Here is a 144179-nt window from a genome sequence, read left to right on the forward strand (position 1 = left end):
CTTTTCAGATCTTCTTCGCCCAATATTACATAAAGTACCATGAATTACATTTCGTATGCTTACAGCTCCGATTTCCAAAACCACCTCTTTATTTAAAACCCAACACCAGATTTGAGTATTCTAACTCTACAAAATTTAAGAATACCAGCATGGATACCAAGAAGACACAATACAACATTTTTTACAATAAATTTGTTCGTACGTTATAGTTCACATTTTCAAAAAAACGTATCTTAACCCAGCGTTTACACTTGCCAGTGACAGTTCGAAAAATTCAATACATAAATAATATTAAACTAAACAAAGATTTAATGCATATTTTCAAAAACGTTGTGAAATATAAATAATACATCTCGGTAGCTGCAATATATTAGTAATAAATAAAGATATAATTTTGATGTTTTTCATGAAAATATAGGTTGACAAATAGTTTCTCCTCTGGGATTATACAATATTAAAAAGACGGCAATACTAGATTCATTATGTTTATGATTGAAAACAATTTTTTTAAAACGAAATAAAGTAAAAATAATAAAATTTGTTGTGAATTATGTTTTAAATCAAAAATATAATGCAATTTAGTGTGTTATATGCGGCTTAAAATAATTTTGAAATTGAACCTGCACTGGCATGTGTAAACAAACAAGAAAACTGCATGTCTTTTTCGGCATTTTCGAGTAGAATACATGTACTCAACTGTCACCAATTTACTGGCATGTGTAACTGCAGTGTAACTCAACACACCAAAATTTACCCTAAATTTCAGAAGTACGCCGAATACCAAATTTAGTATCATTCAGTACTTTTTGTACACTTATATATAACCCAGCTCATTAACTGTATCCCTAATACCAAGTTTCAGAATAACAATTTTACCTATACACTCTATACGAAATTTACATCCAACACAACATTTTAGTACCTTTCATCTTAACCCTACACACCAGCACTGACCCTAATTCTAACTCTATACGTACACTTAATTTAAAATTTAGCTACTTATGCCAAATTTTGGAATTCCACCGAATACAAAATTTAGTACATTTACTACTTTTTGTACACTTATGGTATGTATGTATTTCTAAAATCCAATAAAAAACAATACCAATACAAATTTTAGTACCATTTGGTACCATTCGTACTCTTATAGAACGTATTTACAAAACCACATCCGCATCTCAACCAACAGCGTACTTCATACCAAATTTCAAAATTCAACTTCTGTCCTTACACCCTATACGAATTTGTGTGCTATTTAGTAGTTTTCCTACCACCACCTCCATATTTGAACCCAACATAACAACAACTATATTCACGTCAAAGTACTAATTAACAACTCTACTCCTACACCCTATACAAAATATAGTACTATTTAGTACTTATCGTATTCTTATGGTACCTTTTTCCAAAACCAACTCCACTTCTCACAAATTGTACCAATTTTAGTAAGTAAAAATCTACACACATAAGTAATCCTAATTCCACCTCTATTGCCCAATTGTACTAAATTTAGTACCATTCAGTACTTTTTGTACACCTGAGTGCGAATTTCCAAAACAACCTCCATATTTCAATCCTACACTCCACCACTAATCTTAATTCAAAATTTTAGAATTCCAGCTCTATCTGTTTGCCCTAATCCAAATTGTATGAAATTTAGTACCATTTAGTACACCTAAGAGCGAATTTCCAAAACTATCTGCATATATCAATCCTACAAGCCAACAGTAATCTCAATTCCAAATCTCAGGATTCCAGCCCTTTTCTGAAGATATTTCCGGTGGTAGAATTTCAGACAAAATCATATAATTTTGTAAAAGTTTTTTTTTCACTAATAAATTAAAGTTGTCTTAATAAAATATTAAAACAACTACTATGGGGTTAAGCCTGACTATTTTGAAAAGAAAAATAGGAGTAACAACACCAACCCACCCAATTTGTAAAAGTATAAAATATAAAACTATAATTTAAAAAATAAGTTGTATTTATTATGCCGATTTTTTCCACCTTAACAAACGTTTTAAAAAAAAATATATATCTTAAAACTAAAAGTACACACTGCCTCCATTCTGAATCTAATGTACATATATGCATTTGGTTATTACCAAACTCTTACAAATTGCATTTTAATCATGCTCTGAGTTTTAATCTTTTTGAATATTTTTTATTTTGTCTTCGAAATTTTGATTTTGACTTCTAATAACACCGCGAGTTTTGAATGTTTTTGAAAACAAATTGCATATCCCTATACATATCTTCACTTGTTGTTTCTTCAAATCAAACTAGAAAACTCGCGCAATTAAAGGTGTAAAAACCGACTTTTTGTCTAAAAACTTGTCCAAATTACCTATAGTGCGATGATTTGTAAACTTTAATTTGTTCCGAGTTGATTGTCCATTAAAGCAATACGTATACACAACATATTTTTTGTTTAACGATGTTCATACGCCCTAAACAACTTTTTTACATATGTACATATATGGGTTTTAATAGAGTTGTGCAAATTTAGTTCAATTAAAAGATCTACTTCAATACGTAAACAACAAAAAACAAGTAAGAAAGGGCTATAATCGGACGGAGCCGACCATGTGATACCCTACACCACATTCTCTGGACACTGCTGGACACGGTGTTTATTTTATGTGAATGCGACACGACAATAACATAATTGATATAATTAATTGCTATTTTTGCATCATTTATTATTTTGCATCAAAGGAGTGGTCAAGAGTAGGATTTCAAGTGTTCGTAATTTGTCAGAATATGCCCCCAAAATTAAAAAAAAAAATTATATTTTTCCCACAATGGCCAATCGTCAATTTTGCCCGCTGAATACTATCCGATAATTTTTAAAAATTATTGGTATTTATTTGTCCAAACTTCTTACTTAGTTCAAAATTAGTCAGTATAAAAATTAACCTTCAATCTCCAGCTTGATTATGGTTACACTACACACAATTATAACTATAACTATGTTATCTGACCACGTACATGGGTATAATTGGCATCAATGGAAAGATCAAGAGTTCCTCTTCTAAATATAACTTACTGGGGTGAAACATATCTTTCAGGAATAAAAATATAATCACAGTACTTAAAATTTTACCAATTTTCACATAAAAGTTTTGGTCCGTTTCACCCGCTAAATATTATCTGATCATCATGTTAAATTGCAGACTTTTTCTTTGTCGTAAATCCAAAACTTTCTTAAAATTTCGCGTCGATCAGACCATCATTCGCGTCGATCAGACCATCAGACCGCTACAAAATCAGTTAAAAATTTTACTTTTGGTCCATTTCACCCCCTAAGTAGCTATCTATTCTGGCGTGAGACCGACTTCCATACAAAATTTCGTGACGATTGGTCCTTTACATTTTTTAATGGACGGACAGACAAAAACAAACTTATAATACCCTTCCCACATTGTGGTGTTAGGTAAACAACGATTAAATGATTTACTGATATAAAGGGTGATCCATTTAGAGGTTCCCAACTTTTTTAAAGAAAAAATAAAAAATAATTTAAAAAAAATTAAGTTTCAGTGTTTTATTTAGAAATGCACTTAAAACTAGAAAAAATTTGTCGCTTATTCTCAATAAATATATTCTTTCTCATTTGATTGCTTGAGTGGAGTATTCCCCCATTGGCTCAACTTCATTTATTACCCTCTATTACAGAGAGTAATGTTTTTCAAAACGAACTGACAGTGTTGCAAAATTTTACTGATCGCTACCAATATCATGATTTCATCCCTGCGAAGGGAATTATCAATTAGATTCTCAGTTTTTGAAATGATGCCTTTTTAGCGAAAAACCGAACTCTTTAAGTGTCTAGTATTCCCATATGAGTGAGAATCACACTCACTTTTCGGCTTTTCCAAAGAAACACTAAAATCAAAATATTCTGCAATATGTCAGCGCGTATCAACTAAGAATTCTTCGAATTCTGTGAGTTGAAAAGAACATCATCACAGTTGCCTGTGAGGTTGTTATTGGAATTTTGTTTTTAACAAATATTCTTTCTCATGATAGAATCTCTCAAATAAAACGCTTGCCGTTTAATTTTGCCACCATTTATAATTTAAATGCAAGCGTTTTATTTGAGAGATTCCATCATGAGAAAGAATATATTTATTGAGGCTAAGCGACAATTTTTTTCTACTTTTAAGTGCATTTATAAATAAAACACTGAAACTTAATTTTTTTAAATTATTTTTTATTTTTAACATTATAGTAAATGTATTTTTTTAACAACTGATAGTCAGGCTATACCAAAACCGGGACTTATGCCCATAATTTTTGGTGGGGAAGTTTCTGTACGATTGGGAACTCCAAATGCCTAGTTACAGTCAATTCTGGCTAAAAATGTAGATAAAATCCTTAAAATACTTGAAATCGGGTGATACCACTACGAGTATGTGGGGGCTATACCAAAACATGGACCTATGTCACACATTTTTGGTGGAGAAGTTTCTGTACGATTGGGAACCCCAAATGCCAAATTACAGCCTATTCGGGTTAAGAATGAAGATAAAATCCTTAAAACACTTGAAATCAGGTGGTACCGCTATATGGGGGGTATACCAAAACCTGGACCCTATGTTCACACTTTTTGGTGTGGAAATGTCTTTATCATTGGAAATCCCAAATGCCAAATGACAGCTAATTCGGGCAAAAATGAAGATAAAATCCTCAAAATACCTGAAATCCTGTGGTAGCGCTATATGGGGTCTGTAGGAAAAAATGGACCCATATTCATATACACGGTGCTCTTGAATCAAATTTAAATGGAAGGTGGTTACACCTGGGAAGTTTTTGCGGATTCTGAAACTACAATGTTCATAGATGAGAAAAATCAAAAAACAAAAAAAATCGCCGGAGCGCTTTTTAAATAAATCGCGATTCAAGTTGACATTTTTAGGGGTTGTTTAGGTTTTCACGATTTTGCTTAGAAACCGCAAGTCCTATCAAAATGAGAATGAAGAATATGTTGTACCTATAAAAATTCTCTATAAGATTGACCTTTACGGTATTTTCGTAGGTTTAACCGTTTTTGAGATATTGAAGTTCAAATTGGGTCAATGCACTGACTGTACCGCCCCCTTATAAAGCAATGTCATGAAGGGTGCGCCTTAACTAACTTTTAATGAAAACCGCTTACACAGGGGAAGTTTTTGTGAATTCTGAAACAGCAATGTTCATGGATGAGAAAAATCCAAAAACAAGAAAAAATCGCTGTAGGGATTTTTAAATAAATCGCGGTCAAAATTCACATTTTTAGGTGTTTTTTAGGTTTTCACGATTTTGCTTGGAAACCCAAAGTCCAATCGAAATGGAGCTAAAAAAAATTTTGTAGCTGTGAAAATTCTCTATAGGATTGACGTTTATGATTTGTTCTCAGGCTGTACCATTTTTGAGATAAAGAAGCTCAGTTTACATTTTTAGGTTTTTTTGTTAGGGTTTCGCGATTTTGCTTGAATACAGCAAGTCTTATCGGCATGGGACCTGAGAAAATCTTATAGCTGTGAAAATTCTCTACAAGACTGGCTTATATAATTTTTCCTAGGTTGTACCATTTTGTTAGATATATAAGTTTAAGTTGGGAAATTGCAGTCATGACATTGTTTTATAAGGAGACGATACAGAATTGAATTGAATTTGAATTGTCCCAATTTCAACTTCTATATCTCAAAAGTTGTAAAACCTACGAAAATATCATTAAGGTCAATCTTGTAGAGAATTTTGATAGCTACAACATTTTCTCTATTCTCATTATGATTGGACTTGCGGTTTCCAAGCAAAATTGCAAAAACCTGAACAACCCCTTAAAATGTAAACTTGAATCGCGATTTATTTAAAAAGCGCTCCGGCGATTTTTTTTGTTTTTTGATTTTTCTCATCTATGAACATTGTAGTTTCGGAATCCGCAAAAACTTTCCAGGTGTAATCACCTTCCATTTAAATTTATTTCAAGAGCACCGTGTATATTGTCATCCAAATGTGAAAAGTGTGCAAAGTTTCAGTTCGATTGGTCAACTGCAACTGCGTTAAAAATGAGTTACTAGATTTGAACTAAATCGGGTGGTACCGCTCTATGGGGGCTATAGGAAAAAAATGGACCCATATTGGATTTGGTGTCATATTGATGTATTGTCATCCAAATCTGAAAAGTGTGCAAAGTTTCAGTTCGATTGGTCAACTCCAACTGTGTGGAAAATGAGTTTCCAGATTTGAAAATCAAGTTAGATAAAACACCGTAAAAACACTGTAAAAATGGTAAAAATGGACCAATATTGGTTTTGTTTTCATATTCATGTATTGTCATCCAAATCTAAGATTTGAAAATCAAGTTAGATAAAACACCGTAAAAACACTGTAAAAATGGTAGAAATGGACCAATATTGGTTTTGTTTTCATATTCATGTATTGTCATCCAAATCTAAAAGTGTACAAAGTTTTAGTTCGATTCGTTAACTGCAACTGTGTCAAAAATGAATTACCAGATTTGAAAACCAAGTTAAATAAAACACCGTTAAACACTGTGAAATGGACCTATCTTTGTTTTAATTTCATATTCATGTATTGTGATCGAAATCTGAAAAGTGTGCAAAGTTTTAGTCCGACTGGTCAACTGTAACTGTGTCAAAATTGAGTTACCAGATTTAAAATGCAATTTAAATAAAACACCATTAAAACACTATAAAAATGGATCAATATTGGTTTTGATTCCATATTCATGTATTGTCATCTAAATCTGAAAAGTGTGCAAAGTTTCCGTTCGGTTGGTCAACTGACACTGTATTAAAAATGATTTACTAGATTTGAACTAAACGGACACCAAAGCAAGTTAAATAAAACACTGTAAAAGCATAGACAATTTCAATTGAATGGGAAATTTTTATTATCATTTGAAAGAACATTCTTTGGCATTTATTTTTTTATGTTTATGTCTGTCAAATGTTGACCGCGTCTACGTCTTAGACGGTATGTCCGTAGAGTCCAAATTTCGATAATTCGTTCAAACATTTCGACTGGTAACAGACGATTGGCACGCGTGATGTTTTGCTCCAAGGCCTGAATCGAAGAGGGGTTGTCCACAAACACATTAGACTTTACATATCCTCACAGAAAAGTCTAACGGTGTGATATCATACGACCTTGGTGGCCAATCGAACGTCCAAAATGTAAAATTGTCTGCTCATCGAAGTGTTCTCTCAATAAATCAATTGATTGATGCCATGTGGGGGAAGATGGGCGGTCTTCTTGAAACCAACATGTCGCCGAGATCACGAGCTTCATTTTCAGAATCAAATAATCGGCTATCATGGTCGCAATTGAAGGTTATGTTCTCACCGATATCATTTTTGAAGAAATATGGACCGTTGATTCCACCAGCGGACATACCACATGAAACAGTTGTTTTTTTTCTGGATGAAGTAACACCTCTTAAACCTCTTTAGGTTTCTCTTAAGCCAAATGCGGCTACTTTATTTGTTTACATACCCATTCAGCCAGAAATGGGCCTCCTCACTAAACAAAAATTAGCTTGAAACACATCCCCCAATAAAAGTGAATATTCGTAATAAAGTTGAACGATTTGTAAACGTTGTTGAAGCGTATGTCTTTCCACGATAGAATGCCAAACAATACTAAACAAAAATAACATGACAACATTTCTCGACTCACACGTGATCTGTCAAAAAGGGGTTATTGAAAAAAGTACCTCTAGTTGGATCACCCGTTATTTGTTTGTAGAAATCACTCATAGCTATTGAAACTAGGGCAGTGACCCCATCTCCAAGTTTAACCCATCTCCAATTTTTATATCCTCAGCCTTTAGGCTAAAGAGGGTATATGGGCAATATTATTGAAAATTTAACATCGTTGAAGCCAAGGTTTACCCGTTTATAACTCGCGAATAGTGGTTGTATATTGTACAATTTACAAGCTTTTGGATAAAATGAAATGTTTTTAGACTTGGCAAAAAATATTGGCCTTCAAAGTTGATTTGCATGGAAGCTGTGGCTATATTTATGTTAAAAAATGGGTAAAAATGGGTTGAAGCCAACGTGTCTTTTTTTGTTTTCTCTCGATTTGTGATTAAACCACACTTTTCACGATTTTCCCGTTAAAGTAAAAGTAGAAGGCAACTAAATAAGGATCATCTCACTAGTGTATAACTTCTCAAAATTTGATCTGCGTCTACCATTAAATGATGCTGACATTTTGAAGCCAGATTTTAAGTGTTTTTTGAAATTTTCTTATAATTTCGTTCCGCAAACAGGTTTTTCAAAAAATCATATATAGGAATGAAGAACTCACGATTCTGATTTATTTGATATATGTGTCGTGAATGTAGCCTACACAGCTTCAGAGAAATCTGTATCCAAATACGAAAATTTTGTGCGAACAAATTTCTAAAAATCATATATTTCGGAGCTAATTTGTACAATTGGCATTCGATTTACTCGTGCATGATTGCAAATTTTGGATTTTGACGTTGCGGATCTAATAAATCATTATTCGTTAAAATCCATCTACTAAAACGCGAGATAGGAGAAATTCCAATGTAGGAAAATCACCTAATATTGTTTTTGAAAATATCGCGCATTTTATCGCGTATTCTGTCGGCCGCTTGCACTACTATGAAAAAACTAGTGCAGCATCTTCCTTTTTGCGGAAACAGAGATTTAAAAACTTCACTGATAAGGGAACTACATTCATTTTATCCCAAAAATAGTGTGTGATGCTACATCCACGGTTCTTGACTGATTACCTTGAAATAGGTATACATCGATGCAGATTTTCATGTTGACACTAAAACCGGATGCGGAACGAAATTGTATGAACTTTGCGCAAATTAGCGATGTTTTATAGGTTTTTTATTGCTAAGATGCAGCCGATGCTACACCTTAGCGTCCAAATTATATTTCGAAAAATATATACAAATTAAAAGATATGGTCTTGCTGTACATGAAATTCACATGCGGACAAAACGATTTTGATAATTACGCGTTATACATATATTTTAATAATGCATATAAGTTAAAGCGGTTTATTTGAAATCTATTTCCGTCGAAGAAGTCTAATGATTTATTTCAACAACCCGATAACTTTCCTCAATGGGAAACCTTCTATGTAAATGTAGATAAAGCAAAATCCGCCCATTTTCTTTGGAGTTTCAAGAAAAATAAAAGAAGTACTCCTATAGAATTTTTCCAATATTTTCTACTCTAGAATGCATGTGAAAATTATTATTCCAAACCAAAATTTGTTTTTTGTATCACAAATATGTGCTTATTTTGGCTATAATATCCTAACTACTATCCCGATGATTATAAGTTTGGTCTCATTTGATTCCCCGTGAAGTCTTTCTTTAAAACTGTTACTTTTTTCTAATTGTTGACGGGTAAATGGACCTATATTTTCAAACAATTCGGATTACATTTAAAATTTTGTCAATTTTTTGTAAATTCCGCGAATGCTGAGTAACATTTTACAAATATTATGCAATCTACTTAATGACGTCACTTCGTGATAACTTTTTAGTGCCAATTGTGCTCAATAAAATAATTAGCGTTTTTATAATAATTTTTTCTTAAAAGCAGAAGTAAAACCGCGATAACATTTGTCCGCAACAACCAAAAATTTGCTCGCGAGCGGATTTGTACTGGGGAATTTTTTCTTAACCTATGTACCAAAAATCGTTAATGTAGCGCGAAAAGAAAAAAATCAATTTTCTGGAAATGGAATATGAAATAATTGGCAGTTTTGCCCATATACACTTTGATACGACTAAAAATGTGCCTCATCGAAATAATGGTTTTAGACCCCAAGTATGTTTGTACGATATCCGTTTCAGACAATTTTGAGTAGATCTAGCAATCTCTGTCCGTCTGTCTGTCTGTCCGTCTGCCTGGCTGGTGCGCACGATAACTCTCGAACGGATCAATCGATTCGGTTCAAATTTTGGGTATCGAAATATTTTGTCCAGATTCGATCTAAGTTCGAACATATAGGTCCACTCCTTCAGGTACCTATAGGTCCACTCCTTCAGGTACCTCCCCCACAAATGTTCAAAAATTGTCGCAAAACTTGTGCGCACGATAACTCTTGTAGTGAATAACCGATTTGGTCCATACTTTGCACATCGTGTAATTTCTACCAAACTTAGATGAGGTTCCAATATGGACTCAATCGGTCCACTCCTTCGGGTACCTCCCACACAAAATTTCGGAAAAGTTCAGTTTAGGACCTGGTCTCGAATCGCTTTGATTTTTATTTGCTCAAGTTGTATTCGTTGTCCTCTATACGACGCTGTAAGTTTCGTTAGGGGCAAGGCCATACTTCCTCAGAAAATAGCCTGAAAGTTACAAAAAACCCTATGACACCGTGTGTAGTGGTTGTAGCGAATGATAACACTCGAACGGATCTGCCGATTCGGCCCAAAATTTGGCTTTCGTAATATTTTGTTCAAACTTAGTTCAAGTTCAAAGATGGATTATATCGGTCCACTCCTTCCGGTACCTCCCCCACAAAAGTTCGAAAATGTTCGGAAAATTTGTGCGTGCAATAACTCTTGAAGGAAGTAACCGATTTGGTCCATACATTGCACATTATGAAATTTCTACCAGACTTAGATGAGGTTCCAATATGGACTCAATCGGTAAACTCCTTCGAGTACCTCCCACACAAAATTTCGGAAAAATTCAGTTTAGCACCTGCTCTCGAATCACCTTGGTTTTTGTTGTAACATTTTGTATTCACTGTCCCCTATACCAAGGTACAAGTTTCCTCAGGGGCAAGTCCATACTTCCTGAAAAAATAGCCTGAAAGTTGAAAAACAAACCCTATGACACCATGTTTATAGGTGGAAGCGCAAGATAATTCTCGAACGGAAATGCCGATTCCGGCCAAAATTTGGCCTTCGTAATATTGCTTCCAAACTTAGTTTAAGTTCGTAGATAAGCCATATCGGTCCACTCCTTCAGGTACCTACCCCACAAAAGTTCAAAAATATTCGGAAAAATTGTGCGCACGATAACTCTTGATGGGAGTGACCGATTTGGTCCATACTTTACACATTCTCATAATATCTACCAGATATAGATCAGGTTCGAATATGGAATATAGAGTGGACAAATATCCACTCCATCCCGTACCTCCCACACAAAATTTTGGATAAGTTCACTTTAAGACCTGCTATTAAATCACTTTGATTTTTGTTAAAGCAACTTACATTCGCTGCCTCAATTACGATGGTAAAAGTTGTTTCAGGGTCAAGTCCATACTTCTTGAGAAAACAGTCCGAAGGGTGTAAAAACCCCCTATGGCACCCCCATGGTCTATGTCGGCCCATTCCTTTAAGTACCTTTTCCGCAAAATTTTTGAACTTTAATCCTAATCAACATTTTTGTCGGTTCATACGACCAAAATTTTGAAACCCCCTAAATACATAAGTTTTTTTTGTGAAAAATGTGTTTCAATTTGCACAGGCTGGGGGTATATCTCTGTCGGCAAAGCCGATTGATACTTTTTAACTTGTTAATACCAAAAGCAGTACAGACATAATTCGCACACAAGTATATTTTTCCGCCAATTTTAATTAGTTTAGAAGGTAAACAAGTTATTAGGTATATACCTAGGTTTTGACTTATATAAGGAGGGTATATACATTTTCATACGGGCAAAAAGAGCCTCATCAAAATAAAGGTTTTAGACCCCAAGTATGTTTGGACGAAATGTGTTTCAGACAATTTGGAGTTGATTTACCAATGTCCGTCCGTCTGTCTGTCTGGCTTGCTGGTGCGCACAATAACTCCCGAACGGATCAATCGATACGGTCCAAAGTTTGGCTTTCGTAATATTTTGTCCAAACTTAGTTTAAGTTCGAAGATGGGTTATATCGGTCGACTCCTTCCCGTACCTCCCCCACAAAAGTTCGAAAATGTTCGAAAAATTGTGCGCACGATAACTCTTGAAGAGAGTAACCGATTTGGTTTATACTTTGCACATCGTGAAAATTCTACCAGACTTAGATGAGGTTCCCATATGGACTCAATCGGTCCACTCCTTCGGGTACCTCCCACACAAATTTTCGGATAAGTTCAGTTTAGGACCTGCTCTCGAATAGCTTCGATTTTTGTTGTAAAAAACTTGTAATCACTGCCCCCCATACGACGGTGCAAGTTTCATCTGGGGCAAGTCCATACTTCCTGAGAAAATAGCCTGAAAGTTGTACAAAAAACCTACGACGATAACTCTCGAACGGATCTGCCGATTCCGTCCAAATGTTGCCTTTCCTAATATTTTGTCCAAACTTAGTTTAAGTTCGAAGATAAACCATATCGTTCCACTATTTCAGTTACCTCCCCAATTGTGTGCACAGTAACTCTTGAAGTGAGTGACCGATTTGATCAATACTTTACACATCCTAATATATCTATCAGATTTAGATCAGGTTCAAATATGGATTATATTTGTTCACTCCTTCGGGTACCTCCCACACAAAATTTCGGATAAATTCACTTTAAGACCTGCTCTCAATTTTTTTTGAAGCTACTTGCATTCGCTGCCTCAATAAGGACGTTAAAATTTTTTTCAGGGGCAGGTCCCTACTTCTTGAAAAAACAATCCGAAAGGTGTAAAAAATTCCTAGTGGCTAGAGAGCACTATAACTCTCGAACTGATCAACCGATTTGGTCCAAAATTTGCTTCGTCATATTTTGTCCAAACATAGTTTCAGTTCGAATTGGCCCAACTTAGGATCTTTAAATATTTTATCCAAATTTAGTTTAATTTCTAAAATGGCTCATATCGGTCCTCTCCTTAGGGTACCTCCCGCAAAAAAGTTCAACATTGGTGCCTAAGTGCAGTTTATGATCTGTTCGAAGATCCTTCGGAAATGTATACCAGTACTGTTCGTTGTGGTCCTGTTTAAAGCGATATTATGTTTTTTTGTGGATAAGTCCATGCTTCCTGGTATACTGGTCCAAAAGATATACGAAGACCCACTGGCTTGAAACACATCCCCAATAAACGTGAATTTTCGTAATAAAGTTGAATAGTTTGTAAACGTTCTTCAAGCGTAAGTCCTTCCATGATGAAATGCCAAACAATACTAAACAAAAATAACATGACAGCATGACACTACTCACACTTGATCTGTCAAAAAAGGCTATAGAAAAAAATACCACTAATTGGATCACCCGTTATTTGTTTGTAGAAATCACTCATAGTTTTTGGAACTAGGGCAGTGACCCCATCTCCAATTTTTAACACCAAAAGCAGTACAGACATAATTAGCACTCAAGTATATTTTTCCGCCAATTTTAATTAGTTTAGAAGGTAAAAAATTTTTAGGTGTATATGTACCTAGGTTTTGACTTATATAAGGTTTTTACTTAAGTATTTACCATATATATTTATCAATATAATGTTGCTGTTGTAGTTTTTTTTTTTTTTTTTTTTTTTTTTTGTAAAAAGTACATAAAAGCTTTAAGTTCATTTTTTTTAATGTTACCTATCTGTGTCACAGTACATTCAAGCAAGTCCTGACTAAACCAACCCCATTATTTGTACAATCAAGCTTAGAAATCCTTCTTTTTTGTACTGTTTCCATTAACTCTTTTTATGCTTCCTTCATTGCAGCTGTAAATCGTGTTACGATTTACGTACAAATGCATTCAGTACGTGTTGTGAATATTCAAACTATTGTCTGACAAAATGCTTAATTCCTGTTGTTTTGTTCTACTGAACTATATCGTCTGATGATTGTCCTAATCACTGCAGCAACACGATTTGTGGTATAAGAAACAGGCTATTTTATGGTCAACCACCAATAGCACTGTAGTGACCTGCCGGCACTATATTGATACAATTGCTGTCGTAAAAATCATCTATAAAAACCTTGTTGTTCAATCTCGTTGCTTTATCATGGTATAGATTCTATACTATAGAATAACGTTACTAGTCGATCAATATTAGTAAACAAATGTTCTTCAGTTTATAGCAAATCTGGTTAGTGTCATCATCATGTTGGGGAAAGAAAACGTGTTTGTCATACCAAAATAGATTTTCCTCAAGCGGAAGAATTGAATTAATTTCGGAAATGAAACGTGTGGAAAATTACACAGACAGTAAATGTAAGTATATGCGGAAGGAGTGGAGGAAAAAAAACTAAAGTTTTGTTTAGCTGACATACGAGATGGTTTGAGATTTTGAATATCAAAATGTGATTTGTTTAACAAGAATGACTCTAATTTAAGATACAATTAAATACATTATTTGCAAGAGGGGTGAGATTGCAATGTAGTATATATACAAATATTGCTAGATGGAAGATATCGGCATCTCATGAATAACGAGCAGGATGTATGAAAAATCAAAAACATGGCTAGGTCATGTTTTGATATTGAGGGTAAGGGTACTTCAGCTTACAAATGACTTGAGTTCTAATCTACAGACGACACAGTCAGAAGGGGGTTGATCTTCCAACTAACCAATCAATCATATTTAAATATTGAATTATAAAACCCATGTACAACACAAGGGTTAACAACACAGATATGCATTGTTGTAAGTACTAACATGGAAAATATGTAATTAAATGTAATTGCTGGCAGCGTGAAATGGAAATGCTATTATTGCATAATAATTTCTAGTTACATACGGATTATGTCATCAATTTTAATAACAAAGCATTGATAAAGTTATATTAAACATGTAAGATGGATTATAGTAATAACACATATACATGCATATATTTAATAATTAACCGTTAATCCCGTTGTAATTATTTCACACTCTTCTTCTAAGAATTAATATCATAAACAATTAATAAAATATTACAAAAGTCAATAGAAAACTCATAATCAATTACACCGCAAAAAGTACAAAATAAATAAAAAGACTTATATTGCTGTCAATTATTTTCCACTTAAATGCTTTAATTGAATGCCTCTTAATTTTAAGCCTCATTAAAATTAATTTAGTTTCATAAAAACAATTAAACAATTAAATTAATTAAAATGGTCCCACAACAAATTGCCTATACTCAAATGTTGTTGCAAAGTTCAATTGATATAAATTGAGATAATTATTATTATTTTTAAACCAGAAAAATATATTAATACAAGCAAAAAAATCAGTCGGCTCCGGCGACAGGAGGTACGTGGATGGTTTTTACCCACTGAGATTACAAAGTACAATGTTACACCCACTTCAGAAGGAAAATGTAGCAAATCCCTTTAATGAGCTCAAAAGGGGCGACGCACAGTGGTGCCGCTTCCTTGTAAGCAAACAAAAATAAAAGGAGTTGACCTAGGAATTTTTGTACTTGTACTTATGAGGGCTGTAATGGACTTTTGACAGAACATTTTAAAAGGAAGTCCTAACTTCAGTTTTCCTTAACTCTCATTGCATGCATTTCATTTAAATTGAACTTCGTTATTTTGGTAACGGTAATAGCATCTACTAAATTGTAAAACAAGAAGTTGTTTTAATCAGGATTGTAAGAATGTGGTAACAATTTCTGCTGACTGAGAATGCTTGTATAACAGAAAGGCATCTGCAGACACCACCAACTTCAAGAACATCCCACTTACAACTTCCGTTCTTTTCAATTTAATCGTCGTCAAGATAACATCAATCTCTTGTGCCTACTAGAATCCAAAAATTCTAAACTTTTGACGGGTCTGAGTAAAACTATAATTAAAGTGAATGTTTAAATTCTGTGTTTTATTGACATCAGGTAATTAAACCAATATTCGCTTTGAATTGTCCATTTTTACCTAGTTAAAAACTTGTGATTTAGGAAAAAGTGCATCTTTACTATCACATTGGTTACGTTCTAGAGGGAAATTATTCTTCATCCCAAGCATGTCCTCCATGGACATGCAAAGAAGAACCATAACTCCGCTGGTAATACATTGACTGTTTGTACCCATCCCACAATTTCATCCAAATTTATTCCAAATCAGCAACTAAAAACAAACGTCGTATTCTGCAATATCATCCTTGGTCATTTCTGGACCATCATCCAGATTCCCACCAGCACATCCAGATTCGGGACAATATTCCTGAACCTATGAATGACATGAGTTGTCCACGAAGTCCATGAATTCAAGTAAGATTGGTGCATAAATAGCCATAAAAGTCATACAATAAATAAGGAACTTGGACCTTGTTCAACAATACATTAAATAAGACTTTGCTAATTTTACATTTCATTGAAAAACACTAAATCTTATTACCAAAAGTTTTACATCTGTATTTAAAAAATTCCATGCCTATTTAATGCAATCGCTGTTAAAACCCAATCAGAATTATAGTTTGTTGGGTATATCAATGATCTTAACAAATTATAAACAAAAAAAAACAATAACTTGCAAATGATGAAAAGAAATTAATTTGTACAGTACACTAGCAAAAGAAACACCACAAAGAGAGAATAGCGCTACAGGTATGCAGATCAACATTCACTGTTAGTATTAAATATTGTGTCATTGCAAAAGCATCAAAAGAATGAAATCCAGTTAGTTACAAAGATCACAAGAAAAAAACCTGGATTATTAAACAGAAATCGTAAAGTGTATTTTGATTTGCTGCATCAAACTGGAAGTGAGAAAAAAAAAACCTAATGTAAAATTGTAAAGTAATGTGACAAATATTTAACACCAAATCAAGAAGTGCTCGTTAATTAAGTATCAACATTGTTAATAGCACAGTGCTACAGTGAAAATTTGCAGGGGTTCTAATGCATAAATTCGGTTTTGTGGGAGTCCACAGAATACGAAAATACCTTTGGTTTCTTTGGGTCACTTCGGTTTTTCATTTTATAACGGTAAATGTAGTGAAAAATGGGCTTTCTCGAATTTTCAACTTTAAACGGACATTACTTCTTTTTTCCACAACCGATTTGCACACACTGTTTTTCATTATAAAGGGGAGAGTAATGCCTTTCGAACAAGCCATCGATTTTTAAAATTGGTTAACAAATGGCTAATTAATAGTGGTTTAAGTGTGACAAAAACGCATTAAAAAACAGTAAAATGTTTTTCCTTGTGCTCCAGGCTGCGTAAATGGCACCTAACAGTACTTTTATTTACAGTTAGCATGTAGGAAATTTAGTTGGCTTTCCAAAATGGGAAAAGCCAACAAAATCCGTTGAAAAATGAATGCGTTATGGCATTTTTTGTGTTTCAACTTTTTGGTTTTTTTCATATTTTCCTTTATAAAACATTGATACCTTGTGCGTAATTGTTAAGCAGGATAATCACCATTAGAATCATACATGCTAAGATACCCATCTTTTATAAAGGAAAATATGAAAAAAACAAAAAGTTGAAACACAAAAAATGCCATAACGCATTCATTTTTCAACCGATATCGTTGGTTTTTCCCATTTTGGAAAGCCAACTAAATTTCCTACTTGCTAACAGTAAATAATTGTACCGTTAGGTGTCGTCTACGCAGCCTAGAGCACAAGGAAAAACGTTTTACTGTTTTTTAATGCGTTTTTGTCACACTTAAACCACTATTACTTAGCCATATGTTAACCTATTTTAAAAATCTATGGCTTGTTCGAAAGGCATTACTCTCCCCTTTATAATGAAAAACAGTGTGCGCAAATCGGTTGTGGAAAAAAGAAGTAATGTCCGTTTAAATTTGAAAATCCAAGAAAGCCCATTTTTCACTACATTTACCGTTATAAAATCAAAACCCGAAGTGACCCAAAGAAACCAAAGGTATTTTCGTCTTCTATGGACTCCCACAAAACCGAATTTGTGCATCAGAAATCCTGCAAAAACATTTTGTCCACTTTTGTATCACAGTGTAGTTATTGAATAATTATAGGATTGGAATTTGTATCAAAATACGACTAATTTGAAGAATATTAATAATGTGCTCAAAATTGTGAAAATTATAGGTAGCCATTTTATATTCCTATATACCTATATATACATATAACTTTCATTTATATAGTGATATAATGTACTTCGTATTCATCACGGATTGGCTACCCTATTTTGGTGCCCCAACGTCATAACAACAACAAAACATCGATCTTCATTGAAAAGGCCTCTTCAACGATAGCTGATGTGTTTGGTAAGTTCCTCATATTTCAATTCCTATGAAATTGTAGTTTTGTTGCTCTATCATAGGCTCTATCTATCATATCTTAAACCTTCTGATCGTCATTCTGTGTTTTTACAAGTACAATATCATCATTATCGCTTATTATTAGCATTCTCATCTTTATTCTAAACAATAATTTTGAAGCATAAGAATCACATATGATAATCGCACATAACCTAAACTATATATTAAGAATTAAAACATTATGAATTGTAAACGCTGAATGAAATCCCTGGAATTAAAATGAATTGATATTAAGAATAAAACCGGAGTTTTCCTGAAAGAGTGATGATGAATAGGATCTATGCATGTATTAGTCGCATTCGATTATGGGTTCTATCATAAACATTGAGCCGATAGAACATAGGAAGGGAGGGTATAGAGGCTTAACCCCCATCTAAACATCTGGGAGGTTGAATATTAAAAACAATATTAAAATACCAATATTCAATAGCTTTTTACATTAAATGGGGTAATTTTTTTTCGTTGTAGATGTTCTGGTCCATTATAATTTTTCTGTTTTAGCTTAAAACAAGTAAAAAGTCGATAAGTTCGGCTGGGCCGAACTTTTTATACCCTCCACCATAAAATAGTCTTAATTAAAATGGAATAATTAGGGTCCTTTCACAATTTTAGGTGGAACAACTTTTCGACAATGGATAAATTCCTAGTGTCTCCCACAATTGCTTAAATTACACTGTGAACACAAATGTTGGGGCAGGGATAATTCCTTGTGGAAATGAAAGCCCTTGGTGTGTGTACATTAATAACCCCGAAGGACAGATGCGCCGTGAGTCGAACTACCGCGTTATGGCGTGATGAAGTTTTTGCAAGAGACCCTGTAAGCCATCATGAATTAGCATTATATCTTTGTTTTTTGTTTTTGTAGAGCACTTAAGCAACAGTGAACAAAGATATAACGCTAATTCCTGATGGCCCACAGGATCTCTATCAAAAATTTTATCACGCCATAACGCGGAAGTTCGACTCACGGCGGATCTGTCCTTCGGGGTTCATTATATACTCACCAAGGCCTTTCTTCCCCAAGAGGAATTTTCCGTGCCCCAGACTTTCACCCCCATTTTGTTGCACAGTGTTATCTAATCTAACAAAATGTGTTCAGCTGGGTGAAAGGTACCACCAACGGGGCTATATCAAAGAGTCAACCTATCTTTAAATTTTTTTGGCGGAAAAGTTTTATAGCTGCAGGGAACTTCAAGAGTCAAATTGAGGGTAGTTTCATCAGAACAATGTAGATCCTCAAAAATGGACCCATATTGACGACTTTTAGTGAATAATTTTCGTGACCACTGCAAAATTCCCGAAAATCGGGAGGTACAGTTATATGGGGGGATATACCAAAACATGGACCTATATTGACGATTATTTTTGAATAGACAAAATTGTAGCTAAAATTCTCAAAATACCGATCATTACAGCTAGTTCGGTTAAAAATTGCAGCTAAAATTCTCAAAATACCGAAAATAGGGAGATACCGTTATATGGGGGCTATACCAAAACATGGACCTATGTTGACGATGTTTCGTTGGAGATGTTTTATGATCACTGAGAACTTCAAATGTCAAATTACAGCTATTTCGGTTAAAAATTGTGGCTAAAATTCTCAAAATACCGAAAATCGGGAGGTACCGTTATATGGGGACTATACCAAAACATGGACCTATGTCCATATCCTTTGGGATATAAGTTTGTAGATCACTAGGAACCCCAAGTGCTTAATTATAGCTAATTCGGTCTGCAAATGTGGCGAAGAACGTCAAAAAACCTCAAATCCGGAGGTACCGTTATATGGGGGCTATACTAAATAGTGGACCGATATAGCCCATCTTCGAACTTGATCTGCCTATGGAAAAAAGACCCTCGGGTGCAAAATTTCAGCACTCTATCTCAATTATTGCGGACGCTAGAGTGATTACAACAGACGGACAGACAGACGGACATGGCTAGATCGTCTTAGAATTTTATCCTGATCAAGAATATATATACTTTATAGGGTCGCAAATGATTAGTTCGATGTGTTACAAACGGAATAACAAACTTAATATACCCTCCATACTATGGTGGAGGGTATAAAAAAGGGAGTCTTAAATTTATTATCGTAACGTGGAAACCGATTGATAAAGAGGAAGGACCGAACCCCGAAACCGAATGAACAGTTAGCCCTACTGATGACTCCCGTAGTCCTAATCCTCGATAGTTTAAAATGATTAAAACCGATACCTGTTAAACAGGTATTCGATAAACACTGACCGTGTTCGTTACAGGGCATAGTAATGAAAAATACCAAATTTGGTCAATATCGGTTCAGATTTGCATATAGCCCCCATATATACCTTTCCCCGATTTTGCTATTACTCGGTCAATTTTAAGATAATAGCCTTCAATTTAAACATCTTTTTCAGATTCAAGCTTTTTAAGTGTTTTCGACAACGTATTAACAAAAATAACAGGAGACAGTCAAATAAAGATAATTGGTAAACTGAGGCAAAATCAGGAAACTTGCATTTTTTTACACACTGTTTATGAAGATGTAGTTGTGTCTCAAAGAATTGGATTTCGTCAGATGCAATTTTTGCATAATTTTATTCGAAAGGGATGTCTGTGTCATATACCAAATGGCCGAAGCTGCAATTTGCTGCAATTTTTAGATACACTCCATGAAAAAAGCGAAATTCGTGAGTAATGTATAGCATGCTATTGCTTCAATCAACATAACGGTTCTTTATGTATAAACATTTTATGTATTTTTGTTGTACACAAAAAGGAAGTCTATTGGTCACTCTTTAATTCCCAATTAAAAAATTTTAATATTTTTAAAAAATTGTTCAAATACAGTTCCTTGAACAGTTCGTCCTTGTTATATCCTCAGCATTTATGCTAACGAGGGTTTATACACTTTCATACGGGCAAAATGTGCCTCATCGAAATAATGGCTTTAGACCCCAAGTATGTTTGGACGAAATGAGTTTCAGACAATTTGGAGTTGATTTAGCCATGTCTGTCTGTCTGTCTGTCTGTCTAACTGGCTGGTGCGCATGATAACTCTCGAACGGATCAACCAATTCGAACCAAATTTTGGGTATCGTAATATTTTGCCTAAACTTAGTTTAAGTTCGAAGATAGGCCATATCGGTTAACTCCTTCGGGTACGTCCCCCACAATAGTTCGAAAATGTTCGGAAAATTTGTGCGCACGATAATTCTTGAAGGGTGTAAACGATTTAGTCCATACTTTGCACATCGTGAAATTTCTACCAGACTTAGATTAGGTTCTAATATGGACTAAATCGGTTCACTCCTTCGTGTACCTCCCACACCAAATTTGGAAAAAGTTCAGTTTAGGACCAGTTCTCGAATCACTTTGAATTTTTTTTTAACAACTTGTATTCTCTGCCCCCCATACGACGGTACAAGTTTCATCAGGGGCAAGTCCACACTTCCTGAGAAACTAGCCTTAAAGGTGCAAAAAAAAAAACCCCTATGACACCATGTGTAGTGGTTGGAGCGCAAGATAACTCTCGAACGGATCTACTGAGTCGGTCCAAAATGTTGCCTTCGTAATATTTTGTGCAAACTTAGTTTAATTTCGAAGATAAGCCATATCGGTCCACACCTTCTGGCACCTCCCCCAAAAAAGCTCAAAAATGTTCGAAAAAAATGTGCGCACGATAACTCTGGATGGAAGTGAGCGATTTGGTCCATACTTTACACATCCTAAAATATTTACCAGATATACATCAAGTTCGAATATGGACTATATTTGTTTTGTTCAGTCCCTCGGGTACCTCCCGCACAAAATTTTGGATAAATTCACTTTAAGACCTGTTCTCGAATCACTTTGATTTTTGTTGACGCATCTTGCATTCTCTGTCTCAATTACGACAGTAAACGTTTTTTTCAGGTGCAAGTCCATACTTCTTGAGAAAACAGCCCGAAAGTTGTAAAAAAACCCTATGGCACCATATGTAGTGTCTGTAGAGCTCCAACCGAATACTACCTTCGTCCACACTTTTCTTATTATTTCTTCGAATATTAGATGAAATTCGATGGTAGTGCTTATAGGTCCACTGCTTCCCGTACCTCTCCCACAAATGTTTGAAAATATTTGCTAAAATGATAAGCGCAATATCTCACAAACGTGGCAACCGATTTGGTCCAAATTTTTTGTCCAAGCTTAGTTTATGTTCAAAATTGGGCCCTATCGGTCCAATACTTGGAGTACCACTCATACAAATGTTCAACACATTTTTGTAGTTGAGGGTCTGTTCGAGGATCCTTTGGACATTTTTACTGAAGGTTTCCCTAGTGGCCCGATATTATGCTTTTCGTAGGCTAGTATGGTACAAAAGCCCTATCTATCGGTATCCCCCGCAAATTTTTGAGCTTTAATCCAATCCATATTTCTGTCGGTTCATACGCCCATACATTTCTTTTTTTTTTGAAAAAAAAGTATTTCAATCCACACAGGGTGAGGGTATATCTCTGTGGGCAATGCCGACCCATACTTTTTATACCCTACACCACTATGTGGGGAGGGTATTATAAGTTGGTTTTGGCCAAAAAGTTTGTAACGCATCGAAATAATGGTCGTAGACCCATACTTATATATACCAAAATGAATGTCTCGACGAGCTGAGTCGATCTGGCTATGTGTGTCCGTCCGTCAGTCCGTCCGTCTGTCCGTCTGTCCATCTAAACCTTGTAATCAGTCTACAGGTCGCAATTTTGATCGGATCGTCACGAAATTGTGGATGTTGATGGGGGTCCCGGAGGGGAAGAAGCCTATTGATTTTGGTGATGGTCGGATAATATTTAGGGGTCGGAATGGGCAAAAAACTTATGTGGATAAAAAGACAACGTTTTTTTCCAAAGCGAATATCTCAGCTTCTATACGGGGTATACCAAAAGCAAAACCTGACAATAAAAGTAGGAAATATCACCTTTCTAATGATGTAAAGTAGGTTCTCGTAGGTGATCAAACAACGAAGATATCACAATAGTCGCATATAAAACCCAACTTTTCATTTTTGCGATTTTAATTATAATGACGATTATCACAGCTTTGGTTGGGGACTTTCCAAAAGCAAAGCCTGGCTATGAAAGTAGATGATCCCATCTTTACAACGATGTAAACTAGGTCGGCGTAGGTGACCAAATAACGGAGATTTCGCAATAGTCGGTAATACATCACATTTTTCCACTTTTTTGGAAATCACGCTACAGGTCTCAATTTTGATCGGATCGTCACGAAATTTTGTGGGTTAATGTGGGTCACACAGATGAAGAAGCCTATTGATTTTGGTGATGGTCTGATAATATTTAGGGGTGGTAATGGGCAAAAAACTTATTTGGAGAAAAAGACAACGTTTTTTTCCTAAGCGAATATCTCAGCTTCAATATGGGGTATACCAAAAGCAGAACCTGGCCATGAAAACAGAAAATATCGCCTTTCTAATGATGTAAAGAAGGTTCTCGTAGGTGATCAAACAACGAATATATCGCAATAGCCGCTAATAGAACCCAACTTTTTATTTTTGCGATTTTAATAATAATGACGAATATCACAGCTTCGGTTGGGGATCTTCCAAAAACAAAGTCCGACTATGAAAGTAGAAAATCCCATCTTTACAGTGATGCAAAGTAGGATGGCGTAGGTGGCCACATAACGGAGATATCACAATAGTCGGCAATACATCCCATTTTTCATTTTTTTTGTACAGGTCGCAATTTTGATCGGATCGTCACAAAATTTTGGGGGTTAATGGGGATCCTACAGAGAAAGAAGCCTGTTGATTTTGGTGATGGTCGGATAATATTCAGGGGTCGGAATGGGAAAAAACTTATTTGGAGAAAAAGTCAACGATTTACTTCAAAGCGAATATCTCCGCTTCTAAAAGGGGTATATCAAAAGCAAAACCTGCTAATGAAAGTTGAAAATATCACCTTTGCAACGTAGGTTGTCGTAGGTGGTCAAACAACGAAGATATCGCAATAGCCGCTAATAGAACACAACTTTTCATTTTTGCGATTTTAATAATAATGACGAATATCACAGCTTTGGTTCGGGACCTTCCAAAAGCAAAGTCTGACAATGAAAGTAAAAAATCCCATCTTTACAATGATGCAAACTAGGTCGGCGTAGGTGACCAAATAACGGAGATATTGCAATATTCGATAATACATCCCATTTTTCCGCTTTTTTGGAAATCACGCTACAGGTCGCAATTTTAATTGGATCGTCACGAAATTTTGGTTGTTATTGGGGGTCCCACAGAGGAAAAACCCCTTTGATTTTTGATAATGGGCGGATATTATTAAGGGGTCGGAATGTGAAAAAAAATATTTGGAAAAAAACCAACGTTTTATTTCAAAATTAATATCTCCCTTCTGTAGGAGGTATATCGAAAGCAAAACCTGGCAAGGAAATAGAAAATATCACCTTTACAACGATGTGAAGTAGGTTGTCATAGGTGGTCAAACAACAGAGATATCACAATAGTCGGTAATGCATCCCTTTTTCCATTTTTGTGCAATCACACTACGAAATTTTTAAAGGATCCTCACGAAGTTTTGGGGGTTGATGGGGGTCTAACAGAGAAAGAAGCCTATTGATGGTTGGCATACATCCCACTTTTCCATTTTTTATTTGGGTTGCAATGTCGAAGCACTTAAATGCGTTTCAAAAAAATTGGCATGTGTTAATGAAGACATTCAGAGCAAAGGCGCTAAGCTATCCCAATTTTAATATTTTGAATTTTATTAGTCAAAAGCTTATGAACGGGGGTAGTGGTGTAGGGTATTACATAGTCGGCCCCGACCCGACTATAGCCTTGGCTCACTTGTTTACTTGTCATAATGGTTATCGATGTTGCAGTTTTTTTTTATTGGAAAAATTTCGACACGGATGACAAAATTTTCGTTCAATTTATATGATATTCGAAGGTATCGCAATATCGGTATAAATCTACAGATCCACGACTCCCTGTGAGGTATTAGTACACGAAGTTAATCACTATAAAATCACTAGCTCAGTGGTAGTTCCGATTGCCGTAGAATCACATCGTGATTATATTCGGATCAGTACAACGATTTTAGCTTCTTGAGCTGAAGTGGTCCTTTGGCTACCAGTTCCTGTTAGAGCTGGCAAAAGAATAGATGGCACTATCGATATTATCGATCCAGTGGATGAAGATCAAGTAGCACATTTAGGGCCCCTTGTGGCACTGCTCCTCATGGCACAGGAAAGTAGGTTTGATGTCACTCTTTGGACGTTCTTTTTGCTCAAAACATTCCACCAAAACACAGATCCACAGGAAAAAAGTCAGCGCACTATGTTCGTAAAAATCCATTGGATGCCTTGTGGTCTCAGTACGTACACGTACACAGGACAGTTTGAGATACGATCATGTGTTGTATTTTTTATAGTGTCTTGAAAAAATCACTTTGCAAAAAATTTAATTTATTGTGAACATTTTCTTCCGATCATATTTTACAATTTTATACGTGGATAATCAGGGCAAGATAGCATCGATTCAAATAATAAACAATAAACTGGTTTAATGAATTCAGTTGTGGCCGACACTCGTTAAAAAACGAAGGTCGTGAGGGTCGTCCTAATACGGCCATAAAAAAATTATGCCGTGCGAGAAGGGATAATGCAAGATAGCCATGTTCAAACCAGCGCCTTTTTGACACGACAAAACGTGGAATTGATGGGTCATCCGCCGTACAGCCCTGACTTAGAACCCAGTGACTTCATTTGATTCCATTCGCATTAAGAACAAGTAAAAAAGCGGTATGATTATACCCTCCACCATCAAATACTCTGATCGGTCGGTCGATACCGTTATATAGGGGCTACAATAAAACGTGGACCTACGTCCATAATTTTTGTTGGAAAAGTTTCTTAATCACTGGGAACCCTTAATTACAAATTATAGCTAATTCGGTCTGCAAATGTAGCTAAAAATGATTTAAATCGGGAAGTACCGTTATATGGGGGCTTTGCCGACAGATATATACCCTCAGCCAATGTGAAGCGAAAATTTTACCTCCGGACAGATCGAATGTATTTCAGGTCTCTTCAGAATTTGGCCTTTTTTGGACATTTGAACTTGCCGACAACAATGTGGAATAGGAATTAACTGCACTAAGACACAAATGTTGAACTTTTGTAGGCAGGTACTCTTAGGGAGGACCGATATGGGCCATTTTAGAAGTTAAACTAAATTTTGATAAAAAATTAGGAGATCCAACATGACATTTTTTAAATATTGGTGAGAAGTACCGAAAGTTGTGGACCGGTATAGCCCATGTGACTAAGTTTGGATATAATATGACGAAGACCAAATGCTGGACCAAATCGGTTGAACAGTTCGAGAGTTGTCGTGCTCTCCGACCGCCACATATGGTGACATAGGGGTTTTTTACACCTTTCGGGCTGTTTTCGCAAGAAATATGGACTTGCCCCTGAAAAAACTTTTACCGTCGTAATGGAGGTAGCGAATGCAAATCGCTTCAACAAAAATCAAAGTGATTCACGAGCATGTGAGAGGTACCAGAAGCAGTAGACAAATTTAGTCCATATTCGAACCTCATCTATATCTGGAAGATATATTAGGATGTGCAAAGTAGGGATTACATCAGTCACTCCCTTCAAGAGTTATCATGCGCAAAATTTTTCCGAACATTTCTGAAGTTTTTGGGGGAGGTACCTGAAGGAGTGGACCGATATGGCTTATCTTCGAATATAAACTATGTTTGGACAAAATATTACGAAGGCCAAATTTGGGACCGAATCGGCAGATCCGTTCGAGAGCTATCTCCACTACACACGGTTCATAGGGGCTTTTTGCAACTTTTAGGCCATTTTCTAAGGAAGTATGGACCTGCCCTGATGGAACTTGTACCGTAGTATGAGGGACAGTGAATACAAGTTGCTACAACAAAAACCAAAGCGATTCGAGAGCAGGTCCTAATCTGAACTTATCCGAGTCCATATTGAAACCTCATCGATGTCTGATAGAAATTTCACGATGTGCAAAGTATGGATCAAATCGGTTAGGTACGGGAAGGAGTGGACCGATATAACCCATCTTCGAACTTAAACTAAGTTTGGACAAAATATTACAAAAGCCAAATTTTGGATCGAATCGGTTGATCCGTTCGAGAGTTATCGTGCGCACCAGCCACCCAGACAGACGGACGGACATTGCTCAATCGACTCCAAATTGTCTGAAACACATTTCGTCCAAATATACTTGGGGTCTAAAACCATTATTTCGATGAGGCACATTTTGCCCGTATGAAAGTGTATATACCCTCGTTAGCATAAATGCTGAGGGTATAAAAACAAACTAAATATACCATCCATACTATGGTGGAGGCGTGGTCAACGCCCCCTTTTGGCAAGTTCCTGGACATTCTTTTCCACCCAAGACCACTCTTGTAAGCCCACCGCGATAGTTTCACTAGAGTTCCTTATATAAGTTCTGTTTATTTGTGGGAACTTTCTTTCTGCTAATCATTATGACCACATCATCAGCATTTGTTGCTGTTTTGACTCGTACTTTTTCAGCTTACTTACTTACTTACTTACTTAGTTGGCCCATTACAGAACATTTGTTCCATAGACCGAACTAAGAAAAGATCTCCATTCCTCTCTGTTTTTCGCTTTTTGGAATACCGCGCCTTTTCATTTCTTCATCCACTTGTATGCTCCATCGAAGCTTAGGCCTCCCGATTCTGCGTGCACCGCCATGTGGCATGTATTCATACGCCTTTTTAGCGGGTTCATCGTCGCTCATTCTTATGATATGGCCTAGCCAACGCAATCGTTGCATCTCGATACGTTTATATTCAAGTCTTTGTATAACTGATATAGCTCGTGGTTCATACGACGTCGATATTCACCGTCAAAGCAAATCGGCCGGTAGATCTATCGAAGAATTTCCCTCTCAAACACACCAAGCACTGCCTTACCTGCTTGCGCAAGTACCCATGCTTCGGAGCCATACATTAGCACGGGTAGTATCGGCGTTTTGTATAGTGTTATTTTTGTTTGACGAGATGTGGCTTTGTTTTTAAATTGCTTACTTAAACCATTGTAGCATCTGTTGGCCAATACAATTCATCTTCTTATTACACAATTGATGTTGTTTGTTGTGTTTATGACAGTGCCGAGGTAGACGAAGTCTTTAACTACCTCAAAATTGTAGGTACCAACTTCCACAGTTGGTCCGAACTCTATGGATGCTTTGCGCGTCGACACCATCAATTTGGTCTATTCGCCGTTTACCGACAGTCCCACTTTCGAAGATTCTGCTTTGACATTCCTAAAGGTATCAGTTACTTCCTTTACTGATCGTCCCATGATGTCTATATCAGCATAAGCACGTAACATGTGGCTATAGGTGTAAATTGTGCCATTTCTTTTGACATTTGCATTTCGTATTACCTTTTCCAGCAAAATGTTGAATAGGTCACACGAAAGGTTGTCTCCTTGTCTGAAACCTCTTTTGGTACAAAATTCTTCGCAGAGGTTCTTTCCAATTTTAACTGAGGACCTAGTATCAGTTAAAGTCATCTTACAAAGCCGGATGATACCAAATTCAGACATTGCATGGAATACCTTTGATCGGAGGGGACTGTCGAATGCTGCTTTATAATCGACAAAAAGGTGATATCTGTCGATCTGCATCTCTTGGGACTTCTCTAGGATTTGCCGCAGGGTAAATATCTGGTCAATGGTGGACTTGCCAGGTCTAAAGCCACATTGGTATGGTCCAATTATTTCGTTGACCATTGGCTTTAGTCGTTCGCACAATATCCCTGACACTATCTTATAGGCAATAGGGAAAATACTTATGCCCCTATAGTTGGAGCATACAGTCTTATCTCCTTACTTGTGGACGGGACATAGGATGCTCAGGTTCCAATCGTCGGGTACGCGTTCTTCCTCTTTCAGCTACCATTTCGTTTATCACTGTATTACACAGTAGTGGTAATCGGATACCACCTTGTGGTGTGCTCCTGGTGACACACATATGGATGGAACTCTCACCGATATTTGAGTTCACTATACTGCTGATGATCGTCAATCCAGTTGATCAGTGTAAAGGAAACACCTACGTTGATGAGTGAATTACAAATGTATGGATTCAAGTCAAACGTTACTGACGGCACATTTTCTGTAAGCCAACGCTCCTAACGTGTAATTAGGTCCTTCATAGATAAACACGGCTAATTCTCATAATTTTTCTACCGATTTACCATTGATTTAGGGATATTGGGAAGGACGGAATTTGAAAGCTTGGCCCTGATTCCAAGGTCAGGTAACCTTTTAAAGGTTTTTAATAGAAGTTATGAGCCGTAGTCAGAATAGTAAAAATTAGGAGACGTATTTTAAAGCGCAATATAAACACATATGTATAAATATACACATTTACATGTCATAATATATAGAAATTATTATTAAAAAATAAAAAGTTCATCAAGCAGATATTTTATTGTTTTTCATTCACTATACCCAGCTACAGCTTCTTCGATCATTTGGGGAGCGGCAAACCGAAGCAAATAGTAAGCAGAGCCATTTTTATCGTTTGTACCCGACAAACGATTACCAGACAAAGGTAAATGACTCATATCACCTCCGGTACATTGATTATTTACATACAGATTACCAGCTGACATTCGAAGTTTCAATAACAGGCTTGGAAGAATTTTCTCATCTCCAACAAACACAGAACCACAACCTCCAAATTTTTGAGTTTCTGCAATTATTTTTAAAACGTCATCCAATTGTTTACTCTCATAAATGTAAACACTTAAGACCGGTCCAAGTATATTATCCACCAGAAGACGATCATGCGGATCTTTACACACAACAACTGTTGGTTCTATAAAATAACCATGAGATTTATTGAAATTGCCGCCAACAATTATTTCATTATCCCTTGTGTTGTGGGCATAGTTGAGATATTCAACAACAATGTCGAATAATTCTGCACGTATAATAGCTGAAGAAAAACACTCATCATCTGTGGGATCACCAATCTTTAAAGAACCAACACGATCTTCAAGCTGACATTTGATTTCAGGCCATTTCGAATCAGGAACATAGAGACGAGCACAACTATTCGGCCTTTGTCCGGAATAACTAAAGGCAGCTGTTATTGTATGATCCACAACTTTTTCCAGGTCGGCTGATTCGTGTACAAAATGAAATCCCTTACTATCGCACTCACCCACAAGGCGCGGGAAACATTTGTAATGCACCAATTGTATGGCAATGTCATGCCACACCGTACGCAATGTGTTCAGACGTCCAGCATAGTTAACACCACCCAAATAGGGAGATCTTATAACGGTATCCAAAAATAAACGATAATTTGAAGGTAAAAATTGCAAGGCATACGGCAATATGCCGGCCTCTATTAGGGTTGTATAGATAATATAGGCGGAGTGGACACAAGCTCTTGGCGGTCTCCACAAGACAGTATTTCCCATTATTAATGGACCCAGGGCCAAATATGCAGCACGCCATGTTGTATTTATAGGACCGGTACATGCCACAAAACCATCCAAAGGTCTCAGAACCAGCGAGGGAATCAAGCATTCTGTAGTTGAGCTTAATTTTAGCTGCGACAGGCGTATCAAATAATCTGCTGTCGTATGAAGCATGCGAATTAAACGACCAAAATCTCGCTCAGTTTCGACACGTGTTTTTGCTTGTCCCAGCATTATTGAAGCCATAAGTTCAGCACTTCTATCCGACTGACAGAGCATATTTGCAGTAGTTCGAAAACAATTTGCTCGATATTGAATATCGGTGTTGGACCATTCATTTTGCACCTGCATTGCCTTTTCAATGGCCATTTGAATGTGTTTTCTTGTGGCATAATAATATTTGGCAGCTAGCCGCCGATGATTATGAGGCATCTGTAGATTTTGTGCATCACCAGAATAGATGTTCTCCTCACCAATGGCTATGGGCACACTAACGTGTTGGCTATAAATTTTCTTGACTGCATTATTTAAATTGCCGTCGTTAACTTTGGGCAATTCTATTGTAGCTGATGAAAGCAATCGTTGCACGGAGCGTAGCGGAAAATGCCAATAAATTTTAATAACATTGTTATGAAATATGAAAATGAAAGAAAATAAAAATAATAAGGAAAATAGAAAAGAGACATTCCGACATTCTGTAAATCAAATACAGTACACCTCAAAAGTATGTATGCGGAAAATAAAAGGAAATGTGCCATAGAAAAGTTAAGGCCTCGTCACATAAGAGGATTTCTACATCTCCACGCGGCTGAATGTGTGCTGAAATACGATTTTCGTATTCTTTGACTAAAAGCCGGAAGAACATGCAACTTGATGCATTAAGCCAGAAATCCTCTTATGTGATAAGGCCTTTAGTGCCAAGGCACATTTATATAAGGTAGGTGCATGAATTAAAACAACTAACAAATTTACAAAAACAACATTGTTGTTATTGAAAATTCAATGTCAAAGAAAATATTGAATAATGGGGTCGTTTTAAACATTTTCTCAAGAAAAAAAGAAATAAATACATTTTGAAAATCCTCTAAAATAGAACAAATTTGTAATATAAAGCAATGTAAGTAGATAATTTTTTATAACACGTTTACGATGAAAAGAAGTATTTTATGGTAGCAAATTTCGAAGTTCCAAATTCCATGAGTAGACCCTATTACATTTTGAAAACCAAATTTACAAAAAAAGTAAAAATAGGCTTATTGTCACTTCTTCCTTCTATAAATGTGCCTTGGTTAGTGCAAAATAAAGTAGACATTTCGTATAGAAAATGATGACGACCCCGCGGACCCCGTATGAATTCCAAGCCTGTCTGTCAGGTTAGAGAACGCCTATATATCACATGAAAATAATCAATTTTCACGTTCACACATTAGATCGTTTATAGTCACCGGTTCAGGCGTTGCATGAGTGAGCCACCATAATGGGACTCCCAACAGAGATGAAGCAGTTCGTGACTGGCGAATGTACTTGGAAAGTATAACATTGAAGTTAGCACCTTGCTGGAATTGGAATTACAATGAAAAGAAACACCAAGAAATTAAACAAGCACTAGGGTTAACTTAACTCACTGTATCATAGCTGCCATAGATTCAGATATAAGTTTGGTGTTGGATTCTGAAACAGCAACAAAGTATCAGTCGGCTTTGCAGCTAGCTTAGCCAGTGTGAATGCATCTATGAATGAAAAATTGAATGCCGGTTACGCAACTAAATCCTTTTCCTCAATAATTACGCATTTAAGACGTTTTCAGATTTTGTGGCCCTCTTTGAAAGTTTGAACTTGCCGACAAAAATATACAAATTCGGATTAAAATTTAAAATTGTTGTAATGCATCGGCCTAGTCAATTTTGGAAGTGGATTTTATTTTGGGAGTCATTTCTTTTCGATAGATAGCACTCCTATCACTCATTTCAGCTGGTCACCGTATAATTCAGAGCTTTTGGACCATTATGTCGGCAAGCATGGACTTTCTCACAAGGAGAAGCATCGGTATAATTTTCCAAAGGATCTGTATTTAAACAAAAATGTTGAACTTTTGGGAAGGGTGGTACGCTGTTGCGCGTACCATTTCAGTGAGACTTTTTTAACATATGGGGGGAGGTGCAGGAAGCTGTGGACACTGCCCATATTCGAACTTAAACTAACTTTGGACACAATATTAAGAATAAGAAAATTATAAATATTGTTATCATAGTTTGGATGTAAAGGCCTGGGTACATAAGCAACTTTGCTTCATTTCCGACATAATAAAAATAAAAGAAGAAAGGGGCAACTTAGTTCGAAGTTGGCTCGGCCTTCTTTAATCTTTTATCAGAAGCAAGCAGCGGCAAGCAGGGGAGGCTTCATATGTACCTAGGCATTTATAGCCGAACTAAGCTCATATTTATGGTTTTTTTTTTTTTTTGAAAAAAAAACCTTTCGCTTCCATTCAAAATTGAAAATATTGGAAAAAATCTAAAGGGGTACTTCTTTTATTTTTCTTGAAGAAGAAACAAGTGAGAACGACGTTAATTTCGGCCGGATCGAATTTGTATACCCTCCATCACGAACTGTATTGAAGTGAATAGAAGCAATTAATTTCCTTTCGATGTTGAAAGTACTAAAAGGCCTGCGTACATAATCTGCTTACCTTGCTTACTTCTGATAAAAGAATAAAAAAGAAAAGGGGCAACCCAGTTCGAAATTTCCTCGGCCTTCTTTATTCTTTTATTTTTATTATGTCAAAAATGAAGCAGGAAGCAAGGCAATCAGGCAGAGCAGCTTATGTACGCAGGCCTTAAGCTCTGCTTCTTATTCCTTGCAAAAGCAGAATATCATAACTGATGATATTTTCTGTAAAAACGCTCCAGTATTTACAATTTTAAACTTTGGCTAAAACTTTAAAAATAACGAAAATCCGGAGCACCGTCCTATGGAGGCTGAATAAAACGTTGATCCATACCCATAAATTTCTGGTGGAAAATTCTATGCCCCTAACGAAGAATAAATACCAAATTCAAACCTTTTCGGTTGGATATTGGAACCAACATCTTCAAAATAGCGACAATTGGGAGTGGGAATTCTGCGGGGCTATATTTCAGCCGGTGGAATATTAAGGTATCAATCTTCAAAATACATACCGAAAATCTTGAGGAACCATTCTATGGGGTCTGTACGACAAATTACAGCCCTTTCGGGATATTGAGACACAGTCTTCAAAATACCGAAAATAGGGAGTTACGCTTCAATGGAGGCAAAACCAAGACGAGAACATATGCTAATAATTCTCTTGTGAAGACGTGGATCTATACCGACAAATTTCAGTGGAAAGTTCTATACTTCTAACAAAGACTAAATGCCAAATTTCAGCCCTTTTCGGTGTAACATTATCGCCTCAAACTTCAAAATACCGAATTTCGGAAGGTAGAGTTCTATGGGGGCTACATAAAGACGTGGACCTATACATGCAAATTTCAGGTATAAAACTGTATACCTCCAACGAAGACTAAATACCAACTTTCAGAAATTTCGGTGTAATATTGAGGCCACAACATTCAAAATACCGAAATTTGGGAGGTACCGTTCTTTGGGGGATATATGAAGCCATGGACTTATATCGACAAATTTCAGGTGGAAAGTTTTATCTCAACGCAGACTAAAAACTAAATTTCAGCAATTTCGGTGTGATAATGGACTAAAAGCTTCAAAATACTGAAAATCGGTTATAACGGGGGTAACCGTTATATGAGTGCTATATCAAAACGTGGACCAACGTAGCCCATTTTTGACCGATTTCAACCGATTTCATCGGTTTTCCCCATTTTGTAAAGCTAACTAAATTTCCTTCTTGATAAAAGTAAATAATTATGTAGTTTGGTGTCTTCTACGCAGCCTAGAGCACGAGGAAAAGCACTTTCCTGTTTTTTAATGAGTTTTTATCAAACATAAATCACAATAACCTAACCATTTGTCATCCGATTAAATTATGGCTTGTTCGAAAGACATGATTTTCACCTTTTAAATAAAAAATAAGTTGTAAAAGTCTGTTGTGGAAAAAAGGAGTTATGTCCGTTTTAAGTTGAAAATCCAAGAAACACCGTTTTTCACTACATTATAAATCCAAAAACCGAAGTGACCCAAGGAACCAAAGGTGTTTTCGTCTTCCATGGACTCCCACAAAGCAGAATATAGGCATCAGAACCACTGCAAAAAAATTTTGCCAACTTTTGTAGCACAGCGTTATAGTTGTAGTTTAATAGCAAAGACAAATAAAAAGCAAAATAAAAAAAATCTTGTTTTTCGTCACTATCATTTGTTATCGATATATCTTTCAGGAGCCACTAAATCGACATTCACAAGTAGTATCTAGGCCGTTGATGTACACGCTTGCACGTTGTCGTAACAACAGAGAATAACAAATCCAAATGAGAGCCATGTCAGCCGTTGTTTAACAAAGGGACATTACTATCCCAACAATTCTCTCTCATTTATTTTGGACACCAATGATCTAGGCCGTGGTGCATTTCTTCCTGCGCGGTGAGCCTTCATCGATAAGAATGCGAGCTCGCGGACGAGTGACTATTTCGAGTAATGTGCGATTGGAAATGCTTGCAGGGTGGCGACATGTTAATATGAATTATGCGTCAGTTAATTAGCAAAATTTGGCTGGAGGGAAGTAATCTCTGAGGTTGGAACCACAGTTTGTTTAATCATGTGCACAACAAGGAATACTAGACGGTACGTGCCAACTGCAGAAACATACGAGATTCATACCATCGCTGGCGAAAGTAAAACCTTCGGTTGACAAAATAATCGGATCATACCATGCGGTTCTACCAAAGAAAAAAAAAAACATAAGTTTAAAGATCATCAGTCAAAATAGGAAAGAACCTTTCCCAGTCTTTTATTATCGTCTAATCGCAAAATGAGCCCGATGCAAAAGTGGGTCTGGCAGTAAACGGCGATAAATTCCAGTTCGTCGTATCAACATCTTGCGTCCAGTAGACTTGGGTCTACTCCAACCTCTAAAAATGCAACCGCTCTGTTTGTGTTAGTCATGCACACGAGATTGTCTCTCCTCTCTCGATAAACATCGTGTGCGTTAATTCACTGCTTTCTTGATAGAAAACAAAGGAGATAATCGGTGGTGAAATTTACGTTGAAACTCACCACAAATGATATTGTGTGTGTTCACACAGTAAATCAGTGTTCACCAACAACTACAAATGCAACCGCTCCGTTTGTGTTGGGCACACACACACGAGATTATCTATCCCTCTCTAGATAAACATCGTGTGCGTTAATTCATTGCTAAAACAAAGAAGATGATCGGTGGCGAGAGTAACGTTCAAACTCACCACAATTGAGATTGTGTGTGTTCACACAGATTTGTGTGTGTTCACACAGATTGTGTGTGTTCACACAGATTGTGTGTGTTCACACAGATTTGTGTGTGTTCACACAGATTGTGTGTGTTCACACAGATTGTGTGTGTTCACACAGACACGGCTCTCGAGCCCAGTGGTGATTAACACTGCAGTAAATGATCGCGAGCCCCTAGGTGAGGGACACTGGTCTTCTTCAGTGTTAATCACCACTGGGCTCGCGAGCCGTGTCTGTGTGAACACACACAATCTAAATTGTGGTGAGTTTCAACGATACTCTCACCACCGATCATCTTCGTTGTTTTAGCAATGAATTAACGCACACGTGTGTGTGCCCAACACAAACGGAGCGGTTGCATTTGTAGTTGTTGGTGAACACTGGTCTACTGTCATGGTATCTACTATTCCAATTTGCTTCAGTACAACTCATGGTGGAGAGTATAAAAAGCTCAGCGCGTTGTTTACTTGTTACTTCTTATTCTTAGTATTGCATCACCATACACTCCTATTGCAAAATTGCCAATAAAAACATAAAACATCAAATGTTGCTACAATTTCAAACCTCATTTACAATATGTATGGTCTTTTATACAATCTACTTAAGGAGGCTCTCAGGAATAAACGTGAACAGTTGGAAAATACCCAACCATTGGTACATAAAATTGCACTTAAATAAATTGAAAGAAAAATAAAAATGTTAGAATAGAAAAGAGAAATCATGTCAAAAATTGTACAACTTAGGAAAAAATTACGAAAACCAATCTTATAGAGGATTTTGAGATCTGTAAGATTTTCTCTAGTCCCATTTCGATAAGACTTACCGTTTTCAAGCAAATTGTGTAAACCTATCAAAACAAAACCTATAAATGTGACATGAACTTCAATATCTCAAAAATGCTAAAACCTGGGAACAAATCGTAACGGTCAATCCTCTGGAGAATTTTCACCGATACAAAATTTTCTTTAGTCCCATTTCGATAGGACTTGCGGTTTTCAAGCAAAATCGCGAAAACCTAAAATAAACCTAAAAATGTGAATTTCAACCGCGATTTATTTAAAAATTCCTCCAGTGATTTTTTCTTGTTTTTTGATTTTTCTCATCTATGACATTGCTGTTTCAGAATCCGCGAAAACTTCACAGGTGTAAGCGGTTTTCATTCAAAGTTAGTCAAATCATGAAAACCTAATAAAGCCCTAAAATAGTGATCTTTGACCGCGATTTATTTGAAAATCCCTCCGGCGATTTTTTTTATTTTTCTCATCTCTGAACATTGTAGTTTCAGAAACCGCAAAAACTTCCCAGGTGTAAGCACCTATCATTTGAATTTAGTTAAGGCGCACCGTGCACCAGATATTTGGAAATTATTATCTACATTTTCGACCTAAATTGGCTGTAATTTGGCATATTCAGAGTTTGTTGACACTTATCTGCGAAAGTTTTGGACATAGGCTTAGGTTGTGGCGTATCCTCCATGAATAACAAATAAAGGCAACTCCCGATTTTAGGTATTTTCAATTTTTTTACTGATCGAATTAGATAAAATTAGGTATTTGGGGTTCCCAGTAGTCAAAAAACTTCTTCACGTAAAATTGTGGGCATTCGTACTTTCGTTAAGAAATAAATCTAATTATTCCATTTAGTTCAAAATATTTCATGGAAGAGAATATAAAAAGTTCGGCCCGGGCAAATTTAACGCTTTTTTACATGTTTAATTTTTTTCTGTGTTCTGGAAACACAAATTTCCAATCGGTAGGAAAATGTTAGTAAAATCTTCAAAACGTGGACATATACTCTCTGATTTTTTGCAAGCGATGTTTTTTTACCTGTTATAATGCTTTTGTATCCCTGGCTAAAACATTCAAAATATCGAAAATAAACGATAGCCGTTCTATAAGGGCAACATGAAGACCTATACTGGCAAATTTCAGGTGGAAATTTGTATACCCCCAATGAAGATTAAATGCCAAATTTCAGCCATTTCGGTGTTAGAATGAGGCTAAAACTTTCAAAATACCGAAAATCGGGATGTTCCGTTCTATAGGGGCTATATGAAGGTGTGAGCGTAAAAAAAACTTTCAAGTGGAAAGTGTTATACTCCCAGCGAAGATTAAATGCCAAATTTCTGCCACTTCGGTGTTATAATGAGGCTAAAACTTTCAAAATACCAAAAATTGGGAGGTTCCGTTCTATGGGGGCTATATGAAGGCGTGGACCTATACCGAAAAATTTCAGGCGGAAAGTGTTATACCCCTAATGAAGACTTAATGCCAAATCTCAGCCTTTTCGGTGTGATAATGATGCTAAAACCTTCAAAATACCGTAAACCGGGAGGTATCGTTCTATGGTGGCTACGGCAAAACGTGGACCGATATAGCCCATTTTCAATACCAAGCATCCTAGGAGTAATAGGATTTAATGATCCAAATTATAATGCTCTATCTTAAAGATTGCGACTCCGATCTTGATTTTAACAGACGGACAAATGGACATGGTTACTTCGACTTAGAATTTTTTACTGATCACGAATAAATATACTTTATAGGGTGTCCGAAGAATATTTCGAGTGTTATAAACGGAATGCGAATTTAATTATACCCTCCATATTATGTTGGGGGTATAAAAATGTTTTCTTAAATCAGAAAACACAAAATCCTAAGTTCTAACCAATTCGGTAAGAAAATGTGGCCAAGACCCTAAAAATGCCTTGAATTGTATAGGGCCTATATCACAGCATTGGCCTATATAAACAATTGGTTTGGTAGAATTTTTTTCAAACATTGGAGTCACAAAATTCAATATTACAACCAATTCGGTGGCCAGATGTGGTCAAGGCCTCAAAAATACTTTAACGCGTTGTGCTACATAGGGACTATACCATATCGTGGACCTATATAAACAATTTGTGGTAGTAATATTTTTAACCGCTTGAAACACAAACTCCTAAATTACAACCGCCGACTCATACTTTTTACTTGTTTAAATTTTACATCTTAAAACGTTTTTTATGGTGGAAATAAATAACTACATATAAATAAAGCTAATAATAAAATAAATTATAAAATCATCTTAAGCATGTTTACCTCTCTAACACTACAACAAGAAAGCACTTACACTTATTTCACATAAAAAAAGATAAAATCTGCAATCCCCTTTTTTAGTTCTTTGTAAACATCAGCCATTTTAGCAAAGGATTTCTATGGCAATAACAACAAAGATGTAATACCATTATAATACTCAACATTAACGCATTGTGCAACATTAACATAATCATTAAAAAATCAGTCCAACACAACAGTGGTGCTTTAATTATATTCTGTATCTACCAGGGCTAAGTGCTCTCCAACACCGCGGTGACATTGCATGCAGTACTTGACGACGGTGGCAGCATAATTCGCACCCTCCTTACGAGTATATGCCAACATTAGCGTATCACTAGTGTCTGAAAACCAAGATTTTTATTTAACAATTTAATTATATGCTGAATGAATAAGAAATTAAAGGAGCTAATAAACTGAAAGTAAATGTCTACCAGCGAATACATTTGTACCACAAACATCAGTGGGAGAAACAGAAATAGAGCAAATATGAACAGTGGTTTACACAAGTGAAAACAAGAGCATAAAAATAACAAGTAAAAAGAACGTTTTATACCCATAAAACATTCTTAACTACAATGGAATAATTAGTTTCTTTCCCAGTCCACAATTATAGGCGCAACACTTTTCGAGTGACGGATCTTTCCGTCAAAAATGTTGTCAAAACCCTGAAAACACCGAAACCGGGCCTATACTAAACCATAGACCTATATTGACAACTTTTGGTGGAAAAGTGATGTGGGCAACAAATAAAATTCTCAAAATACCGATAATCGGGAGGTACGCTTATATGGGGCTTGTACCAAAAAGTGAACATTTTTGTGAATGTCAAATTACTGGTAGTTCCGTCAAGCAATGTAGCTCAAACCCTCAAAATACCGAAAATCGGGCTCTAACGTTATATGTGGGCTGGCCACAACATCGGCCAATTTTCGCAATTTTTGATAGATAAGTTTTTAACCACTTTTAATCATATATAAAAAAAAATCTTAACCAAAAATAGATAAAAAATAAAAAACCTGAAATTGGTGCTACAGTTTTATAGCGCCATAACCAAACGTTGACATATTTTGACAATTTTTGTTGGGGAAGTTTTGTGACAGCTTGAAAACTCAAATGTCATATTTCAGTTAGTACGGTCAACAAATGTAGGTAAAATACTGAAATTATTTAAAACTCGGGAGGTGCCGTTATATGGGTGATATACCAAAATATGGACTTACATATGTCGACAATTTATGGTGGAGAAGTTTCGTAATTGCAGGGAACATTAAATGTAGCATTACGTGTAGATCAGACACAAATTTAGTTTAAACCCTCAAAATATGTCAAATCGGGAGGTACTGTCATATGAGTGTTATTCCAAAACACGGAACTATGGCAATAATTTTTGGTTAAGAAGTGTCGTGAATGCAAGTTATGGCTAGTACAGTAAAAAATGTAGCTAAATCCCCAAAATACCCAAAATCAGGACGTACCGTTATATGGGGGCTATATCTAAACATACGGCATTTACAGTTTCCACAAATTTTGAATCAAACTTGTGATACAAAATCAATATATTTTATATACGGTATAGTTATGTCGTTTGCTTCGTCCGTCTGAGTCTCAGGGTATATCTCCGCCAGCACAGCTTACTAGTGCTTTCTTACTTGTACTTTGGTCAAAGCGTTTTGGGGTACCAACGATAGCTCGAAAACGAGTGGTCCGATCTTCGTTTTTTTGTGGGCGTTGTAAGAACTTAATAATCTTGTCTTTAAGAGAAACGGAATTTCAAAAAATCGATTTAAAAAAATTGTGAACAGTAGGTTGTGAACAACCGGATTTTCCAAGCAAAACGGTTTTCGGTTAAACGAAATTTTAAATTTTTTCAAAAACCGGTTTTCGGGTTTCAAAATTGTTCAAAACCGGTTAACCGGTTTTATAAAATATGTACAAAATTGCTCATAATTGATAAATATTTGATTAAAAATGTGCATAAAGGGGTATATGAAGTATAACGACTTCGTCATATCTTATATCGTTCAATTGAACTAGACTGGCACAACTATACATTTTACACAAATTTAAAGGTATCTGACATTTACAACTTCGCCCGTACCTTGCGTTAGTTAAGTTTACTTTACCTTCAAGAATACAATTTTAATTTAATATTAATAATATTACTATTTTTTTAAAACATGTTAACCGACCGGGTTTTTGCGGTTAACCGAAAATGACGTTTTTGGCGAAACCCGGTTTCGGTTTTGTAACTCAAAACCGGTTAACCGGTTGCGATTTTGGACACCTTAGTGACCAGAATCAAAATTTCCATTTTAAGAAAAAAATTTACCGTTTTTTTTGTCGAAAAAAATAAAAAAATCCGTCTCGCTTAAAGACAATATACATATATGATGTTATGTGTTTAATAAGTTCGCCAAAATGTATAAGGATCGGTCCATTCGTTTTTTGAGCACTCGTTGGCACCGACTTCAAAAATGTCCTTTCGAGAAAAAAGCGTTTTATGTTTCGCCTCGAAACACAAAGTCATTTTCACTTTGAGCGGTCATATCTCACCCAATTTTGTACCGGTCGAGTTGAATTCTTTTGCGATATACTCTATACTACCTGTACTTCAAAAAAAGTCAATTGCTTTTTTGTTGTAATTTTTTAAAAGTGATGATGTATTGGTGAAAATATATGTATTTTAAAATAATAAATTACGCATACTAATAAAAGTGTAATTTTTTTTAAATTAATAACACGTGTTTTTGTCAAGTTTGTCGTGATGGGCATAGTAGGCCGTACCATAAATTCAATAACTATCATCTTCTTTTATTTGCCCATCCGTTTTCCGGATATAAGCGATCATACATTAAATAGTTTTACAATAATAGAATTACATTTCAGTTTACATTAACATTTTTTGTATATATATTGTCGGCAGTTCTCTATTTTTGGCCGCCCTGAACAAGTTCCTTTCATCGTCGTTGCCAGTCCAGTCTTAAATATTCTTTAACCAGGAAAGTTCTCTTCTTCCTCTGCTGGGCCTTCCTTCAATTTTCCCTTTAAGAATCTTTTGGATGAGTTGGTATTTGTCATTTCTCATTTTGTGTCTAAAATAAAAGATTTTTCGATTTTTTATTGTTTTAGTCAATAGTCGATCCACGTTCATTCTTCTTAAGACTTCATTGTTCGTTACGCGAGTGGTCCAGGGTATTTTTAAAATTTTTCTATATATCCACAATTCAAATGCCTCTAGCTTTTTTCATCTTTGGCTTTAATTGTCCATGTCTCTGCTGCATACTGTAGTACGGACCATACGTAACATTTCACAAATCTAATTTTGGTTTGAAGTCCGATATTATGGCTCCTAGTATTTATAAAACGCTCCTCTGGCAATCTCTATTCGACATCGAATTTCATGTGATACGTCCCATTTGTCATTTATCAATACCCCCAAATATTTGAACGTAGTTACTCTTTCAATTTCTGCATTGTGAATTGTCAGCGATGTGTTAATACAGATGTTCTTTCTGCTGATAATCATGGATTTTGTTTTTGTGATGTCCATATAGTTCGCTTACGGATGTAAGTTCGTCTATTGCCTTTTGTAGGCCATTGTACTGCTTGCTAGGATTGTCGTGTCGTTTGCATATCGTATGTTATTTTTATACCCTCAGCCTTTAGGCTAAAAAAGGGTATTTACACTTTGATACGACCAAAAATGTGCCTCATCGAAATAATGGTTTTAGACCCCAAGTATGTTTGTACGATATCCGTTTCAGACAATTTTGAGTAGATCTAGCAATGTCCGTCCGTCTGTCTGGCAGGCTGGTGCGCACGATAACTCTCGAACGGATCAATCGATTCGGTTTAAATTTTGGGTATGGAAATATTTTGTCCAGATTCGATTTAAGTTCGAAGATGGGCCATATAGGTCCACTCCTACAGGTACCTCCCCCACAAATGTTCAAAAATTGTCGCAAAACTTGTGCGCACGATAACTCTTGTAGGGAATAACCGATTTGGTCCATACTTTGCACATCGTGTAATTTCTACCAAAATAAGATGAGGTTCCCATATGGACTCAATCGGTCCACTCCTTCGGGTACCTCCCACACCAAATTTCGGAAAAGTTCAATTTAGGACCTGGTCTCGAATGGCTTTGATTTTTGTTTACGCAAGTTGTATTCGCTGTCCTCTATACGACGCTGTAAGTTTCATTAGGGGCAAGTCCATACTTCCTGAGAAAATAGCCTGAAAGTTACAAAAACCCTATGACACCGTGTTAGTGGTTGGAGCGCAAGATAACTCTCGAACGGATTTGCCGATTCGGCCCAAAATTTGGCTTTCGTAATATTTTGTCCAAACTTAGTTCAAGTTCAAAGATGGATTATATCGGTCCACTCCTTCTGGTACCTCCCCCACAAAAGTTCGAAAATGTTCGGAAAATTTGTGCGTACGATAACTCTTGAAGGGAGTAACCGATTTGGTCCATACTTTGCACATTATGAAATTTCTACCAGACTTAGATGAGGTTCCAATATGAACTCAATGGGTAAACTCCTTCGAGTACCTCCCACACAAAATTTCGGAAAAGTTCAGTTTAGGACCTGCTCGCGAATCGCCTTGATTTTTGTTGTAACAACTTGTATTCACTGACCCCTATACGAAGGTACAAGTTTAATCAGGGGCAAGTCCATACTCTCTGAAAAAATAGCCTGAAAGTTGAAAAAAACCCTATGACACCATGTTTATGGGTGGAAGCGCAAGATAATTCTCGAACGAAAATGCCGATTCCGGCCAAAATTTGGCCTTCGTAATATTGTTTCCAAACTTAGTTTAAGTTCGTAGATAAGCCATATCGGTCCACTCCTTCAGGTACCTACCCCACAAAAGTTCAAAAAATATTCGGAAAAATTGTGCGCACGATAACGCTTGATGGGTGTGACCGATTCGGTCCATACTTTACACATTCTCATAATATCTACCAGATATAGATCAGGTTCGAATATGGACTATATTTTTCCACTCCATCCCGTACCTCCCACACAAAATTTTGGATAAGTTCACTTTAAGACCTGCTATTGAATCACTTTTATTTTTGTTGAAGCAACTTACATTCGCTGCCTCAATTACGACGGTAAAAGTTGTTTCAGGGGCAAGTCCATACTTCTTGAGAAAACAGCCCGAAGGATGTAAACACCCCCTAGGCACCCCCATGGTCTATGTCGGTCCATTCCTTTAAGTACCTTTTCCGCAAAATTTTTGAACTTTAATCCTAATCAAAATTTTTGTCGGTTCATACGACCAAAATTTTGAAACCCCCTAAATACATAAGTTTTTTGTGAAAAAAGTGTTTCAATTTGCACCGGCTGAGGGTATAACTCTGTCGGCAAAGCCGACTGATACTTTTTTACTTGTTTAGAACCCCATTTGATCGAATTCCCATTTTTTCGTTTTGCAAGGCCTCCGTAAATAAGATAATATACATCCCGGTCTGACGCCCTTCGATATGTTGATACATGCAGTCTGGTTCCAATACAAATTTTTTATACATTGAATTTATTTTCGGATTGATACCGATTGATACAAGTATATCAATAAGTTTATGGTGCTGAACAGTATCAAAAGCTTTGGCATAATCTATGAAACATATAAAAACATCTTTTTGCACATCACGACAGTTTTGGATCAGGGAGTGTATGCTGAGTAGTGCTTCTCTGGTACCCATTCCTTCTTTGAAACCAAAGTGTGACTTGCCCATATGGAGTTCACAGTCTTCCCACCATGTTTCACTTATTCCAAGTATATCTATATTGGGATTTTTCATCTCACTTATGGTGTTATTAAGCTTTCCGATTTCAAAGAGACTCCTTACATTCCATGTTCCGATTTTAGGTTATCTTTGGTTTTACCTCCGGGGATTCTTAGCACCCTCGTTTGGCCGGAGACCGATTTTCAAGGAATAGTACTTCAGTGGTTTCCCGTTGCCTTCTGAAACGTTTATAGTTTTACTTCTGTGTTTCAGCCGTTCGATTCGAGTACAGACGCTGTTTACAGCCGCCCAATATGGATACATTTGCTGTTGTGTTAGCACGATTATTATATACAAATATTCGACTTTCGCTGTACAGAAGCCGTAGATGTGTGTCCCACAGCGCCTTCTGTAGTTCAAAGGCAGCCATACCAGCTGTCTCAGCCTCTGCCTGCCATTTGTACTAAGAGACCAGCTGCCGTCCCTTAGGCTAGATTTTGGTCACCCTCGGGTACTTTATTTCCCCGATGTCCGCCATAGCAATTTATGATGAACGTTCCCCAATTCGCCAATGGGAGGGTCCCGATGGAAGATCAAGCAAACCCCACACGGGTCAATATCTATAAAAAGTAAATTTAGGTAAGAGGCATTGCCAGACTGTTTCGCTTAATGCACCTGATGAGCACCGCCAACAAGTGCGAAACATGTCGTTTAGTGGTTAGTGCTGATCATTTCTCTGGGATTCTTTTCCATTTGCAAAAAAAAACCTTCTGGCCACACAGCTCAACTCGAAAGAAAAACAACAACAAAAGGGATTAAAAACATATTATTGTTCGTCGTACTTAAAGATGTACGAAAACGCGGAACATGTTAGCTTAATACCTTTAAAGAGTGTTCAGCGAATTTAAACGAAAACACAGAGAGTTCAGAGTCCGTAAAAATGAAAGACGGATCAGGATAAATCCTGGATAATGCCAGGGCAGCTTCTTATTACTTATTACCACCAATAATGGAGAAATATATCATGTTATTAATGTTTATGTTATGCAACTCAACCACTGTATCTGTTTAGGTGAACTGACTAATTAAAGTCCTACCAAAAGGGCTCTGCAAACAACAACGACGACAATAATACCGACTTGATGTTCGGTTTATATGCTGTTTTTTTGTCTATGCACAACCTTTGTTGGAGTTGTTGAAACAAAAGGAACCTCATTTGAAAAATAATGATAAACAAAGTCATCCTTTTATGTGTCAGAGCTCATTATGGAAAGTATCCGCAAACAAAAAGTGCTTACTTATGCACGTGTGAATGTGTTTCACATGCGCATATGCAAATTTATTAGCATAGTGTTTGCGTCGAGGAATACACCTACACATAAGTAGTATGAAGATACAAACGTTCACGTACGTTTGTGTATGTTAGACGGTTAAAATAATATCTATCAACGTTTGTACTGCAAGCGAACAACATTAGAATGGGGCGTCCCAAAATATATCTATGGAGAATTCGTTTTTTTCATTTGAGTCCAAACTTTTTTTATGTTTTCTCGTCAAATACAAAGTAGAAGTATAACCGTTAGATCATTTTTCTTGGGCTGAATGTTTACTGAAAGCTGTAGTTATGATGAGGAAAAGACATACCTGAGGTGAAATTCTGAACCAAGTTATAAACGTGCACGACGTATGTTTTATCTAAAATTTTTGGAATACTATTACTAATTACTTGTCATTCACGTTAACTCAAAGCTATAGTTGGACCCATGGTAGAACAAATACAAGGTAAAGTTAATACTACAACAAATACAACTCGAACAACAACCACAAAGGAATTTGTTTTTGTTTGTAACGTTACTGTCAGTTGTATTTGTAAACAAAACAAGGAAATGTCTATAAATTATTGGAATTTAAAAAACTAATAATTTTTCACATTTGGTTGAATATTTTGGAAAACATGAATGAAAATTCGTTACATTTTCAATTTTTATGGTTCCACATCATTCCACTAAATGCATAAATTCTCGCAGAAAGTAGAATTCTTGCAGAAAAGTTTGGGGTCGCTGGAAATTCATAGAAAAAGGAGAAGCTGTTTCAATGTTTTGTTTTAGAAATCAAAAAAGCACATGTTTATTAGGGCTTTATTTTTTTTAAATTTTAACAAAATACCTCACATATTAACAAACATTGTATCGCCTCTACAAGCGGTGATTTACTGCGCGGCTTATCGTTCGAACTTGGAGGAGGTTACATATCATTGATATGAAGAAGTCTTTCTGGGAAATGGTTTTTTCCGAATGATATATTTTTTTTCTCAAAAAATATATGTCCCTAATGTACATCGAAATAGAAATGAATGTATAAAATGTCATATGAAATTTGACACTAACACTACAACCCATTTCAGTCAGCTGGGTATTGCTGCTACCTTTTCTTGTTCTACCATGAGTTGGACCTTAAATTACAGATTTTTAACCGGTTTAATGTTTACATCACTATAGTGTATATACATTTGTATGTATATACATTAGGGCTATAACCAAAAAAATACCACCACATAGCCGTGTAGAGCATGAAATACGGTGTCAATTTTTCTCTATCGCGAAAAAAGTTTCCGCACCAAATGCATTGAAGTTCAGTAATGCATTTTTTTAATTTTATCTGTAATAACAACATGTTGCTTTTCATTAAAATTTTTATTTTTTTGTAATCTAATTTAAAATCATTATCAAAGCGTTCTGGACCAATTTGATCTCAAATCGCGCCATTTCGGAGCATATTAGGAACTTTTGACACTATTGCAATTTTTGGTTTTTCTTTATAAACTCGTGAATTTTATGTTTATATTTGTTGTACCTATCGAACAAGAGAATTTGGGATCATTTGCAACGAATTCGCGAAAGTTACAGGCTGTTTTTGTTGACTTTGCCTGTGAGAATTGTATTTGTTTTCTACAAAAATACAACACCAGTACCATGTGGGGAATTTTGTCCTAATAATGAAAACGCGTTTCTAAGATCGATTCGATGAAAAAAGTTTCAGCACCGACCGCAATTACTTAAACCCTTTTGGTATTTTTTCTACTTATAATTTTAAATTTGCTTTGTTTGAATAAATATTTATAGACAAAAATACATTTCTCAAAGGCAAAGTCATTAAAACGGTCTGTAACTTCCGCGAATTTGTTGCAAATGACACCATATTCTCTTGTCCGATAGGTACAATAAATATAAACATAAAATTCACGAGTTTATAAAGAAAATCCAAAAATTGCAATAGTGTCAAAAGTTTCTAATATGCTCCGAAATGGCGCGATTTGAGAACAAATTGGTCCAGAACGCTTTAATAATGATTTTAAATTAGATTCCAAAAAAAAAAAATAAAAATTTTAACGAAAAGCAACATGTTGTTATAACAGATAAAATTAAAAAAATGCATTAGTGAACTTCAATGCATTTGGTGCGGAAACTTTTTTCGCGATAGAGAAAAAATTACACCTTATTTCATAATAGTTTTTCATGCTCTACACGGCTATGTGGTGGTATTTTCGATATCTGCAAAAAAGTGCAAAAAGTTATATCCGTAATATACATTTAATACTGATAACCATATGAATAGTTTATAAATGAAGACAACATGGAGCTGCATTTGTGAGTCTAGAGTTGCTGTGACTACGCATAAATAGTTTTATTTTTTTTATATTTTTATACGTTTATATACAAACATTCACATAGCTCTATTTAAATATAGATACAATATTTCTGTTCCAGAACCTGCAAGAATCTACAAAGTAAAAAAGCGTTACCATAAAATTGTTGAACTATAATGGAATAATTATAATTTGAACACGGTTACCCCAAATGCCTAAATAAGGTTAGCAAATGTATCTGGAAATGTCTTCAAACTGGCGGCACATTTATATGGGGGCTATATTAGATTGTGGACCTATGTTGAAAATGTTTGATAGATAATGTTTTTGACCACTGGGAACCTCAAATCTCAAATTACAGAAAGTTCGGTCAACAAGTTTAGCTAAAATCCTGGCCTATGATTACAATTTTTAATGAAAAGGTTTTGAAACTACGGGAAACGTCAAATATTGAATTACAGATGGTTCGCTCAAAACGTCTTGAATCAGGGGGTACCGTTATATGGGTGCTATACCAAAATATGGACCTGTGGCGACAAATTTTAGTGGAGATGCTTTGTGACCACTGGGAACCTCAAATGTTAAATTTCATGTAGTTCGGTCAAACAATTTAACTAGAATCCTCAAAATACCCAAAATGGGGAATTACCGTTATATGAGGACTACAGCACAACATGAAGCTATGTTAACGATTTTTGGTGAATATATTTTTTGACTACTGGGAACTTTTAGTGTGAAATTACAGGCAGCTCGTAGCTAAAATCCGCAAAATACCGAAAATCGGGAGGTATAGTTATCTGGCCACTGGTGACATTAAATGTCAATACCAAAATTTAGACCTGTACCCGCAATTTTTATACCGTCCATCATGGAGGGTATAATTAAATTTGTCATTCCGTTTGTAACACATCGAAATATTCATCGGAGTTCCTATAAATCCTGTTGAAATCAAGATTTATATTTTTAAGATAGAGCTCTGTTGTTTGGTATATTACTCCTAGGATGTTTGGTATTGCAAATGGGCTATATCGGTCCACGATTTGATAAAGCCCCAAATAAATCGGTACCTCCCGATTTTCGGTATTTTGAAGGTTGTGGCCGCAATAATCCACTGAAATGTCTGAAATTTGGCATTTGATCTTCATTTGGGCTATTAAACTTTCCATATGAAATTTGTCGGTTTAAGTCCACGTCTTCATATAGCCCCCATAGAACAGTACCACCCGATCTTCGGTATTTAGAACAAACCAGTAGTGCGATTCTCTAACACAATTTTTGAGTTACCGACAAAAATCGGTAAAATTAAAACGCAAAATAATGAATGAAAATTTCAAATAAAATTTGACAACACTCTTGCTATCGGTAGAACTTTACGACTACTTTTTATTCGTCGCTAACTTACCGAAATATATCGTTAAGTACCGAAATTGTAAGCATTTTAATTTTACCGATTTTTATCGGTAACTCCAAAAATGTGTTAGAGAATCGCACTACAGGTAGTCCCAATTTACATTAGGCGAGTTTACTTGCGGCAATTGTCAGTTTGATGGAGAGAGAGGTGAGGTATATGGTAACCCTTTGCCCCTCAACACCCTCTCTCACCCACAAACTGACAATTGCCGCAAGTAAACTCGCCTAATGTAAATTGGGACGTAAAGTAAAGGTAGAGTTACATTAGTCAAATATTTGCTCCAGCGACCGGCAGTGTGCGCTTACTGAGAGCAAGTTAGACTAAATTTAATCTATTATTAACACTCACTTGATCTCAGTAAGCGCACAATGCCGGTCGCTGGAGCAAATATTTGCCTAATGTGGCCTTACCTTAAGTACTACAACAAATACAACTCAACAACAACCACATAGGAATTTGTTTTTGTTTGTAACGTTACTGTCAAATATAAATGTAAACTAAATAAGGAAATGTCTATAAATTATTGGAATTTAAAAAAACTAATATTTTTTTCACATTTGATTGAATATTTTGGAAAACATGAATAAAAACTCGTTAGATTTTCAATTTGAATATTTCCACATCATTCCACTAAATGCATAATTTCTCGCAGAAAGTAGAATTCTTGCAAACATGTTTGGGGTCGCTGGTAATTCATTGAAAAAAGAGAAGCTGTTTCAATCGTTTGCTTTTGAAAACAAAAAACACATGTTTATTAGGGCTTTATTCTTTTCAAGTTTAACAAAATACCACACATATTAACAAATATTGTACTGCGTCTATAAGCGGTGTTTTAGTGTGCCTCATGTCGTTCGGACCTGGAGGAGTTTACATGTCAATGATATGAAGGAGTCTTTATGGGAAATAGTTTTTTTTCTTAGGGTAAATGTACAACTTCCAAAATGAAACTTATAGTTGATGGCATTGACTATTTTTTACGAAAAACATATTGAAAATTCGTTTTTAACTTCCTTAAAAATAAATTCTTTGTAAATGACTTTTTGTGCTATTATCAATATCATTACTATAAATTTATGTTGAGTTGTACTAATGTTGGCCCCGTAAGGGCAAGTCCATATTTTTTTTAAAATACAGGGTTTACGATAAAATGAGATCCAGCTGCCACCCTGTAAGTTATTCCCCTTATACAACGCCAGTAAAATCGCCAAAATTCCGAAAATCGGGAGCTATACATAAACGTGGACCTGTATTGAACATTTTTTGCAAGGAGGTATGTTGTTCCCTCAGAACTCAAAATGCAAAATTACAGCCAAATCGGTTAGAAAAATTTGGCTAAAATCGTCAAAAAAACCGAATATCGGGAGGTACGTTTATGTGGGAGCTATACCTAAACGTGGACCTATATTGACAATTTTTTGCACGGAGGTACGGTGTTCCCTCCAAAGTCAAAAACTCGGTTAGAAAATTGGGCTAAAATCGTCAAAATACCGAATATCGGAAGGTACGTTTATATTGGACCTATATTTAAACTTGGACTTATAATGAACATTTGTTGCAAGGAGGTATGTTGTTCCCTCAGAACACAAAATATAAAATTACAGCCAAATCAATTGGAAAATTTGGCTAAAATCGTCAAAATACCGAATATCGGGAGGAACGTTGATATGGGAGCTATACCTAAATGTGGACCTACATTAATTAAAATTGATATTCCCACTTTTGCGCTCGTTATAAAACTATGTTAAAAATTTCGAGGCGGTAGCTCGATTATAACTATTTTTGGCACTCCTTTCTATACAAGTGGGACCACTGTGCAACAGTTTATTCTCGCATTTCGGATTTCACCACACTATTGACGTATTCATTAAATCGCCGTTGAAAAATATGCTGAAAACAACGTGATAGAGGCATTTTACAACAATGGCATGTTCTGAAGAGTTGTGTACTACATTCCAGCGAATTTTCTTCCAAAAGAAAACATTAAGAACAAATTAACGGTTTTGGAGATATGGTCCAAACTCTATACAAATTATGGAAATTTTCGATATTTTATAAAATTTGACACAATAAATGTAGTTTTTCGAGTTATTATTTCTCCAAATATTTAATTCTTGCCCTTATTTGCTTCAGAGGTCAGATGAAGATTCACATAGGTTTCAGAGATATAGACCAGAATTTCTTTAAAAAGTAAATATTTAACCATGTTTAGATGGGGCCATAAAATCCAAGGTGGATCTGACACAACAAAACCCAACTAGGGTTTTTGTCGTTTGGGTAAAAAAAAAATATCAGTCGACTTTGCCGACATAGATATACCGTCAGCCTGTGAGAATTGAAACTTTCATGTATTGACAAATCCAATATGAATCTTATACCGGCTACGCAGATTTTGTGGACCTTTTTGGAAGAATGAACTTGGCGAAAAAAAAATATATTTGGTTTGAACCTCAAAGGTGTTGAGGAGAATGTTCTTGAAGGAATTTCGGTCCATTTTGGAAGTGGAAATTATTGCGGGAGTCATTACTTTTGATAGATATTATGCCCACCAATATTTTCAGTTGATCACCGTAAAAATTAGGTGTTTTAGGACCACTATGTAAGAAAGCATGGTCTTGCCCATGAAAAACGTAATATCGCTTAAACAGGACCACAAGGAGTAGCATCGGTATAATTTTCTTAAGGATCTACGAACAGATCCTAAACTTCACTTAAACAGAAATTTTGAATTTTTGGGTGGAGGTACCCCAAGGAGAAGGCCGATATGGACCATATCTGAAATAAAATTACATTTTTAGAAAATATTGGGAGATCCAAAGTTTGGGCGGTTGCTGTTGCCGTTCACTTTTTTTTTAGGGTGGGTGGGTGTTACCGGAATGTGCGCACCGATAGTCCTCATCTACAACCTAAGTTTGGACAAAATATTGCGAAGGCCAAATTTTGGAGCCAATCGGCTGATCCGTTCGAGAGTTATAGTGCGCTTCAGTCACTAACACATGGTGCCATATGGGTTTTTGCAGCTTTCGGGCTATTTTCTAAGGAAGCATGTACTTTCCCTGATAAAACTTGGACTGCCGTAATGGGGGCAGCAAATACAAGTTATCACAATAAAAATTTCCGAGAGCAGGTCCTAAGCTGAACTTTTCCGAAATTTTGTGTGGGAGGTACCCGAAGGAGTGGACCGATAGAGTCCATATTGGAACCTCATCTATGTCTGGAAGAAACTTCACGATGTGCAAATTATGGACCAAATCGGTTATTCGCTTCAAGAGTTATCGTGCGCACAAATTTTCCGAACATTTTCGAACTTTTGTGGGGAAGGTACCTGAAGGAATGCACTCATATAGTTCATCTTCGGACTTAAACTAAGTTCGGAAAAAATATTACGATGGCCAACTTTTGGACCGAATCAGTAAACCCGTTCGAGAGTTTTCGTGCGCTCCAAACACTACACATGGTATCACAGGGGATTTTTGACTTTTTGGGGTGTTTTCGGTGTTTTCTCAGGAAGCATGGACTTGCCTCTGATAAAACTTGTACTGCCGTAATGGGGGCAGCAAATACAAGTTGTTACAATAAAAATCAAAGCGATTCGAGGACAGGTCCTAAATTGAACTTTTCCGAAATTTTGTGTGGGAAGTTCCCGAATCTGGTAGAAATTTCACGATGTGTAAAGTATGGACCAAATCGGTTACTACCTTTAAGAGTTATCGTTTGCACAATTTTTCCGAACATTTTCGAACTGTTGTGGGGAAGGTATCTAAAGGAGTTGACCGATATGACCCATCGTCGAACTTAAACTAAGTTTGGGCAAAATATTACGGAGGCCAAATGTTGGACCAAATCTGTTCATCTGTTCGAGAGTTATCGTGCGCACCAGCCAGCCAGACAGACGGACGGACATTGCTAAATCGACTCCAAATTGTCTAAAACGGATTTCGTCCAAACAAACTTGGGGTCTAAAACTAAAACCATCGGTCCCATGTGAGCAAAAGCATTTATTCGGGCTCAAAGAACATTTTTTGGAGGTATTATTCAGTTGTTTGGATTTTTCGTAAAAACGGTAAGACTTATCTAAACCCGGCTTAAGTGAAAGTTGTAAATTTAAAAAAATAGATACATAATTAGGCGTACCAGTTAACATATCCACGCCACGTGATAGGTATTTCCAGGGGCTTTCAAACGATGACAACAAGATCCGAAACTATAGTCTTCCCTGCCTTACCCCTTGGTAAACATCGCCAATTTTTCCCACTAATAAAATAAAGTTGTTTTAATAAAATATTAAAACAAAGGCTATGTGATGAAGCCTGACTATTTTGAAAAGCAAAATAGAAGTCGTCATCCGAAATAAAAATCATTCTTACAGGTTTTGATTTATTGTAGCCTTATAATGGCGAATTTGATTATTTGTGATATTTCTAATTAATTAAACTCTCATCTAGAAACAGGCAGATTGAACAGAAAAGCGCAATATTATAAATGGAAGTCTCCAAAATCGATCTTTTCTTTAACCACTTAGATCTATTATCTCTGAGCTGCTTCAAATATCTGTGAAAAGTTCGTTGGTTTGATGTGTGAGACATCGCTACATATGTATACCTTTTCAATAAAATTAACTTTCTAAGGAATTGTTTGGCTTTTTGAACTTTATGTCGATCATTAAAAATAACTACATTGCGATTTACGGCAAAAATACACCATTTTTTTATCCAAACCTGTTTGAATATTGTTTTTGCTTTTTTTCAAATCAGTTGGCAACCTTGGTCATATTCGTGAGGTACGCTTTCTAGTTAGCTGTTTCATACACAACATGGCTGGTGGCATAATGCTAGTAATTATGTAAAAGGCACGGAATAATAAAAAAACATGCCAACCGTGAATACGTCAAAATGCTTATCAGTGCTAGAGTGCGAAAAATTACATGAGAATGTATGTAAGCTCTGTGCGTTTTACATACGTTAAGGATGAATTTCATTCATGAAATAGATGCGTGCTAACACTGCACTGAAGTTGGTATTCATAAAAGAAGAATCACACATATTTATTAAATGATTACATTATCATATTTCATCTAATAATATACTTGATTATTTGTATGTAAATATGACCGATTAAATGTTAAAACCTTTTAATTTAAAAATGTAATATATGCTAACTAAAACTTATTAATTGTTTAATGTTAAAATTGTTTGTGTGTTTATTTCATTCAAATAACGCATTTTTTATTAACTTTAACTTGATTATTGCCGAACAGTTATTAGAATTTAACTACAATCGTATTACATCGTTACCAGTCTTTTAAATGAGAGAAACGTAATTACATATACATACATATATTTGTGTTCAGGGCAAATTTTTGATTGATTATAGGGATGTCCGTCCGTCTGTTGTAATCACAATACATTCAAATAAATGTAAGTCCCAATTTACATTATGCGAGTTTACTTGCGGCAATTGTCAGTTTGTGGGTTAGAGAGGGTGTTGAGAGGCAAAGGGATACCATATACCTCACCTCTCTCTCCATCAAACTGGCAATTACCGCAAGTAAACTCGCCTAATGTAAATTGGGACTAAGAGTCCTAACATTTTGTACAGCTGCGTCTTATTTAGAGGTAGGTCATGTTCGAAGATGCGACATATCCACCCCAATTTTGGCATCGGTCCCATAGAACAGTACAGACATGTATTTTGAAAAATTTAGCTTATTTGTCTGACCCAATAGCTGTAATTTGGCAATTGGGTTTCCAATTGACCAAAAAACTTCACCAGGATTTCCCACATATTCCGACCGAATTCGGTATAAAAAAAAAACAAAATATTTTCCAAACATTGTTGACATAATTCCCTGTTTTGAATAACTCCGGCCATTATAAATTAGAATCAAACTACAAGACCCAATTATGGCCCGAGCATCATGTTCGGGTTCCGACCAGAGTAAACATCAAAAGTTATAGAAATGGATAGAAAACATATTTTTTATTTGATTTTGTAGCGGTTTTTTATAAGTCCCAATAATATTAAAAAACGAGTCATTTTATGGCAAATATCCAATTTTCACTCACATGAAAATAAATGAAAAATGTAGGTTCGCATGTTTCGTATCGTTGGCTTTTAAAAAATCGCCGCAAAATAGCATTTGTTTTTTGTTAGCATGAGCAGTTAAAACTGTGGTGGCAATATGTTTTATGGGCGCTTTTGTGTAAACGAAAGTAATAAAACTTAATGGGCAGTTTTTGTTGGCTGACATGTCAAAAGCATGCAATTGCTTCTTCATAATGTCTTAATTTGTCATTGCAACATTTGTTTGTTAATTTTATAGCGCTAATGTCTCTTTTTTGACGTATGTTGTGAACTTTTATGGCCTACATAAAAAACATACAAAGTTTGTAATTTTTATGAACAAAAACAAAACACGCATACATATGCTCTGTTCCAGAACCTGCAAGAAGCTACTAGTTTTTACTACGATAACATTTTTTCCTTATGTTATCGAAAAAAAAATAGTAAAAACTAGTAGATTCTTGCAGTACTGGAACAGACAAATACATATGTTGAGAATATCACACAACTTTGGGGATAATTTTAATTTTAATGTTTAACAGGAATATCTGTTGAAAAGGATGCTTTTTTCACAATATGTCTTGCAGAATTTTAAAAGAATAACACATTATTATTCAGCCTATTGGTAATGCAGAAGGCAACTTGTAATTGGTTATTGTGGCTCCCAATTTTTTTTTTTTGCACAGACGCAACACCGCATATTGTTCCTCCAACCTTCTGTATTTCATTGAGTTAATCGAGCTAACATGACCTAAGGAGTTTGTATTGAAAAAATGAATTCTAGCGAAGTCCCACACACCCAACGATCGTTTCGCTGTTCAATTCATTCGTAATGTATTCATTTGTAATGGACATCGAGGTAAGGTGAGAGGGTATAAAGTTTTAGGTTTTGCACTGAGAATGAAGACAGATCAGAAAGCTAATTGGACAAATTTCAGAGGGTTAACCAAACATCTGATAAGAGAACTGAGCAACCCTTCTGACCACTGGCCACCCTTACCATTTGGAAGTTTGGAAAAAAGTGACCGTGTTAGGTGAATCGTAAAGACGGAAGTTTATCGTTAACTAACAGGAATATCGTACCTATCGATATCGATCGTAAGCGTGGATTTCTCCCTCTCTGCACATGACAGTAAAGGACTTAACCAGAACAGACCGTGCCAAAAAACAGTGGTGGTTCTGCCTGACTAATCAAGTGTCATTGACAAAGCCAATCCTGTCACACTGTTCGAAGATACAGCGTAAATTATCTAAATTTCTAAACGCAGAAATAGCATTTATTATGGTATACTCAAGACCCTCGCCAAAATAACGGATGTACGCCCCACTTGACTTCATAACTGAACGTTGCATTTTACTTTTACATTTATTTGTCCTGTAGCGCGATTCTCTAACTCATTTTTTGAGTAACGACAAATGTCGATAAAATTAAAACGCAAAATTATGAATGAAAAGTTCAAATAAAAGTTTACAACACTTTTGCTATCGATAGAACTTTACGACTACTTTCTCTTGGTCGCTTACTTACCTAAAAATATCCTTAATTACCTAATTTATAAGCATTTTAATTTTACCGATTTTTGTCGGTAACACAAAAAATGTGTTAGAGAATCGAACTACTGATAACATAATGACATAATGATGACATAACCTAAAATACACACATTTTACAAAATGCGATATGGGTCTTCTATATTTGTCCGCGTATATTCAGGATGAATATAGGAAAAACGGTTTGGATACGATCACACGACATCTCCTTAACAAACTCATGTTAAAACGAGTAGAACTCTTTAAGCTCGGTCAGGCCAAACATTTTATACTGTCCACCATGAAATATTCTCCATCATAAATATCCTACATATAAAATATAAGTTGCCAATTTTTGCTGTAGATATTTAGTGACCTCAAGTTAGGATCTGAAATGTCAAACCTACCTGTAACTCGGTCAAAATTGTAGCTTAAATCATCAAAATACCGGAAATCGGTGAAGACGTGTTGTTGGTGAAGAAGTGTTGTGAGCCCTGGAGGCTATTCCAAAACATTGACCTATGGCCAAGGATAACGAACATATGGACAAAAATCGTAAAATAGGGTCCTGAGCTATATCTCTAACAAGAGCGGATAAACAAAAACTGCTTCTAGATTCAAAAATAACTTTACGGTTTGAGTTAGAAACATAAAAATTTCGGATGAAACAAAAGTCATATTGATCAGTGTAATAAACAAATGCCAGCTGTATGTAAAGTTCTGCAATGAGACGAGTTTCCCAAGAATGAGAGATATCTCCGAAACTGTTTACCTCTGCCTCTCCTGTATTCCAACCCCTTCAAACATCATAAAGATCGCTTCGTCAAATTTACTGTAATTTTCCTTGGGAAAAATATGGAAATATCCGCCACTAAGTCCACCTCTATTTATATCACTACTGTTCAATTATATCACCAACTGTTACATCAAAAAATTAAGTAAGAACGGCGTTAAGCTCGGCCGGGCCGAACTTTTTATACCCTCATAACTTTTTATACGATCATAAGGAGTAAAATATCCCAACTGATAATGCTCCCTTTAAAAGAGCTCATATGAGGCGTCATCTTAGTTCTTTCCAAAACATGGAATTGAACTTTTGACAACACTCAATATGAAATTACAATAATCTCGGTTCGATAATTTGACAAAAAAAAAAAGATCGAAATACATAAAATTTGGTAATACCAGATAGACTTAACCGTGGATATGGACAGTTTGTTTGCGAGTATGATTTCTAAATTCTGGGAATACAAAAATGCAATTAACGAACAATTCGGTATAAAAGTGTGACTATAATCTTCAACAAACTTTAAATGGTGGCTACGCCAAAAGGTGAACCTATACTGTCTAATTTTTTGGAATGGCTGTTTGTAGCTGTATAAATGTGTTGTTTCATTAACGAAGACTAGATACAAATCTTCAAAATACATACCGAAAATCGGGAGGTGCCGTTCTATGGGGGCTATATGAAGACGTGGACATATACCGACAAATTTTACGTCATCGGGAAGTACCGTTCTACGGGGGAATTGTAACGTGTCGTCATCACGTACATATGTATACAACGGTGCCCGGACATAACTCCCACTGTTCGTGAAGCAAAGCGGAAATAACACTCAAAAAATCGCGGACATAACTCCCAACGATTTTTTTCTTAATTAATAAATTATTATTTTGCTTAATTTTGAAATTTATAGTTATACATTCCTTTAAATTTTAGAGTAGAAGTTAGAATGTAAGCGGAATTATACAATTGAGAAGGCCTAAGTGCCAACCAAACCGAAGTATCCACAAAATCCTCCTGATTTCATAAAATTATTTAAAAACGAAATTATGCCCGAAATTATATAAGTAACAGTTAGGAGAAGTTTGAAATTGTAAAAATATTTGTTAAGAAAATCGCGCTATTTGTTCAAAAATATTTTCGTTTTTCAGAAAATATTTGAATTATTGTACAAACACTTTTTATCTTCTTAAATTATGAACATATTTTTGTTTTTTTTTTTCAAAAATATTTTCGACTTTTTATCTCCTTAAATTGTGAAAATATTTTTGAATACTTTTACAAAACATTTTTATTTTCTTAAATTGTGAAAATATTTTTGTAAAAAATCGCGAATATTTTTACAAAAACTTTTTATCTTCTTAAATTGTAAAAATACTTTTTTTAAAAAATCGCTCGATTTTTTAAAAAATATTTTCGCCTGCATCGCTTTTCGTTTTTCAGAAAGTATTTGAATATTTATACAAAAACTTTTTATTTTCTTAAATTGTGAAAATATTTTTGTAAAAAATCGCGCGATTTTTTCAAAAATATTTTGGCCTGCGGCGCTTTTTGTTTTTCGGACAGTATTTGAATATTTTTACAAAAACTTTTTATTTTCTTAAATTGTGAAAATATTTTTGTAACAAATCGCACGATTTTTTTTTCAGAAAATATTTGCGAATTTTAACAAAATCTTTTTATTTTCCTGTAGGCAGCATTTTTCGTTTAAAATAGGTTTGAAGGCAAATTTTGAATATAGTTCGATTTGAGATGGCTACTACTTATTTTGTACTTAATTTTCTTAAAAATTTTAAATCAATTATAAATTATTTTGTGAAATGAAAAATGCATATGAACTTAAAATTAATTTTTAATTTTTTTCTTATGCATTTGAAATAAAAAATGGTATTTAAATAAAAAACAAATAAATATGGGACATAGCTCCCAAAAAATTTGGGAGTTATGTCCGCAAACCAAGGCGGACAAAACTCCCAAAATCGTTTTGGGAGTTATGTCCGTTGGGAGTTACGTCACGGCACCGTATACAACACAACGACACAATACTGGCTACCACTAAATACTCTGCATATAGCACAACAACACAGTACTGGCTACCACCCAACACACTGCAGCCAGGCCACTAAAGTATTCCAGAATTGCTTGAGAAGGGCAAGCTTACTACAGCAGGGAGTTAGCTACACGGGTTGGAACAAAAGACTATTCTAAATCCGCAAACTCATATTTCGTTGCTAAAGCGTTGGGAATACTTTTTGAGGGCTACCCATTAAGTTGTGGTAGATAATACATACACATCGTGATCCCGAACATCAACAGCCAAACTCATCGTATTCAACATCAACATCCGACTGCCGAATACCTCGCTATCCTGAACATCAACATCCGACTTCCGAACACCGAATCTATCGTGTTCCCGAATACCAGCAGCCATCTGCCGAACTCAACCATCGACTGTCGCACGCATCATATTCCCGATCACCCACAGTCGAGCACCGAATACACCGATTGCATCGAACACTGATCCCACGAATATCACCTACCCATCATGTCGACCGACTATAGTCGAACCCTCATCTGTGAACCGTCGTCATAATAACAGGTCCCTGATCATATGTAAACCATGTTCCTGAACCATCATCCCGACTATTTACAAACCGTCATCAACACACCAGGTTCCCGACTATCTACGAACTATCGGTGAAACCTCCCGGGTTCCGACAACCAGCAAACCTTTCAACAACCACCGATTCCGCAAGTCGTCTGAGCAAGGATAACCACTGTCTCAATACGTCCACTCATCACGAAGCCCCAGCTCACAAGTCCCAGTCCACCTGGTCACCTTCAGGCCAACAATTGATCCATAATCCATACCAACTGAGTATATTCTTATCGTATTTATCCTCGAGTAGATTGTAAACTAGTGTTTAAATCAATAAACTCCGAATTAAACCCCCAGAAAAGGGAGAATACTAGTCTTCTCATTTCATATGGTTTAGTGGGTCCTTATGGAGACCCTAGACGCGACTGGTCTTACCCCAGTCAACGAGAAAACCACGTTACAGTATATGAAGACGTGGAGCTATACCGACAAATTTCAAGTGGAAAATTGTATACCCTCAACGAAGACTAAATACCAAATTTCAGCCATTTCGGTGTTATAATGAGAACAAAACCTTCAAACGTTGGCCGATATGGCCCACTTTCAATACCAAACATCCTTGGAGTTATAGAAACTTATGTATATACCAATTAACAGAGCTCTATTTAAAAAAAAATTGCAAACTGTATCTTCACTTCGACAGACTGACATGGCTATTTCGACTTAAAATTTTATGCTGATCAAGAATATATGGGGATTTCCTAGTGAAATCGGACATATTTTCAAAATGAGGTTTTTGATTTCCTTTGTTTTTGTTGTGCTGCTCATAAGCAAAACATTTTAGTATATTTTCAGATTTTTGTGACTAAAGGTTTCAGAGACATCGCGCCTTGAAAGCGTGAAATTCTGTAAAAACTATATGCAAAGAAAGACTTCATAACTTCTTCAATATTGTTCCAAATAGCAAATATCTTTTTTTCTATTTTTTATTTTTTTATCAGCTATTTAATAATAATAATTTGCAGAGTGGGCAATTTTGCAATTATCGCGATATAATAGTTAAAATAAATTTGTATTAATGATTTATGTATTATACTACGATTAATTTAAGTCCAATTTTGTAGTGCGATTCGGATATTTACTATTTTTTCTATTTTTTTAATTAATCAAGAAATTTTTCCTATATACCACTGTGCAAAATGTGTTCTTTTACCAAAAAGATAAATAAATAAAAAGTTGAATTTATTAATATCTGTTTCGTTATTTTATTTAGGAATTTATCTTAAACATCCTAAAAACTTCTTTATTTTGTGATGTTAAGAATGGTTTAAGTTTTGGGTTCCGCATTACTGAATAAGGTTTTTTGTGCCCGCGATAGGTTGAACCATTGCATTTTTCAAATTCAAATCCTCCTTCGTATTTAAATAGTCATTTTCTGAAGAAAATATCACTTTAATATTTGGTAGATTATTTGGCTCGGATGCTCAGTCACACCAGTCATATAATTCCCGAGCTCTAGTCTTTTGATCATCAGTTTAGTTAGTTTATTGTCCGGCTGGTACAATAATTGCTAATCCATTTTCAAAATCAAAATAGTTATTATTCGAATCCCACTACCAAATAGGACTTAAAAGTTTTGTATTTATTCGTAGTTTAATACAAAAAAAAAAATGTTAAGAAAATCAAAGTGTAAAATCATTGATAAAATTTTAGTTTAAATATTAAATCGCGAAAATGGTATCCATCCTATTTTTTATTAGACAGCTGATAAACAAGTAAAAAGTATCAGTAGGCTTTGCCGACAGCGATATACCCTCAGCCTGTGTGGATTAAAATATTTTTTCCCAAAAAAAAAAAAACTTGTGTACTCGTATTTAAGGGTGTTTTCAAAATTTTGGGCGTATGAAGCGACAAAAGTATGGATAGGATTAAAGCTCAAAAATTTGCGGGGATAAAGATAGATAGGGCTTTTTTTATCACACGAAACACATATTATCACTGTAAGCAGGGCCACTAGGAAAACCTTCGGTAAAAATGACCAAAGCATCCTCGAACAGGCCCCTAACCAAAAAAAAAAAAATGTTGAACATTTGTGTGGGTGGTAGCACAAGAATTGCACAGATAGGGCCCAAAATTTAACATAAACTAAGTTTCGACAATATTTAGAGATCCAAAGTTTTGACCAAATCGGTTGCTACTTCTATGAGAAATCGCGCGAATGTTTTCGAAATTTTGTATGGAGTGGACCTATAAGCACCACCTTCGAATTTCATCGAATATTCGAAGAAATATTATAATATCCAAAGTGTGGACGAACGCAGTATTCGGTTCGAGCTCCCCAGCTACTACATATGGTGCCATAGAGGTTTTTTACAACTTTCGGGCTGTTTTCTCAAGAAGCATAGACTTGCCCCTGAAAAAGCTTTTACTGCCGTAATTGAGGTAGCGAACGCAATTTGCTTCCACAAAATCAAAGTGATTCGAGAGCACGTCTTAAAGTAAATTTATCCAAAAATTTGTGTGGGAGGTACCCGAAGGAGTGGACAACCTGGTCTATATCTGGTAAATATATTAGGATCAAGAGTTATCGTACGCACAATTTTTCTGAACATTTTTGAACTTTTGTTTCGAACTTAAACTAAGTTTGCACAAAGTATTATGAAGGCCACATTTTGGACTGAATTTTTTTATTATCTACCTAAAATCGGCGATTTAAATTCAAATTGCGATTTTTCTCCATCAGCTCTTGTTCTTTACATTACCGTTACATTATGTTTTAGTGAACCGACCAGAGGTACGCTACGATAGTCGTACTGTATCGCAGTCGGTTCACTAAAAAATCGTAGCGTACAGCAGTGGGTACACTAAGAATCGTAGTATACCGCAGTCGGTACAGTAAGATTTTCGTTGTGCTGCGGTACAGTATCACTAAAAATTGTCGTAGTGTTTGTGTACCGGTACGGTACATTATCGTAGTGTACCTATCCACCTTGGTACGGTACAGAACGGTACGGTACGATACCATAGTGTTTATTTTCGAACACTGATTTTGTGTGGTAGGTACCCGAAGGAAACCATCTAAGTCTGATAGAAATTTCACGATGTGCAAAGTATGGACCAAATCGGTTACTTACTTCAAGAGTTATCGTGGGCACAAATGTTCCGAATCTTTCCGAACTTTTGTGGGAGAAGTACCGGAAGGAGTGGACCGATATAACCCATCTTTGAAGTTAAACTAAATTTGGACAACAAATTACGAAATCCGACCGAATAATTGATCCGTTTGAGAGTTATCGTGCGCTCCAGCCAGTCTGACAGACAGACGGACGGACACAGCTAAATCAACTCCAAGTTGTCTGAAACGCATTTCGTCCAAATATACTTGGGGTCTAAAACCATTATTTCGATGAGGCACATTTTGCCCGTATGAAAGTGTATATACCCTCGTTAGCATAAATGCTGAGGGTATAAAAAAATAAAAAATACAAAAAAAAAATTTCTATTTGGACCAATATTTGAGTTATTCTTTGCATATAGTTTTTACAGAATTCGACTTTTTCAAGGCGCGATATCTCTGGAACCTTTACTAAAAAATCGGAAAATATACTAAAGTTTTTTGCTGATAAGCATCATCACCACAGCAAAAAAAAAAACGAAATCAAAAACCTAATTTTGAAAAGCGTCCGATTTCACTTAGAAATCCCTATAAATACTTTATAGGAGGGTGTAAACAATGCTAAGTATACAGTCTAAACTCAAGCTTTATTGCTTTTATGAAGGTGACTGAGTTGTGCAGCACATCTTAGCTCATAACCCTAAACAGGTGTTGAATGTGGTACCACAGGTAAGTAGGTTAATGCCTGGTAAATAAAAGTTTAATATCATTTTAGGTTGCTTTTTTGCTTAAATTTGTTTAATTCCTAAAAAAATCATGCTTGCATTAGGATATTTTGCAAACATATAATCGCTTTCGGAATTCACGTCCATTTAGCAGAGCAATGACTTCAAATTAAAATGAAAAATTTGAAAATTACGATGAATTTTTATTCCTTGGGCTTCATGGCATGTGTCTTATGCGGTTTTTGCAACTTTATGTGTTGAATTTTGGTGCATTCAAGTTGCACAAGCCACAGATATAAAAATACACCATATCGTCGTGTACAAAACGTGCTAAAGTGTCTGCTTAAGCATTTCTTTGCCACACACACAACAACACTCAGACTATAAAACAAAATAACATTTCTACAGAAAACAAAAACCAAACAAATGGCTCACATATCAGTGGGCAAGAAAGAGATGGAATTTCATATGAATTTATTTTTATCGTATAACAAGGAACGTGCTTCAAGGCATCATAACCACAAAATGCAATACAGGAACGAATGAGCATAGATAAATATGAAACTTCCTTAGAATATTTATTATTTAAAAGAAGGGAAGGCATAATGAAGTTATTTTGCAATATTAATTTAATGCATTAAATATTTAACAAACAATTTGTGGTTGACGGGAGTTTAATTAAGAGGCACAATTATTTCTTTTGTCGGTAAACATTTTATTACTAATTGAAATAATTTAATGCAAATTATGTGGCATTTATGGTTTTTAGGTAGTGTTCACTTGAATACGTTGAACGACGATGTCGGTGAATGAAAAGAGTTACAAACAAACTAACGTTCGTATTTGGAGAATACATCAAAACTGAAATATAAAATTGTTATGTAGGGGGTTTGAAACACTGAACAAATAATACACACTAACAACCACACTTAAACACCTCTTTAAAAACTGGGCCTTCTTATATACTTCTTATATACTAGACTAGGCAATGGAGTGTATACTGTGTTTTTGAGATATCGAAAAAGTAAATTTCGACACCATAAAAATTCTAAATCGATGTAGCCATGCCCTTCCATCATCAGTCTTTAGTGATGCTTCTTTAATTCACATGTATTCAGATATAAGGCTGGAATGTTGTACATAACGGTATTTAGCTTACCTTCTGAGTCAATCAAATTAATATTCATTGCGGATTCTTAGGAGACATACAATTGTTTATACCGTCAGCCTTTAGGCTGGAAAGGGTATATGGTAAAAACCAACTTTCTCTTGCAATTCCATTGGAAAAAATAGAACATTGGTGGCCTTTTTTATTGGGATAGCTAATACAATTTTATTTCTTCAAAATAGTCTGGCTAATTTATTAGTGGGAAAATTTGGCATTGTTCGTTAAGGGGTAAGGCAGAGAAGACTAGTTTCGATCCTCGCCACAGGATTCCCTTGTTTCTTGTTTGTGGATATTCTCCACCGAAGTAATTTTTCAATAACTTCTTCAACAAAAATCCTTTTATACCCAAACATCATCATCGTCAGCTCGAAGTATAAAGGCGCACAAAGAAATAACTTCAATGAGAAGTTTTTCTTTGGCAACCATACAAACCGTGCCAGTGTTAATCAAATAGAACATTGGTGGAGTTTTTTTATTGGGATAGCTGATACTACCAATGTTCTTTTTGAGAAACTCTGGCGCGGTTTGTATGGTTGCCAAAGAAAAACTTCTCATGGTAATCAAACTCCAGGCAGCAATTATAGACCGATCGTCACGAAATAGAGGTCGGAGGTCGGAGGTCGGGTTCAGAACCAGAATAGACACCTATTGTTATTGGTGATGATTGTGAAATATTTAGCGGGTGAAATGGACCAAAAACATAAATTTTATTCAATTTTGTAGCGGCTCTGTAGGTCACAATAATAGTCCAATCGCCTTGAAATTTTAAATACGGTAAGACTATATGACAAAGAAGAAGCTTGCAAACTGAGATGATGATCAGATAATATTTAGTGGGTTAAATGGACCACAACTTTTGTGTGAAAATTGTGACAATTTTTAATATACAGCTTAAGTCTTTATTTTTGGAAGACACATTTCGCCCACGTGAGTTATATTTGGAAGACGATCTCTCGACCATTTCAATTATGTTGATGTACGAGGTCAGATAACGGAGCTACAGCCTAATGTATACCGTTATTTGTTTGTAGTGTAATCATAAAGACGCTAGAGGTCGCAATTATAGCTCAATAGTCACGAAATTTTGTACGATTTAAAGTTTAGGTAGAAGAAGATGCTTACAATTTTGGATGATGATCTGATTTTATTTAGCGGGTGAAATGGACCATTACTTTTGTATGAAAAATACAAAAAAATTATTTTTGGTCTATATTTTATTCCCTGGAGAGCATATGCCGGCAAAGTAGACTACATATGGAAATAGAACTACTGATCTAACCCTGATACAAATTGCAATCACGTGTCTGCTAGATAACGGGCCTACTGCTTAATATATAATGTGTTTTGTGTAAAGAACCACATCTTCCTATTCCCAGTTTTTGCATTTTGCAAATTACGTTTTAATTGCCCAATTGGGTTTTTATACATACAAACGATTCCCCAGCCAGACAGAATCAAAGTTTCAACAGTGGCAAAATATACTTTAGTAAGGTTTGCGACATTTTCTGAGAATTTCAGCCATAAAAAAACTTCTCTACAAGTGGTGTCTTAGGGCACGTCTTTCGGGCTCGGAGTTAAGCTGTGGGTCCCATATCATTGAGCGAATATGAATGGGGGTACACTCAGATTCTGAAACTACAATGTTCATAGATGAGAAAAATCAAAAAAAAAAACAAAAAAATCGCGCCTTTTAAATAAATCGTAATTCAAGTTGACATTTTTAGGGGTTGTTTAGGTTTTTGCGATTTAGCTTGGAAACTGCAAGTCCTATGAAAATGGGAATAAAAAAATGTTTTAGCAGTGAAAATTTACTACAAGACTGACCTTTATGATATTTTTGTAGATTTTACCGTTTTTGAGATATAGAAGTTCAAATTGGGACAATGCGCTGACTGTATCGCCACTTTATAAAACAATATAATGAAGGGTGCGTCTTAACTAACTTTTAATGAAAAACGCTTACACAGGGCACGTTTTTGTGAATTCTGAAACAGAAATGTTCATAGATAGATGAAAAATCCCAAAACAAGAAAAAAATGTTGTAGGAATTTTTAAATAAATCGCAGTCAACATTCACATTTTTAGGTGTTTTTTATGTTTTCATGATTTTGCTTGGAAACCGCAAGTCCTATCGGAATGGGACTAAAGAAAATGTTGTAGCTGTGAAAATTCTCTACAAGACTAACCTTTAGGTTTCTTCGTAGGTTTTTCCATTTTTGTGATATAGAGGCTCAGTTCAATTTTTTAGGTTTTTATCTTAAGTCTTCAAGATTTTTATTGAAAGCCACAAGTCATGTCAAAATGGGACTAAAGAAAATTTTGTAGCTGTGAAAATTCTCTACAAGATTGGCTGATTTATTATACCCTACACCACTGTGTGGGGAGGGTATTATAAGTTGGTTTTTACCAACAAGTTTGTAACGCATCGAAATAATTGTCGTAGACCCATACTTATATATATCAAAACTAGCAGACCCCGGTCCGCGTTGCTGGCCCGTCGTAATGAGTTTTAATGACAACTTTTTATCGACTTTATGCTTGAAAATTAAAAAAAAAGGTATTTTCTACCTCACCTCTTCGGTCTATTGTCAAACCGAGAAGGATTTTTTGTCTGTAACCTTTCTTTTCTCTTACGGACTTTGTCGGATTTTTTCGCCAATTTATGCTTTTTAGGATTTATTATCGTCCATGTCCCTGTCTTTATCCTAAAGCAATCTAATTTTAAAGGTTAAGAAGTGCTTAAATCGAATTCTCCCGCTTATTGAGACTTATATGTTTTAGCTTTTCATGGCTGATGGACCGTTGAACCTCACCATAATTTGTAAATATATAGTTTTTCTTGATCGGGGGCGCAACCACCGTTGTCTCGAAAACTAATTTGCAACCCGATGCACTCATAAGGTTAGCAAATATAGCGATTATAAAATAATAGGCCCCGAAATTCGTCTACAAATATATAGCATTTTGGACCACGGGACATTCCTGAACATTTTCTGAATATTAGGTTCAGTAGTTTTGGAAAAATAATGTTTTGAAAAGAGTGGGCGTGGTCATCAGTTTTCAAGATATAACATATTAAAAAAAGTAGGCCTGGTCCGGTATCTTGGCTCCAAATATGTGCCTAGGGTGCACACAACTTCATTGCCTACCAAAATGTATGCTGAAACCGATATAATCATACATTTGGCTTATATATAGCGTTTAACAGAAAGTCAGGGGGAAGGTACCCCACCTCTTCCGAAATTCATAATATATATATAACAACGGCAAACATTGAGCTTTTGTCGCAAATTTTATGGAAATCCCTTCAGTAGTATTGGAGTTATGACATATTAAATAAAAAACAGGCGTGGTCGGGCCTATAGGCCCTAAAGAAGTACCTAGATTGTAGATTAATCCGTAAATTTTTAATACGATACATGCATAATTTTTGCAAATATAACGTTTTTTAAAAATATCACATAGGGGAGGTACCCCGCTCCCTCTGCAATTCAATAAAATATGTAACCTGTTTTCGGGGGGCGTGGTAAACTTTTCTTTCCAAAAAACCTAAGTTGGGTTACGACAGCATTTGATTTTTATTCATAAAGGTAAGGCGTTTTTTCAAATATGCCCCCTTCAAAATTCAAGAAAATATGCCCGTACATACCCTGACATTTTCAGGAAAATCGGTTCAGTAGTTTTGTAGATGTAACATATTTTAAAAAGTGGGTGTGGTCAAGTCATTGGATCCTAAAAAAGTGGGTAAGGTCTTCCGAAATAGATACATTCGTAATTATTGTAAATATAACATTTTTAAAAAAGTAGTGTATAGGGGAAGTACCCCGCCTCTTCCGAAATTCAACTGAATTTGTAGCCTAATTTAAGCGGGGGCCATCCTTGTACATTCCCTGGCAATTTCAGGAAAATCGGTTCAGTAGTTTTTGTAGAAATGATAAAAATTAAAAATTGAAAAAAGTGGGCGTACATTTTCTATGCATAAAAAAATATCGAAATCGGTCCGGCCGTTCTCAACTGATGCCATGACCAACGAACGACTTTTGATTTTTATTTTTAAAGATTTAAGAGTTTAGACAAATCGCGATTTCCTTGAAAATCCCTTCAGTAGTTTTGTAGATATAACCTAATTAGAAAGTGAGCGTGGTCGGATCTTAAGTCCCAAAATAAGTACGTAAGGTTGGAGACACAATCGCCATTGACTCGTAAATAAATTCCGAAACCGATACATTCGTATTTGTTGCAAATATTGCATTTTTACAAAAATAGGGCATAGGGGAAGTACCCGCCCGATCCGAAAGTCAAAAAATATGTAGCCTATTTTTATCGGGGACCAACCCTGTACATTCGCTGAAAGTTTCAGGAAAATCGATTCAGTAGTTTCGTAGATATAACATATTTAAAAAAGTGGGCGTTGTCCAGTCTAAATGCCCCAAATAAGCACGTAAGGTCGGAGACACAATCGCCATTGACTCGGAAATTAATTTTCAAAGCGATACATTTGTAATTGTTGCAAATATTGCATTTTTACAAAAATAGGGCATAGGGGGGTTCCCCGCCCGATCCGAAATTCAACCAAATGTGTAGCCAATTTCAACAGGGGGCCATCACTCTACGTTCCCTGAAAATTTCAGGAAAATCTGTTGAGTAGTTTCGTAGATATAACATATTTATAAAAGTGGGCGGAAAAATGGGCGTGGCCAATTTTTCTTTGCATAAAAACCTAAACTGGACTATGACTAACATTTCCACAAAAAATTATCCAAATCGCTCCAGCCGTTTTCCACTGATTCAATTACCAACAAACGACAATTGAGCTTTATATATAAAGATTAAATATGGAGGGTATAATTAAATTTGTCATTCCGTTTGTAACACATCGACATATTCAACGGAGACCCTATAAAGTATGTATATTCTTGATCAGTCAATATAACTATGTCCGCCTGTCTTTCCTTCCGTCCGTCTCTTGAAATCAAGATACAGCTCGAAATTTTTAAGATAGAGCTTTGAAATTTGGTATAGAAGTTTCTATTACTCCTAGGATATTTGGTATTTTGCCCCCATAGAACGGTACTACCCGACTTTCGGTATTTTTAAGGTCTTAACTTCATTATCACACCAAAATGGCTCAAAGTTGGTATTAAGTGTTCGTTGGTGCTATCAAACTTTCCCTCAGAATTTGGTGGTATGGGTCCACTCCTTCATATAGCCCCGATAGAACGGTACCTCCCGATTTTCGGTATTTTGAAGGTTACGGCCACAATATTACTCCGAAATGGCTGAAATTTGGTATTAAGTCTTCGTTGGTGGTACGAAACATTCCCCCAGAAATTTTGTTGTACAGGTCCACGCCTTCATATAGCCGCCATAGAACGGTACCTCCCGATCTTCGGTATTTTGAAGGTTACGGCCACAATAATCCATTGAAATGGCTGAAATTTGGTATTTAGTCTTCGTTAAGGGTTTTCAACTTTCCACTCTAAATTTGTCGGTATAGGTCCAAGCCTTCATATAGCCCCTTAGAACGGCACCTCCCGATTTTCGGTATTTTGAAGGTTGTGACCTCAATATTCATCCAAAGTGACTTAAATTTGGTATTAAGTCTTCGTTCGGGTAATAAAACTTTCCCCCAGAAATTTGTCGGAGCAGGCCCACGCCTTAATACAGCCCCCATAGAACGGTACCACACGATTTTCGGTATTTTGAAGGTTTTAGCTTCGTAAGCACACCGAAATGGCTGAAATTTGGTACTTAGCCTTCGATGGGAATATAAAATTTTCCCCCAGAATTTTGTTGGTATGGGTCCATGCCTTCATATAGCCCCAAAAAAAGGTACCTACCCATTTCCTGTATTTTGAAGGTTGTGGCCTCAATATTTCTCCGATATTGCTGAAATTTGGTATTTAGTCCTCATTTGAGTTATAAAACTTTCCATATGAAAGTTGTCGGTATAGGTCCACGCCTTCATATAGCCCCCATAGAACGGTACCTCCCGATTTTCCTTTTTTGAGAGTTCTGGCCACAATAACAAACAGACATGGCTGAGATTTGGTATTTACTCCGACTGAATTTTTTCGGTATAGGTCCACGTTTCGATATAGCCCCCATAAAACGGTATCTCCGGATTTCCATAATTGTGAAGGATGTGACGTTAATATCCCACCGAAGTGACTGAATTATCAGTATAGGTCCACGTCTTCCTATATCCCCCATAGAAGCGTACCTCGTGATTTACGGTATTTTTTTAGGTTTTAACCACATTATCCTAATTATATCGGGTGCCACCGTGGTGCAATGGTATGCACGCCCGCCTTGCACGCAGAAGGTCGGGGGTTCGATTCCCCGGCCAAGCAACATCAAACATTTTTCAACGGTGGCAAAATACCCATCAGTAATGTTGGCGACATTTCCTGGTATTTAGTCTTCTTTGAGTCTAAAAACTTTACCTCAGTAATTTGTCGGTATATATCGACATTTTGATATAGCCCCCATATTATTTGGTATTAAGCCTTTTTCATTTTACTTTAACACCACTCCTGTAGTGCGATTCTCTAACTCATTTTTTGAGCTACCGACAATTGTCGGTAAAATTAAAATCCTTATAATTTCGGTTGTCACCGATGTTTTTCGGTAATTTAGCGACGAATTAAAAGCAGTCGTAAAGTTCTATCGATAACAAGAATGTTGTCAACTTTTATTTGAACTTTTCAGTCATAACTTTGCGGTTTAATTTTACCGATTTTTGTCGGTAACTGAAAAAATGTGTTAGAGAATCGCACTACTTGTGGAGGGTATAACAAGTTTGGCCCGGCCGAACTTAAAGCCGTTCTTACTTGTTGAAGCATTAAACTATTATTCTACCCGGTATTTACCCAAAACATGGGTAAATACTAGGTAGATACCAGATAAAAAAGAATATCAGATAAACGTTTTAACCATGCTTTTTATATGTCAAACCGGTCGTTGGGATTGCTTGTGCGAAAAATTTAACGATGAATGCAAAAATTATATGAGAAATTTGCCAAAATGTGGACCAAAATTGGTTATTTGTTAACTGTCCCCTTATCCAAAAATGTAACTTTATTCATAGCCAGTTAAAATTTGCTAAAACACTGCGTTTTCGCATCTAATTGTATAATTTTAGTTTCTGTAGTTTATACCCAAATTTTTGTTAAATACCTTGGTGCTTACCAATTTACCCATTTTAATGGGTTTTTACCCATTTCCCATCTCCATTAATTGCAAAAAATACCTAATTTCACTTTCAAAAAATATTTTAGAGACATTTTTCAAAAACGCGTAAATTGGTTGACGATAGGACCCTACACCAAGATCGTACAGTCATCCACATACATTACGATCTCAATGCCGTCTGGAGGGTGTGGAATTTCAGGAAGGTACATATGTGGATGCAAAGCAGGTGTCGTACATGTGCAATACGGATCGGACATGAAGCCCATCTGTCTATTAACTTTGTAGTTAAAATATATGTTGTAATGGAAATTCAATTCTATTCAAATCACAATCCCTTTTGACAACCAAAATAGGATTTTTGTCCCACCCTTTTTGTACCATGGTGTTCACCAACGTATTACCATTACATTGACAAGTTTCAAAGTTTCGTGTAGTAACTGGGAGTATAGTTAGAGACAAGACAGAATTTAATAATTGCTTGCACATGATGTAACCTTTTTTAATAATAATAAGTTTTCCGATTTATTGAAATTAAATGACCGCTCGTCATCTGTTTCAAAGTTTTTTTGGAATGTGTTAAAAAATTAACACATAATTTAAAACTTTTTTAATATATTAACAAATATTACATATTAAAATTTTTATTTGAAAGCAGATCCACCCAACTTGTAAAACAGTGCGCATTTAAACTCAGGATATAGAGCGAAACTTTTTCATGACATACATATATGCATATTTTTATGGCGAAGTTTGTCACATTCATTGACACCAAATACATTGCGCATGAAAATATTTGTGAAGAGGGAGGGCGTTGTAATTGGGACAAACTGATTAGCTAACTAACACAGTAAAAACAATAAAAATTTTCTATACATAATTCCAATATCCCAAAAAAATCAAACTGACTATAAAGATCTAACCGGAACCTTTTGAAATAAATACTAAAAACTCCATATTGAATTATTTTAGCATGTAGTATAACCTAGTGTTATACAAAGCTAGAACAAGTAAGTACGTATTAGTCAGCTGTGCTGACAGAGAAATACCCTCAGCCACTGTCCAAGAAAAAAACAACAAAACCAAACCAAACACAATAATTATGCCGCATATAAAATATAAAGATTTTATAACTTGCACAATATCCGACAGGGTTCTGAAGCTTTTGGGCCATTATCTTAGGAAGTATTGACTTACTCCGGAACAAAACGTACCATTGTAAATGAGGCCGCTCCAACAATCTATTGAAAAATAGTCAAAACTATGCGAGAGGAGGTCCTAAACTTCACTTTATCCGAATTTTGTGTAAGAGGTACCCGAAGGGGTGGACCGATATAGTCAATATTTCAATCCCATACTGCAGGGACGTACGCAAATGGTTTGGTCGACTACAATTTTTTGAGCTACTTTAACAAATTATTAAGATTTTTTCTCTAAAATAATTTTTGTTTTTAAAATTTCAAGTGAAAACTGATATTGTTCTGAAGGTTCTGTACTGAAAATGTACTTTGTCATCAAGTTGTCTAAGAAATATTCAAATTTTTTTTTTGTTTGAATACTCTTTTTAGAGAAACTTCCAGTAAAACTGAATTCCTTCTTTATGCCATGCCAGTGTTTTGGAATTCTGTAATGAATATAAAACTTGTTGCTAAACAGTGGGATAAAATAATGGGATAATGGAAATCTGCTGTTATTTGTATTGTATATTACAGTGCTCTTGAACCAACTTTAAATGAAAGAAGCTTAGATGAGAAAATAAAAAAAAATAATTTGTAGGGTTTTTAGGTTTTGCTGGGAAACCACAAGCCCTATCAAAATGGAACCAAAGAAAATTTTGTAGCAGTGAAAATTCTCTACAATATTGTTTATAAATGATATTTTCGTAGTTTTTACCAATTCTGAGATATAGAAGTTCAAATTTGGACAATTCACTGACTGTATCGTCTCCTTATAAAACAATGTCAGGACTACAATTTCCTAACTTATACTTATATATCTCAAAAAAATTACGAATCCCAATCTTGTAAAGAATTTTCACCGCTATACGATTTTCTGAAGTCCCATTTCGACAAGATTTACTGTTTTGACGCAAATCGTGAAAACTTAACAAAAAAAAAAAAAAAAACTAAAAATGCGACCTGAACTTCTATATCTCAAAAATGGTAAAACCTAGGAACAAATGAAACAAATTTTCAAAGTTACAACATTTTCTTTAGCCTCATTTCGATAGGACTTGTGGTTTCTAAGCAAAATCGCGAAAACCTAAAATAAACCTAAAAATGTGAAGTTATTTAAAATTCCCTCCAGCGATTTTTTCTTTGGATTTTTCTAATCTATGAACATTGCTTTTCAGAATCCACAAAAACTTCCCAGTTGTAAGCACCATTCATTTAACGTTGGTTCAAGAGCACCGTGGTATTGAACCCTCAGTCATTAGGCTAACGATAAAAATGTACCTTATCGAAATAATGTTCTTAGACTAATCATTTGTTTTGACGAAACACGCGTCAAACAATTTGGAGTCTATTTATCCCAGTTCGTTCGTCTGTCTGGCTCGTGCCCATTATAACTCTCGGATAGATCAACAGATTTGGTCCAAATTTTGAATCTCGCAATATTTTGTCCAAACTTCCTTTGGACACCAGACTTCAAAATGTTTCCCTAAAATCTTGAGCAAAGTCCAGTCTGATTTTTTTGAGACCTAGAGTATGTTCGAATATGGATTATATCGATTCACTCCTTCAGATTTCTTCAACACAAAATTTCAATTATCCGATTTGACCGAAACATCCTAAAATTACGTACATATCAAATTCTGAAACTTCTTGGCTATACAATTTATAGAAAAAAATTGGCTATGTAGCCCGTATTCGATCTGTCTATATATAAAAGTCCCAACTCACACAGGCTGAGGGTATATCTCTGTCGGCAAAGCCGACTGATACTTTTTTACTTGTTTAATGTAATTTTCTGAATTATTAGTTGGCTTTCACGGACTCTATCACTTCTTGTAAAATAGCAAAGTTTTTTATGTTTATTAAGTGCATATAAAATATTATTTGCTTACAATAATACAAAACTTTTTTAATGGCACTGAAGTTAGTGTGTGATAAAGAAGAAACTGTTTATATCCTCCAAACAATGTATATATCTATTCGACATATTCGCGAATGCAATCCCTGCGTTCGAACGTGGATCTATTTTCACCACTTTTTGCATGGAAGTTCTCCCATCAAAATGATTTCCAAAATCCATATTACTGACGATATTTTTTAAAACTATGCTAATAGCCTCGAATATAGAAAATGTTTCGAAAGCTATTCGCTGCGGGATTTAGAACCCAAAATGCCAAATAAGACGTAATGTGGTTGAAAATTCTGGGATACACCAAAACGTACATCTATATGGGTAATATTAATTTGAAAGATTTTTTAGTTATTGCTTCAGTTCTGTTGGAGAATTTGGTTAAAAACTTTTGTAAGGAGACTATGCCGAACGTGGTCTGATATGGTTCATCCAAGGACTGATATATTATAATCAGTTCCAAATTTCAATCTTGTATTTAAAATATTGCGTTCTCCCTTTTTTGAATGTATATACTTTGTGGCAAAATTGAATATACATAAAATTAATTAATACCCCTTTAAAATAGCTTTACGTAACGATACACAACATTTTTAATTTTCATGATTTTTGGTCCCCCCCCCCCCGAAATGAAATCCTGCGTACGTCCCTGCCATACTGAACTGGATGAAATAATACGATGTGTAAAGTTTTGACTAAATCGATTGCTCGGTTGAACTGTTCGAGAGTTATCGTTCTCACAAGCCAGACAGACAGACATTTTTCGTATCAAAGTGTATATACCCTTCTAGCCTAAAGGCTGAGGGTATAAAAAGGGCTAGAAGACAAAATTGGAGTTTTGATGGCTTCTATTTATACGGACGTTATTGCAGAGAAGTCTCCCCTGTCCCGTCTGGGATGTTTGTGGAATAATTATTATTGCAGATTAGCAGATATGAAGTATTTTTTGAAGCTCTTTGATATAGATCGGATCAGATAGCTATATAGGCCCCAAAATCGACCAAATATACATATTGGAGCTATATCAAAATCCGATCTGATTTTAAAATTTTTTTTGCGTAAAATTCGTTTTTTAGCCACAAAAATGAACTAGTAAAGTTTTTTTCATCGGTGGCATTTAGAGAATTTTGGTGAAAATGCGCCTTGGCCCCATATAAATTACTATGGAAACAAAGATGGCTGGGATGGGTTAACCTTAACCGATCGAATTAAAATAAGTGCTTAATTTATATGCAAGATTCAGTATGATTTGAAGTGTTTTAGTGCTTCATAAACGCAAACAACTTTTTGTTGAAATATGCCAAGCCCGTAGTACTCGTAAATGTGTTATAACTCTTTGATTTTTAGAGATATAAGCATAAAAAGTAAAAGTCGTAGAAAAACTCAGAAAACGCATTTTTTGAGTTATGCAACTTTTTGAGTAAAAGCGCAAACACAAGATAAAGTAAAAGTCGTAGAAAAAACTCAGAAACGCATTTGGACTAAAGTGGTCCCGTCCTTCGGGAACCTCCCACACAACATTTTGAAAAAGTGCACTTTAATAGCTCGTCTCCGATCGTTTCGATTTTTTTTTTTTTTTTTGCAAAACGTTCTTACAAAAAAAGTATGCCGGCACCAACTTAATTCGGTAGTTCGTAAGATAACCCTCGAAGAGAGAAACCGATATTGTTGTAGATGTAGATTACTTCCTACAGCCTCGAATTATGTACGACTATTGACTACATAAGACCACTCTTTCGGGTACCTCCCACACAAAGTTTGGAAAGAGTGCAGATGTCAGAAGTTGTGCGTTTGATTATTTTCCTTAGGTGCGAGGCTGAGGGTATATCTCAGTCGACACAGCTGACTGATACTTTCTTACTTGTTTTTTTTTATACCCTATACCACAATGTGGAAAAGGGTGTGTCCGTCCGTATGTCCATTATAAATTGTAAACACGCTCCAGGCCGCAAATTTTGTATGGAGGTCGGGTTCAGATCAGAATATTATTGGTGATGATCGTGAAATATTTAGCGGGTGAAATGGACCAAAAACATAATATTTATTCAATTTTCTAGCGGCTCTGTAGGTCTCAATAATAGTCCGATCAACGCGTAATTTTAAATAAGGTAAGAGTATATCACAAAGGAGAAGCTTGCAATTTGAGATGGCGATCAGATAATATTTGGAGGGTAAATGGACCAAAACTTTTGTGTGAAAATTGTGAAAATGTTTAATATACAGCTTATATCTTAATTGCTGGAAGTGACATTCCGGACACGTGAGATATACTTGAAAGTGGAACGCTTGACCTTTCAATTGATGCCAATTATGTTGGTGTGCATGATCAGATAACAGAGTTACAGCCTAATATATTCCGTTATTTGTTTGTAGTGTAATAATAAACTCGCTAGAAGTCGCAATTATACATCAATAGTCTCGAAATTTTGCACCGGGTAAGAGTATAGGTCGAAAAAGATGCTTACAATTTTGAATGATGATCTGATATTCTTTAGCGGGTGAAATGGACCATTACTTTTGTATGAAAAATATAAAAATTTTATTTTTGGTCGATATTTTAATTCCTTGAGGACATATATATTTCGCAAAGTAGCCTACATATGGGAAAAAACTACTGACCTTTCCTCTGATGTAAATTGCAATAAAATGTTTGCTAGATAACGGGCCTACTGTTTAATATATAATGGGTTCTGTGTAGAGAACCACATTTTTATCCCATGCTACATATTGTCTCTCAAAAAGTTTATGTAACACCACGAAATATTCGTCCTAGACCCCTTATTTGATATGCCAAAAGTCATATCTCGACGAGATAAAGCGATTTAGCGATGTGTATCCGTCCATTAAAAATTGTAAACAAGCTTAAGGCCGCAATTATGGACCGATCGTCACGAAATTTTGTATGGAGGTCGGGTTCAGATCAGAATAGAAATGATTAGTTTTTGCTAATGATCGTGAAATGTTCAGGGAATGAAATGGACCAAAAACAAAATTTTAACCAATTTTGTAGCGGCTCTGTAGGTCAAAATAATAACCCGCAAAATTTTAAACAAAGTTTGAGTTTATGATGAAGAAGGAGAGTACAAACAAACGTGAAGATCAGATATTACTTAGCGGGTTAAATGGAAATTGGTAAAAATTTCAATAACGTAGCGGTTAAACAACGGAAGTAGTAGTACTACATAAGTGGGTTTCATTACATTTTAGTTTGTGTGAACTAACTTTTCGTTTCCTGCTACAAAAATGTCTTTGTCATCCTAGATAACTTTTTGGTTTTGGGCATAAGTATTATACATTACATCTCTGATATTTGATAATTAAATTTTCACAATCATTGAAAAGAAGTTCCGTGGAGAGCGATTGTCCCGGGATAGTGGTATAGGGTATCCCATGGTCGGCTCCGTCCGACTATAGACTTTTCTTACTTGTTTTTTAATAAATACGTTGTTTTTAAATATTAAAACAACAATAATGGGATTAAGCCAGACTATTTCGAAAAAAATACAACAGCTATCCTAACAAAAATGCCACCAATGCCCTAAAATTTATTCATCGCAAAGTTTTACCGTTGGTCGCAGAACACGTCTTAAGGCAAAATTCAACTTTAAGGCCAGGAATGAGTAGCCAGGAATAGTAATTTTTACTCAAGGAAGGAAAGGAACAACATTTTCCTGTTTCATGCTTTTTTCTAATATAAAATCTGCCTGCGATAAAATTCCCAACTTGTCCTTTCCAAAATATTCAAAGGAAATGCGTATTTATTCACAATTTTCAAAATTGTCATACTAAACCCCTTTAAGCCAATCCCATATATTTTGTACAGATTTCAGCTGTTATATGTTTCAACTTTTTTTGTGTGCTGAAACTAACACATGTTATTTATGACCATAAAAATGTAATAAAAATGCAAAACATTTTGCAATGATTTGTAATAACGATAGTTGGTTGTAGTTGGAGTTTTTACCATGTATTGTTTTTGTTATTTATTCTTTTTGGTAGCTATAATTTCATGTAACACTGTAGGAGGGAATGTATACGTTGTAAATGGTTGATAATTTTCACATATACTTGTATCGCAAATATGGGGGGTGTGAATACATTATACTGACATACATAAATACAAATGCAAATCGAATAGTAAAGTTATGGGGTTTTAGTAAGGAATTTAATTTCCGTTTTAATACCCACACATCAAAATCAAATTCCCAAATCGATATCCATTTGATGTTATCATCATTTGTGAGTATGAGAGCATCACGCATCATTTCATTTATGTGTATGTGTGCACATTTTGCAATTTATGGAAAGATTCTAGTGATTTATGTTCTTCGTTTCTGATAAAGTGCAATAGTTTTATGGCGTCATTTTAAAGAAAACTTTAAAGATGAAGAAGAAATTTATTGATGGAGTCGTATAGTTTTGAGGAAGAAATCGCAGTGTAGTAGATGGGAAAAAATGGAAATATTTTTTAAGACTGATAAGTAAATCGAATGTAAACTTTCTATTTCGAAACTATAACGGATATTGGGGTCTTGGTTGGTTGGTTGGTTTACGTGGATGCTATACTTTATAGCCTCAATTAGTATGTAAGGAATACCATTTCGAAAACCACACCACTCGTTCAAGGTTTGTTGTTTCGTAGTATTAAATTGGCAGTTAAATCCAACCTGATGAGTTGAGAAATCGCAGAAGGTCTCCCGGACCCACTTCGGCTATCTCGGCGATATTATGAAGGAACGGTCGTCCTATAGCTTTAAGTCGTCGTTGCATTAGTGCAGGGCAGGAACAGAGGAGGTTTTCCACAGTTTCCTCCTCTTCTTCATCTCCGCAGCTGCGACAGTGGTCGTTGTGTGATATATTTAAGCGCTTTGCGTGGTTACCAATAGCCCAGTGACCGGTTAACACTGCAATAAGTCTTGCCAGGTTCCGTCGATTTTGGCTGATTAGGAACTTTGTGCTTTTGGCGTTGTATTGAGGCCATGTAGATTTTGATATTCGACATGTTTCCGTTTTGTCCCATCTACTCTAGACCAATGATAGATAGTATTTGAAGATATCCCCTTTAACTACTCCCATTGGTGTTGCGACTGTCGCCTTTGGGAGTTCGTTAAAGGCGGATCCTGCTCTGGCTAGTTCGTCCGCTTTTTCGTTCCCATCAAGTCCCTTATGGCCTGGGATCCAGGTGAGAGTTACTCTTGACAGACTCCCTAGTTAAGCAAGTTCTTCTATACAATCTTTCACTAGCTTCAATGTGCCAGAGTTTGATTTTAGTGCCAGAAGCGCCGCTTGACTGTCGACATAAATTCCTATTGAGTTTGGTGTGTGGATTTGTAAGAGAATAATACAAGCTTCCTTTATGGCCAGTATCTCCGCCTGACACTGCAATCGTCTGGTAGCTTTATGGATGTAGATATGTTTGGATCTCTGAGAAGACACCAGAGCCTACTCCACATTTCATCTTGGAGCCATCTGCGTATACCTTGATGTCATGGCCTGTCAGTGGTAATCCATTATTCCATTCTTTCCTGCTTGGAAATTTGAATTCAAAAGGCTGATCGAATGTCATTGTAGGAGCGCAGTAAGCAGCAGTAGTTGCTATTTCTTTTGGTAGTTTGTGGAGCACGCATGTATGTCCGTAGGCTCTATCGCTCCATATACCTAGAGCCCGAAGCCTTGCCGCATTACATGTTGCAATTGCTTTGATGTGTATGTCTATTGGCAGAATGTGCATATTAATATTGATGGCTTCAGCCGGACAAGTCCGAATTGCCCCTGTCACCCCGATGCATACAGATCTTTCTATACTATATAGTTTTTTCTGTGTAGTCTTCTTTTCCACTGTTGGCCACCATACTAGTGCACCACATGTGAGGAATGGTCTTATTATGCTGGTGTACACCCATAACACCATTTTTGGTTTAAGGCCCCAATGGCTCCCAAACATTTTGCGACATGTGTAGTATGCAACGGTTGCTTTGTGAGCACGATGTTCCATGTTACGTTTCCATGACAGCTTTGAATCTAGGATGACGCCTAGGTACTTGGCGTGATCTGATAGAGGAATTTCTTGACCTCTTAGTCGTGGTAGATTGGGGATTGAATATTTGATCTTTGTGGTGAATAGCACCATCTCAGTTTTCCCTGGGTTCACACCCAGGCCACAGCTTATAGCACAAGTATCTAGTGATATCACTTATCACGGACGGGAATAAACCGGAGACGAGTATTACCACATCGTCCGCATAAGCAACCACCTTAATACCCATATGGTCAAGTTAGATAATGGCTTCATTAATGACAAGGAGCCAAAGCAGTGGCTATATAACTCCTCCCTGTGGAGTTCCTCTATTTACGTGCTTTGACAGCGTATTGTTTCCCAGTGAGGCAGTAATAACTCTACTTTGCAGCATGGTGGTAATCCAGCTACCGATGAATGATTCCACGCCGAAGTTATCTAGAGCTTGTTTTATTGCTGCGGTACTGACATTATTGAAGGCTCCTTCTATATCCAGAAAAGCAGCCAAGGTGTATTGTTTATGTTCTAAGGATTTCTCGAGAGTCCTTACGACTTCGTGTAGGGCTGTATCTGTCGATCGTCCTTTTATGTAAGCGAGTTGACTGGAAGATATGTTGTTTGAGTTGTCCATCTTTTCTCGAATATGCACGTCGATGAGTCTTTCGAGCGTCTTAAGTAGAAATGATGAAAGGCTTATGGGTCTGAAGTATTTAGCATTTTCATGATTACGCATTCCTGCTTTGTGTATGAAGACAACTTTGACTTGTCTCCAACTCGCTGCAACGTAGTTAAGGGATATGCATCTACTGTAAATGTACACTAGCCAAGGGTTTATTATGGTCTCCGTACTTTGCATTTTTGGTATGATACCATCTGGCCTCGGAGATTTGTAGGGAGAGAAGCTGTTTATAGCCCATGTGACTTTACTCGGACTTATTATCTTATCGACTTTTGTATTGTTTATATCTATATTAGTATTGGATTGTTCTTCGCTGGTTCTATCAGAGCAGCCAGGGAAGTGCGTCGTTAGAAGAATTTCAAGAAATTCGGCTGAGTTATCAGACCATGTGCCGTTGTTTCTCTTTATATATGTATGTGCGATTCGAGTGCCCTTTTGCCATAACTTTGCTTAGTCTGGCAGTATCTTTTGTGCTGCCTAGCGATCCGCAAAATTCAATCCATGATTGCTTTTTTTGCTCTAGCTATGGCATTTTTGTACTCCTTTTGATTATCCTTGTATGGCTGCCAGGATCCGCTTTGGTAGCTGTCGTTGAAGGCTTTCCGTGACTGTTTACGCAGTTTAGAGAGTTCGGATGTCCACCATGGTGGATAGTGCTTTTTCGAGCGCGTCATTGGCCATACTACTTTAAAAGCTGTATCTAGAGATTTTTCCAAAATAGATAGAGCTTTATCTATACACGCCGTATTGTCGTCTTTGTGTGGAATGCTGGGTAGTTTGTCTTTCAAAACCCTACTGAACTTCTCCCAGTTCGTTCTTTTAGGGTTTCGAAAGCATTTAATTTGCTTTCCTTTTTAGATATATTGAATAGTATCCAATTGTGATCTGAGAATGATTTTTTATCGGATACTATCCAGTTAGCTATTTCGAGATGACATTTATCGGATACTAGTGTGATGTCAATGAGCTCCTGCCACCCACTAAAGTTATCCGAGCTTGGAAATACAAAAGTTGAGTTAGTACCTCTAATGCATATAGTAAGATTGGTAGTATTAATGAAGTCTAGAACTGACTCACCTCTGTCGTTCGTTACTGTGCTGCCCCATAGGGTATGTCTTGCGTTGGCATCGCAACCAATGATGATGGTGTTGCGTGGATGTATGGCCTCCATGGTGCTCCAGACCTCGCTTGGTGGGGCTTCCTTTGAGTGGGCCATGTAACAAGAGGCAATAAAGAACTGCTTACCATTGTCAAGTTCCACTCTTGCCACGGTGGGGTCCGCTGTACTATACTCTGGACATAGAAATGCGTTTATATTATTTTTAACAATTAGACTTGATCTAGGCTTACCGTTATCCTTCATGTATAATGTTTCGTTTTCGTAAACGTTCTTGGATGATGCCTATGTCAATATCCTCCTCTACTAGAAGGATCCGCAGGTTATCCGAGGCGACTCTAGAGTGCCTCAGATTGATCTCCACGACCTTGAGCATCATCTTACTGTGGGGATGATGTTGATGGCCCCTCTAGCTGCATGTTATCTAGCAGCTTTTCGGCATCGTCGATGTCATCCGCATCGTCTTCTCCGTTCGGGCCATGCGATCTTAGTATCTTTACTTTGGCTTCCCTTACGCCAAAGAACAGTTTGTTTCCGAGTCTCTCTAGTGCCTCCACTCCGGGGTTAAGTGGCGATTACGGACCAATCGTCCATTAGATCATCCTTGTTCGTCTTCGCTAGACCTTGTAGCAGTTTCGGGCCGTCACAATCTATCTTGGACAGCCAAACTCTTGCACGAGGTCTTTTTGGGATTTCTTGGGCTGGGCTCAACCGCAGGCTGATGTCTACCCATGCATCGCTGATCTTAGCCATGCATTTTTCCAAGAATCCCTTTAAGAACTCGTACATACATTTGATTACCCTGTAGCCACGATGAACCTCGCTTGAGTTGAAATGAGGCAGAGGAGAATCTTCGTTTGTGAAAACATGTTCCAAAACTTGTTCCGACAATTTAGTTTCTACCATGCCCCATTCCGCAGTGGTGGTAGGGGACAGCTTTCCCTTCTTGTCGTTAGCCACGGCAACCATCAGGTCGTCCTTAACTACTTCATTGAAGGGACGTTTAATTGTTGAAGAGGCAGTAGTGCTATGTTTTTTCCTCTTGGTGGGCTTATTGTCCTCAGTTCATGAGCGCTCACTTTTGGAGAAATTTGGGCGATCGTCGCTTTTAGAGGTTTTGGCTTCCTCGTATTCCTCGACGATTTTTGTGTACTTAATCTTGTCCAACTCATCCCGTTCGTGGACCGTACTATTTGCAGCATTCTTGGCGATCTTGCCGAGAATGAATTTTGCCTTCTGGTATAGGACCTTTCGAACGTCGACCGGACTTTTCTTTTCCTTGTTGGATTGTGTAGTTTTACCATTTTCAGTGACGGTCAGAGTTGCTGTTTTTGTGGTTGTCTGATGAAGTGTGTCAGAACTGACAACACTTAGTTGGCTAGCTACCAGCACTGGATGCTAAAAGGTCATACTCGGAAGAGTTGCCAGACTGCAACCGAGGAGTTTTGTTCTTTTTTTGTATTTTTCTCCATATGTTGTTCCCACGAGTGTGCCGTAAGGGGATGGACCATCGTACGCAGTGACGGCTTGCGCAGACTAGGCTACTAATAAGTAAAACTCGACCCGTGCCCTGGCGTCGAGGGGGAGTTGCTAGCGACCAGACTTCTTTAGACACTAGTCGGTCATTCAGATCCTCAGCACAACTCCCACTACCTTGATCTTAAAAGTGTATATATATGTCACTCGTCCCAGGGTGATCTGTGGAACAAAATCAGTCCACCTCCTGGGCTCGTGACAATTTCCTCCTCCTTTTGCAACCGGGCTTGGAACCGTCTTTGTTGTTACTTATTTTTAAATGTATACTATTCGTTCCTTTATAAATATAAATTAATTTTGTTGTCGTGTTGTTGCAACAATAACAATAGAAATTTAAACAATATCGATAGTTATTAAAAGTTAAATAATAAACATACATTTAGCATCAGAATATGCGGGCCGATTAAATTAAGCTTCATGATATGGAACCTACTGTTTATCGTCTAATTCGAACGGCGTGTCATAAGACAGCACTTGTAGATAAGTTTAACCTTGCTCAAATACTCAGGAAATGTCGCCAACATTATTACACAGATGGGTATGTAGTCACGTTGAAAATTTTATATTGCTTGACCTGGGAATTAAACCCGGGAGGAGAGAGATCTACAAGGCTTTAAGATACATTGTTACCGAACTAGCTGTTATTTGACATAAAAGGATCCCAGTGGTCACAAAATTTATTCACCACGAGTTGTGAACATAGTTGTTTCCGAATCGCCACCATATAACGGTAGTACCCGTTTTTTGGCGAACAAGCTGTAATTTAACATTTAAGGTTCCCATTAGTGAGAAAACCGCTTCACCAAAAGGACTGTTAACATAGGTCTATGCTTTAGTATAGACCGCATAAACCTTAACCTCTCGATTTTAAGAATTTTTAGGATTTTAGATACATTTTTCTACGGAATTAGCTGACATTTGATGTTCCCAAAACATCTTCACTAAAAATTAACAACATAGATCCATGTTGTGTTACTAGTTTATCTATCTGTTTTCGTTATCCTCTCTTATTTTTTTCCTTGTACCCTTTTCGAGTATTACACCTACCAGCAAAAACTCACGCTACCAAATAACGGCTTAACATAGTATTTGTACCCTACACTACTGTGTGGGGCGGGTATGAATGTCTCGACGAGCTGAGTCGATCTGGATATGTGTGTCCGTCCGTCTGTCCATCTTAACCTTCTAATCTACGTAATCACGTTACATGTCGCTATTTTGGTCGGATCGTAACGCAATTTTGGGTGTTGATGGTGGTCCTGGAGGGGAAGAAACCTATTGATTTTTGTGATGGGCGGATCGCAGTCGGGGGTTGAAATGGGCAAAAAAAAAAAAATATGTGGAGAAAAATACAAGGTTTTTTTCTAATACGAACATCGCTGCTTCTATCAAAAGCAAATGAAAGTGGAAAACTTCACCTTTACAACAATGCAAAGTTGGTTGGCGTAGGTAGACAAACAAGGAGATATCGCAAAGCTCGCTAATCGAAACCAAGTTTTCATTTTTGGGATTTCAAAACTTCGTATCACAGCTCTGGCTGTTAGCCTTCTAAAAGCAAATCATGTTTATGAAAGTAGAAAATCTCACCTTTACAATGATGCAAAGTAAGTCGACGCAGGTGACCAAAGGACCGAGATATCGCAATAGTCGGTAATACATTCCATTTTTTTGTAATCACGCTGCAGGTCTCAATTTTCATCGTATCGTCACGAATTTTTGGATGTTAATGGGGTTTTGGTGATGGTCGGATAATATTCATTGTTCGGAATGGGCAAAAAGTCAACGTTTTATTCCAAAGCGAATATCTCCGCTTCTATAACGTGTATATTAAGAGCAAAACCTGGCATTGAAAATATAAATTATTACCCTTACAACGATGTAAAGTAGGTTGGCGTACCTTCCAAAAGCAAATCCTGACTATGAAAGTAGAAAAATCCCACGTTTACAATGTTGCACAGAAGGTTGGCGTAGGACGTCAAACAACAGAGATAGTGTTAATAATGCATCTATCCCATTTTTCCACGTCGCAATTTTTGTCGGATCGTTGCGAAATTTTGGTCGTTAATGGGGGTCCCAGAGAGGAAGAAGCCTATTGGGATAAATACAGAATGATTCTCCGGATTTGTTTTTGCTCTTGAGTAAGTGGGAGTATGCTCTGTTTGTGGTAATTAAAATGTTCGCCAGTATAGTCATGATTCCGTAGATGGGATATTAAATATTAAAAAAGTAGCCCAGAAATTATGATCTTATAATTGGTAATTTAAATTCGTTAAGCTCCGAGATTAAAACAATGTACTAATCGAAAACAACAACCAGTATCTTAAAAAAAGTAGCGTGGGATCATCACAGACAAGAAAACGAAATTATCATCTTATAATTGGTAATTTCAATTCGATAAGCTCCGAGATTAAAACAATGTACTAATCGAAAAACAGCAACCAGTATCTTAGTTTTTAAACGCATTTAAATTTTTAACGAAACTTTTGAATTTAAATGTAACCAATACTTTTTCATGGGCCGATGTGCGATGTATGTCTGTTTACGAAAATCCCATCCTAGTCTCGTTTAATATATTACTTTTATTTATCTTTTTCACATACTTCGAATACTTTGGTATTTTATTTTACAAAAATGAACATCTATTCACATGATATTATGTATGTTATTTCAGAAATTCCCCATTGCCAATTATTCAACTCTACCACAATGCCCAATTTGTTTAGTTTAATTTCGAAAGTGCTTTATTTGCTTATGTTTTCTATTTCTAATCCTATGCTGAAATATTTAATTACGAAAATAGCAAGAAACTTGAGAAAAAGTGGATTATATGTGTGGATATGTAGAAGACTTTGTGTGTGTGTGGCGAGGAGTAACTTATCCTATTGTTGTTTACAAGTTTCACAAATCGCTATGGACATCTTTTACTGACAACGACGAGGATTGTGCGATAAGGAGAGGAAAATAAAATATTGTTCGAATTCATGTCTTCAAAGGACATACAATAAAAACTTAGGATATGGCTGCATAATTTTTATATTGTCTATATAATTTTTTGTTGTGGTCGCAAACTTCAAAATACCGAAAATCGGGAGGTATCGTTCTATTGGGGTAACATGAAGACGTGGAACTATTCCGACAAATTTTAGGTAGAAAGTTTTATACCCCAGCTAACACCAAATATCAAATTTCTGCAATGTCGGTGGGATATTGAGGACACATCCTTTAAAATAACGCAAATCGGGAGGTACCGCTCTAAGACGTGGACATATACCAACAAATTTCAGTTGGAAATTTATGTACCCCAACGATGACCAAATATCGAATTTCAGCCGTTTCGGTTAGATATTCAGGACATAATCTTCACAATACCAAAAATCGCGAGGTATCCCTCTATGGGGGCTATATGAAAACGTGAACCTACACTAATAATTCTGTTCTGCAAAATTTTTACCAAATGCCAGTCATTTCGTGGCATATTTAGACCACAAGCTTCAAAATGCCGAACATTGTAAAGTACCCTTCTATAGGAGTTACATGGAAAGGTGGACCTATACCGACAATTTTAAGGTGGAAAGTTTTATAACCCCACCGAAGACTAAATGCAAAATTCCAGCCATTTCGGTTGGATATTAGGGCCACAACTTACCGAATATTGGAAGGTACACTTCTATGTGGTGGAAAGCAAAATTCAGCCAATTTCGTGGGATATTGAGGCCACAAGCTCAATTATACCGAACATTGGGAGGTATGGTTCTATGGGGCCTATATGAAAGCGTAGACTGATATAGCACATTTTAAATACCAAACATCCTAGGAATAATGGAAACTTCTGTACCAAGTAATAAATCTCTGTTTTAAATATTGCGAGGTTTATCTTGATTCCAGCAGGCAGACGGACATCGTTATATCGACTTAGAATTTAATGCTAATCAAGAAAACATATATTTTATAGGATGTTCGATTTATACTTCGAAGTGTTACAATTTATTATAATTATGGTAGACCATATAACAGGGCCACACTTCAGGGTGAACATCGGCGTCAAAGCAGCTACTAACTGGATATAATTGAACGTTTAGTCTTTGAGTGACGTGGGGGATGAATGATACCAAGGAACGGTCTTGACCGGCTTTAACATGGCAATGCCAAGGATTTTATTGGTCCCTCTTTCATTTCAAGAGGACTGTGGTGACACCTGGGAAGCTGCCTTTAACGCCAGTTAAAGATAGTGAGCTAATATGTGCCGCGCGTTCACCCATAAGAACGATAAAAACTTGTAACTCACACCGTCAAAACAGCTTACTATGAAAAACAAAGAAAAATAAACCCCTCTAAAGTTGACGACAAGGACCATGTTCTGCGAATCTGCACCTGGAATGTCGGGACTCTCTACAGAGTAGGTGCAGTTTGCGCACTGGCGGATGTAATTGATAAGTACAAAGTTGATATTATCGCCTTACAGGAAGTGCGATAGAATCGGGCAGACGTACCGATCACAAACGATTGCGCAATGTATTATAGCTGCCATGAAACTAAGCATGATCTAGGTGTTGGATTTATGGTAAACCGGAGGCTTAAAAATCTCGTATCCAGTTTTACTCCGGTTGATGAGAGAATTGCCAAAATCCGCATAAAAGCAAAGTTTTTTAGTATCAACCTCATCTGTGCCAATGCCCCAACCGAAGAGAAAGACGAACAGACCAAGGATATATTGTACGAGCGCCTACAGAGAGCATATGACCGCTGCCCTAGCCATGACATTAAGATTGTTCTGGAGATTTTAATGCTAAAATTGGAAGGGAAAATATAGTTGGTCCCACGGTCGGAAAGTTCAGTCTTCGTTAGGTTGCATCCGACCACGGAATGAGGCTGATCGATTTGGCAGCGGCAAAGAACATGCTAGTAAACAGCACCAGGTTCCAACATTTCGACATACACAAGGCTACGTGGATATCCCCAGATGGGAAAACAAAAAATTAGATTGATCATGTTGTGATAGACGGAAGACACTCGTCCGATGTCCGATCGATTCGAGGTGCGAACTCGTCTTATTGTTGCGGCAATAGTACGTTCTAACACAGGACGAAAATTGGATGTCGATAAGCTGCAAACACAACAGACAGCACAAACCTACTCCGCTCAACTGAACCGCATCCTGGAAGACAGCACTCCTTGTCCCGATAATGTAGAAGCGCAGTGGCAAAAAATAGCCCACTCCCTTCAGACTGCTGCAAAATCTATACTTGGGTATCAAAAACCTCCATCTAACAATTTATAGTACGATCAGAAATGTTGTAAGGCTACATAAGAGAAGAACGCGGCATACAGAGCAAAGCTGCATTCAGTGGCAATACGAAGCGCGAAAGAAACTTATCGGGAGAAGAGGAGAAGCGTATTTTCAAGAGAAAAGAAGAAGGTGCAAGAAAAACGTGAGCGTGAGAAAATCGAGATGTTCAGGAGTCAGAATGAAGTCCGAAAATTTTACAGGTACATTCTCCTGCAAAGATGACGAAGGGAATCTGGTAACTGATAGAAATAACGTACTGAGGATTTGGAAGGAGCACTTTATGAAGCTCTTGGTATCGAATATGTGTGACGATGAAGATACCACAGACCCAATCGTAAATGACAACGTTGAATGTATACCATCTTGCCAAAGCGAGGTTATGACAGCTATTAATCTGCTGAAAAACAATAAGGCAGCAGGAGCTAATAGACTTCCCGCCGAACTGTTCAAGAACGGCGGCGAAATGCTGATAAGGAGTATGCATCAGTTAATTTTCGAAATTTGGCAGGAAGAAAGCATACCCAACGATTGGAACCTCAGCCTACTATGTCCCATATAGAAGAAAGGAGACAATACGGTTTGTGTAAATTTCAGAGACATAAGTATCCTACCCATAGCTAACAAACTGCTGTCGAGCATACTATGTGAAAGTTTAAAATCCATTGTCAATGAAATAATCGGGTCATACCAATGCGGTTTTAGACCTGGTAAGTCGACAACTGACCAAATCTGCACACTGCGCCAAATACTGGAAAAGACCAACGTAAGACAGATCGACACATATCACCTGTTCGTCGACTATAAGTCCGCGTTCGAGAGCCCAATTAGAGCAAAGGTGTTTCAAGCCATGTCTGTGTTTGACATCCCTGCAAAACTAATTCGACTATGCAGGATGACATTGGATGACACAAGATCAGCAGTTAAAATAGGAATGAACCTCTCAGAGCCTTTCAACACAAAACGAGGTTTCAGACAAGGTGACAGTCCACCGTAACATCTATTCAATATCTTACTGGAAAAGCTCGTACGAGATGCGAATCTATATACGGCCAGAGATAAAAACAGCACGATATACCATAAAGACAGTCAAAAGCGATAAGACGAACTTAATGTTATCAACAGGCAAGCTGTCCAGTAGATTCGGACCAACGGTGGATGTTGATAATTTCAAATTGGCACCGCCATAAATAAATCTAACAACACAACAAACATAAGAATAATATTGGCCAACAGATGCTACTTTTGTCTAAGTACACAGTTTAAAAGCAAAACCACCTCTCGTCAAATAAAACTGACACTCTACCAGGCGCTGATACTTACTTACTTAGCTGGCCCATTACAGAACATTTGTTCCATAGACCGAACTGAGAAAAGATCTCCAATTCTATCTGTTTAGTGATTCGCTTTCTGGAATACCGTGTCTTGTCATCTCATGGTTTGCGCCATATATTCTTTGGCCTGCCAATTCCGCGTGCACCGCCATTTGGCTCGAATTTATACGCCTTTTTAGCGGGTTCATCATCTCTCATTAATATTATATGGCCTAGCCAACGCAATCGCTGCATCTCGATACGTTTGACTATATTGATGTCGTTGTATAGCAGATACAGCTCGTGGTTCATACGAAGTCGATATTCACCGTCAATTCAGATTGGTCCGTAGATCTTTCGAAGTATTTTTCTCTCAAACACGCCAAGCACTGCCTCATCTGCTTGCGCAAGTACCCAGGCTTCGGAACCATACATCAGCACGGATAGTATCAGTGTTTTGTGAAGCGTTATGTTTGTTTGATGAGTTGTGGCTTTGTTTTTGAAGTGCCGAGGTATACGAAGTCTTTTACTACCTCAAAATTATAGGAAACAACTTCAACAGTTGGTCCGATCTCAATGGACGCATTGCGCGTCGACACCATCAACTTGGTCTTCTCGCCGTTTACCGCCAGACCAACTTTAGCAGATTCTCCTTCGACCTTCATAAAGGTATCGGTTACATATTTTACTGATCGTCCCATGATATATGGCTATTGGTGTATATTGTGCCACTTCTTTTGACGTTTGCCTCTTGTATAAACTTTTCTACAAGGATGTTGAAAAGATCACACGAAAGGCTGTCTCCTTGCCTGAAACCTCTTTTGGTACAAAACTCTTCGGAGAGGTTCTTTCCTATTTTAACTGAAGATCTTGTGTCAGTTAGAGTCATTTTACAAAGCCGAATGAGCTTTGCGGGGATACCAAATTCAGATATGGCATTAAATAAATTTGAACGTTGGGGGCTGTCGAAGGCTGCTTTATAATCGACAAAAAGGTGGTAGGTGTCGATCTGCATCTCTCGGGTCTTCTCCAGGATTTTCTGCACGGTAAATATCTGGTCAATGGTGGACTTGCCAGGTCTAAAGCCGTGGGCTTTAGTTGTTCGCACAATATCCCTGACACTATCTCGAAGGCGATAGGGAGAAAACTTATGCCCCTATAGTTGGAGCATAAAGTCTTATATCCTTTCTTATGGACGGGACACAGGATGCTCAGGTTCCAATCGCCGGGTACACGTTATTCCTGCCAGATGGAGCTAACTAGCTGATGCATACACCTTAACAGCGTGTCGCCTCCGGTTTTTAACAGATCGACTGGTAGGCCATCAGCTTCTGCTGCCTTATTATTCTTCAGCCGGTTTATTGCTGTCTTTACCTCATCTTGGCCGGGTGGTATACATTCAGTACCATCTTCTAGGATTGGATCTGTGGTATCTTCGTCGACTTCGCCACTATTGGATACCAACAATTTGGAAAAATGCTCTTTCCATATCCTTAGCACACTATCTGTATCAGTTACCGATTACCTTGATGGTCTCTACAGGAGGATGTGCCAGTTCCAAAGCCATCAGTTTGATATTTCAATCTTTGGTAGAATTTTCGGACTTCATTCTGTCTCCTGTACATCTCGATTTGTTCACACTCCTGCTTTTCCATCTCTCTCTTTTTCCGGCGGAAAATACGTTTCTCCTCTCTCCTTTTCTCCCGATACCTCTCTAGTGCGCTACGTGTTGCTACTGATTGTAAAGTAGCCCTATATACCGCATTTTTCTCTTCGATAGCAGCACGACACTCTTGGTCATACCATGGATTCCTTGGAGGTGGTCTCTGGTATCCAAGTACTGATTTTGCGGCTGTTTGCATGGAGTGGGCAATGTCTTGCCATTGTCATGATATGTTATCGGGACTAGGAGTGCTTTGATTAAGCAGTTGGGCCAGTTGAGTGGAATATGCTGTGGCTATTTGTTGTGATTGCAGCTTACCGATGTCCAACTTCCGTGTTGTGTCTGTTCGCACTTTGTTTGCTACGTTTAACCGGGTGCGTACCTTTGCTGCAACAAGGTAGTGGTCCGAGTCTTCATTCTCCATTCTGATCATACCACTTTCTCGTCATCATTAATTCTATGGAAGTAGTCACATATAACACATTGTCCTTTCCCACTGGTCAAAAATGTACATATATTTGCATATAAAAACCAAGTGTTGCTTACTTTCTAACCAGCATAGAGAAAACATGATACACGTCGAAGTACAAACAAAAAAAGGTAAAACCAATTCATCCTAGAATCTGCATACGAAAGCAAATTTGATTTGAAATTTATTTTGTTACTACAAGAGGACAAACTGAAATACAAAAATCTCTTTACACTGGTCTTGAAATAAATCGCATGTGAATCTCTGGGCAAGTATTGTATGCTGTTGATTTATTTCGAAGTATTAAAACACACACACACGCATTTAATAGGTTGTATTGGAATGGTATCTTGTATGAATACAACTTATCGTCAACGCATTCCAATACCTAAGAAATTGGAAATTACGTACAACTTGACCAATCGATCCTTACCCATGATGTCCACTCGTATTTTACAACTATCACATATGTACATACAAGCTACTATTTATATGAGGTCATTCATGTAAATTGGATTTGTTTTTTTATTTTATCTTTTACTTTATTCTTGAAATACTTGACTGGATTTGTTAAAATAGAATAAGGGAAGAATGTAAGTATAACGGTTCATGTACCATAGAATTTAAGATTCAAATACCATGTTTTTGTATGTATGATTGTTAGTAATTGATTTACATTAGAATGTGAATGTATCGTTTTGTATTTTTGCTGCATTGCAAATTGATGAATATTTGAATTTGTTGTGGTGGTAATTGTATATATTTTGTCTGGTTAGATGTAGGAAATGTTTATGCATATAGATGTTAGAAAAAAAAACGTTCCGATATATTGTGAAATAAGTGATAAATTTCCAAATGTTTTGGACGCAAATTTGAATTTTATAAATTTTTCCAAATAAATATTAAACTGCAGCCGTTGACATGGCGAAGGGAAGCAAATAAAAAGTTGATTGTTTTTTCAAACTCAGATTGGCTGTTAATTCTAAAAGTAAGTAAGTAAATGTTATACATGATATTGGAGTTAGAAAATCTAAATCCGTGCTAAATACCAAGGTGGCTTAGATGAAGTCAATAAATTGTTTGAAGACATACCACTATACATTCTGATTCCTCGTTTTACGAAAACATATTTTAACAAATAGTCTACAATGATGATGAAATCCAACGCACATGTGAAATCCAACGCTGCACAATGAATCCACTTGTATGGAGAAAGTGGCCAAAAGTATTTCCAGCATTCTCCCTTCTTTCCCCTCTGGAGGGGGTATGAGGTATAAATTGTTTTATGCTGTTAATACAAAATTTCACAAACCCAAGTAGGGATTATCTTATCATGCAAAAATAGGTATAGGGAAACAAAACAATATAAAAACCAACCAATTTAGCGGTTTAAGAAGACTGATATGTTTGTCTGAAAATTGCTAAATTTTTAATATAGATCTTATAGCGTTTTCCTCGAAGACACATACCGCCCACGTAAGTCATATCTAGAAGAAGAATTCTTGACCTTTCCATTGATGCCAATTATGTTAATGTGCGTGGTCTGATAACAGAGTTATACCTTAATATATCCATAGAAACGATATTCTAGGGCAACCCACCGTTTAAAGTCTGGCACTAGATGCCAGCTCATATTAATACTGGATAATCTTAAACTGATGCCCTACATTGGAACATTATTCCCGAGATGGGCACTGATGGCAATTTTAATTGCAAAATACATTTAGAAAACATGGAAATCCAAATTATATTTTGCAATATCCATTTTAATATTTTGCAATACGTATTAGTTTCGATTTATTTTGAATATTGTATTTGCTTGCACGTAAAATGTAAGTTGTACACACTACAAAAAATAGTAATGACATGTTCCGACTTTTGGAGCTATTCTTACCCCCTGTTTTGTAAAAAATTTTATTCTTCTCACACGAACTGTCAAATTTTGTAGATCGATTTACTCGCCTTAGCGCAAATGTAGAGCGCTGATTTTTAAATGAGGAATTCTTAACTATATGTGGAAGTCATCTACGAAAAATTAAGTCTGTATGTCATCTGTGGGCTGAGCTATGGATGCCTAAATTATTACGAATATAGACGAACGAACAAAAATAAGTTACAAAAACTGGGGGTTAAGAGGAACGCGTTCGAATGAAATAAAAACTAATATATTTGTAAAGGCCCATGTAATAGCTTTCAGAGTTGCCAGATGTTTTACCTAAAATTTGACATTAATTTTTTTATTTTTGGCCAATGACTGGATCCACTGTGCGCTGTTGGCATTGACCCACAATTTATTCGTACTTTGCTTCCTCAACTGTTACCTTTCTTCACACATTCTTTCAATTCTATTTTAACGTCAAGCGTCTATCCATATATTTGGAAGCATTCAAAAATTATTTCAATCCTCAAGATAAATTTAGAATACCGTCCTATTTCAATCCTAAGCATTTTATCAAAAGTTGTCGAAAAACTTTTACATCTTCAAATGTCCGAATACCTCCATGACCGATCCTTGTTATCCGATAGCCAATACGGATTTCGACCCAATCATAGCTGAATTACCGCATTGCTTGAAGTTTCGGAATCCGTAAGAAACTGCAATAAAAAGTAAGCTTTCTAGTACTGCTGGATCACTACTGAGTAAACGGTACTAATCCGTATACGTTGAGTTTTTAATGATTTACCCTCTAAATTAATCCGCAGTAATATTTTCATGTCTGCAGGTTATCTCCAAATTTTTCTGAAGGATTCTGTTGAAAATGTTCCTAATTGTATTACTTTTCAGATGTAATTCGAAACATTTTAGTTGTAATTCGTAACATTTCATTTGTAATTCGAGAATTCTGTTTGTAATTCGTAACATTCCATTTGTAATTCGAATTATTCCATTTGTAAATCCAATTATTCTATTTGAAATTCTAATAATTCCATTTGTAATTCGAATTATTCCATTTGAAATTCGAATTATTCCATTTGTAATTCGAATTATTCCATTTGTAATTCGAATTATTTCATTTGTAATTCGAATTATTCCATTGGTAATTCGAATTATTATACCCTCCACCATAGTATGGAGGGTATATTAAATTTGTTTTTCCGTTTGTAACGCATTGAAATACTCATTTGCGACCCTATAAAGTATATATATTCTTGATCAGGGTAAAATTCTAAGTCGATCTGAGCACGTCCGTCCGTCCGTCCGTCCGTCCGTCTGTGGTAATCACTCTAGCATCCACAAAAATAGAGATAGGACGCTGAAATTTTGGGAAAATGCGTCTTTTGTTTGCAGGCAGGTCAAGTTCGATGATGGGCTATATCGGTCCACGTTTTGGTATAGCCCCCATATAACGGTACCCCCCGATTTACGGTATTTTGACGTTTTTAGCTACATTTTCAGACCGATTTGGCTATAATTGGACATTTAGGGTTCTTAAGTGTCAACAAACATATATAAAAAACTTGTGGACATAGGTCCACGATTTAGCTATAATTTGAAATTTAGGGTTCTTAAGTATCAATAAACTTATATAACAAAAGTTGTGGACATAGGTCCACGTTTTGGTATAGCCCCCATATAAAGGTACCCCCCGATATACGGTATTTTGACGTTTTTAGCTACATTATCACACCGATGTAGCTATAATTTGACATTTAGGGTTCTTAAGTGTTAATAAACTTATAAATTAGAAGTTGTGGACATAGGTCCACGTTTTGGTATAGCCCCCATATAACGGTACTCCCCGATTTGCGGTATTTTGACGTTTTTAGCTACATTTTCAGACCGATTTAGCTATAACTTGACATTTAGGGTTCTTATGTATCAATAAACTTATATAACAAAAGTTGTGGACATAGGTCCACGTTTTGGTATAGCCCCCATATAACGGTACCCCCCAATTTACGGTATTTTGACGGGTTTAGCTACATTTTCAGACCGATTTAGCTATAATTTGACATTTGAAGTTCTTTAATGTCAATAAACTTATGTGACAAAACTTGTGGACATAGGTCCACGTTTTGGTATAGCCCCCATATAACGGTACCCCCCGATTTACGATATTTTGACGTTTTTAGCTACATTTTCAGACAGATATAGCTATAATTTGACATTTAGGGTTCTTAAGTGTAAATAAACTTATATAACAAAAGTTGTGGACCTAGGTCCAAGTTTTGGTATAGCCCCCATATAACGGTACCCCCGATTTACGGCATTTTGACGTTTTTATCTACATGTTCAGACCGATTTAGCTATCAATTGACATTTAGGGTTCTTAAATGTCAATAAACTTATATAACTAGTGGACATAGGTCCATGTTTTGGAATAGCCCCCATATAACGTTACAGCCCGATTTCAGGTATTTTGAGAATTTTACCAACAAGTTTTAACCGAATTATCTGTAATTTGAACATTTGACATTTGAAATTCTTAGTGGTCACCACACCTCTCCACCAAAAATTGTCAAGAAAGCCCCCATATAACGGTACCTCCCGATTTTCAGTAATTTGATGATTTTAGCTACAATATTAAACCGAACAAGCAGTAATTTGGCATTTGAAGTTCTTAGTGGTCACAACACCTCTCCATCAAAAATTGTCAACATATGTCCATGTTCGGATATAGCTCCCATGTAACGGTACCTCCCAATTTTCAGTAATTTAGCAATTTTAGCTACAATTTTTAACAGAACTAACTGTAATTTGACATTTGAAGGTTGTAGTGGTCACCACACATCTGCATCAACAATTTTCAACATCGCCCCAATATAACGATACTTCCCTATTTTCGGTACTTTGAGGATTTTACTTAAAATGTTTAACCGAACGTAGGTCCATGTTTTTGTATAGCCCCAAAACAAACCTCCCGATTTTCCGTACCTTAGCTTTATTTTTTGGACGAACTTTCTGTAATTTGAAATTGAAAAGTCAACAAAAATTCTGCAACAAAAATGGTTCATTTAAGTTCACATTTTCGTAAAGCCCAGATACCTCCGAACTAGCTGTTAATGACATTTGAAGTTCCCACGTTATGTACCGATTTTCGATATTTTGAGGATTCTAACTAAATTTTTTAACCGAATTAGGAGTTATTTGACATTAAAGGCTCCCATCAAAAACTGTCAACATAGGCCCATGTTTTATTATAACCCCTATATAACAGTACCTCCCAATTTCTAGCCCACCAAAAATTGTCAACAGTTAGATATAGGCACCATAAAAAAGGGCCTCCCGAATGAAGCATTTTATGTACATTATCTGACATTTTAACGTACCCACTTAAAGTTGGGGACAGGAATGAATATTTTATGGTGGAGGGTATGAAAAGTTCGGCCCGGCCGAACTTAATGCTTTTTTACTTGTTTTATTTGAAATTACAAAGGAAATCATTCGAATTACAAATGGAATAATTCGAATTACATATGAAAAAGGTGTAAACTTAATGAGGACATTTCGAAAGTGTTCAGCTGGGCCCAGAAATTGATTACCCTTAAATCCTTAAAAATCCAAATGTTTAGTAAGACATAAAAAACAACAAGTAAGAAAGCAATTGGGTGCAATTATTTTGATGGTGGTGGGGTAAGCTTTTGATTGGTGGGGGAGCGTTGGCTCCTCAAGTTGCTCGAATTCGTGAAGAGTTTCACTGGAGTTTGAAACGAGTATTCGGAGCTCTGTACCTATTCCTAGACTAACTCGGCTCCAAATTGTCTGAAACGAATTTCGTCTAAACATACACGGGGTCTAAAATAAATGTGTTCTTCTTTGGTACGGTGGTGCCAAAGTTTTTTTTCAGGACCCGAATGCGAAGAAAGAGCGTGCCAAAGAGAACAAATGGTTTGATTTGTTATTGTTTTCAAGCTTGCGTTGGTACAAACTTACAAACACACTATCATAAGTTGACAATAGTTTAAATACATTCAGATTTTGGCCTGCTTTCTTCTTGGTCACCCATGATCTAAAACCGTTATGTTTGTTACAACCATTATTTTTTTACTTTACAAGGCCCTGATGTTTTCATTAACCAAGAGAGAAATTCCAGGCCAAACTTGTTATAACCTTCACCTCGAACTGTATTGAAGTGAAGAAGAACAATTAGATTTCTTTCGTTTATGAAAGTACTAAGCTCTTCCTCTTATTTCTTAACTGATAATATTCCCTTTAAAAGAGCTCATACGGGGCGCCATCGGTGTTCTTTCCAAAACGGACCAATATTTACTATTTTTATAACAATCTCGGTTCGAAAAACTGAGCAAATAACGTCAAAATACATAAAATTGGCTAGACCTAAACCAGGATATAACTTCGGCTAGACCTAAACCAGGATATAACATTTTTTAATGGAGCCTACCTTGGTACCATATACCTGGACCTATATATAACGGTACTTCCCGATATAAGGTAATTTAAGTATTTTTGCTAAATTTTTCGCCCAAAATTTGCTCCAATTTGGTACATGGAGTTTCAATGAGTGAAAAACTTTTGCATCAAAAATGGTGAAGAGATATGTAAGTCCACGTTTTGATATAGGTCCCATATAACGGTACCTCTTCATTTAAATTATTTTGAGGCTTTTAGCTAAATTTTTTTAACCGAATTAGCTGAAATTTATCATTTTGATAATGACCAAAAAATGACTCCTTATATGGCTATAGCCCCCATATAAGTGTACTTCCCGATTTAACCCAGCAAAAATCCTCATTACAAACCTCCTTTCCCACCCATTATTTTAACAAGGGCATGTCGCGCGAAATATCTGGTTATTTTGTAACCACTGAACAAAGTAGATGGTAACCACTGAAATATGTAGATACTGAGTAGATTCTGACTACTTATTTCAGTGGTTACAAAATAACCAGATATTTCGCGCGACATGCCCTTGTTAAAATAATGGGTGGGAAAGGAGGTTTGTAATGAGGATTTTTGCTGGGAATGTATGTATTTGGAGGCTTTTATTCAATAAAAATCATCAATATAGTTCCATAGCCCCCATATAACGGTACTCCCCGATTTTTGGTATGTTGAGAATTTTAGCTACAGTTTTTAACTAAACTAGCTGTAGTTTAAGATCCCGAAGCTCTTTGACCAAAAATCGTTCCTATAGGTCCATGTTTTGGTAAGTCCCACATATAATGGTATGGGGTGCAAAATACCCCTCAGTAATGTTGGCGAAATTTCCTGAGTATTTCAGCCATGTAAAACTTCTCTACAAGTGGTGTCTTAAGATACACCGTTCGGACTCGGCGATAAACCGTAGGTCCCTTATCATTGAGCTAATATGAATCGGGGTGTACTCATTGATGTGAGAGAAGTCTCCCTTGTCCCATCTGGGATGATTGTGGAACAATTATTATTATTATGGTACCAACCGATTGAAGAAATCTTTAAATAATTTTTTTGACCAAATTTAGGCCCTTTTAGTTCAGAACATTTTATAACCCGGTGATGGTTTCCAAGATATCAACATCAAGGCGACTAAGCAGACATATTTTTGATTGATACCTGTTAGTGCAATCTTTATAGGAATATGTTAATGCAGCAGTATCAGTAATTTCACTTTTTCGTATGTGCAAACACCAATTAGAATAAGAAGACTTTTCACTGAGGGTCGAGACATTTTTTACATTCCTTTATGGCTTCTTTTCGCTTTAATAGCAATAATTCATGCCTGTTTATTTATCTTGGGAATCAACCCAATATGGTAAGAGAGAATTTAAATATACATTTTACGCCAAATTAAGATATACTCGTTTGCGGGACCTTTATAGAATAGAAGAGCAGTTAAAATAGCCTTTTAGAATAGAAGATCCGTTGAAGGGCTTATATCGAAAAGAAGATCCGTTGAATGGACTTTTATAGAAAACAAGTAAAAAAGTGTCAGTCGGCTTTGCCGATAGATATATACCCTCATCGAATGTATTTAATGTCCATTCAGAATTTTGTGGCCCTTTTTGGACATTTGAACATGCCAACAAAACTATCAATTAACTGCACTAAGACACAAATGGTGAACTTTTGTGAGGGAGGTACCCCTAGGGATGACCGATATGGGACATTTTAGAAGCTAAACTAAATTTTGACAAAATATTAGGAGATCCAAAGTTTGGACCAAATTGGTTGCCCCATTCAAGTGATATCGTCCTAGCATTTTAGTGACATTTTTAAATACTGGGGAGAAGTACCGGAAGTTGTGAACCGGTATTGCCACATGAAATTAAGTTTAGATATAATATGACGAAGACCAAATGTTGGACCAAATCTGTTGAACAGTTCGAGAGTTATTGTGCTATCCGACCCCCACATATGGTGACATAGGGGTTTTTACACTTTTCGGGCTGTTTTCCCAAGAAATATGGAGTTGCCCCTGAAAAAACTTTTACCGTCGTAATGGTAGTAGCGAATGCGAATCGCTTCAACAAAAATCAAAGTGATTTGCGAGCAGGTATTAAAGTGAACTTATCAGAAATTTTGTGTGAGAGGTACCAGAAGGAGCAGACAAATATAGTCCATATTCGAACCTGATCTATATCTGGTAGATATATTAGGATGTGCAAAGTATGGATTACATCGGTCACTCCCTTCAAGAGTTATCGTGCGAACAAATTTTCCGAACATTTTTGAACTTCTGTGGGGGAGGTACTTGAAGGAGTGGACCGATATGGCTTATCTTCGAAACTAAACTGTGTTTGGACAAAATATTACGAAGGTCAAATTTTGGACCGAATCGGTAGATCCGTTTGAGAGTTACCTTGCACTCGGTCGGGCCGAACTTTTTATACCCTCCACCATAAATTTCAGCCATTTCGGTGGATTAATGTGGCCACAACCTTCAAAATACCGAAATTCGGAAGGTACCGTTCTATGGGGGCTATATGATGGCGTGGACCTATACCTACAAATTTCTGGGGGAAGAAGACTAAATACCAAATTTCAGCCATCTCGGTGTGCTAATGAGGCTAAAACCTTCAAAATATCGAAAATCGGGATATTCCGTATTATGGGGGCTATATCAACACGTGGACCTATATAAACATTTTATGGTAGAAATATGTCTTAGCCTCTGGAAACACAAAATACGAAGTTACAACCAATTCTTTGGTCAAATGGGTCTAATACATTCAAAATATATTAAAATGACGCGTACTTTATAAGGGGCCTTATATGGGGGCTATACCAAAACGTGGACCTATATAACCCAACTTTGGTAGGAATGTTTTCTGGCCTCTGGAGACACAAAATACCAAATTACAACCAATTCTGTGGTCAAATGGGTCTAATACATTCAAAATATATTAAAATGACGCGTACTTTATAAGGGGCCTTATATGGGGGCTATATCAAAACGTGGACCTATATAACCCAACTTTGGTAGGAATGTTTTTTGGCTTCTGGAGACACAAAGTACCAAATTACAACCATTTCGGTGGTAAAATGGGACAAATATCTTAAAAAATCCTTAAAACGACGACGCGTCACGCATCATTTTATATGGGGGCTATACGAAAGCGTGGACCTACATAGACCGCTTTCAATACCAAAAGTCCTACGTACATATAATATATTTTCCCAAAATTTTATCAACCTACGTCAATCCGTTCGGACGCTAGAGTGATTTCCACAGACGGGCAGACGGACGGACATGCCTATATCGATGTAGAATTGCACGCTCATCAAGAATATATATACTTTGTGGGGTCTACAATGATTATTTCGAGTAGTTACAAACGTAGTGACAAACTTAATATACCCCCCATCCTATGGTGGAGGGTATAAAAACAAATCGATTCGAGAGCTGCTCCTAAACTGAACTTCTCCGAAATTTTGTGTGGGAGATACCCGAAGGAGTGGAGCGATTGAGTCCATATTGGAAACTCATCCAAGTCTGGTAGAAATTTCACGATGTGCAAAGTATGGACCAAATCGGTTACTCCCTTCAAGAGTTATCGTGAGCACAAATTTTCCGAACATTTTCGAACTTTTGTGGGGGAGGTACCTGAAGGAGTGGACCGATATGGCCCATCTTAGTTTGGACAAAATATTACTTATTATTAGCCAAATTTTGGAACAAATCGGCTCATCAGTTCGAGAGTTATCGTGCGCACCAGGCAGCCAGACGGACGGACATTGCTAAATCGACTCCAAATTTTCTGAAACACATTTCGTCCAAACATACTTGGGGTCTAAAACCATTATTTCGATGAGACACATTTTGCCCATTTGAAAGTGTACATACCCTCGTTAGCATAAATGCTGAGGGTATAAAAACCCATTGAATTGACTTCTATGGAATAAAATACCCCTTGAGGAGAAGGTCATTGAAATATCTTCTATAGAATAGAATTATATGGATTATAACACTGTGCAACAAAATTAATTATACCCTACACCACACAGTGGTAAGGAGTATTATGTCTTTGTGCATTTGTATGTAACATACAAAAGGAAACGAAATAGACCCACAGTTCCTTTTGGGGATATACATATAATCACTTTCTGAGTCGATTTATGCGTGTCCGGTCGTCTGTCTGTCTGTCCATGTATTTTTGTTCGCAACATACAGGTCGCATTTTTTGTCCGATTCAGCTGAAAATTGGGGACTACAACTTTTTTAGCCATAGGAAGAACGCTATTGCTTTTGGTGAAAATCGGTTTAGATTTGGATATAGCCCCTATATATATTTTCGCCCGATTTCACGTATTTGCTGCACCAAACACGCTATATACGTCCAATTTTGATGAAACTTTGAATGTGTGACTGAATTTTGTCTACAAATAAGTGTGCAAAATTATATTGAAATCGGTCCGGATTTGTATATAGCTCCCATATATATTTTCGGCCGATTTCACGTATTTCCTGTACCACACACGCTATATATGTCCGATTTCGATGAAATTTGGAATGTGTGACTAAATTCAGTCTAGAAATAAATGAGCCAAATTATATCGAAGTCGGTTCAGATTTGGATATAGCTCCCATATATATGTTCGCCCGATTTCACGTATTTGGTGCACCAAACACGCTATATACGTCCGATTTTGATGAAATTTGGAATGTTTGACTAAATTCGGTCTAGAAATAAGTGTGCCAAATTATAAATCGGTTCCGATTTGGATATAGCTCCCATATATATTTTCGGCCGATTTCACGTATTTTCTGTACCAAACACGCTATATATTTCCGATTGCGATGAAATTTGGAATGTGTGACCGAATTCAGTCTAGAAATAAATATGCCAAATTATATAGAAATCGGTTCCGATTTGGATATAGCTTCCATATATATTTTCGGCCGATTTCACGTATTTTCTGTACCAAACACGCTATATATTTCCGATTGCGATGAAATTTGGAATGTGCGACTGAATTCAGTCTAGAAATAAATGTGCCAAATTAATCGAAATCGGTTCAGATTTGGATATAGCACCCATATATATTTTCGGCCGATTTCGTGTATTTTCTGTTCCAAACACGATATATAAGTCCGATTTCAATGATATTTGGAATGTGTTACTGAATTCGGTCTGGAAATAAATGTGCCAAATTATATCAAAATCGGTTAAGATCTGGATATAGCTCCGATTTATATTTTACATATTCACAGTGGTGTAGGGTATCATATAGTCGGCCCCGCCCGACTTTGATCCTTTCCTTACTGTTTTTTTTTTTTTTCAAAATGAGGGGAAGGAGGGCTAAAAATATGAGACACGTGTATCGGCGTTTTTAACGTTTACATCGGAAAGTAACCAAAGTAGGAGGGGCAAGTTCTGCCCTTTTCTAGTTTTTTTTCGAAATATTCGAGCTAAGATATCTTGGAATCCTTGCACTTAAGTATATAGTGTCTTTACAGATGAGGATGTAGGAAATATTCTTGTTAAAAATTGGTACCCTCATGCGGTTCATCAAAGGGATCTTTTTCGTATATTTTTCGAAAATATTTTAGGGTTAAAACCTACAATTTTGAGGTAGTTAAAGACTTCGTCTACCTCGGCACTGCCATAAACACAACAAACAACATCAGTTGTGAAATAAGAAGAAGAATTGTATTGGCCAACAGATGCTACTATGGTCTAAGTAAGCAATTTAAAAACAAAGCCACATCTCGTCAAACAAAAATAACACTATACAAAACGCTGATACTACCCGTGCTAATGTATGGCTCCGAAGCATGGGTACTTGCGCAAGCAGATAAGGCAGTGCTTGGTGTGTTTGAGACGAAAATTCTTCGAAAGATCTACGGGCCGATTTGCGTTGACGGTGAATATCGACGTCGTATGAACCACGAGCTATATAAGCTATACAAAGACATGCATATAGTTAAACGTATCGACATGCAACGATTGCGTTGGCTAGGCCATATCATGAGAATGAACGATGATGAACCCGCTAAAAAGGCGTATGAATACATGCCACATGGCGGTGCACGCAGAATCGGCAGGCCCAAGCTTCGATGGAGCATACAAGTGGATGAAGAAATGAAAAGCCGCGGTATTCCAAAAAGTCAAGCGAAAAACAGAGAGGAATGGAGATCTTTTCTTAGTTCGGTCTATGGAACAAATGTTCTGTAATGGGCCAGCTAAGTAAGTATTTTAGGGTTAAAGTCGAACTTCATCTGAATGAATTTATTTAAAATTGTCCCACAAAACATAACTTTAGAAAGATGACGTCAAAGACCAAAATATTCTTCGTCAAATTTTTCTATGGGTCACCAAAGAAATGAAATGTCTCTTTACAATATATATGATGAAAATATCAGTATCAATTTTGCTGAAAAAACATGAACTTATTTCCCAATTTATTTTTATTAACATGTTTTCCTTCTTTTTTCGTGTTGATACATGATAGTAATATAAAACTTGGTTCTAGGTGAAAAGGATCAAAAGAAGCAAAAATCTACACAAAATTTCACTGTGAGTTTCAGAATAAACCATATATCTAGGTATACTATTTTCTTAAGAAAATTGGATAACAAATTTATATATTTTAGAAAGAAATTATTTGTTTTAATTTTGGACTATTAATTTTGCATAATTCCATACTGGATGAAAATCTAACGAAATCCTTCAATTTTTGGGAATATGGTAAAAAGAAGAAATGTTCCAAATCAAATTTCACTATGAGTATTTGAATAAGAGATATCTGTAACCGTAACATATAACATTCTTAGCAGCCCTTGTTTTTGATATAGGGCTTAGGTCCATATTTTACAAACTTTATCCAGATTGTCGTTGTGATTGGACACTATAAATATTTTGTTGATGATTTTTCGTTATAAATTCATACGGAAGGTGTTGCGCGTTAAACGGTTTTGAAATATTTGTGGTGAATATATATTTGAAAAATATAGAAAACCCAGATCGGATGTTGTAAAATTGCGTATTTTTAGTACATTTAACTTAAATTACGTAGTAGGATAAGCCAGTAGTTGCTTATACTGTATGTGAAAGTAAATGGGAGGTCTATGGCTGTGGTCCACTGATAATATAGGTGTTATATGGGCTCTCACATACACAATTTGGCGTAGTCAAAAATAATACAATGATGGGAGTAAATCCAGCTTTGGTGACACTTATGGAATTAAACCTTATTTTCATGTATCAACTCGAAAAAAGACGGAAAAAATTTTCATAACAAAAATAGGGAAACATTTTGATGTTTTTTCAGTAAAATTGATACTAATATTTTCATAATATATAATTTAAATAGACATTTCATTTCTTTGGCGATCCATAGGAAAATTTGAAGAAGAATATTTTTGTCTTTGACGTCATCTTTCTAAAATTATGTTTTGTGGGACAATTTTGAATAAACTCAGATGAAGTCCGAGTTTAACCCTTAAACGTGTTTTTCATTTTTAGAGATTCCTGGCAATTAGGAGAGATTTACAGATTTGGTATATTCTGAGACATATAGTAAAATATAATGGCGAACGATCTTGTAGAATATTTTGATTTAATATGACCACCTTTTAAAGACATTTTTGAAATATTTTCGGAAAAAGGACGAAAAAGACCCCTTTTTAAGAAAAATATTCCCCACATCCTCCTCTGTAAAAGTGCCAAGGACACTATATACCTAAAATGTAAGGATTCGAAAAAACAAGAGATGCCCCGCTCTTTCCGATGTAAACTTTAAAAACGCCGATACACGTGTCTCATATTTTTAGCTCTACTTTCATATTGTACTCAGTTTTTCTTGTCGCACAGGGTGCTAATATAGATTGGAAGCTGCTAATATAGATTGGAAGAGCAGTTAAATCGATTTCTATAGATTAGAAGATCCATTGAAGGGATTTGTATAGATCCGATCCGTATAGATCCCGATGAAGGGACTTCTATAGAACAGAAGACCAGATGAAGGGACTTATACATTATAGAGACCCGATAACGAACAGCTATAGGATAAAAACCCGTTTAAGGACTTATCTAGGATAGCAGACTCGTTGAAGGGATTTCTATAGAATAGAAGACCCACTGAAGGGACTTCCTTATAACAGTAGGCCAGTTTACTCACAACTGTATTAAAATATTATAGTAACGACCCATGGATTCAACCTGATAAATGTGAAAAAAAGAATTAATTGAAATTTATATGAAAACGTACGTAATGTTTTCCTCAATAAACACACAACATAAAAAAATTTTTATGGTCATTCAAGGACCCATATCAAAAATGAACAAAAAATTATATTTATGTATGAGCATGACATTTTGTTAATTGAGAAACCGCAAATATTGGTTTAAGTGAAAACACAGTTAGGAAAAGAAAGGGGGAAGGAAACGTCATCATGGTAGTATGCAGAATATTCACACAAGTTTAAAGTTAAAGTGTGATACATATAATGTTTTCATTCTATGGCTATATTTAAATCAGCATATTATAAAACCATAAGAAATCAGTATATGTAATAAACAATTTCAAGTTGACTCAGGCCTATTTTAGTTTATCATAAAAACTTTGCAAATAAACTCTGTTTCTTGTCCACTTTTTTATGTAAATTGTTGAGAGCACCAGGTGTTTCATAAAATTATTAACTTTTGAACCATTTTAAATTTTAATTTCCTACATTTTTTATAGCCAAACAGAAAGTTAAACTGTAATATGCATATTGTCCACTTGCTTACTCTTTTATTATATTTTTATGGTAACCTCCCAACTCATACTGTGCGAGTCAGGTTTAAAATACTCAACACTGGCTAAAGTTTCACCAACAAGGTGAATTGTGTGGAATTTTTGTGGTCACTTTTACTGCTTAATTATTTTAGTGGTCCGTAAACGAAGTTGTCTTTGCAGATACTTTCATTATTACCTTGTACTCCTAGTTTTCTGCAATGAACTTTGTCGTGGTGTGAGTTTTATTTACTGTCTATGGTCGTGGCACTTTAAGGGTTGTTTGCGGTAGCAAGGGGGTTGTAATGACATTATAAATATAACGGCTTTACTGGACCTTGCAGTCCAATTGTGTTCACTGTTAGAACGTTGCTAAATTAAGTTGTCACTACAGTGGACACATGCGTTTGAGCAACTCATTTGAAACACTTTGGAGAAAGTCCACTTTTATTACGACAGTTTCATCGGCTAACTGTCGTAATAAAAAGGAAACGCCAAGAAACAGATCTACCAGTCTTAACTGTAAGGGCACAACTGACTACAGTTAACAATGGAAACTGAAAATTTAAAAGCCTGAGTTTGAGTCACTTGCCTTTGTACCATATTCTACATTTTACTCGATAAATAGGAAGTCCCATATAATTGAGCTAAAGCAACATGAGAGAACATTTCCACTTGCATAATTTCTGATGTGTCTTTATATAACTTGTCTTGAAGCGATGCATTGGAGCTTAGATGCAGCCATTTACACAAAAATGGTCTTTTAAACCATATTGTAGGGTATTGGGTTGTTTCTACCTTATCTCACAGGTGTCACCTTTTATTTGCTATTTTTAAGGAGTTTGTTCATAGCACCATAATTGGTCTCCGGAGAATAACTTATTGTTCTTTTTTGTCTGCTTTGTTGTGGTATGGTAGACGGCAATTTCTAAATTAATTTTTCATGCTACTCATAAATTACTATGATATATAAATATTTTATGAAATAAATACTCAGAAATTATACTAGCGAAGTTTTATGGAAAGAAATTTGCTCAACAACTTTATATGAAAAATATTTATTGAAAATGCTCAACATTGAAATAGAAACTTTCGAGCAGTAGTGGAATTCTGTAACTCATTTTTCGTGTAGCTGACAAATATCGGCAAATTAAAATGCTTATAATTTCGGTAATTAACGAAATTTTTCAGTAAGTTAACAACCAAAATAAAGCTGTTGCTAAATCCTAACGATAGCAACAGTGCTGTCTACTGTTATTGATACTTTTCATTCATAATTTTGCGGTTTAATGTTACCGATTTTTGTCGGTAAATCAAAAAATGAGTTGCATATGTAATTCAACTACAGGTAGAGTCTTGCGATTATAGTAAACAATTTTTAAAAACATTCTAATGATATTAAACTTGAAAATATTATAGTCCGGTCAAAATAGACATTGAAATAACAAAAATTCCCACAAAGCTGAATTTTGGTGGAGAGCTAGGGTTTGCCATTAGAAGCAACGTCCTAAAAGTCCCCATCGATCCCATGTGTGCAAAAAAATTATTCGGGGTCAAAAGTCAAAATTTAAGGGTTTTTAGGTTTTCGGATTTATTTTTTGAAAACGGTTGATCTAATCAAAAAGTGACTAAAGTAAATATTGTAGACAGAAAAATTACCTACAAGTTTGACCCTTATAATTTTTTTCTTAGAAGGAACCATTCTTGAGATATATCTGTTCTAAAAACACATGATTTTTATGCACTTATAAGGGAAATATGCACATATTCAGACGAACCGGCCAAAATAAGCGAAGTAATCGGGTCTGTCCCCCCAAAAAATATATATTTTCTTGAAGAGCGAAATTATAGCTATCTTCTAAAACAAATTCCAACAAAATCGGAGTGTGTTTAGTAGAGTTATTCAACGTTAGAGTCATTTTATGCAAAAATAGCCCATTTAACCCACATGTATAATCGAAAGCCCAACGAGAACGACCCCAACGAAAACTCTCCGATTTTTTTCAAGTTTTGTCCCAAGGTAGGATTTGTTGCGCTGATTACGGAAATGTATAATTTTCAACGGTTGCGGATCCGGTTCGCCGGTTATTAGACCCGAAAAGCCAAATTTAAAAACCGGACCCGGTTCTACTGAACCGATTACTGCAAAGAGGATATCGTTTGAAAACTTACGGAAGTATCTAACATATAGTGTCGTTACTTTAACCGGTTCGCCTCATAATGTACTTACGCGGCTAATTTTTTATTTGACCTTTAGATCGAGATATCTCCAAAATGGTAAGTCTTCTTTAATAATCATAAAGACCAATCTTGTAGACAATTATTGAATGTACAACTTTTACTTTAGCGAGCTTTTGCTTAGTATTACCGTTTTTGAGAAAAATTAAAAAAACTGAATAATGCCTCCAAAAATGACCTTTGACCCCGAATAACTTGTTTTGCACACATGGGATCGATGGGGACTTTTAGGACGTTGCTTCTAATGGCCAACCCTAGCTCTCCACCAAAATTCAGCTTTGTGGGAATTTTTGCTATTTCCCCCTTATACGCATGTCTATTTTGACCGGACTATTAGTATACTTTACTATTTATTTGCGAAAATCTAAGATCATATTATAACGGGTGGTGGGAAATGGCTTATTCCAAGGACAACTTAAGGACCCAGGACAACCTTTAGGCCCCAAAGAAGTACTACATTATAGATACTACATTATAGATTAATCCATATATTTTTAAAACGATGCATGCGTAATTTTTGCAAATGAAGCTTTTTTTTTAATATCGCATAGGGGAGGTACCCCGCCCCTCTGGAATTCAATAAAATATGTTGCCTTTGTTCGTGGGCCATCCCTGTACATTCCCTGACAATTTTAGGAAAATCGATTCAGTAGTTTTTGCAGAAAAACTTTAAATTGGAAATTTTAAATTTAAATTGGAAAGTGTGGGCGCGGTAAAATTTTCTATCCATAAAAGCCTTAGTTGGGTTATGCCGGCATTTGATTTTTATTCATAAAGATATAGCGCCTTATTTCCCTTATTTCCCTGAAAATTTCAGGAAAATCGGTTCAGTAGTTTAGCAGATGTAACATATTTTAAAAAGTGGGCGTGGTCAAGCCTTTTGGGTCCAAAAGTAGGTAAGGTCGGAGATACAACCACAATTGTATCGCAAATTAATTTCCAAACCGATACATTCGTTATTACTTTAAATACAAAATTTATAAAAAATAAGGTATAGGGGAAATTTGTAGCCTATTTTCAACGGGAGCCATTCCTGTACATTCCATGACAATTTCTTTGTAGAAAAGATCAAATTTGAAAATAGAAAAAAGAGGGCGTGGTCAAATTTTCTTTGCATAAAAACCTAACTTGGGCTATGACGAACATTTCAGAAAAAGAATTATCCAAATCGGTCCAGCCGATCTCAACTTATGCCATTAGCAACGAACGACATTTGATTTTTATTTATATAGAATAGCATGTGCCCGCTACTTCATTTGCGAAAAGTTCACGTTTATATAAAAGAGAATGCAAACAGGATTTTTATTTACCCCGTTAGAATTTAAATATTTAGAATTTATAAAGTAAACTTACAAAATTCCATTCCTAACTTACCTAATATTAATGGTGAAACATTTTTTCAACTTCAATTTCGTTCCAATTTGTTTGGTTTGATTGAAAAGAAAAATATTTTTTTTTTCAAAAAACAGAAGTTTGGTAGTAGTTCGAATATATTGGAATTCGCATTCTCTTAGTGAAACAGGCCATTAGAGCAATTTGAATTTAACCAGGGTTTCGGAGTCGAGGTATTTTCAGCTCGACTCCGACTCCAGACCATATTTTTTTACGACTCCGGCTCCGACTCCGTGCGTGCACACATTTTTAACTTTTTTCTATATTTGGGCCCTGTTCTGTTGGTTTTTCCTAAAATATTCTTAAGAAAAGCATTCGTTGGAATATAATAAATATTTTTGTGGGCTTATCAAGGACAACAAAGATTAAGGCCTGCGTACATAAGCTGCCTTGCCTGATCGCCTTGCTTTCCTGCTTCATTTCTGACATAATAAAAATAAAAGAATAAAGAAAGCCGAGCAAATTTCGAACTGGGTTGCCCTTTTCTTTTTTATTCTTTTATCAGAAGTAAGCAAGGTAAGCAGGCAAGGCAGCTTATGTACGCAGCCCTTTATTCCTTCATCGATCGATTGTGTAAAAAATATTAGATTTTACGGAAATAATGGATAGAAAAATTCAAATTATTGGCTTAGAACTGAAGTTTTTTGTCATAAACGGGCAAACACAATTTGAAGAATTAAATCGTTCGATAAATTACTAGATTTTGATGTACATATTTACTAGATTTTTATCGACTAATTAAGATTTTATGTAATCTTATTTAAATCGCATCAAAATATTATACAGGGATAAGGGGTTGTAAAAAAGTCATAACACAGTAACCATCCGAATTTCATACATACATAGTTAATAACTAATACGAAATGTACCGAAATACATTAACATAACGTTTTTCTTTTTTTGAGAATGGAGCGGGTAAAAATATGAAAGGACAATAAAAACGTGACAATATCTATATATTGGATGTGGGGAACCTACATAAAATTTTCGGAGGAACATTTTTGTAGAATTTTTTCATGTAGTAGATCTGATCTTTGTTACATTTTCAATTCAAGGACAAATGGGACATGGAAGGAACTGAGCTAGTAGGAAAATATATTCCTTCATTCTATTTGACTGAAAACATGTTATCTCAAACTGATGCAACAATAACGCCAAATAATGATATAAAAATATAATTACGCCATAACTCAGAAACTTCAGCTAAGTGATCCGTTGGGGTTCTTAATATGCTCAATAGGGGCCTTCATTCCCAAAGGGAATTTTACGCCCCAAGACGTTGACTTCCATTTTGTGTCACAGTGTTATCATTAGGATTTAACATAGAGACCACAATGTCTTTCATAAGAGTCCAATAGGTCCTCTAATAGAAGACAAGGATGACTTCTCACAAAAGACAATATGTCCAGACCAGTAGAATTTTGTGAGAAGACCAGTAGGTCTTTTGGCAGAAGACTTGTAGGACTTATATAGGAGACGTTCAATGTCCAATTAATTCGATAGTCATAGAACATCTAAACATCATATAAAGGATCACTTGGACCAAAAAAATATTCTCAACATGCATTGTGTAAACAAATTTGAGATGAAAAGACTAGACTTTAAATGATAGTAAATATCCTCAAATTAGTATAATATAGGTACTGTTTGCTTATATGTTTTCTTATAGCTTTCTTTTAAAATAAGTAATGATTTTTCGAAATAATTGGTGTCCCGAATTTAATGTTATATTTATATAATGTAGAAAAAATTTGCCCGGAGTCGGAGTCGAGTTATTTTTTTCGACTCAGATTCCGACTCCGACTCCAGCAAAATTGCTCGACTCCGACTCGTAGACTCCGACTCCGACTCCGAAACCCTGAATTTAACCATACTTTGATCTTAACATATTACACACAGGTCTTCTCTCAATAATTTAGTACAATTTAGTAATTTTTTACACTTTGCACTTTTCAGATTTTCTTCGCCCAATATTACATAAAGTACCATGAATTACATTTCGTATGCTTATAGCTCCGATTTCCAAAACCACCTCTTTATTTAAAACCCAACACCAGATTTTAGTATTCTAACTCTACAAAATTTAAGAATACCAGCATGGATACCAGAAAGACACAATACAACATTTTTTAAAATAAATTTGTTCGTACGTTATAGTACACATTTTCAAAAAAAACTTATCTTAACCCAGCGTTTACACTTGCCAGTGACAGTTCGAAAAATTCAATACATAAATAATATTAAACTAAACAAAGATTTAATGCATATTTTCAAAAACGTTGTGAAATATAAATAATACATCTCGGTAGCTGCAATATATTAGTAATAAATAAAGATATAATTTTGATGTTTTTCATGAAAATATAGGTTGACAAATAATTTCCCCTCTGGGATTATTTTTTAAAACGAAATAAAGTAAAAATAATAAAATTTGTTGTGAATTATGTTTTAAATCAAAAATATAATGCAATTTAGTGTGTTATGTGCGGCTTAAAATAATTTTGAAATTGAACCTGCACTGGCATGTGTAAACAAACAAGAAAACTGCATGTCTGTCGAACACTTTTTCGGCATTTTCGAGTAGAATACATGTACTCAACTGTCACCAATTTACTGGCATGTGTAACTGCAGTGTAACTCAACACACCAAAATTTACCCTAAATTTCAGAAGTACGCCGAATACCAAATTTAGTATCATTCAGTACTTTTTGTAAACTTATATATAACCCAGCTCATTAAACACAGCACCTCCTTCCATAGACGAAATATGTCATGCTATATCATCTTTAAAAAATAGTAAATCAGCAGGCATTGACGAAATCGCACCTGAAATGTTAAAAGCAAACCCATTCACAAGTGCATTGATCTTACATCCAGTCGTCAACAACTTTTGGAGTACTGGGGAATTACCATCCGACCTAAAGGAAGGAATGGTAATAAATGTGCCAAAAAAGGCAATCTTTCTCAATGCTCAAACTACAGGGGCATAACTCTTTTGAGCATGGCAAATAAAACAATTACATATATTTTAAACGACCGAATTTCGTCAGCAATTGCACCCGAACTAAGAAAGCAGCAAGCTGGCTTTCGACAAAACTATTCCTGTGTGGATCACATAAATACTCTAAGAATCATCATAGAACAATCTATAGAACTAAGATCATCATTGTATCTAACGTTCATAGACTTTCAAAAAGCATTCGACACTATATCCCACAATGCCATATGGGCGTCCCTAGTATGCAAGGGTGTTCCAACAAAAATAATCGACCTTATTAAAGCTCTCTATGATGACTCACACTGCAGAATTTTGCACGACGGCTTAACTAGCCAGAGAATTAAAATATGTGCAGGAGTAAGACAAGGATGCGTATTATCGCCGCTCCTTTTTAACATTGTTTTAGATACGGTGATGGCTGCTGCGACGCGGGAGCTTGGCGGCATCATTTGGGGTTTAAACGGCAGATTGACTGATTTAGACTACGCTGATGATATTTGCCTTTTGTCGCATCAGAACTCAAACATGCAACATCAAATCAACCAAGTTCAGGAGTATGCGCAGAGAGCCGGCCTTCATATAAATGTATCCAAGACTAAATGCATGCGCATCAATGCTGCAAACGAAACACCATTAACCTTGGACAACACCCCTTTGGAAGAAGTAGAAGAATTTATCTATCTCGGCAGTATGTTAACGTCGACAGGAGGCTCTGAAGTAGATATAAATAGCCGCATGCGAAAGGCAAAACAAGCATTCGGAGCACTCAACAATATATGGAGATCATCGCAAATCAGACGGAGTACAAAAATACGACTGTTCAACTCAAATGTAAAATCTGTTCTATTGTACGGATGCGAAACATGGAACATGTCCTCAAGAATAGCGAACTCACTCCAGGCATTCGTCAATAGATGCTTAAGAAGAATTTTGAGAATACATTGGCCTAATGTGATTACAAACCAATCTCTTTATGAAAGGTGCAACCAAAATCCAATAGTCAAGGAAATCAGGCTAAGAAAATGGAGATGGATCGGTCATACACTGAGGAAACAAGAAGGAAATATTGCCAAAGAAGCCCTTGAGTGGAACCCGCAAGGTAGCCGCCGTAGAGGTAGACCTTTGCTAACGTGGAGACGGCAAGTTTTAGAAGAACTGAGGAAGGCGAATAAATCATGGAATGAAATTAAAATTTTAGCTTTAAATAGAAATAATTGGAAAAATTTTGTTGTGGCCCTATGTTCCACCTAGGAACCTGGATATTAATAATAATAATAATTAACTGTGTCCCTAATACCAAGTTTCAGAATAACAATTTTACCTATACACTCTATACGAAATTTACATCCAACACAACATTTTAGTACCTTTCATCTTAACCCTACACACCAGCACTGACCCTAATTCTAACTCTATACGTACACTTAATTTAAAATTTAGCAACTTATGCCAAATTTTGGAATTCCACCGAATACAAAATTTAGTACATTTACTACTTTTCGTACACTTATTGTTTAGCTCAGAGGGGGCTCCGCCGATGGGTGCCAGACGCCAAATGCGTAGAGCAGTGGACCGTATGTGGGGATGTATGCAAATAAAAGATAAATAAAACACAAGAGTTTTCTTAATAATAATAGCAAAATGCTTTATTGGTTTAGTTGGTTGTGGTAAACAATATTACCTTTGGCAACGATATGCCCTTTCTATGCACAACGATATGTGCCTTGCAAACGATATTGCGTGCTGTCGGTCCGACTGACAGAGAGATACTCTTGATGTTTAAAGGAGGCGGCAAAACAAACTGATTATTAATTACTCATTGAAATGTCAAATGCGCTAGCACAAGGTTGCAATCAACCGTAGCGCATACATTTCAACGAACAATTAAAGACCAAAACAGGGATCTACAAAAGGAACATTTAGCACAAATCTAACTTAAACATTCCGACCCCCTTGAAACAACAAAGTATGTTTCAACACAGTTATACTTAATCTATGTGATCTCCGGTAGTAGGTACGAGATGTATAGTGCAGTGTGAGCATGTATTTCGACTAAAATATGGGAGATGGAAACCTGCAGCAACAGATTCGGGATCCAAATCCGCCATAACCAATTAAACGATGTATTTAGAGTGAATCTGCAGTTACAGATTCGTACTTCAAATCAAGCCGGCCGAATTCGCGAAGTATTATAGCATGAAGCCGCAGATGAACCTGCAGTGACAGATTCGGACTTCAGTCGAGCTATATTAAACAACGAAAGTTTGTAGCATGAAGTCGCAGATGAACCTGCAGTTACAGATTCGGACTTCAATCAAGCAACATGTTTTCTGAAACTATATTCGATTCATGGTCTGTCGCGAAACCGATAATACTAGTAGGTCGCTTTACAACATTCAAATTTTTCTTAATAAATTCAATTAATTTCTTCTTCGACAAATTCTTTAAATTTTTTGGAAGGACGAAATCCGATTTTGGATTTACGTCGACGACTAATTTAGGATGTTCACATTTCGAAGGCCGAAATACAGGCGCTGATGCTGACAAATTGGAATTCAATGGGACTTCTTTACGATGTTGGGATGAGAGTGGAGAGTTTGAAGACACAACAGGTACCGAATTGAACGAAGTGGACTCGATATGTAATAATGTGTGATGTCGTTGACCACATTTAAGACAACTACATTTACTAGTACAATTTACTAGTTTATGTCCCCTTGCCAAACAATTGACGCAACGTTCGTAACGTTTGACAGCAGCAAATCTACTTTTGGCTGACAAATTCTTAAATTGCTTACACAAATGCAGGCGATGATTTTTCTCACGACATAGAGAGCATAATTTTCCCTGACAAGGAGGAGCAGAATCTCCTTTAGGAGTGGATTGCAAAACATTACTATTTGGTTTGAACCGAAGTTCTTTGTTACCTAAGTTTTCTAAGCACACGAGCGTGCCAATCCGTTCTGAAAGAAAGCAGTCCAAGTCTTTCCACGATGAAAGAGTCGATTTGTTTTTAATGCTTTGCTCCCAGAGAGTCTGCGTATGTAAAGGCAATCGTTGCAGACACGTAAACACAAGTATCGGATCCCATTGATCCGTAGGAACGTTATAAACTGACATTGCCGAGATGCAACTGTTTATACCGCGACGAATCTGTTTTAAACCAGAAATAGTTTCCTTATCAAGAATCGGAAGACTAAACAGTGACTTGAGTTGATGATGAACCAAAATTCTTGTATTATCATATTCATCATTCAAAGCTTTCCATGCGAAAGTAAAACCACGATTAGTAAGAGGAAACTGCGCAACTATATCGCGAGCTTCTCCACTTGTTTTATGAAGCAAATAGACCAACCGTTCAACATCACTTAACCGCGAATTTTTAATAAAAAGTGCACTAAATAAATCCTTAAAACTAGGCCAAGATGAAAAATCTCCATGAAAAACATCTATCTCAATAGGAGGCAACGACAAATTGTGAACCATATCACAAGAAGGTGGCATATTCATTTCCTGCAATTCAGGAATCGAAGACATATTTTTAACCGATTTTTCACTAATTTTGTGCAACAATTTGTGGGAGCTATTTGACGCCGAACGTAATTTTAGAATTTTTTCGTTGATGGAGGTCAAATTTAATGTGTATATATTAAAAGACTCCTCATATTCTGAATCAGCCGATTGCAGATCGCTTTTTGTAGCACGTTCCGATATTTCTAAGTCCGTCAATGTATTGTGGACCGATTTCCATAATATTTCTAATTTATTCTTCCTATCCCCTAATCTATAAATATCTAAATCATTATCATTCAGCGCACCGAATTGTGCACTGAATTCTACAAGAGCATTACAAGCTGCAAGGAAATTATTAAGAGGAGCGAAAGACATTTTAATAAATTCTTTCAAACAAAAATCAAAAGTTCGAAAAAATTAAATAAAATAACGATTTAATTTTATTATTAAGACAGCAAAGAGTACTGACCGTAGGGTGTATTAAATTTCCAATAATTTAAAACAACAACAAAAAATAAAAAACGCGATTATATTTACCAAATTATTTATTTGCCAACACCCTATAACAAACGCTATGTCAAACCAAATTGACTAACTAATGTAGTGTAGCTACCCAATATAACGTACACGACAGAAAAGAGAATAGGAAAAATATTCTTTTTCGTTTGTTATGTTGATCACTGATCCAACAAAGCACAAACAACTAACAAGTGCTGATCAGTGAATAACGAGAAAGCAACTAATGTTGATGGTCAAGCAGTGTTGTTGTTGCTAACGATAGTAAGAATGATTCTACTGTCGTTACAACGAAAAAAGAAGAAATTCGACAACAACCCTATACCCCTAAGTGTACCTAATTCCACATTTTAGGATTCGAGCGCTATAATTTCACCCAAATCCTAATTGTACAAAATGTAGTTCTTTTCGTACTCATAAGTACGAATTTCAAAAACTACTTCCATACCTCAATCCTACACTCCACCACTAATCTTAATTCAAAATTTCAGAATTCCAGCTCTATCTGTTTGCCCTAATCCAAATTGTATGAAATTTAGTACCATTTAGTACACCTAAGAGCGAATTTCCAAAACTATCTGCATATATCAATCCTACAAGCCAACAGTAATCTCAATTCCAAATCTCAGGATTCCAGGCCTTTTCTGAAGATATTTCCGGTGGTAGAATTTCAGACAAAATCATATAATTTTGTAAAAGTTTTTTTTTTCAGTAATAAATTAAAGTTGTCTTAATTAAATATTAAAACAACTACTATGGGATTAAGCCTGACTATTTTGAAAAGAAAAATAGGAGTCGTCATCCCAAATAACAACACCAACCCACCCAATTTGTAAAAGTATAAAATATAAAACTATAATTTAAAAAATAAGTTGTATTTAATATGCCGATTTTTTCCACCTTAACAAACGTTTTAAAGAAAATTATATCTTAAAACTAAAAGTACACACTGCCTCCATTCTGAATATAATGTACATATATGCATTTGGTTGTTACCAAACTCTTACAAATTGCATTTTAATCATGCTCTGAGTTTTAATCTTTTTGAATATTTTTTATTTTGTCTTCGAAATTTTGATTTTGACTTCTAATAACACCGCGAGTTTTGAATGTTTTTGAAAACAAATTGCATATCCATATATCTTCACTTGTTCTTTCTTCAAATCAAACTATAAAACTCAATCAAAGGTGTAAAAACCGACTTTTTGTCTAAAAACTTGCGATGATTTGGAAACTTTAATTTGTTCCGAGTTGATTGTCCATTAAAGCAATACGTATACACAACATACATATTTTTGTTTAACGATGTTCATACGCCCTAAACAACTTTTTTACATACATGTGTAAATATATGGGTTTAAATAGACTTGTGCAATATCTAAACAACAAAAAAGCAAGTAAGAGAGGGCTATAATCGGACGGAGCCAACCATGTGATACCCTACACCACATTCTCTGGACACTGCTTTCCACGGAGTTTATTTTATGTGATTGCGACACGACAATAACATAATTGATATATTTAATTGATATTTTTGCATCATTTATTATTTTGCATCAAAAGAGAGGTCAAGAGTTTGTTTGCAAGTGTTCATAATTTGTCAGAATATGCCCCCAAAATTTAAAAAATTTTTACTAAAGATTAAATCACTTCGGGCAAAAATTTCTCAGTATTAAAATATAACTGCAAACTCTAGCTTGATTATGGTTACACTACACACAATTATAGCTATATGCTTTGTTATCTGTTAATTATAACTATGTTATCTGACCACGTACATGGGCATAATTGGCAACAATGTAAAGATCAAAAATTCTTCTTCTAAATATAACTTACTCTTGTGAAATTTTTACCAATTTTCACATAAAAGTTCTGGTGCATTTCACCCGCTAAATATTATCTGATCATCATGTTAAATTGCAGACTTTTTCTTTGTCGTAAATCCAAAACTTTCTTAAAATTTCGCGTCGATCAGACCATCAGACCGCTACAAAATCGGTTAAAAATTTTTCTTTTGGTCCATTTCACCCCCTAAGTAGCTATCTATTCTGGCGTGAGACCGACTTCCATACAAAATTTCGTGACGATTTGTCCATTACATTTTTTAATGGACGGACAGACAAATACAAACTTATAATACCCTTCCCACATTGCACAGTGGATCCACTTGTATGGAGAAAGTGGCCAAAAATATTTAGAGTGTTAAAATCAAGCCAATGCGCCGGTTACAGCTTTGTGCTGCTGTAAAGAGTGTTTTAAGAAACCACGAGCGTAACATTCTCCCCCCTTTCCCCTCTGGAGGGGGTATACGGTAAGAATTGTTTCATGCTGTTAATACAAAATGACATCAACAAAGGTCCCGATTATCTTATAATGCAAAAATAGGCTTGCTGAACCAAAAAAATCTCCAAAACAACATAAAATCCAACCAATTTGGCGGATTAAAAAAAATCAACATTTTTGTCTGAAAATTGGTAAAAATTTTTAATATAGATCTTATAGCGTTCTTTCTGGAAGGCACGTATAGCCAACGTAAGACAAATTTGAGGAAGATTTCTTGATCTTGCCACTGATACCAATTATGTTAATGTACGTGGTCAGATAACAGAGTTATACGCTAATATATCCACAGAAACCCTATTCTAGGACAGCTTTAGTCATAGGCCCACCATTTATAGTCTGGCACTAGATGGCAGCTGATTTTAATACTGAATAATCTTAACCCCATGATCTTCTTCTTCTTCTTTATTGCATATTCGATATTCGAATGTTAGCGACCATATTACATTTCATGTATAATATTTTATATATCATTGACAAAATATGAAAATAATTCTCTATTTCTTGCGACACTTATTAAATTTTCTGCATTTCGGAATTCTGTCCATTGTTGAATATTTTGGAGCCAGGACATCTCTTGTCTTCCTCTGCTACGCTTTCCTTCTATACTGGCTTGTAGAATTGATTGTAGAATGTGGTATTTTGAGTTTCGCATTATATGCCCAAGATATGCAATTTTTCTCCTTTTTATATGATTGAAGAGTTCTCTTGTTCTGTTTAATCTGCGTAGGACCTCGTCATTTGGCACGTGAGCTATCCATGGGATTTTAAGAATTCTCCGATATATCCACATTTCGAATGCTTCTAATCGCTTGACGTCTACTGCTTTTATAGTCCATACTTCCGTTGCGTATAACAGTACTGGCCATATGTAGGCTTTTATGAACCTTGTCTTTGTTGTGATGTTAATATCATGACTTGTCAAAACTTTTCTATATTTGTGAAAGGCGTCTCTTGCCATTTCTATCCGGCATTTAATTTCTTTGGAGTTATCCCACTGATCATTTATTGAGAACCCGAGATATTTGAAGCTCGACACTCTCTCGAGTGGAGTGTTGTGAATTATTATATTCATGTTTTCGTAATTGTTTTTTCTGCTTATTATCATATATTTAGTTTTCTTGATGTTTAATTTTAATCCATATCTTTCACTACACGCAGTTAGTCTGTTGACAAGATTTTGTAAACCTGATAGGCTGTCTGCTATTAGTGTAGTATCGTCAGCGTATCTAATATTGTTTATATAAGCATTATTTATGAGGATTCCTTCTTTAGTGTTATTTATTGCTTCTTTGAATATTTTTTCCGAGTATATATTAAACAGTAGTGGGGACAGAGTACAACCCTGTCTTACTCCTTTGGATATAGATATTTCTTCCGTCATTTCTCCGTTGATATTAACATGTGCGGTTTGGTGCCAATACAGACTTTTAATGCATCTAATTTCTTTTCCCCCTATTCCAATTGACGCCAAAATATCAATGAGCTTGTCATGTTGTACGGTGTCAAATGCCTTCTCGTAGTCGATGAAGCACATAAAAACGTCTTTATGGACACTTCTACATTTTTGGACCAGCACTTGTACGCAGAATAGTGCTTCTCTGGTTCCTTTTGCTTCTTTAAAACCAAATTGTGTTTCGCCCATTTCTTGTTCGCATTTTTCGTATATCCGTCTATGTATAATTTTCAGAAAAATTTTTAAGGCGTGACTCATCAAGCTAATAAGTCGGTACTCGTTGCATCTTTTGGGGTGAGATTTCTTTGGAATGGTTATAAATGTGGACTTCAGCCAATCCTCTGGGTATTTTCCGGTGTCATAAATATAGTTAAATAGTTTCGTTAACAGATCAATATTGTTATCATTTATCATTTTTAGTATCTCGGCAGGTATTTCATCAGGACCCGTGGCTTTTCGTTCTCGGAGGGATTTTATTGCATCTTCAACTTCGTTGTTTGTTATTGCCTCGCCTGTCATTTGCTGTGATATCCGGTAGTCATAATCAGATCTAGTAGGATCATTGAATAAGTTTTGAATATATTCTTTCCAGATGTTTTTCTTCTCAGCGGTTTCAAAAACGGGTTCATTATTGTTATTGTAAAGGACTGATGAATTATTATTTCTGTATATGCCGGCTGCTTCTTTCATTTTCTTGTGTAACTGAAAGTCGTCGTGCAGTGTCATCAGTCGTTCAATTTCTTGGCATTGACTGTTAAGATGGTTGTTTTTGGCTATACGCACTTCCCTTTGAATTTCCCTGTTGATTTCCCAATACATCTCGTAGTTACTATTTTTGTATTTTCTACGCTCATCCATCAGTTGAAGTATCTCTTCAGTCATCCAGCTTTTACTTTTTGGTTTTGTGTAGTTTCCAAGCGTGTTACGTGCAATTGAATTGATTGTGGTCTTCACACTGTTCCATATATTTTCCACGTCATTCCTGTTGATATTGATTAGCTCTGTGTTGACTTGAGAAGAAACGCCAGACCTTATTGTAGGATTTCCGAGTTTTCCGATGTCAATTTTTCGATTTCGTGTTTTCTTTGATTGACGTGCTAGTTTTATGTGGATTTTTGCCATCAGAAGATTGTGATCAGATGGTACATCTGCGCTAGGGTATGTTGTGACCTTTCTTACAGATGAGCAATGTCGCCTGTTTATAAGTATGAAATCTATTTGATTTCTTATTACATTGCCGACTCTATCTTGGGGGGATTTCCAAGTATATAACCTTCTTGGCGGTAGGGTGAACAGAGTATTGGTAATTTTCATTTTAAATTCCTGACAAAATTCGATGAGTCTGTCACCTCTTTCATTTCTGTCTCCTAGACCATATCTTCCTTTTACTCCTGCAACTATATCGCTTCCTACCTTTGCATTGAAATCGCCTTGGATTATGGTTATTTCATGCGGTTTTGTTATTTTAATTAGTTCTTCGACTTCAGTGTAGAAGGTTTCAATCTCGTCATTACTTTTGTCTGCTGTAGGTGCATAGACTTGAATTATATTAACGTTGACTGGATTTGCTGATATTTTTATTATCATAGTTCTGTCAGATTTTGGAATGAATCCGATGACACTTTTGGCTATATGTTCTTTCACTAAAATGCCAACTCCATTCCGATGATTTCTATTCGAGTTACCTGAAGAGTATATTTTGGCATTTTGAGATATAAAATCTTCAGAGTTTGGCCACCAAGTTTCACACACTCCTAGTATGTCCACATTGAGTCTGTCCATTTCAGCTATTGTATTGTTTAGTTTACCTGCTTCATATAAACTTCGGATATTCCATGTACCAATATTAAGTGTCTTTTTGGTTTTACCTCCGGGGATTCTTAGCACCCTCGAGTTACCGGAGATTGAGGGCCGTGTATTTTGTTCTGCATTCATTGTTATATGGTTTTCAAGGGATAAATACATCAGTGATTTCCCCTTATCTTCTGATGGGTTTAAAGTTTACCGTCTTCGTTTCAGCCGCTCTTCTTAGAGTACAGACGCTGTTTGCAGCCGCCCACTGTGGAAACAGACACCGCTACCTGTTGGTCCGCGAGAGGTATTTGATTTCCCCCTTACCACCCATATCTGGGAAGCATTCCCCTATCCGCCACCTGGGGACGCGTCCTCTAGGGGTTACAGGCTCCCCCGAGGGGTTACAGGCTCCCCCCATGATCTACTTTGGAAAATTATTCCCGAGGTGCGCACTGGTGGGCATCATTACTAAAACCTTAGATCAAATTTAAGTATATGATCGAATTGGCATTACAAAAAACACTAAGAAAATATGCAGCTAACTAGAATTCCACAACACGCTAAAACACTATCTTTTAATGAAAATTAAGCTATTACCTCCTCCTTCAAAATCCACTATAATATTTTGCTATATGTATTAGTTTCGCGATATTTGAATATATTTACTTGCACTTAAGAATAGGTTGTACTCACAACAAAAAAATATTAGTCAAATGTTCCGACTTTTGAAGCTATTCTTAAGAAGATCGCGTTCGAATGAAACAAAAATTAATATATTTTTAAAAAGGTCCATGTCATAGCTATCAGAGTTGCCGGATGTTGTACCAAAATGTTGACATTCATATTTTTATTTTTGGCCAATGGGTGGATCCCCTGTGCATTGTGGTGTTGGGTATAACTACGTATAAATGATTTACTGATATAAAGGGTGATCCATTTAGAGGTTCCAAACTTTTTTAAAGAAAAAATAAAAAATAATTAAAAAAAATTAAGTTTCAGTGTTTTATTTAGAAATGCACTTAAGAGTAGAAAAAATTGTCGTTGAAATGTCTCAAATAAAACGCTTGCCGTTTAATTTTGCCACCATTTATAATTTAAATGCAAGCGTTTTATTTGAGAGATTCAATCATGAGAAAGAATATATTTATTGAGGCTAAGTGACAAATTATTTTCTTGTTTTAAGTGCATTCCTAAATAAAACACTGAAACTTAATTTTTTTATTTTTTTGTTTTGCTTTATTAAGGCGAAGGTCATTTTTAGAGTGATATTTGAATTAATTCTCTTTCGAGTTGAGCTATTTAGACCTAATAGGTACATTGAAAAATTAGGAATCCACCGAAGTCCCACACATTCAACCACTATGCTACGTTTCACGGGTGGTTAGACCGATCATCAGGCATATTGAATGGTGTTTTTTAGTGGGTGGACGTATTGTCATCTAAATCTGAAAAGTGTGCAAAGTTGCAGTTCGGTTGGTCAACTGCAACTGTGTTAAAAATGATTTACTAGATTTGAACTAAACGGACACCAAAGCAAGTTAAATAAAACACTGTAAAAACATAGACAATTTCAATTGAATGGGAAATGTTTATTAACATTTGAAAGAACATTCTTTGGCATTTCCTTTTTTAATTTAATGACTATCAAATGTTGACGCGTCTACGTCTTAGACGGTATGTCCGTAGGGTCCAAATTCCGATAATTCGTTCAAACATTTTTAACTTGTAACTGACGATTGACACGCGTGATGTTTTGCTCCAAGGTCTGAATCGAAGAGGGGTTGTCCACAAACACATTAGACTTTATATATCCCCACAGAAAAAGTCAAACGGTGTGATATCATACGACCTTGGTGGCCAATCGAACGTCCCAAAACGTAAAATTGTCTGCTCATCGAAGCGTTCTCTCAATAAATAAATTGATTGATGCCATGTGGGGGAAGATGGACCGTCTTCTTAAAACCAAAATGTCGCCGAGATCACGAGCTTTATTTTCAGACATCAAATAATCGGCTATCCCATGGTCGCAATTGAAGGTTATGTTCTCACCGACATCATTTTTGAAGAAATATGGACCGATGATTCCACCAGCGGACAAACTACATGAAACAGTTGTTTTTTTTTTCTGGATGAAGTGACAGCTCTTGAACCTCTTTAGGTTTCTCTTAAGCCAAATGCGGCTACTTTACTTGTTTACATACCCATTCAGCCAGAAATGGGCCTCCGCACTAAACAAAATTGACTTGAAACACATCCCCCAATAAACGCGAATTTTCGTAATAAAGTTGAACGATTTTTAAACGTTGTAGAAATCACTCATAGTTATTGGAACTAGGGCAGTGACCCTATCTCCAATTTAAACCCATCTCAAATTTTTAATATCAAAAGCAGTATTTTAATCAGTTTAGATGGTAAAAACTTTTTTAGGTATATACCTAGGTTTTGACTTATATAAGGTTTTAACTTAAGTATTTACCATATATATTTATCAATATAATTTTGTTGTTTTTTTTTTTCTTTTTTGGTAAAGCTTTAAGTACATTTGTTTAATGCTACCTGTCCGTGTCGCAGTACACTCAAGCAAGTCCTGACTAAACCAACCCCATTATTTGTGCAATCAAGCATAGAAATCCTTCTTTTTTATACTGTTTCCATTAACTCTTTTTATGCTCCCTTTATTGCAGCTGTAAATCGTGTTACGATTTACGTACAAATGCATTCAGTACGTGTTGTGAATATTCAAACTATTGTCTGACAAAATGCTTAATTCCTGTTGTTTTGTTCTACTGAACTATATCGTCTGATGATTGTCCTAATCACTGCAGCAACACGATTTGTGGTATAAGAAACAGGCTATTTTATGGTCAACTACCAATAGCACTGTAGTGACCTGCCGGCACTATATTGAAACAATTGCTGTCGTAAAAATCATCTATAAAAACCTTGTTGTTCAATCTCGTTGCTTTATCATGGTATAGATTCTATACTATAGAATAACGTTACTAGTCTATCAATATTAGTAAACAAATGTTCTTCAGTTTATAGCAAATCTGGTTAGTGTAATCATCATGTTGGGGAAAGAAAACGTGTTTGTCATACCAAAATAGATTTTCCTCAAGCGGAAGAATTGAATTAATTTCGGAAATGAAACGTGTGGAAAATTACACAGACAGTAAATGTAAGTATATGCGGAAGGAGTGGAGGAAAAAAAACTAAAGTTTTGTTTAGCTGACATACGAGATGGTTTGAGATTTTGAATATCAAAATGTGATTTGTTTAACAAGAATGACTCTAATTTAAGATACAATTAAATACATTATTTGCAAGAGGGGTGAGATTGCAATGTAGTATATATACAAATATTGCTAGATGGAAGATATCGGCATCTCATGAATAACGAGCAGGATGTATGAAAAATCAAAAACATGGCTAGGTCATGTTTTGATATTGATGGTAAGGGTACTTCTGCTTACAAATGACTTGAGTTCTAACCTACAGACGACACAGTCGGAAGGGGTTGATCTTCCAACTAACCAATCAATCATATTTAAATATTGAATTATAAAACCCAATACAACACAAGTGTTAACAACACAGATATGCATTGTTGTAAGTACTAACATAGAAAATATGTAATTAAATGTAATTGCTGTCAGCGTGAAATGGAAAATGCTATTATTGTATAATCATTTCTAGTTACATGCGGATTATGGCATCAATTTTAATAGCAAAGCATTGATAAAGTTATATTAAACATGTAAGATGGATTATAGTAATAAACATATAATAATAAACATATACATGCATACATTTAATAATTAACCGTTAATCCCGTTGCAATTATTTCACACTCTTCTTCTAAGAATTAATATCATAAACAATTAATAAAATATTACAAAAGTCAATAGAAAACTCATAATCAATTACACCGCAAAAAGTACAAAATAAATAAAAAGACTTACATTGCTGTCAATTATTTTCCACTTAAATGCTTTAATTGAATGCCTCTTAATTTTAAGCCTCATTAAAATTAATTTAGTTTTATAAAAACAATTAAACAATTAAATTAATTAAAATGGTCCCACAACAAATTGTCTATACTCAAAAGTTGTTGTTGCAAAGTTCAAAGTTCAATTGTTTTAATTGAGATAATTTTTATTATTTTTAAACCAGAAAAAATATATTAATACAAGCAAAAAAACAGTCGGCTCCGTCGACAGATAGGTACGTGGATGGTTGTTACCCACTGAGATTTCAAAATACAATGTAACACCCACTTCAGAAGGAAAATTTAGCAAATCCCTTTAATGAGCTCAAAAGGGGCGACGCACAGTTGCACAGTGGATCCACTTGTAGGGAGAAAGTGGCCAAAAATATTTAGAACTAGCTGAACCCGGTGCGCTTTGCTGCCCGACTACGATAAAATATAATGGAATGCCATAATTACATTAACGTTTTTAATATTTTAACGAATAAATATAGGAGATATGAAGGCGTTATATACCTATTCAGGGTTGTTATGGAGCAACTATGGTATTTTTGTATGTTTCAAGAGGTAACACTCCTCCGAAAGCATTTCTGCCTATAAGTATTACAAATGATTTAGATATATCATCATAAAACATATATCTTAAGGAGTCTCTCGAAGATATGATACTTAATACCTGTAGCCTTGGTCAATTCCATCCAAACTATAAGTACTGCTGTAAATAATGATGACTTCTACTGACCGCTAAGTCTTCAAATTTTCATTGAAATTGAACATACGTAACAAAAACATGAAATCGACCGAAAATATATATGGGAGCTATATTCCTATATGAACCGATCTCGATATAATTTGTCAAATTTATTTTTAGACCAAATCCCGTCTCACATTCCAAATTTCATTGAATTTGAATATACATAGCGTGTTTTGTGCATAAAATACAGGAAATCGTCCGAAAATATATATGAGAGCTATATGCAAATCTTTACCGATTTGGATATAATTTCGCACATTTATGTCTAGACCAAATTCCGTTACACGTTCCAAATTTCATCGAATTTGGACATATATTGCGCGTTTGGTTCATCAAATACGGGAAATCGTCCGAAAATATATGTATACAGAAAATCAGCCGAAAATATATATGGGAGCTATATTCAAATCTGAACCGATTCCGATATAATTTGTCCCATTTATTTCTAGAACGAATTCCGTCACGCTTTCCAAATTTCAGTGAAATTGGACATATGTAGAGTGTCCAAATCTGAACCGGCCTCGATATAATTTATTTTTGGAACAAATTCCGTCAGACATCTCAAATTTCAGCGACATTGGACACATATGGCGTGTTTGAAGCATCAGATATAGAAAATCGGCCGAAAATACATGTAGGAGCAATATCCAAATCTGAACCGATTTCGATGTGATTTGGCACATTTATGTCTAGACCAAATTCCGTTACGCATTCCAAATTTCACCAAAATTGGACATATATAGCGACTTTGGTGCATAAAATACAGGAAATCGGCCTAAAATATATAAGAAGCTGTATGCAAATCTGAACCGATTTCGATATAATGTGGCACATTTATTTCTAGAATAAATACCGTCAGAATTTCAAAATTTCAGCGATATTGGACTTATATAGCGTTTTTGGTACATAAATAAGGAAATCGGCCGAAAATATATGTATGTGGGACCTATATCCAAATCTGAACCGATTTGGTAAATTTGGTAAATTTATTTCTGGATCAAATTCCGTCACACAAACAAAATTTGGAGATTGTATCTGTAACAGTTCTAAAGATATTTGCATACAAAATCTAAATTTTTTGGAGGTACCTCCGGTTTTGATGCTATATCTCCAGATCAATGCGAAATTTCAAAAAATGATGTAGCCTATTTTCATTCCATGCCATGTAGCAATGTACCCTAAAAATTTCAGTAAGATCGGTTCAGCGGCACAAACAAACCAACAAACGTACAAACAAATTTAAATTTTATATATATAGATTCCGTCACACATTCCAAATTTCCCTGAAATCGGGCTCATATAGCGTGTTTGTGCATCAAATACCTCAAATCGGTCAAAAATATATATCGAAGCTATATTCAAATCTTAACCGATTTCGATATATTTTGGAACATTGATTTATAGGCCAAATTCCGTCACACATTCCAAATTTTATTGAAATCGGGCACATATAACATGTTTGGTGCATCAAATACCTCAAATCGGTCAAAACTATATATGGGAGCTATATCCAAATATGAACCGATATCAATATATTTTGGCACATATAGTGATAGGCCGAATTCCGTAACACATTCCAAATTTCATTGGAATCGGGCATATATAGCGTGTTTAGTACATCAAATACTTAAAATCGTACGAAAATCCATATGGGAGTTATATCGAAAACTGAACCGATTTCGATATATTTTGGCGCATTTAGTTATAGGCCAATTCTATCACACATTCCAAATGTCGTTGAAATCGGACATATATAGCGTGTTTGGTACATCAAATACTTGAAATCGGACGAAAATATATATGGGAGCTATATCCAAATCGGAACCGATTTCGATATAGTTTGGTACATTTACTTATAGGCCAAATTCCATCACACATTCCAAATTTCATTAGAATCGGACATATGTAGCGTGTTTGGTACATCAAATACTTGAAATCGGACGAAAATATATATGGGAGCTATATCCAAATCTGAACCGATTTCGATATAGTTTGGTACATTTACATATAGGCCAAATTCCGTCACACATTCCAAATTTCATTAGAATCGGACATATGTAGCGTGTTTGGTACATCAAATACTTGAAATCGGACGAAAATATATATGGGAGCTATATCCAAATCTGGACCGATTTCGATATATTTTGGCACATTTATTTTTAGGATAAAATCCATCACACATTATAAATTTGGAGCCTGTATCTGTAACCGTTCTATAGATATTTGCATACAAAGTTTAATTTTTTTGGAGATACCTCCGATTCTGATGCTATATCTCCGGATCAGAGCGGAATTTCGAAACTTTTTATGGCCTATGTTACTTTCAGGCGATGTAGTAATATACCCTGAAAATTTCAGGAAGATCGGTTCAGCGGTTTTTGAGTCTATAAATTTCAAACAAACAAACATACAAACATTTTTCTATTTTATATACATATATAGATGTAAAAACCAAGCCAATGCGCCGGTTACAGCTTTGTGCTGCTGCGAAGAATGTTTTAAGAAACCACGAGCATAACATTCTCCCCCATTTCCCCTCTGGAGGGGGTATACGGTAAGAATTGTTTTATGCTGTTAATACAAAATGGGTCCCGATTATCTTATAATGCAAAAAATAGGCTTGGGGAAACAAAACAATCTCCAAAACAACATAAAATCCTACCAATTTAGCGGATTAAAAAAGTCAACATTTTTGTCTGAAAATTGGTAAAATTTTTAATATAGATCTTATAGCGTTCTTGCTGGAAGGCACGTACCGCCAACGTAAGACAAATATGGAAGAAGATTTTTTCATCTTGTCACTGATACGAATTATGTTAATGTACGTGGTCAGATAACAGAGTTATACGCTAATATATCCATAGAAACCCTATTCTAGGGCAGCTTTAGTCAGCGGCTCACCATTTATAGTCTGGCACTAGATGGCAGCTGATTTTAATACTGAATAATCTTAAACCCATGAGCTACATTGGAAAATTATTCCCGAGGTGGGCACTGGTGGGCATCATGACTAAAACCTTAGGTCAAATTTAAGTATATGATCGAATTGGCATTACAGAATATACTAAGAAAATATACAGCTAACTAGAATTCCACAACACGCCAAAACACAAATTTTTAATGAAAATTAAGCTATTACCTCCTCTTTCAAAATCCACTATAATATTTTGCTATACGTATTAGTTTCGCGATATTTTGAATATATTTACTTGCACATAAAATATAGGTTGTACTCACAACAAAAAATATTAGTCAAATGTTCCGACTTTTGAAGCTATTCTTAAGAAGATCGCTTTCGAATGAAACAAAAATTAATATATTTTTAAAAAGGCCCATGTCATAGCTGTCAGAGTTGCCAGATGTCGTACCAAAATCTTGACATTCATTTTTTTATTTTTGGCCAATGGGTGGATCCACTGTGAGTTGTGCCGCTTCGTTGTAAACGTGGCCAAAAAGAAGGAGTTGAACTAGGATGATGAATTTTTGTACATGTACTTATGAGGGCATAGTAATGAAAAATACCAAATTTGGTCAATATCGGTTCAGATTTGCATATAGCCCCCATATATACCTTTCCCCGATTTTGCTATTACTCGGTCAATTTTAAGAGAATAACCTTCAATTTATATATTTTTTCAAGCTTTTTAAGTGTTTTAAATAAAGAGAATTGGTAAACTGAGGCAAAATCAGGAAACTTGCATTTTTTTTTTGTACACGCTGTTTATGAAGATGTAGTTGTGTCTCAAAGAATTGGATTTCGTCGGATGCAATTTTTGCATAATTTTATTCGAAAGGGAAGTCTGTTTCATGTACCAAATGGCCGAAGCTGCAATTTTTAGATACACTCCATGAAAAAAGCGAAATTCGTGAGTAATGTATAGCACGCTATTGCTTCAATCAACATAACGGTACTTTATGTATAAACATTTTATGTAATTTTGTTGTACACAAAAAGGAAGTCTATTGGTCACTCTTTAATTCCCAATTTAAAAATTTTAATATTTTTAATAAATTGTTCAAATACAGTTCCTCCTTTTTATACCCTCAGCATTTATGCTAACAAGGGTTTATACACTTTTATACGGGCAAAATGTGCCTCATCGAAATAATGGTTTTAGACCCCAAGTATGTTTGGACGAAATCCGTTTCAGACAATTTGGAGTCGATTTAGCAATGTCTAAACTTAGTTTAAGTTCGAAGATAGGCCATATCGGTTAACTCCTTCGGGTACGTCCCCCACAATAGTTCGAAAATGTTCGGAAAATTTGTGCGCACGATAACTCTTGAAGGGTGTAAACGATTTAGTCCATACTTTGCACATCGTGAAATTTCTACCAGACTTAGATAAGGTTCTAATATGGACTAAATCGGTTCACTCCTTCGTGTACCTCCCACACAAAATTTGGAAAAAGTTCAGTTTAGGACCAGGTCTCGAATCACTTTGAATTTCTTTGTAACAACTTGTATTCACTGCCCGCCATACGACGGTACAAGTTTCATCAGGGGCAAGTCCACACTTCCTGAGAAACTAGCATTAAAGGTGCAAAAAAAAAACCCTATGACACCGTGTGTAGTGGTTGGAGCGCAAGATAACTCTCGAACGGATCTACTGAGTCGGTCAAAAATGTTGCCTTCGTAATATTTTGTGCAAACTTAGTTTAAGTTCGATGATAAGCCATATTGGTCCACACCTTCAGGCACCTCCCCCAAAAAAGTTCAAAAATGTTCGAAAAATTGTGCGCACGATAACTCTGGATGGAAGTGAGCGATTTGGTCCCTACTTTACACATCCTAATATATTTACCAGATATACATCAAGTTCGAATATGGACTATATTTGTTTTGTTCAGTCCCGCACAAAATTTTGGATAAATTCACTTAAAGACCTGTTCTCGAATCACTTTGATTTTTGTTGACGCATCTTGCATTCTCTGTCTCAATTACGACAGTAAACGTTTTTTTCAGGTACAAGTCCATACTTCTTGAGAAAACAGCCCGAAAGTTGTAAAAACACCCCTATGGCACCATATGTAGTGTCTGTAGAGCTCGAACCGAATACTGCCTTCGTCCACACTTTTCTTAATTTTATACCCTCAGCATTCATGCTAACGAGGGTATATACACTTTCATACGGACAAAATGTGCCTCATCGAAATAATGGTTTTAGAACCCAAGTTTGTTTGGACGAAATGTGTTTCAGACAATTTGGAGTCGAATGAGCAATGTCCGTCCGTCTGTCTGTCTGTCTGGCTGGCTGGAGCGCACGATAACTCTCGAACGGATCAACCGATTCGATCCAAAATTTGGCTTTCATAATATTTTGTCCAAACTAAGTTATATCGGTCCACTAATTCCGGTACCTCCCCCACAAAAGTTCGAAAATGTTCGGAAATTTTGTGTGCACGATAACTCTTGAAGGGCATAACCGACATGGTTCATACTTTGCACATCGTGATATTTCTACCAAACTTAGGTGATGTTCCAATATGGACTCAATCGGTCCACGTCTTCGGGTACCTCCCACACAAAATTTCGGAAAAGTTCAGTTTAGGATCTGCGCTCGAATCGCTTTGATTTTTGTTGCAACAACTTATATTCACTGCCCCCATACGACGGTACAAGTTTCATCAGGGGCAAGTCCATACTTCCGGAGAAAATAGCATAAAAGTTGCAAAGAGCCCCTATGACACCGTGTGTAGTGCTTGGAGCGCAAGATAACTTTCGAACGGATCTGCAGATTCTGTCCAAAATTTGGCCTTCGTAATATTTTGTCCAAACAAAGTTTAAATTCGAAGATAAGCCATATCGGTCCACTCCTTCAGGTACCTCCCTCACAAAACTTGAAAAATGTTCGGAAAAATTGTGCGCACGATAACTTTTGAAGAGAGTGACCGATGTAATCCATACTTTGCACATCCTAATATATCTTCCAGATATAGATCAGTTTCGAATATGGACTTTATTTGTCTCCTCCTTCTGGTACCTCGCACTCAAAATTTCGGATAAGTTCACTTTAAGACCTGCTCTCGATTTGTGTTGAAGCGATTTGCATTCGCTACATCCATTCGACGGTAAACGTTTTTTCAGGGGCGTGTCCATAATTCTTGTGAAAACTGCCCGAAAGGTGTAAAAAAATCCCTATGTCCCCATATGTGGCGGTCAGAGAGAACGATAACTCTCGAACTGTTCAACCGATTTGGTCCAACATTTGGTATTCGTCGTATTATATCCAAACTTAGTTTCATAGGGCAATACCGGTACACAACTACTTCTCCCCAATATTTAAAAATGTCACTAAAATGCTAGGACGATATTACTTGAATGGGGCAACCAATTGGGTCCAAACTTTGGATCTCCTAATATTTTGTCAAAATTTAGTTTAACTTCTAAAATGGCCCATATCGGTCTTCCCTAAGGGTACCTCCCCCACAAAGGTTCAACATTTGTGTCTTAGTGCAGTTAATTCCTACCACGTTTTTGTCGACAAGTTCAAATGTCCAAAAAGGGACACAACATTCTGAAGAGACCTTAAATACATTCGATCTGTCCGTAGGTGAAAGTTTCACTTCACATTGGCTGAGGGTATATATCTGTCGGCAAAGCCGACTGACACTTTTTTACATGTTCTTATTATTTCTTCGAATATTAGATGAAATTCAATGGTAGTGCTTATAGGTCCACTGCTTCCGGTACCTCTCCCACAAATGTTTGAAAATATTTGCTAAAATGATAAGCGCAATATCTCACAAACGCGGCAACCGATTTGGTCCAAATTTTCGATCTCGAAAATTTTTGTCCAAGCTTAGTTTATGTTCAAAATTGGGCCCTATCGGTCCAATACTTGGAGTACCACTCATACAAATGTTCAACACATTTTTGTAGTTGAGGGTCTGTTCGAGGATCCTTTGGACATTTTTACTGAAGGTTTCCCTAGTGGCCCGATATTATGCTTTTCATAGGCTAGTATGGTACAAAAGCCCTATCTATCGATATCCCCCGCAAATTTTTGAGCTTTAATCCAATCCATATTTCTGTCGGTTCATACGCCCATACATTTCTTTTTTTTGGAAAAAAAAGTATTTCAATCCACACAGGCTGAGGGTATATCTCTGTGGGCAAAGCCGACACATACTTTTTTATTTGTCATAATGGTTATCAATGTTGCAGCTTTTTTTATTGGAAAGATTTCGACACGGATGACAAAATTTTCGTTCAATTTATATGATATTCGAAGGTATCGCAATATCGGTATAAATCTACAGATCCACGACTCCCTGTGAGGTATTAGTACACGAAGTTAATCACTATAAAATCACTAGCTCAGTGGTAGTTCTGATTGCCGTATTACGGCTTTTATTATCACAGAACTTTATCACATTCAATACTCCTAGTCCATTATTAGGCAAAAAACGCATGGAACCATATTAACAATAAACAGTCCGATTTTGGCTTTGAGAACATCGAAATACCTCTGGAAAGTATATGGAAAAAATTGACACCAGTGTAGTATTTTGAAACGACCTACGACAGAGCACTATTTCGTCTCTCAATGGTATTAATATGATTTAATTTTTACTAAGTGGATAGATATTATCCTCTGCTATCATAATAAATCCAAAAAACCCATCAAATATGAAAATTAAACCGCTACTGGAGAAGCTGGAATACCGAATATTTGGGTACTATATTCTTTACCATGGAAAATAGTATTCGAAATTGGGTTCACGGATATAATAATGATTGGGAAGACATCCCCACTGACATCATTAAGAAATATTTAATAGTCATTACTCTGAAATTCAGAAAAATCGATCCCGAAAGGTCAAACAAAGCCAACTACCATCATTCCAAAGACCAGATAATGACATGTTAATCTTATTTGTGTAAATTGCCGATGTAATGTAACAACACAAAACTCTTAAATACATCGGGCCAACATCCTGATATGAACCCTCATAAAATGTTTGGGTCCAAGTTAACAAAAAACTCCAAAAAACATCCTCCAACGAAGGATCAAGATTTACTAAACATTGGGGAACCAGTATCCTTAGAGTGGAATATACCGAGCCTTAATTTTTGGTTTAATTAAGCTCATTTATGTTCCAATGAATGTCCAAAGTGGATACACAACTCATTAAGGAACACACCTTTGGTAATTCTCGAAGAAACCATCGGTTTGGTAATTTTTGCAATACTTTTATTGTCAACCCCAAATAGTAGTTAATTCTTATTTTTGACCGTATTTGTTATAAATCGCAAATAACCTTTGCATATTTTGACGGAATATTGTTGTAAGGACCTATAGCAAGAGATTTGCACAAAAACCGTATAGTTTTTACATAATTTGTTGCCATAAACGAACAATAAATATGAAATTTTCTACAATTTTGGTTTTTGCAATACATTTCTTGCCTAACTGAATCTACTTTATAGGGTCGCAAATGATTAGTTCGATGTGTTATAAACAGAAAAACAAACTAAATATACCCTCCATACTATTGTGAAGGGTATAAAAAAGGAGTGATCAACGATTTTCGTGGCCAGAAGATGCTGTTGGAGCGGAGGTGTCTCAATCGGAGCGGGAAAAGTGCTTCAACAATTGGTTTGATCGCATGAAAAAGTGTATAAATCATGCTAGAGAATACTTTGAAAGATAATAAAACCATTTTTGATGATTAATATTCGCGTTTTCATTATTAGGCCAGAAACTTTTCTTGTTCCACTAGTATTAGACCCCTTTTGGCAAGTTCCTGGACATTCTTTTCCATCCAAGACCACTCTTGTAAGCCCATCGCGATAGTTTCACTAGAGTTCCTTGTATAAGATCCGTTTGTTTGTGGGAACTTTATTTCTGCTAATCATTATGACCACATCATCAGCATTTTCATTGATTTGACTCGTTCTCTTTCAGCTACCATTTCGTTTATCACTGGATTACACAGTAGTAATAATAGATGAGCTTCAATCCAGTTGATCAGTGTAAAGGAAACACCTACGTTGATGAGTTAATTATATAAGTATGGATTAAAACCTAACGTTACTGAGGGCACCTTTTATGTAAGCAAACGCTCCTACCGTGTAATTAGGACCTTTCATAGATAAACTCTACGGCTCATTCTCATAATTTTTCTACCGATTTACCTTTGATTTAGGCATATTGGGAAGGACAGAATTTGAAAGCTTGGCCCTGATTCCAAGGTCAGGTAACCTTTTAAAGCGCCTCATACACTATCAAATTTTGATGTCAACATTTGAAGTAGTATGTGTACATTTTTCAAAATATGAGAATGGAAGGTTTTATGGATTGAGGAAAATCAAAATAGTTTTGATTTTCAAAAGAAACCCAATCAATCCGATGAATATGGTTTATTTTCAAAATTGTCAAAAAGAAATTTTTAAAAAAGAAAACATTGTCTTTGGAAAGAAATAAAAAAAAAAATTAAGTTCATTCGTTTTTTACAGGAAAATTTGAAGATTTCGGTTGCAGATTGAAGGCTAATTGAATGCTTTGCTACACACTTATCAAGCACACACGTACATAAGGGGTTCATCGGATGGACAAGCCCATTTGATAGTGTATGGCCCGCTTAAAGGTTTTTAATAGAAGTTATGAGCCGTAGTCAGAATAGGAGAAATTAGTAGACGTATTTTAAAGCGCAATATAAACAAATATAAATATACACATTTACATGTCATAATATGTAAAAATTATTATTAAATAAAAATAAAAAAGTTCATCAAGCAGACATTTTATTGTTTTTCATTCACTATACCCAGCTACAGCTTCCTCGATCATTTGGGGAGCGGCAAACCGAAGCAAATAGTAAGCAGAGCCATTTTTATCGTTTGTACCCGACAAACGATTACCAGACAAAGGTAAATGACTCATATCACCTCCGGTACATTGATTATTTACATACAGATTACCAGCTGACATTCGAAGTTTCAATAACAGGCTTGGTAGAATTTTCTCATCTCCAACAAACACAGAACCACAACCTCCAAATTTTTGAGTTTCTGCAATTATTTTTAAAACGTCATCCAATTGTTTACTCTCATAAATGTAAACACTTAAGACCGGCCCAAGTATATTATCCACCAGAAGACGATCATGCGGATCTTTACACACAACAACTGTTGGTTCTATAAAATAACCATGAGATTTATTGAAATTGCCGCCAACAATTATTTCATTATCCCTTGTGTTGTGGGCATAGTTGAGATATTCAACAACAATGTCGAATAATTCTGCACGTATAATAGCTGAAGAAAAACACTCATCATCTGTGGATCACCAATCTTTAAAGAACCAACACGATCTTCAAGCTGACATTTGATTTCAGGCCATTTCGAATCAGGAACATAAAGACGAGCACAACTATTCGGCCTTTGTCCGGAATAACTAAAGGCGGCTGTTATTGTAAGATCCACAACTTTTTCCAGGTCGGCTGATTCGTGTACAAAATGAAATCCCTTACTATCGCACTCACCCACAAGGCGCGGAAAACATTTGTAATGCACCAATTGTATGGCAATGTCATGCCACACCGTACGCAATGTGTTCAGACGTCCAGCATAGTTAACACCACCCAAATAGGGAGATCTTATAACGGTATCCAAAAATAAACGATAATTTGAAGGTAAAAATTGCAAGGCATACGGCAATATGCCGGCTTCTATTAGGGTTGTGTAGATAATATAGGCGGAGTGGACACAAGCTCTTGGCGGTCTCCACAAGACAGTATTTCCCATTATTAATGGACCCAGGGCTAAATATGCAGCACGCCATGTTGTATTTATAGGACCGGTACATGCCACAAAACCATCCAAAGGTCTCAGAACCAATGTTGGTATCAAGCATTCTGTAGTTGAGCTTAATTTTAGCTGCGACAGGCGTATCAAATAATCTGCTGTCGCATGAAGCATGCGAATTAAACGACCAAAATCTCGCTCAGTTTCGGCACGTGTTTTTGCTTGTCCCAGCATTATTGAAGCCATAAGTTCAGCACTTCTATCCGACTGACAGAGCATATTTGCAGTAGTTCGAAAACAATTTGCTCGATATTGAATATCGGTGTTGGACCATTCATTTTGCACCTGCATGGCCTTTTCAATGGCCATTTGAATGTGTTTTCTTGTGGCATAATAATATTTGGCAGCTAGCCGCCGATGATTATGAGGCATCTGTAGATTTTGTGCATCACCAGAATAGATGTTCTCCTCACCAATGGCTATGGGCACACTAACGTGTTGGCTATAAATTTTCTTGACTGCATTATTTAAATTGTCGTCGTTAACTTTGGGCAATTCTATTGTAGCTGATGAAAGCAATCGTTGCACGGAGCGTAGCGGAAAATGCGAATAAAATTTTAATAACATTGTTATGAAATATGAAAATGAAAGAAAATAAAAATAATAAGGAAAATAGAAAAGAGACATTTCGACATTCTGTAAACCAAATACAGTACACCTCAAATTATGTGTGCGGCAAATAAAAGGAAATGTGTCATAGAAAAGTTAAGGCCTCGTCACATAAGAGGATTTCTGCATCTCCACGCGGCTGAATTTGTGCTGAAATACGATTTTCGTATTCTTCGACTTAAAGCCGGAAGAACATGCAACTTGATGCATTAAGCCAGAAATCCTCTTATGTGATAAGGCCTTTAGTGCCAAGGCACATTTATATAAGGTAGATGCATGAATTACAACAACTAACAAATTTACAAAAACAACTTTGTTGTTATTGAAAATTTAATGTTAAAGAAAATATTTAATAATGGCGTCGTTCTAAACATTTTCTCAAGAAAAAAAATATATACATTTTGAAAATCCTCTAAAGTAGAACAAATTTGTAATATAAAGCAATGTAAGTAGGTAATTTTTATAACACGTTTACGAAAGAAGTATTTTATGGTAGCAAATTTCGATGTTCCAAATTTCATGAGTAGACCCTATTACATTTTGAAAACCAAATTTACAAAAAAAGTAAAAATACGCTTATTGTCACTTCTTCCTTCTATAAATGTGCCTTGGTTAGTGCAAAATAAAGTAGACATTTCGTATAGAAAATGATGACGACCCGCGGACCCCGTATGAATTCAAGCCTGTCTGTCAGGTTAGAGTACGCCTATATATCACATGAAAATAATCAATTTTCACGTTCACACATTAAATCGTTTATAGCCACCGGTTTAGGCGTTGCATGAGTGAGCTACCATAATGGGACTCCCAACAGAGATAAAGCAGTTCGTGACTGGCGAATGTACTTGGAAAGTATAACATTGAAGTTAGCGCCTTGCTGGAATTACAATGAAAATAAAAAACAACAAGAATTCAAACAGGCACGAGGATTAACTCACTGTATCATAGCTGCCATGGAATCAGATATAAGTTTGGTGTTGGATTTATATCTGTGCCTATAGTAATACCAGAAAATGGATCGTATTAAACTTGCAGAAAAAGCACGATCTAGTGTAGATTGTTGGAAAGTGTCACCCCTAGTCTCCAAGGAATAACCCACTCCCTCACTCTCTACTTTACCTCGAAACTATGCTCGGGTATCAAAAACGGCCACCAACAACCAATGGTACGAAATGAGTGTCGAACAGTTTCTGAAACAAGTAACAAAGTATCTGTCGGCTTTGCGGAACCTCAGCCTGTGTGGACTGACACTTGCATCTATGGACAATATAAAATTGAATGCCGGTTACGCAAACTAATTGCTTTTCCTCAATAATTACGCATTTAGGACGTTTTCGGATTGTGTGGCCCTCTTTGAAAGTATGAAATTGCCGACAAAAATATACAAATTTGGATTAAAATTTGAAATTGTTGAAATGCATCGGCCTAGTCAATTTTGGAAGTGGATCTTATTTTGGGAGTCATTTCTTTTCGATAGATAGCACTCAACGATGTCGGCAAGCATGGACTTTCTCACAAGGAGAAGCATGGGAATAATTTTCCAAAGGATCTGTATTTAAACAAAATGTTGAACTTTTGGGAAGGGTGGTACGCTGTAGCGCATACCATTTCAGTGAAATTTTTTTTATCATATGGGGGGAGGTCCCGGAAGCTGTGGAACGACACTGTCCATATGCGAACTTGAACTAACTTTGGACACAATATTACGAATTCCAAATTTTAGACCGAATCGGCTGATCTGTTCGAGAAGGACATTGCTAAATCGACTCCAAATTGTCTGAAACAGATTTCGTCCAAACATACTTGGGGTCTAATACAATTATTTCGGTGAGGAATTGTTATGAAATATTGCCAATTTTATACCCTACACCACTATGTGGAAAGGGTATTATAAGTTTGTTTTGGGAAAAATTCATGTAACACCGCGAAATATTCGTCGGAGACCCCCAATGTGGTATACCAATCTTCATATCTCGACGAGATAAAGCGATTTTGAGATGTGTGTCCGTCCGTCTGTCGTCTCGAAATTTTAAATAATGTAAGATTATATGACGAAGAAGAAGCTTCCAATTTCAGTTGGTGATCGGATGATGTTTAGATGGACCACAAATTTTTTGTGAAAATTGTGAAAATTTTTAATATAACGGTAATATCTTTGTTCCTGGACCACACATTTCGCCCACATAAATAATATTTGGAAGGACAACTCTTGCCCTTTCCATCGATGCCAATTATGTTGATTTATGTGGTCGGATAACAGAGTTACAGCCTAATATATGCACTTTTTTGCTTGTAGTGTAATAATAAGCACTCTAGATGTCGCAATTATAGCTCAATAGTCACTAAATTTTGCACGA

General features: G+C 36.0%; 1 pseudogene; it reads right to left on the reverse strand.

The window, feature by feature from the left end:
• Positions 1-29672: 29672 nt before the first annotated feature.
• Positions 29673-84292, reverse strand: LOC141391140 (delta-1-pyrroline-5-carboxylate dehydrogenase, mitochondrial pseudogene; annotated as a pseudogene).
• Between the last annotated feature and the right edge of the window lie 59887 nt (positions 84293-144179).

The sequence above is a fragment of the Musca autumnalis genome, unplaced genomic scaffold, assembly GCF_047663935.1.
Source record: "Musca autumnalis isolate F117 unplaced genomic scaffold, ASM4766393v1 scaffold_1, whole genome shotgun sequence".
NCBI lineage: Eukaryota > Metazoa > Arthropoda > Insecta > Diptera > Muscidae > Musca > Musca autumnalis.